Below are 144,179 nucleotides of genomic sequence, written 5' to 3'. Positions count from 1 at the left end.
TCAAAAATATGAATATCAAAACTCATAATCCGGTTGCAAAGATAACCGGTCCGAGCATAGAAATATATACATGTAAATAAAATAGGAAACTCCAAAGGAAACCCGAAGGGACATAAATACAAAACCTATTCTCCAAAATCCCCTCTAAGAGGAGTCATCACAGTTTGCATTATTCAGTGGAGATAAAAATATCTAAGCAGCACATATAAACCAAAAATAGAGTCCCAAGAACAAAGGATCTTCGCTAATCCAGAAGTCTCCAGCACGCTTCAGCGAGAAGTCTCACGTCCTGCATCTGAAAACCACAAAATTCGCATAGGTGAGAACCAGAGGTTCCCAGCATGGTAACAGTTCCCACATATATAACATGTAATATTAGAGGAAAGTCGAAGGCAATCCTAGAACTTCCTCCAGGTAAAATTAAAGCTTATAAACAAGCTAAACCATAAATGGCAACTGACTAAGTATTCTTCAGACTAACTAATACTTCCTTTTTCAAATCCTTCAGACCTCCCAACCACCAGCAGGAGTATAATATAGCACACACAGTTATATCAGACAAGAGATATACAAATAGAAACAAATAAGGCATTTAGACAATTATCAAGTAATATGCAGTCAAATAGGCAAATCTCAAACAATTCACATAGTATGCATATGATGAATGCCTGTCCCTAATGGCTGATGATATCATCTGTCGGTTATATAGCCAACCCGACAAGTCCTAGTAGCTAACCATTAGACTGTCCCTCTGTCGTGCATCCCCAACTTGAGTTATACTCAACATAATCGTGATCATAATTGTGATCCATATCCAACACCCTCACTGGTGTATATTCACGGGGGCGAGCTCATCCGGGGCTTTCACAGTACCCGGCCACCCTTACGACATAGGGTCAACAGAGTCTCGAGACTCCACCTGGAGCACGTGGTGGCTGGCCACTACTTTCTCCCAGGGAAACTCGTGTCTCCGATGGTGGAAGTGCAAACATTCATAATTCATTCAACAGCATATATGCATTTATACTTAGTCATAATCATGGCTCCGCCGTAACATGGCAATAATCCAGCCATCTGGCTCACGGTTAAATCCATAACCAGCCAATTCATTAACAATTACGACCCTTCGGCCCATGGCAAAACAAGCACTTCCACCGCCATCCTCCGCATCTCATATAATAATCTTTTGATCCTCATTGATCATCCATTTTTTCCCTTGCTTCACTCACAAGTTACCACATCCCCTAGCTCCTTTTCTCATTGCTAGGCATATCATAATGATTTAAGACATAAGTGGTGAGATCGGAGGCTTAGAAGTATGAAATTTGGCTTTTAAAACTCAAAAATTAACTTTGGGATGAAAACAGAGCCACGTGTACGCGTTCTCCACGCGCACGCGTGCATGGCCACAAAGTTCATTGACGCGTAAGCATCGTCCACGTGGACACGTGGATTGAAAAATAGCCAAACGACGCGTACGCGTGGATACGTTTGTGCCCCACGCACAAAGCTGGCCCAACTCTGGCACAACTCTCGGGAAAAATGGTTGGGCATTGGGTGTAGCACATCGATGCGCCTGCGCACACCGAGCGCACACATGGATGTTGCATTCTTGAAGAATGACGCGTATGCGTCAAGTACACCTACGCGTGGAGTGTCATTCTGCTAAAAGTTTTTCTAAGTTAAAAGTTGCAGAATTCCCAGATTCAACCCCCAATCTTTCGACGGACATAACTTTCTTAATTTAAATTATTTTTCACCCATTCTTCAAACGGCATGGACATCCCGGATCCAATTTCATTTATAAATAAATTTGGCACAAAATGGAGATCTGGAGTGCAAGTTGTGTCCAATCAAAGTATGCCCAAAAACTATGTTTTCACATAAAACCACAAGGTGCCATTTTCAAAACCAACCAATTTCATCTCTTTTCAAAATCAACCAAAACTTTCCAATTTCAACCCTTTTTGAAATCAATCAAAATATACCAAAATCAACATCAAGCCTCCTTAACTCACACATCAACACTTCACCACAATTCACAAAACATCATCCCACCATTTTAACAATTCTCAATCAAATGGCTAAGAGACAAACACATTAACATGTCATACATCCTTTCTCATCCCAATTTCCAATAATACCATTTCCAATCAATCATAATTACACATAATCAATATCATGCCATCAACATGGTTTCACCCATAATTCAACCTCAATTACTCATCAAGCATATATCGCAACATACATTTTTCTCATATATCACACCATCAAGGCATCAATATTCATAATCACATATATGACCACATTATATATCTCATCCATTCAACAACATCAACAATTCAATGCCTATCTTAGGGTCTCTAGCCTAAGTATTTCCCACCACATTACATATTAGATACGAGAAACCGAGACCATACCTTAGCCGATTTTCCAAGCTCAACTGGAGCACTTCCAAATCACTTGTCCACAAGCTCTCAAGGCCTTAACACCTCCAAGAACAGATTTTTACCACCAAAATCCCTTTTCAAGCTTTTCAAGGTCTTAATCAAGCTCCAATACTCACATATACACAACCTAAGCCACAATCATCATACCAACATACAATAGCTCAATACCCACAACCACAAATTCAACATTTTTACTAGGATTTGAGATAACTTACCTCACCCAAGGACAAAGGGAGCTAGAACAAACCTTCCCCTCAAGCTATTGTGATCCTATAACACAAGAGAGCGTAAAATCTCAATATTTTTGCTTATAAAACTCGAAATCAAAGCTGAAAATTTGAAGAGCAAACTGCTTACCTCGTGATTGATTGTATGGATTTTGTAGAGCTCTCCTTGGTGAACGTGTGGCCGCAAACGGTGCGGCAATCGGAGCTCTAGATCAAAAGTTATGGTGGTTTGAAGATCAAACAAGGGTTAGAACTTGGAGAGAGTGTTCTTCCCCCATTCTTGCCCCCATTTCAGCGTGTTTGAGTGATAAGTGAGGAGAGAGAGTGCTGAAATGAGTATTTTAGGGTTTAGTTATGTTGGGCCAAGGGCCCACTATGGGTCCGGTTGGCCCGATTTGACCCGTCGGTCCAATCTTGGTCCGATTTCTACAAAATTGGTACCGAAATTCTCGTCTCAACCTCCTCTATCATATTTCGCCATAAAAATCAAATTTTTAGATTTTTTAGAATAAATTCTTATTTTTAGGTTAATTAGCCATTAATTAACCAACTTTTACATTATAAAATTAGGGGCAGCCTCTATCCCCGTTTATTATATGTAGGTGATGTATTTTTCCGATTATGTTTGTAATAAAATAAACTCTATGATGCAATAACTTTTATGGAAAGGTAACACTAATGGGCATGGTCTCAGTCTTGTAAATTGGAAAACTGTTGTGACCCCTAAGAAGTTTGGTGGGTTAGGAGTTAGGGATGCCCGTTGTGTGAATGTTGTTCTCCTTGAGAAGTATATCTGTCATCTTTTGAATTGTCCTAACAAGCCATGGGTTTACATTATGATATCTAAATACCAGTCTACCAACTCGCTTTGGAATACTTCCTATGATACAAACTCCTTTGTTGTTTGGCGTAGTATTCAGAGAGCTAGAAGGTGGATTCGGGATGGCTCTATAACTGGTGTAGTGGCCAGATGGATCAGTCCTTATAGTTTGACAATTGGAGGCCGCAAGGACCTCTAGCAGTGGAGTTTTCTTTTTCCCACATTACAGATACAAACTTCAAGATAAAGGATGATTGGAAAGATGGGCATTAAAATTTTGATGTTTGCTATACCATAATTCTTGAGGCTATTAAAGTAGAATTGAATAGGTTTAATCCTGACATTCAGAATGGACCTGAACCTCGATGGATTTAAGGCAATTCAAATTTCTATACCTCTAAGACTGATTATAATTGGGTTGCTAGGAAGAAGTTTGATTGACAGAAGAATGAGAATTGATTATGGGTTTGACAACTCAGAATTCCTAAAAGAATCAAGTTTATGGTTTGGATATGCCTCAATGACGTGTTGCTTATTGCCCTCCTTTGGAGTCCATAGATCTCTTGCTATTTTTGATACTTGCATTCGTTGTAATGGTGGGGTTGAAATTGTCCTTTATTGCTTGAAAGATTCTCCTTTATACTTCTGCGCAGTGTTTTTAGGATGATGCACCTTCAGGCTTGATTAAAGATAAATCTTAAGAAATCTGAGACTTTATTTTCTTCTGCCCTTTGGTGGATATGGAGGAGTAGAAATAATGACTTATTTAATCCAGAGCAATATTCGCTTGAGGGTAACTCCAGTTTCTCATTATGAGCTCTTGTGAGGATTTTATTAAATCTAATCAGACCCAAGTGGTAGCAGGGACGTCCTCACTTCCTCAAAATTAGGGCACTTCCTTGTAATACCTATAAGATTAATTGTGAATTTGTGATGCGAGTTTCTTTGAAGATAGCCAGCTTGGTGGATTTGGTTGTATTATTTGAAACTTTGAAGGTATTTGCTTAAAGGGATGCTCTGGGGAATCGCCAATAGATTTTGCTCTCATCGGTGGGAATTTTGCTATTTTTAGAGGTTTGATATTTTCCTGGGATATGAGATTTCAAGACATTATATGCAAGACAGACTACTTGGAGGCTGTGCCCATCCTTCATTATGTGAATGTTATGAACCATGCCAATGATAAGGATCTTATTTGCAAGATTATTGAATTATTGGAGAGAAAGTAGAAGGTTATGGTTGTTCCTATGCTGCAAACAATAGATTTGGTTGTTAACAATCTTGCTAGAACTACTACAAAAAGAGGGGATGTTCATTTAGAGTGGTTTGATCCACCTGAAGAGACCTTGCACCTAATCCAAAAGGATTCGACTATTGCTTTAGCTTCTTAGCTTTGTTGTCGTCTTTTCTTTTGTTGCTTTTGTTTCTTTCTTTTCTTTCTTTATCCTTAGATACAAAAAATATCTCTCTTTATACATATGTTACCAAACATTCATTTAAAAATTCATCTCCCTACGATTACAAAATCAATTCTTTATAATATTCATAATTTAAAAAGTTCTTTCAACTGATGTAGATGCTACAATAAAATTAAAGCTAACTTAAAAAAAACAATTATGGATAAATAATATTTTTTCACGTCTCAACTAATTTCTAATAAAGAACACCAATTTTATTTAAGTTTGAGAATTGATCATGAAAACATATATCTAAAATAAAATTTTCAAGTTAATTATTAAATACTAAAGATTGAGAAAAAAAATTTAGTGGGTCAAATTAATTCATTTAATAGAAAAAAATAATTATTATCATTGTATACTATTCAAAAAATTTTAAAAACGGGCCTGATTATGTAAACTTGATTTGTGTGTAACTCTGTCTTACACATTACACTACACTAATAAAACAAAATTATATCACGGTTTGTATATGTAATTATCTATTAGTCTGCGACAAAATTTAAAAAAAAAAAGTATAGAAGAACAACGCTTTTTTTAAACAACGTAAACAATAGGTTAAAAAAGGAAAGTTAATTTTAATTTTAAAAATTAAATTTTGAATTAATTAGGTTTAATCATACTTTTGATTTTTTTATTTTTTCTGCAACTGCTCTCTCGCAATCTTGTGCCACGGATCGCGACCCTGGTACCTCCTGTAGCTGCTATCTCGTTACTTGTTTCTTATGAACTAAGTCAGATGTTTATTTTACTATGTTTGCGAATGGTTCTTTTCATTATAAAGTGGATGTTTATTTGGATAAATCATTGGTATTTTACTTGATTTGCTTGATTCTGCATCCGCAGGGTGGTGGCGCAGTGACGAGCTAGGTTGGGCTCGGCCGTTGAAGATGCGTGACAGGGAGAATGATCAGCACTGGTTCAAGGCTGTGACAGCGACCATGCTGGGCAGGGACGTTGCTAAGAATTCACGTGGAAGCGGCGGCGGTTTGGTCGGCATAGCATTGGCGAGTACACGTGTAGCTGGGTTGATGCGGCATTGGGGAGGATGCGTAGAACGGAGCTCGTGAGAGGCAATGATGGCGTGGTGGTAGGGGCTGAGGTGCGACGTTGGGGCAATGACAGAACAGAAAAGGAAAAGGTGGCTTTATTGCAGTGACGGCGGACAAATTGTAACACCCTACCACACAGAGTCTTATGCTTAAGTCATAAAACAGAGGTGGCGAGGTAGTACGACCTCTAAAAGCAAAATTTAGTACGTATAGTAGTGTGAAAAATGTTTATATCTAGGAGCCTTTGAAGAAAAAGGGGTAAGTAAAAATCGATAGATCGAAAAGCGCAACACTCCAATCGATAACGTAAATGAACAGTTAGAGAGTAAGTTAAAGTGAAAAGATATACAAAAGAATGCCAAAATACATATATCAAGATTCGGGACTTGGTTTGCGAAGATAACCGGTCCGAGCATACAGTATACATACATATATAGTAAGGAAATCCCAAAAGAACCCAACAGACAAAATACAAAACCTGTTTCTCCAAAATAACCTCTAAGAGGAGTAAATACAAAATATACATACACAATGGAGAATATAAATATCTAAACAAGTATATAATAATCAAAATAATATCCCCAAAGCTAAGGATCTTCGCCAAAAAGGAAGTCTCCAGCATGCCTCAGCGAGGAGCCTCTCGTCCTACATCTGAAAACCATAAAATCCACATGGGTGAGAACCGGAGGTTCTCAGCATGGTAACAGTGCCCAAATATCTAACATGTAATGTCCTGGGAAAGCCGAAGGCAATCCTAGAACTTTCAGATTATAATCAAAGCGTACAAACATACTAAACCATGAAATGAAAACAGGCGACTAACTTAAGGATCTTTGGTCTAACTATATATATATATATATATTCCCTTTCCAAATCCTGCAAACCTCCCAATCGCCAACCGTAATAGATGCAAACACAAGTATATCAAACAAAGAAATACACAAGTAGAAAGAAGATAAGACAAGTAGGCAAGTAGCAAGTAATAATGCAACCAATTAGGCAATTGATGAGCGGATAATTTATACGCTTTTTGGCATTGTTTTTAGATAGTTTTTAGTATGTTTTAGTTACTTTTTATTTTATTTTTATTAGTTTTTATGCAAAAATTACATTTCTGGACTTTACTATGAGTTTGTGTGTTTTTCTGTAATTTCAGGTATTTTCTGACTAAAATTGAGGGACCTGAGCAAAAGTCTGATTCGGAGGCTGAGAAAAGACTGCAGATGCTGTTGGATTTTGACCCTCCTGCCTCGAAGTGGATTTTCTAGAGTTACAGAAGCCCAATTGGCACGCTCTCAATTGAGTTGGAAAGTAGACACTTGGGCTTTCCAGCAATATATAATAGTCTATACTTTGCCCGAGATTTGATGGCCCAAACTGGCATCCAAGCTGGCGTTTAACTCCAAGAACGGCCTATGCACGTGAAAGCTTCAAGGTTCAGCCCAAACACACACCAAGTGGGCCTCGGAAGTGGATTTCTGTACTATCTACACTTTGTTATTTATTTTCTGTAATCCTTAGTAACTAGTTTAGTATAAATAGCACTTTTGACTATTGTATTTCATCTTTGGACCCTTTTTCAGACTTTATGCTTGGCTGGCCTCACGGCCATGCCTAGGCTATTTTCTCTTATGTATTTTCCAACGGTGGAGTTTCTACACCTCATAGATTAAGGTGCAGAGCTCTACTGTTCTTTATGAATTAATGCAAGTACTATTGTTTCTCTTTCAATTCACGCTTACTTCTTTTCCAAAATATACTCTCATACTTAATTCAGTTAAGTCAAAATGAAGGGGTGACACGTGACAATCACCCACTATCTTCGTTACTCGCTTAGCCAAGATCCGCGTGCCTGACAACCACAAGCGTTCTACATGATGTTCAACGTAGTCATTAGACAATAGCCGGAGTATAATCTCTTGGGTCTCTGATCCACGGACCGAGTCCGTGAGGTTAGAACCTTCATGGTATAGGATAGAACCAATTGGCAGCATTCCTGAGATCCAGAAAGTTTAAACCTTGTTTGTGGTATTCCGAGTAGGATCTGGGACGGGATGACTGTGACAAGCTTCAAACACATGAATATTGGGCGCAGTGACAGTGTGCAAAAGGATAGAGAGATCCTATTTCGACACAAGTGAGAATCGACAGATGATTAGCCGTACGGTAGCTGTGCCTGGTATTTTTCATCTGAGACGAGAATTCCGACAGTTGATTAGCCGTACAGAAACCGTACCTGGACCATTTTCACTGAGAGGATGGATGGTAGCCATTGACAATGGTGATCCACCAACATACAGTTTGCCATGGAAGGGAGCACATATGATTGGATGAAGACAATAGGAAAGCAGAGGTTCAAAAGCAACAAAGCATCTCCAAAAGCTTATCTGAAATTCTCACTAATGAATTACATAAGTATCTTTATTTTAATTTGCGTTTTATTTATCTTTCAATTATCAAAACTCAAAACCAATTGAATCTACCTGACTAAGATTTACAGGATGACTATAGCTTGCTTCAAGCCAGCAATCTCCGTGGGATCGACCTTTACTCATGTAAGGTTTTATTACTTGGACGACCGAGTGCACTTGCTGGTTAGTTGTACCGGAGTTGTGAAAAGTGTGATCACAATTCCGTGCACCAAGTTTTTGGCGCCGTTGCCGGGGATTGTTCGAGTTTGGACAACTGATGGTTCATCTTGTTCTTTAGATTGGGTAATTTTATTTTATGTTTAAGCTTTTTATTTTTATTTTCAAAAAATACCAAAAATTAATAAAATCATAAAAACCAAAAAAAATTGTGTGTTTCTTGTTTGAGTCTAGTGTCAAAATTTAAGTTTGGTGTCTTGCATGTCATTCTTTTCTTAAAAATTTTCAAAAATATGTTCTTGATGTTCCTCATGATCTTCAAAGTGTTCTTGGTGTTCATCTTGACATTTAAAGTGTTCGTGCATGCATTATTTGTTTTGATCTTAAAATTTTATGTTTTGTTTCATTTTGTTATTTTTCTCCCTCCTCATTCAAAATTCAAAAGTCAAAAAAAATATTTATATATCTTCTCAGTAAATAATACAGAGAAATGAAGGATCAGAACATAAAGCAGAGGAATCACAGAGAAAAAAAGAGTTCACTGGCGTTAAAACGCCAGTAAAGGTATCATTATGGGCGTTAAACGCCACAATGGGTAGCATTCTGGGCGTTTAACGCCAGAAATGGCAGCATTCTGGGCGTTCAGAAAAATGCCCAATAAAGAAGGATTCTTGGCGTTTAACGCCAGCTAGGGTATCTGGCTGGGCGTTAAACACCCAAAAAGGCAGTCAAGTGGGCGTTAAACGCCAGGATGACACAAGGGAGGTAATTTTGTTTCCAATTCGAATTTTTTTCAATTTTTCATGTTTTAATTCATAACTTTTTGCATCAAACATATTTTAAACATTCATCTTTCAATTTTTTTAATGTTTTCGAAAATTTTTAAAACTCATTTTTCATAATCTTTTTTTTTCTTAATTTAATTTCATAATTCTCAAAATCCTTGCTAACAATTAATGTTTTGATTCAAAAAATTTCAAGTTTGTTACTTTCTTGTTAAGAAAGGTTCAATCTTTGAATTTTAGAATCAGATCTTTTATTTTCTTGTTAGTGAAGTCATCAACTTTAATTTTAAAAATCAAATCTTTTTTAAATTCTTTTTTCAAAATAATTGTCAATCATATTTTTTAAAATTTTGATTTCAAAATCCTTTTCTAACTTCTTATCTTTTCAAAATTTATTTTCAAATCTTTTTCAACTAACTACTTGATTTGTTTGTTTTAATTCTAAAAAGTTTACTATTTCTTATCTTTTTCGAAATCACCTAACTACTTTTTCACTTCTAATTTTCGAAAATTCCTAACCACTTTTTCAAAATTCTTTTTAATTAACTAATTATTTTAAATTCTAATTTTATTTTATTTCTTTTATAATATTTTCGAAACTAACTTAATTAATTAATTAAATAAATATTTTTCTTTTCCCTCTTTTAAAATTCAAATACTCTCTCTCTCTTATCTCTTTCTATTTATTTGCTAACACTTCTCTTCTACTCATAATTCGAACCCCTCTCTCTTCTCTCTGTTCGAATTACTCATCTCCTCTCTCTTCTCACTCTTCTATCTTCTTTTCCTCTGACACCTCAAGGAATCTCTATACTGTGACATAGAGGATTCCACTACTCTATTTGTTCTCTTCTTTTTCATATGAGCAGAAACAAGGATAAAAACATTCTTGTTGAAACTGATCCTGAACCTGAAAGGACTCTGAAGAGGAAGCTAAGAGAAGCTAAAGCACTACACTCCGAAGAGGATCTTACAGAAAATCTCGAAAAAGAAGTAGACATGGCTGCCGAACCCAACAACAATGCTAGAGATGCAAGGAAGATGCTTGGTGACTACACTGCACCAACTTCCAATTTCTATGGAAGAAGCATCTCAATTCCTGCCATTGAAGCAAACAACTTTGACCTTAAGCCTCAATTAGTTTCTCTAATGCAGTAGAATTGCAAGTTTCATGGACTTCCATCGGAAGATCCTTATCAGTTCTTAGCTGAATTATTGTATATCTGTGATACTGTTAAGACTAATGGGGCTGATCCCGAGGTCTATAGACTTATGCTTTTCCCCTTCGCTGTAAGAGACAGAGCTAGGATATGGTTGGACTCACAACCTAGAGAAAGCATGAACTCTTGGGACAAGTTGGTCAGTGCTTTGTTGACCAAATTCTTTCCACCTCAAAAGATGAGCAAGCTTAGAGTGGAAGTCTAAACCTTCAGACAGAAGGAAGGTGAATCTATCTATGAAGCTTGGGAAAGATACATGCAATTAACCAAAGGTGTCTTTCTGATATGCTTCCAGAATGGAGCATCATCTGTATATTCTATGATGGTTTGTCTGAATTGTTCAAGATGTCATTGAACCATTCTGCTGGTGGATCTCTTCATCTAAAAACACCTGCAGAAGTCCAGGAACTCATTGAGATAGTTGCAAATAACCAGTTCATGTACACTTCTGAAAGAAATCCTGTGAATAATGGGATGACTCAGAAGAAAGAAGTTCTTGAAATTGATACCCTGAATGCCATATTGGCTCAGAACAAAATATTGACTCACCATGTCAATATGATTTCTCAGAATCTGACCGGATTGCAAGATGCATCCGGCAGTACTAAAGAAGCCTCCTCTGAAGGAGAAGCTTATGATCTTGAGAATTCTACAATGGAAGAGGTGAATTACATGGGAGAATCCTATGGAAACACCTATAATTCTTCATGGAAAAATCATCCAAATTTCTCATGGAAGGATCAATGGAAGCCTCAACAAGGCTTCAATAATAATAATGGTGGGAGAAATAGGTTTGGCAATAGCAAGCCTTTTCCATCATCTTCTCAGCAACAGACAGAGAATTCTGAGTAGAGCCGCTCTGGCTTGGCAAACATAGTCTCTGATCTATCTAAGGCCATTCTCAGTTTCATGGCTGAAACAAGGTCTTCCATCAGAAATTGGAGGCACAAGTGGGTCAGCTGAGTAAAGAAGTTACTGAAACTCCTCCTAGTACTCTCCCAAGCAATACAGAAGAGAATCCAAAGAGATAGTGCAAGGCCATCAATATAACCAAAATGGCCGAACCTATAGAGGAGGAAGAGGCAGTGATTTCCAGTGAGGAAGACCCCAATGGACGCCCACTAGACAATACGGAAGTCCCTAATGAGGAACCAAAGGAATCTGAGGCTCATATAGAGACCATAGAGATTCCACTGAACTTCCTATTACCATTCATGAGCTCTGATGAGTATTCTTCCTCTGAAGAAGATGAAGATATTGTTGAAGAGCAAGTTGCTCAATATCTAGGAGCAATCATGAAGCTGAATGTCAAGTTATTTGGTAATGAGACTTGGGAAGATGAACCTCCATTGCTCATCAATGAACTGAATGCCTTGGTTCAGCATAAATTACCTCAGAAGAAACCGGATCCCAGAATGTTCTCAATACCTTGTACCATAGGCACCATGACCTTTGAGAAGGCTCTGTGTGACTTGGGGTCAGGTATACCTCATGGCACTCTCTGTAATAGAGAAACTAAGAATCTTTGAGGTACAAGCTGCAAGAATCTCACTAGAGATGGCAGACAAATCAATGAAACAGGCTTATGGACTTATAGAGGATGTTTTAGTTGAGGTTGAAGGCCTTTGCATCCCTGCTGACTTCATAAACCTAGACACTGGAAAGGATGAGAATGAATCCATCATCCTTGGAAGACCCTTCCTAGCCACAACAAGAGCTGTGATTGATGTGAACAGAGAAGAGCTAGTCCTTCAATTGAATGAGGACTACCTTGTGTTTAAGGCTCAAGGTTTTTCTTCTGTAAACATAGAGAAGAAGCATGAAAAACTTCATCCAATTTTCTCCATACAGAGTCAAGCAGAGTCCCCACACTCAAACTCTAAGTTTGGTGTTGGGAGGCCACAATCATGCTCCGAGCATCTGTGAAGCTTTGTAAGAGCTTCCTGTCAAGCTATTGACATTAAAGAAGCATTTATTGGGAGGCAACCCAATCTTATTTATCTATATTAATTACTTTTTCATATGTTCCAGTGTTAGTCTATGTTTTCTTTAGGTTGATAATCATGTGGAGTCATAAAAATAGCTGCAGAATTAAAGCTGAATAAAAAACAACATAAAAAATAACACACCCTGGAGGACAGGCTTACTGGCGTTTAAATGCTAGCAAGGATAGCAAAATGGGTGTTTAACGCCCAGTCTGGTAGCATTCTGGACGTTAAATGCCAGAAATGGCACACAGACTAGCGTTTAACGCCAGAAAAAGGTTTCTGGTGTCTGGCTGGCGTTAAACGCTAGTAAGGGTAGCAGAATGGGCATTAACACCCAGTCTGGCAGCATTCTGGGTCTTAAACGCCAGAATTGGCAGCCAGACTGGCATTTAATGCTAGAAAGGGGCATCAGCCTAGCGTTTAACGCCAGAATTAGCACATAGATGGTGTTTAAATGCCAGAAAGGTGCAGGGATGAGAAATCGTTGACACCTCAAGATCTGTGGACCCCATAGGATCCCACCTACCCTAACTCACTCTCTCTCCTCATCACACCTTTCCATAACACTCTTCCCCAAAATAACCTCCACCAAATACCTCCATCTCCTCCATCTCTTCTTCCTCTAATCCTTTCTTTCTTTTTTTGTTCGAGGACGAGCAAACATTTTAAGTTTGGTGTGGAAAAAAGCTTTGCTTTTTGTTTTTCCATAACCATTAATGGCACCCAAGGCCGGAGAAACCTCTAGGAAGAGGAAAGGGAAGGTAGTTGCTTCCAACTCCAAGTCATGGGAGATAGAGAGATTCATCTCAAAAGCCCATCACTAGAAAGAAGATGGAGCAAACAAGAGAGCCCACTCATGGACCTCAACAAGAGCATGAGGAAGTCCCTCATCAAAAGATCCCTGAGATGCCTCAGGGGATGCAACTATTGAGAGCAACTCAACACCTCTTTAGGAGAATTGAGTTCCAACATGGAGCAACTGAGACTGGAGCACCCAGAGCACTCCATCATCCTCCATAAAATCAGAGAAGATCAAAGAGCCATGAGGGAGGAGCAACAAAGGCAAGGAAGAGATATTGAGGAGCTAAGGCACTCCATAGGATTTTCAAGAGGAAGAACTATCCACCGTCACTAAGGTGGACCCATTTTTTAATTTCGTTATTCTTATCTTTCTGTTTTTCATTTCAATTGCTTTATGTTTTGTCTATATTTGTGTCTTTATTACATGATCATTAGTGTTTAGAGTCTATTTCTTAAATCTATGAATGTTCCATGAATCTTTCACCTTTCTTAAATGAAAAATGTTTCTATTTGCAAAAGAACAAGAAGTGCATGAATTTCAAAATTTATCTTGAAAATAGTTTAATTATTTTGATGTGGTGGCAATATTTTTTGTTTTCTGAATGAATGCTTGAACAGTGCATATTTTTTATAGTGAAGTTTATGAATGTTAAAATTGTTGGCTCTTGAAAGAATAATGAAAAAAGAGAAATGTTATTGATAATCTAAAAAATCATAAAATTGATTCTTGAAGCAAGAAAAAGCAGTGAAAAACACAAAGCTTGCAAAAAAAAAGGAGAAAATAAAGAAAAAGAAAAAGCAAGCAGAAAAAGCCAATAGCTCTTTAAACCAAAAGACAAGAGCAAAAAAGCCAGTAACCCTTTAAACTAAAAGGAAAGGGTAAAAAGGATCCAAGGCTTTGAGCATCAGTGGATAAGAGGGCCCAAAGGAATAAAATCCTGGCCTAAGCAGCTAAATCAAACTGTCCTTAGCCATGTGCTTGTGTCATGAAGGTCCAAGTGAAAAGCTTGAGACTGAGTGGTTAAAGTCGTGATCCAAAGAAAAAAGAGTGTGCTTAAGAACTCTGGGCACCTCTAACTGGGGACTCTAGCAAAGCTGAGTCACAATCTGAAAAGGTTCACCATGTGTCTGTGGCATTTATGTATGCGGTGGTAATACTGGAAAACAAGATGCTTAGGGTCACGGCCAAGACTCATAAGTAGTTGTGTTTAAGAATCAACATACTAAACTAGGAGAATCAATAATACTATCTGAATTCTGAGTTCCTATGGATGCCAATCATTCTGAACTTTAAAGGATAAAGTGAGATGCCAAAACTGTTCAGAAGCAAAAAGCTACTAGTCCCGCTCATCTAATTAGAACTAAGCTTCATTGATATTTTGAAATTTATTGTATATTCTCTTTTTTTTTTATCATATTTTGTTTTTAGTTGCTTGGGGACAAGCAACAATTTAAGTTTGGTGTTGTGATGAGTGGATAATTTATACGCTTTTTGGCATTGTTTTTAGATAGTTTTTAGTATGTTTTAGTTACTTTTTATTATATTTTTATTAGTTTTTATGAAAAAATCACATTTCTGGACTTTACTATGAGTTTGTGTGTTTTTCTGTAATTTCAAGTATTTTCTGGCTGAAATTGAGGAACCTGAGCAAAAGTCTGATTCAGAGACTGAGAAAGGACTGCAGAAGTGAATTTTCTGGAGCTACAGAAGCCCAATTGGTGCACTCTCAATTGCGTTAGAAAGTAGACATCTTGGTCTTTCCAAAAATGCATAATAGTCTATACTTTGTTCGAGATTTGATGGCCCAAACTGGCGTTCAAACACCAGCCAGAGACCCTTTTTCTGGCGTAAAACGCCGGAACTGGCACCAGAGCTGGAGTTAAACACCCAAACTGGCATCCAAGCTAGCGTTTAACTCCAAGAATGGCCTATACATGTGAAAGCTTCAAATCTCAACCCAAACACACACCAAGTGGGCCCTGGAAGTGGATTTCTGCACTATCTGCACTTAGTTACTTATTTTTTGTAATCCTTAGTAACTAGTTTAGTATAAATAGCACTTTTGACTATTGTATTTCATCTTTGGACCCTTTTTCAGACTTTATGCTTGGCTGGCCTCACGACCATGCCTAGGCTATTTTCTCTTATGTATTTTTCAACGGTGGAGTTTCTACACCTCATAGATTAAGGTGCGGAGCTCTACTGTTCTTCATGAATTAATGCAAGTACTATTGTTTCTCTTTCAATTCACGCTTACTTCTTCTCCAAGATATACTCTCGTACTTAATTCAGTTAAGTCAAAATGAAGGGGTGGCACATGACAATCACCCACTATCTTCGTTACTCGCTTAGCCAAGATCCGCGTGCCTGACAACCACAAGCGGTCTACATGATGTTCAACGTAGTCATTGGACGACAGCCGGAGTATAATCTCTTGGGTCTCTGATCCACGAACTGAGTCTGTGAGGTTAGAACCTTCGTGGTATAGGCTAGAACCAATTGGCAGCATTCCTGAGATCTAGAAAGTCTAAACCTTGTCTGTGGTATTTCGAATAGGATCTGGGACGGGATGACTGTGACGAGCTTCAAACTCACGAATGTTGGGCATAGTGACAGTGTGCAAAAGGATAGAGAGATCTTATTCCGACACAAGTAAGAACCGATAGATGATTAGCCGTGCGGTAGCTGTGCCTGGTATTTTTCATCCGAGACGAGAATTCCGACAGTTGATTAGCCGTACAGAAATCGTACCTGGACCATTTTCACTGAGAGGATGGATGGTAGCCATTGACAACGGTGATCCACCAACATACAACTTGCCATGGAAGGGAGCACGCATGATTGGATGAAGACTATAGGAAAGCAGAGGTATAGAAGCAACAAAGCATCTCCAAACGCTTATCTGAAATTCCCACCAATGAATTACATAAGTATCTTTATTTTAATTTGCATTTTATTTATCTTTCAATTATCAAAACTCATAACCAATTGAATCCGCCTGACTAAGATTTACAGGATGACCATAGCCTACTTCAAGCCGGCAATCTCTATGGGATCGACCCTTACTCGCGTAAAATTTTATTATTTGGATGACCCAGTGCACTTGCTGGTTAGTTGTACCGGAGTTGTGAAAAGTGTGATTATAATTCCGTACACCAGCAATCCAAATAAATCACATATAATGCATATGATGCATGCTTGTCCTAGTGGCTGATAAGTCTCATTTGTCGGTTATAAAGCCAACCCGACAAGTCCTGGTAGCTAACCATTAGACTATCCCTCTGTCGTGCATCCCCAACTCGAGTTATCTCATAACATAACATAATATATATATATATATATATATATATCCAACACCCTCACTGGTGTATATTTACGGGGGCGAGCTCATCCGGAACTTTCACAGTGTCCGACCACACTTACAACATAGGGTTTGCAGAGTATCGAGTCTCCACCTGGAGCACGTGGTGGCTTGCACTGCTTTCACCCAGGGAAACTCGTATCTCAGATAGGTAGAGTACAACAATCACAATAATTCAACAATTCAGCATATATGCATTTAATCACAGCCATACATTATTATCCATCTCAGCCATCCGGCTTACAAATCAAAATTCATACTCAGCCATAATCATCATCACATATAGCCATTCGGCTTATATCACACTCAGCCATTTGGCTCTTATCATATACAGCACTCCACCATCCTCCTCTACAATTCATATCATCATCCTTCATCACAACTCATCATAACATTCCCTTTCTTCACCCACAAGTTATCCTCTCCCCTAGCTTACTCTCATTCGCTAGGTATTCTATATCAAATTAAGATTTAAGGGATGAAATTGGGAATTTTTAAGCGTGAAATAACATCTCGGAAGGTTACGAGATTGTTGGGAATGTGAAGAGCTTGAAAACAAAAGCTTTAAAAGAGAACTGGGTCGCGTGTGCATGCACAGGGGTGTGCGTGCGAACTCCCAGAAGTATTTTTAAAAGGGTACGTACGCACAGGTCTGTGCGTATGCACAGAAAGTAAAATCTCCATGGTTGAGTGCGCGCACAAGGTGTGCTAGCGCCACCAACAGCATGCCATTCCCAACGTGTGCGTACGCATAGCTCACAAGACTTCCTTGGCCATATGCGCACACAGAGCGTGCTAGCTCTCCCAGCAGCAACCCATCTCCACACGTGCGTATGCACGGGGCTGTGCTTGTGCACAGGCTCCAAAATTCCCTCAGTTGTGCGTGCGCACACAACCTAAAAATCACAAATTCTGCAGAAGTTGCAGAATTCATATTTGATGACAAGTCATCTTAGCCTAGTTTCACTAGTCTTTTTATTTTGTTTTCAATTGATTTTATGCACTTTCTTGAGCCATAAGTAAGCCAATTGGGTAGAATTTCATGTTTCCTTTGATTCAATCAACCATGGATGAATTAATGCAATTTCATGAGATTTTGTGCTATAATTGTCATAAATTATGAAAGAGAGACAATCTCATGATTTTGAGCATAGCTTTGATGTTTTTGGTTGATTGATGATAGGTGAAAAGAGCTTTGAAGAAGGTTGAAGAAAGAAGGAATGGCAAGGAGTAAGAGAGAACAAAAAGCTTGAGCCAAAGCTTGCCTCAAACTTTAGCTCAAACTTTAGGAGGAGTTGAATTCACCCTGGTAGGAGCAAAAGCTTGCGCCAACGTTTGCCCTCAAGCTTTTAGGCAAACATTGGCCAAGAAGCATTCAAGGGGGATCCACGTTTGGCTCAAAGTTTGACCTCAAACTTTGGCTCAAACGTGGATGACAGCACGGGAGGCTAGCTGATATGAAAGCTTGAGTCAAAGTTTGCCTCAAACTTTGACTCAAGCTTTAATGATTCATAGCCCGGTTCACAAGTGGATTTCTCTCCAACTCCAAGAGCAATCAACAGAGGCTTTTGTCAACCCAATTCCATCAAGAGCAAGGGCCCAATTCAAGGCTTGAAGATCATTTGAAGAGAGTGTATAAATAGCTTAGAATTTAAGTTTTTAGCAGAGCTTTCTTTTTAGAATTTTCAGAATAGTTACAGAGAGCTCGCTTTTACATTTTTGGTTATTGCCTTCAGAATTTTTGAGTCCCTGGGAAGGAGAATTGAATTCTCTTCCTCTTAGTTTTCTTGTTTTCAATTTCATATACACTTGTCTTGAGTCTTGGGTGTTGAAGAATTGAGGAAATTCTGTCTCAATCTCACCTTGAGATCTCTCTGTTTTCTTATTGCAACTTCTGGAAATTAAACTTGGATTTACATTTCTACATTGCTCTCTTCTTTAATTTTGCAATTGCTCTCTGAATTTGGATCTAGGAAGGCATTGAGATCTAGACTTGGTTATCTAGTCTCTTGGGTCCTGAGATCTATTGGTTTCCATTTTAATTTCCTTGTTTAATTACTACACCAAGCTTATTTTCCTTTTAGTTTGAGATCCGGTTCAACTAATTCCATCAACTACTCTTCGTTCTGTTGAGTTTTGCTTTTCCTTGTTTAATTCCTGCAGATCCAATTCCCATTCCCCTTTTATTTTTCAAGTCATTTATATTTCTTGCACTCTAAGATTCTGCAATTTACATTTCTTGCGTTCTAAGTTTCTGCCATTTAATTTCTTGCACTTTAAGATTCAGCACTTTTACTTTGCTTGCACCTTTAATTTTCAGTCAATTACCCCTCTCCCTTTAATTTCATGCAATTTAGCTTCTGTTAGATACAAATCACTCAAATCAAATCTTGTTCGCTTGACTAAATCAACCACTAAACTAAAATTGCTCAATCCTTCAATCCCTGTGGGATCGACCTCACTCATGTGAGTTACTATTACTTGATGTGACCCGATACACTTGCCGGTGAGTTTTGTGTTGGATCGTTTTCCACACATCAAGTTTTTGGCGCCGTTGCCGGGGATTGAAATAGATTGACAATGATTAAGTGAGGTGGTAGTTTAGATCAAGCACTTTTTCTTTAATTTTTCACTAACCTACTAACTGTTTGAAGATTTGCCTCTATTAACCCACTAACTGTTTGAGGTTTTGCCTCAACTAATTACACTCAATTTTCAATAGTACCACTATGAATTCCTTGTGTTGATTTGTATGTTACAGGAAAGAAGAGAAACCAGAAGGAAGGCTATCATTGAAGAAGGAGTCTCTGAGAAAGAAGAACATCACGACATGAAACTGTAACTCATCACATTAATCAAGAAAAATTGTTCCTATGGCGGAAACCCATTGGAAGATCCTGAACAGCATATATCCATTTTTCTGAGGACTTGTGGTGCTGTCAACCCTGATGGTGTAAATCATGACACCTATAAGCTCTTGTTATTCCCCTTCTCACTAAGGGATGAAGCTGCACAATGGCTTGAAACCTTTCCCCAAGGGAGTATCACTAGTTGGGACGATTTGGTTGCCAAGTTTCTAGCCAAATTCTCCTCATCCCAACAGACCATCAAGCTGAAAGAGGGGACACATCCATTCATACAAGGAGAGAAAGAACCACTCTTCAAAGCATGGGAAAGATACAAGAAAGCAAGTGACAAAGTGGGTTTCCAAGCTTTCTATGAAGGATTAACCCCAGAAACAAGAAAAGCGGTGGATTACTTCTCAGATGGCCTACTCAAAGCGACAATAACCACCCAAGGAACTGCAAATTTCAATGACAAAGGAGTCAACAATCAACATTCGTTTGAGAAACCATAGAATGTAATTTCAGAAAAGGAAGTGATGAATCTTGAAGGAGTGAAGGCAGTCATGAATCAAAACAAGCAGCTACACCATCAAACTCAGCAACAATTGGAGTCAATAGCTAGACAAATTGATTTTCTACATTCTACTACAGTGAATGCTCAATTTCCACCATGGAAGCCACATTCTTATCTAAGAATGGGGGAATATCAACATCAGGAACAAAGGGGTTCCAACATAGGCAAACCCATGATCACAAACAACCAAAGTCACCCATCCAATAATGCCAAACAAAACCAATGCTCACAAAACATGCACCCTCAATCTCATAACAACCCACAAAATCCACAGAATACCTTTGCAACACCTACATTTTACCCACACAATACATGTGAAAATCCTTCGCAAGGTTTTCCACAGCCACCAGTCCATCTCATACATTTGAACCATTCTCAGAAGATCACTAACTTGGAAATTTTAATAGAGAGAATGATGGAGCACCAAGAGGTGACAACAAAGAACCAGGAAGCTTCAATCAGAAGAATTGAGAGGCAGATGGAACAACTGGCCAAGTACCTTACAGAAATGGGTGAGAAGAGGGCAAATACTTTCCCCAGAGCCACTGAAGACAACCTGAAGGACAATGAAAAAGTTGCTAGGTGGGAGAAATGGAAAGAAATCATGGAAGGAAGTGAGAAGGCTATGGGAAAAGAAACAATGATCAAAGAGAAGCACCACAGAGAAGTTCCTCAAGAAGAAATAGAGGAAAGAAAATCCACAGTAAGAGGAAAAACTCAAAGGCAACAGAATTCTCAACTTCCATGATCAGAGGATGGAGAATGTCAAGCTAGTGACAATAAAGAAGCGCTTGTTGGGAGGCAACCCAACCTGAGGTAGTTTTCTTTTCACAGCTATTTTAATAAAAAGGTTAATTAACTTTATCGATATTGCAAGGAGCTAAGTTTGGTGTTACACACCAAAACAATCTAAGGGAGGATGAAGGATTCTAAGTTTGGTGTTCCACCAAAATTCCATCATACAATATATTCTCACCTTCTGCATAATGCTAGCTTCAAGCATTTAGACAAACTAATTAACTATTCTGCTGTTTTCAGTTTTATTGCTTTTGAAAAAAAAAGAGAAAAAGAGTTTCACACATGATTAATCTGATGCATGAGAACCATTGGCAAAGTACTAAGTTTGGTGTCCCCACACCAAAGTAAGTTCAAAGGCCCACAAAATAAACCATGCATGCTAACCACTTTGCAAGTGCTTGGGGAACAAGCAACTTTCAATATCACTGCAAAGTACCATACAAACTTTTGAGAAGATTTAGCATCATCAATCAAAGAGATGAAAGAGGAATGTGAAGACCAGCAATAATGATGAGGAAGAGAACAGCAAGTAAACTCCAAAAGGTTGTATTATTCATTATCAGATACTGCTGTGATTGAAAGTGATATGATACCCCTATCTGTCTTTCTGTCTAGTATAGTTTTTCTGTAATTCAATAATCAAGATGCTTGATCATTTACAATACTATACTCTCCAAAACTTGTTTGCACTCAATATTTCAAAAATGCATCACATGAAAGTTCTTTGAGAAGAAGGATTGAGGAATTAAACAATTTTGAGGCAAGCAAAAGATTAGGAGAAGTGGTGGTTCTAGTTGTGTGATTATGTATTGAGGTTGCATGCTTATGAAAACTTGCATGGGAGCTCATAGGCGGGACATAAAGTTCAAAGAAGTATTGTGGAGATTCTCAAACATTTATTGATCCAAGAAGCAACAAACAAAACAAAAGAAAATAAAGAAAATACAAAAACAAAAAGAACATGGCCCAAGGCTCTGAGCATCAATTACTAGGCAGAAAAGAAGAAAGAAACAAGAACTCAAAGAGTTATTATCCTAGTAAATGCTTATGGTCAAATTGTGTCAAAGAGAGAGGCTTGAGTAAGTAAATCCTTAGGGGTGCTTTAACATCTAATACCTTAAAACCAACTGGTTTAGGAGTATTGATTGAAAGCTTATCTAAAGAGCCGCTTTGAGACATGACACTTAGAGTCAAGGCCAAAGCACAGAAACTATAAGCTGCTTCAAGGTGATTACCTATAGAGAGATCTCCATAATATCATTTGGATGGAAGTCCTAAGACCTAAGACTTCCAAGATGTAGGGACTAGTAAGCACTGAAGCCCTTGCATGAGCATATAATTTAGAGTTCACCCCACTGTCACTTAATCACTTCACTCACAGGGCATTACAAGTTATTCTTCAATCCATCCTAATTGAAAGAACCTTTGAACATAATTCTTTTCTTGCTTGGGGACAAGCAAGTTTTAAGTTTGGTGTTATGATGACAAGTTATCTTAGCCTAGTTTCACTAGTCTTTTTCTTTTGCTTTCAATTGATTTTATGCACTTTCTTGAGCCATAAGTAAGCCAATTGGGTAGAATTTCATGTTTCTTTTGATTCAATCAACCATGGATGAATTAATGCAATTTCATGAGATTTTGTGCTATAATTGTCATAAATTATGAAAGAGAGACAATCTCATGATTTTGAGCATAGCTTTGATGTTTTTGGTTGATTGATGATAGGTGAAAAGAGCTTTGTAGAAGGTTGAAGAAAGAAGGAATGGCAAGGAGTAAGAGAGAACAAAAAGCTTGAGCCAAAGCTTGCCTCAAACTTTAGCTCAAACTTTAGGAGGAGTTGAATTCACCCTGATAGGAGCAAAAGCTTGCGCCAACGTTTGCCCTCAAGCTTTTAGGCAAACATTGGCGCCACAACAAACACCCAGGTGAGCAAAAGCTTGCGCCAACGTTTGCCTTCAAGCTTTTAGGCAAACGTTGGCCAAGAAGCATTCAAGGGGGATCCACGTTTGGCTCAAAGTTTGACCTCAAACTTTGGCTCAAACGTGGATGACAGCACGGGAGGCTAGCTGATATGAAAAGCTTGAGTCAAAGTTTGCCTCAAACTTTGACTCAAGCTTTAATGATTCATAGCCCGGTTCACAAGTGGATTTCTCTCCAACTCCAAGAGCAATCAACAGAGGCTTTTGTCAACCCAATTCCATCAAGAACAAGGGCCCAATTCAAGGCTTGAAGATCATTTGAAGAGAGTGTATAAATAGCTTAGAATTTAAGTTTTTAGCAGAGCTTTCTTTTTAGAATTTTCAGAATAGTTACAGAGAGCTCGCTTTTACATTTTTGGTTATTGCCTTCAGAATTTTGGAGTCCCTGGGAAGGAGAATTGAATTCTCTTCCTTTTAGTTTTCTTGTTTTCAATTTCATATACACTTGTCTTGAGTCTTGGGTGTTGAAGAATTGAGGAAATTCTGTCTCAATCTCACCTTGAGATCTCTCTGTTTTCTTACTGCAACTTCTGGAAATTGAACTTGGATTTACATTTCTACATTGCTCTCTTCTTTAATTTTGCAATTGCTCTCTGAATTTGGATCTAGGAAGGCATTGAGATCTAGACTTGGTTATCTAGTCTCTTGGGTCCTGAGATCTATTGGTTTCCATTTTAATTTCCTTGTTTAATTACTACACCAAGCTTATTTTCCTTTTAGTTTGAGATCCGGTTCAACTAATTCCATCAACTACTCTTCGTTCTGTTGAGTTTCGCTTTTCCTTGTTAAATTCCTGCAGATCCAATTCCCATTCCCCTTTTATTTTTCAAGTCATTTATATTTCTTGCACTCTAAGATTCTGCAATTTACATTTCTTGCGTTCTAAGTTTCTGCCATTTAATTTCTTGCACTTTAAGATTTAGCACTTTTACTTTCCTTGCACCTTTAATTTTCAGTCAATTACCCCTCTCCCTTTAATTTCATGCAATTTAGCTTCTGTTAGATACAAATCACTCAAATCAAATCTTGTTCGCTTGACTAAATCAACCACTAAACTAAAATTGCTCAATCCTTCAATCCTTGTGGGATCGACCTCACTCATGTGAGTTATTATTACTTGATGCGACCCGTACACTTGCCGGTGAGTTTTGTGTTGGATCATTTTCCACACATCAATATTTTTGTCCCAAACTTCCAACGATCATAACTCCTTCCACAAAATTCAGATTTCAACCAAATTTAAACCATTTTAAAGCTTATGAAATTATCTTTCAATTGATATAAAAATCATCAAATTCCAAAAACAATTGATCAAGATATGATCCGTTGAAGTTCATCAAAATTCTGTTTTTACCAAAACTCATAAACTCCCCATTTTCAAAACATACTCTTACCATTCAATACCAAATCAACCCAAAACTCAACCATTCCAATAGTCAATCATTTTCAAACCTCTTTCAATCATCAATCCCCAATACCATCATATTTAGCCAATTCTCAATTTAGTAAGTTTCATATCATAATCAACCTTTCACATCTCAATCCCTAACAAATATTCAATTCATCAATCTCCTTATACATATGCACACATACCAATATTACACTTCTATCATGCTCATCAACAAGAGCCTTAACCCATATCATCAACCAAGCATATAATTCCTGTCACAAACAACATTACATGCTTTACCAACCATTACAACCACTCACAATCATTTCCACCATCATTCATACATTTTTAACTCAATCCAAATTATCCAACAACCACATCAACAATTCCAAAGCCCTATCCTAGGGTCACTAGCCTACATTTTCACAATCACATTACATTTTAGATACAGAAAACTAAAATCATACCTTGGCCGATTCCCGTTCCACCCGGAACACTCTCAAATTTAACTTCCAAGATTTCCAAACTCCACCAACAGATTTTCCAAGCTTGGGGCTGCACACCAAAACTTCTAAAACCACCAATCAAGCTCCACTATACATATATACAATGCCTAAGCCATAATATCACACCCAAACACAATAACCTAATCACTAAATCACAAAATTCCAAGTCTTTAGCTTAGAGTTGAGAATCTCACCTTACCCAAGGACCAAGGGAGCTAGAATAAGCCTTCCCTTCAAGTTAATTTGAGCCTACAATACAAAGGAGCTCAAAATCTCAACATCTTTGCCCAAGAAACTCGAAAATCAAGGCGGGGAATTTGAAGAGCAAACTATGGCTTATCTCAAGATTGCTTGTGTGGGTTTTGTAGAGCTCGACGCCACGGTCGCATGGCTGTAAATTGCGCGTCAATCGGAGCTCCGGATCAAAAGATATGATCAATAGAAGATTGATGTGAATAGAAGCAAGGGTTTCCTTGTTTCCCTCTCCATAACCAGCGTGTGTGTGTTTTGAAGAGATAGAGAGCTGAGCTCTCTTTAATGAATGAGGCTTAGCTGGGCCTTTGGGCCCAACTTTGGTCCAGTTAGCCTGGTTTGTCCCGTTCAGCCCAATCTTGCGCCGATTTTTTTAAAATTGGTGTCAAAATTCTCGTTATAAATCTCTCTACCATATTAAACCATAAAAATCTCATTTCTCATTTTCTAGAATATATCTTAATTTATGGGTTGATTAGCCATTAATTAATTGGGTTTTACATTCTACCCACCTAATTAGAAATTTTACCCTCAAAATTCGATTTCAGTTACCTGATAATAGGTGAGGGTAGTCTGCTCACATTTTTTACTCAAGTTCCCAAGTGTGTTCCTCAGTACCGGCTCGACTGCATGCTACTTTCACTAATGAAACCTCTTTTCCACGCAACTTCTTAATACTCGTGTCATCACTCCTGACCGGAGTCACCGGTAGAGTCAAATCTCCTCTTAACTGAACCTATTCAGGTTCTAACACATGGCTAGTATTAGGAGTATACTTTTGAAGTTGCAACATGTGAAACACGTTGTGTAGGTTCGAAAGGTGAGGCGGTAGAGCTATCCGATACGCCACCGATCCAACTCTCTCGAGAATCTGGAACAGACCAATGTATCAGGGATTCAGCTTCTTCATCTTAATCGCTCTACCTACTCTTGTTGTCGGAGTAACCTTAAGGAAAGCATGGTCTCTTTCCTCAAAATCTAAGGGTTTCTACCTCTGATCGGCATAACTCTTCTAACGGCTCTGAGCAGTGAGCGTCCTATCTCTGATTTTCTTAACTTGCTCGATAGTCTCAGCTATTAATTCCGAACCTAACAAGCTCTTTTCCCCGGCTTCATACCAGCATAGCGGAGATTGGCATTTTCTCCCATACAGAGCCTCATACGGAGCCATTCTGGTGCTTGCATGGTAGCTATTTTTGTTTGCAAACTCCACTAGCGGCATATACTGATCCCAGCTCGCCGGTTGATCCAAAATACAAGCCCTCAACATATCTTCTAGGGTTTGGATCGTCCTCTCAGATTGACCATCTGTTTGAGGATGATAAGCTATACTCAAGCTCAAACAGGTTCCAAAAGCTTTCTGGAATGCATCCCAGAACCTTGAAGTGAAATGGGGATCTCTATCAGAAATTATATTCGTGGGCACACCATGAAGTCTCACAATCTCCCTTATGTACAGGCGTGCTAACTCCTCAAGAATATAGTTCATCCGAATGGGTAGAAATTGAGCCGACTTTGTCAGTCGGTCCAAAATCACCCAGACAGCATCAAAACTGATTTTAGTCTTTGGCAATCCTGACACAAAATCCATCGCAATGCTTTCCCACTTCCTTTGCGAAATCTCCAAGGGTTGCAACGTCCCGGAAGGTCTCTGGTGTTTAATCTTTACCTTTTGACAGGTTAAGCATTTTGAGACATATTCTACCACATCATTCTTCGTACCAGGCCACCAGAACATAGCCTTCAGATCGTGGTACATCTTAGTACTCCCAAGGTGAATGGAAAATTCGCTCTTGTGCGCCTCCTTCAAGATATCTTGTCGCAAAGTCCCAATATCGGGCACAATAATTCTACCATTGAACCTCCAAAGCCCATCTTGATCCTTTGACACTCCCACTGCTCCTCTTGTTCAATAGCTGGCAACACCTTCGGTAACACGTCATCATTCTGATGAGCTATTAAAAGTTCGGATTTAAACTCACTTGAGATTTGTAATTGGCTCAAACATAGAGTTCCAGACACTTTCTGAACACCGATCTTCAAACTCTCAAATGCCTTGAATAACTCTTCTTCTCGAAGCATCATCCATGAAGCATACAACGATTTCTGACTTAGCGCATCTTCCACAACGTTCGCTTTTCCCAAATGGTAGTTCAACTCAAAGTCGTAGTCCTTTAGTAACTCCATTCGCCTCCTCTGCCGCATATTAAGCTCTTTCTGATCAAAGAGGTATTTCAAGCTCTTGTGATCAGAGAAAACTCAGAACTTAACTCCATAGAGATAATGCCTCCACACCTTTAGCGCAAACACAACCGCAGTGAGTTCCAGGTCGTGCGTTGGGTAATTTACTTCGTGAGGTTGAAGAATTGAAGATTGATGGTTTAGAAGTTATAATAAATTTTCGTTGCAAGTATAGTTTCTAAACCAAGTGATCAACCTTTCTTACAAACGTTTGGTTGTCACAAGTAACAAACGCAATATAATTTATGAACCGAAGTATTCAAACCTCGGGTCGTCTTCTCAAAGGATTGTAGGGAAGTATGATTTATTTGGTTATGCAAAGGTATATTTTGGGTTTTGAAAAGGTTTTGAACAAAAGAAATAATTTGCAGGAATAAATAAATTAATAACTAATAAAACTCTTGGCAAGGTATGAAAACTGGAAGTCCTATCCTAGTTATCCTTATCAATAGTGATGAGAATTTATATTTTTGCTACCACTAAGTCAACCTCTAACTATGAGGGTCAGTTAAGTGGATAAATTAATTTAACACCTAAAGTCCTAGTCAACTCCTTAAGGAAAGACTAGAGTTATAGGAATCTAAATTAATCAGCAAGAATAACAATTATCAATCATGATGAGTTTGATAACTCAAGAGTTACCAATTAATCAACCAAAACCAATAGTAAATAATCTAAATTATAAATAGGAAAAAAAACAATCATGAGTCTGAAATATCTCAAATTATATTAATTAAGAAAATCATAACATGAATGGTCATTAAATAAAAGAGAAAAATAACTAAAAGGAACATTGAACCTGAGATGAAGAAGATAAAAATATTCCTAAGTCCTTTAAGAAGAGTCCTAATCCTAATCCTAAGAGAGAGGAGAGAGCCTCTCTCTCTAAAAACTACATCTAAATTATGAAAAGTGAATTATGAGTTTGAAATGAAGTCATCTTTTGAGTCTCTGCATGTTCCCTGACTTTAATCTGTGTTTTTGGGCCAAAAACTGGGTTGAAATGCGACCCAAAATCTGTGCCAGCTGCTTCTGTAATTCTGCATATCGCGCACGTCACGCGGCCGCGTCGTCCATGTGTTCATATCACTCAGCGTTTCTCGTACCACACGTGCGCGTCGTCCATACATTCGCGTCGTTCGTGCAGCTTCCAATCCATGCGGTCGCGTCAGGCACGCGAGCGCGTCATTGTGATTTCTTCCATTTCGCGCGGTTGCGTGAGCCATGTGACCGCGTGACTTCTCGCTGGTCATCTTCTCAATTCCTTGTGTTCCTTCCACTTTTGCATGCTTCCTCTTCATTCCTTATACCATTCTTGCCCTTTGGAGCCTGAAACACTTAACACACAGATCACGGCATCGAATGGTATAAAGGAGAATAAAAATATACAATTAAAAGATCTTTAGGAAGCAAGTTTTCAATCATAGAACAATTTGGGAAGGAATTGTAAATACATGCTAATCATATGAATAAGTGGGTGAAAAGCTTGATAAAACCACTCAATCAAACACAATATAAACCATAAAATAATGATTTATCAACCTCCCCACACTTAAACATTAGCATGTCCTCATGCTAAGCTCAAGGAGACAAAATAAACGAGTAGGGAAAAAACAGGACTCATGCAATGCAACCTATGAATGTGAATGCAACTACATGCTAAAATGATTCTACCTACTCGGTGAAAAAGTAAATAAATCTTTCAAGAACAAATATGAACTGGATTTCACTAATTCAAATCACAAAATACAATACAAATAACTTGCAAGAAGAAGATAGCTCATGAAAGAAGGGAACATAGAATTTAAGCACCGAACCCTTACTGGTAGTGTATATCATTCTGACTCTCAAGTGTCTAGGGTCAATTCTCTTAATTCTCTACTAATCTTGCTTTCTATAGCTTGCTCTTCATCTAACAATCAACAAAAATATAATGCACCAATACACAAATCAAGAGGTCTTTTAAGGGTTGTAATGGGGTTAGGGTCAAGGTAGGATTATATTTGGCCAAGTGGACTAAAATATGAATCTTTAATTAACATAAACTTTTCCCACCTAACTTAAGACAATCCATATAATCACAATACAAGATCTAACTGTCCATTAACTATGTTTACCACATATTCATGCATCCTAAATTTAAGTACAACTCATATGCATTGATTTCACCATTCACTTTGGGGCATTTTGTCCCCTTTTATTTTTCTGTTCCTTTTTCTTTTCTTTTTCACTTTTTTTCTTAATATTTTTTTTCAATGAATATGATTAAGGTATTGAATGCATAAACATGTTCTTAACATTTTTCACATTTTCACACAAAGTCTAACATACTCAATTCTCAAACCAAACGTTTCCAAACCCACTTTCTCCACACTTAATTTATGAGCGCTTTCATTAGTCTAAGCTAATCAAGGATTCAAATTAAGGACATTATTGTTTTTTGCTTAGAGTTAATGGTGTGCTAAAGTAAAGAACAAATGAGTAAAATGGCTCAACATTGGTTTGCAAAGAATAATGAAAAGTAAGGCCATATGGGTATGTAAGCTCAGTGAAACAAGGCCTCAATCATATAAGTTCATGCATACATCAAATAATGGAAATATAGAATTAAGCAAGACAAGAATCACAATTTTAGAGAGAAAAACACACACCAAAAATAAAATATTGGTTGGTAATATGCAACCAATCAAGTAGGCTCAAAATCTCACTGGTTTTGTGTGTTCGAGCTCTAAATCATGTTCCAAATAATATTTCATCAAAAAAGTTTTTCAAAAAGTTTTTAATTTAAATTAGTGAAATACTATAAAAAGTTTCTTGAAAAAGAAAATATTACTTCAACCAAGTAATGGTAATATATGCACAAAATCAAATAAACATGCAATCAGACATGCAAATACAACAATGAAAAACAACAATTGGTGTTAAGGAGAAGGTGACTAACCACGGAGATCGGTATCGACCTCCCCACACTTAAAGATTGCACCGTCCTCGGTGCATGCAAAGCTGTGCAGGTGGGCGGGTGTTGTGGTTCCTCAGCTGGTGATCCTGTCGTTCCACTCTTCGCCGGTGGCTTGTTAGAGGCTTTCTCTTTATTCTTTTTGGTGGCCATCTTGAAAAAGGGAGAAAGGAAAGGGACATGAAGTCAAAGGGATAGAGCAAGGGAGAGGGCAGTACGAGTAAGAATCATGCCAAAATAAAGAAGAATGTCGTTAACACATGGTCGCGATTCCATGAAATTAGGACATCAATGGAAGCATAGCATGATAAATTGAGGTAATTAAATGCAAGATGTTTATTGGCATGCTGGCAAAGGCATGAGTAGCGTAAATCAAGCATTAAAAGCCTTAATGTATTATTAGTCGTGAGAAACTAACAATAACGTTTGTATTGACAATTATATTTAATTAATAAAATATTGGAAAAATAGGCATTAGAGCAGAAGGTTAGAATAATGAAGAATGCATAATGCCATACGGGTTTTTTCACAAACACTTAGTATGCATGTTTAATATGATAGGGGAAGAATGAATTTGGAACATGCAAGCATTCTAAAAAACAAATAATATAAATTGTCAAACAACTCCATAATAATCCACAAGTAATAGTGAAAGACCTAAATAAAGTTCCAACACCAACATAAAAATGCATGAAGAAGAAAGAAAAAAAGACCATGAATAATTATGCTAAAAAGAAAATTAAGAAAAGTGCAAAAGGTAGAAGAAGAATGAAGAAGAGAGGAGGGAGGAAAAGAAGAAAGAGATAGGATTAGAAAAAAGAAGAAAAAGGAAACAGATTAGGCGGCGTGCTGCATGCAATGTGCACAGCGCTAACGGCGTGAACGCATCGCACACGCGGACGCATGGGTGAGCGTATAGGGGAGGGACGCGAGGGTGTCCATCACGCGCACGCGTGATTAGGGATCGTGCAAAATGCACGAGGCCATCCGCACTCCCGCACAACTTTCTGTGCGAAACTCCAATAACGCCGATTCACACACCCACGCGGACGCGTCGCTGATGCTTACGCATGGGTTGGACTTTTTGCAGGGGGCGCGTACGCGTGTGGTACGTGTACGCATGTAGCACGCATACGCGTGGTGTGGCTTGTGCACCACGCACTACTCCCGCGCATCTCTCGCGCAACTCTCTATTCATTTTTGCTATACAAACGACGCATGCGCGTTGTAGACGCTGGCGCGTCGATCACGTCTCTCTTTTTTTTCTTTTATGCAGTATGCAGAATGCAAAATGCAATGAATGTCATGCAAAAATTTCAGGTTCAATCAAAATTCAAAAACAGACTAAAATTGGAAGAGGAACGATCATACCATGGTGGGTTGTCTCCCACCTAGCACTTTTAGTTAAAGTTCTTAAGTTGGACATTCTGGTGAGCTTCTTGTTATGGCGGCTTGTGCTTGTATTCATCCAAGAATCACCACCAGTGTTTGGAATTTCCACAGCCTCCGGGGTCCCAAACTAGGCGTAGAAAGCCTTCAAGCAAGCTAAAGCAAGTGACAAGGCCCCAAGAGTATTGATTTCTAGATTGAATTCTGGGGTCCCAAACCTTGCTTTTACTCCCGTCTTCTTGTTGATCATTAGTGTTCCAACCAGGTAGCGGACAATCTGAATTCTCACTAAAGCAGCCAAACAACTTCTTAGACCCATTCAGTTGAGCTTTACACCAAACTTTGCATGTCAACTTGGAGCATACAACCATGTTGAACCTTGCTTGACAACTCCAACCACTAACCATCTTCTTCTTGCTCTTAATGCCACAAAGAGCTCTAAGTTGACCATCTGTCTCTAGAAGCCCATATTCAAGTGGGAAAGTAAAGGTCAAAGATAAGAATTTTACCCACTTGAACATTGTGTTGGACGGTAATGGCTTCGGGGGAGGTGTTTCTAATGATCTTGCAAGCTCCACTCCCTTGTGCTCTTCTTTGGCAGCGTCCACCTCTTTGCAATCTTCTTCAATATCAACCTCTTCCTCTTGGTAGATCTCTTCTAATTCAATCTCTTCTTCATTGTTCACCAAGGGCATGGGAGGCTGTGCTTCTTCTTCTTTCATCTCCATGTCAAGTCCAATGGGAGAGGATTCAAATGTAGATAAGAATTCATCAATGATCGAATCCATCTCTTGATCATCCCATTCAAAGTCTTCAATCATGAGATGCCTTGGAGGTTGTATACCTTCCTCAACATCAGTTTCAAACATTTTTGAAGGAGGCTTTATAACTTGACCTTCCCATGGAGGTTCAGCATCTCCTAAGTCTTGAACCACTTCTTCTTCTTCAATAATTCCGGCTTTCTCCACTTGTTCCCGTACAAAGTCACGCTCCTTATTGTCCACTGGAGTTTTTAGTGTCTCCTTCATGCTACGTTCTTCATTAGATTCTACATATGAAGCCATGGGGGTTCCTTGAATGTCCGAACGTCGGAAAGGTAATCAATTTATCGCTTGATCCAGGTGTTTAAGTATGAAATCGTATTCCTCCTTGATGGCTTCTTTTCTATGATAACTCCCTTCAACTACTCCTTCATCTGTAAAGGTCTCTACTACCTTCACCTTTGGTGCCTCCTCTAGCTCCTTATGAAGTATGGATTCACGAAGATGATTCTCTCTCTCTTGTCCCATGTCAATAGTATCATTGGGATTATGTTGCTCTTGGGTTGATGGATGTGGGTGCTCTTCCATGGATGGTGGTGATGGGATGGGTGGATCATTATGTGGTTGAGATGGAAGTACATTGGAGCTTGAGGGTTGAATATTAGGGGTAGAGGATTGGTCCATGCGGGATATAAGTTCTTGAAGAGTAGAGGTGAGACTAGTGATAGAGGCAAGTGTGCTCTCCATGGAGGTTTGGGGTGGATAGGAGGGTTTATTATTTTGGGAAACAGATTCATAATACGGAGGTGGTTCTTTTTTATAAGGATATGGAGATGGTGAATATTGAGGTGGTCGTTCTGTGTATGGTTCATATGGTGGTTGGTGTGGTGGATAAGGATTAGGGTCATTTGGGGGTGAATGGCGGAAAGGGGCTTGTGAGTATGGTGGTCCAAAGTTATGTTGAGGAGGGGGTTCATAGGCATATGGTGGTGGTTGTTGATAATCAAAAGAGTGCTCACCATAGCCATTATCTTGGTATGCATCACAAAATGGTTGTTGATAGTGCCTTGGAGGTGGTTGTTGCCATGAGGGTTGATCAAATTCTTGTGGCTGCTCCCATCTTTGATTCTTCCAACCTTGATGCTTGTTCTCATTATAGTTCCCATTCCTAACAACAACATTGGAATCAAACTTTAAGCCAGAGGGGTGAGAGTTCATAGTAGTAGGAAAAAATAAAAACAAAAACTAACAAAAAGAAAATATTTTGAAAAAAAGAAAAGATATGATTTTTGAAAAAAAAGATAAAATAAGATTTTGAGAAAGATATGATTTTTAAAAAAAAAAGATAAGATAAGATTTTGAAATAAGATAAGAAAATATTTTGAAAAAGATATGATTTTTTTTTTTAAAAGATTTGAATTTTGAAATTTAAAACTAAGATAAGATAAGATAAAAATTTTAAAATCTGAATTTTTTTTTTGAAAAATATTTACAATAACTAACAATAAGGCACACGTTTGCAATTCCCCGGCAACGACGCCATTTTGAAGAACTGAAGATTGATGATTTAGAAGTTATAATAAATTCTCGTTGCAAGTATAGTTTCTAAACCAAGCAATCAACCTTTCTTACAAACGTTTGGTTGTCACAAGTAACAAACCCAATATAATTTATAAACCGAAGTATTCAAACCTCGGGTCGTCTTCTCAAGGAATTGCAGGGAAGTATGATTTATTATTGGTTATGCAAAGGTATATTTTGGGTTTTGAAAAGGTTTTGAACAAAAGAAATAATTTGTAGGAATAAATAAATTAATAACTAATAAAACTCTTGGCAAGGTATGAAAACTGGAAGTCCTATCCTAGTTATCCTTATCAATAGTGATGAGAATTTATATTTTTGCTACCACTAAGTCAACCTCTAACTATGAGGGTCAGTTAAGTGGATAAATTAATTTAACACCTAAAGTCCTAGTCAACTCCTTAAGGAAAGACTAGAGTTATAGGAATCTAAATTAATTAGCAAGAATAACAATTATCAATCACGATGAGTTTGATAACTCAAGAGTTACCAATTAATCAACCAAAACCAATAGTAAATAATCTAAATTATAAATAGGAAAAAAAGCAATCATGAGTCTGAAATATCTCAAATTATATTAATTAAGAAAATCATAACATGAATGGTCATTAAATAAAGGAGGAAAATAACTAAAAAGAACATTGAACCTGAGATGAAGAAGATAAAAATATTCCTAAGTCCTTTAAGAGGAGTCTTAATCCTAATCCTAAGAGAGAGGAGAGAGCCCCTCTCTCTAAAAACTACATCTAAATTATGAAAAGTGAATTATGAGTCTGAAATGAAGTCATCTTTTGAGTCTCTGCATGTTCCCTGACTTTAATCTGTGTTTCTGGGCTGAAAATTGGGTTGAAATGCGACCCAAAATCTGTGCCAGCGACTTCTGTAATTCTGCAGATCACGCATGTCACGCAGCCGCGTTGTCCACACGTTCGCGTCACTCAGCGTTTCTCGTACCACGCGTGCGCGTCGTCCACGCATTCGCGTCGTTCGTGCAGCTTCCAATCCGCGCGGTTGTGTCAGGCACGCGAGCGCGTCACTATAATTTCTTCCATTTCGCGCGGTCGTGTGAGCCATGCGACCGCGTGACTTCTCGCTGGTCATCTCCTCAATTCCTTGTGTTCCTTCCACTTTTGCATGCTTCCTCTTTATTCCTTATGCCATTCTTGCCTATGGAGCCTGAAACACTTAACACATAGATCACGGCATCGAATGGTATAAAGGAGAATAAAAATATACAATTAAAAGATCTTTAGGAAGCAAGTTTTCAGTCATAGAACAATTTGGGAAGGAATTGTAAATACATGCTAATCATATGAATAAGTGGGTGAAAAGCTTGATAAAACCACTCAATCAAACATAATATAAACCATAAAATAATGGTTTATCAGAGGTCTTAACTGCCGTAAGGCATATGCCATTACATTCTGGTACTGCATCAGTACGCACCCCAGACCCTTTAGTGAGGCATTACAATACACCTCAAATGGTTCATTCGGTTCGGGTAATACCAACACAGGCGCGGTAGTCAACTTTTGCTTCAATGCTTGGAAGCTCTCTTCAAACTCAGGAGTCCAAACAAATGGCGCGTCCTTGCGGGTTAACTTGGTCAACGGCAAAGCTATCTGCGAGAAGCCCTTGATGAACCTCCTATAGTAGCCAACTAAGCCCAGAAAACTCCTTATCTCAGTAACTGACGTCGGTCGATTCCACTCCATTGCTCCTTCCACCTTGGCAGGATCTACTGCTATCCCTTGTTTACTCACTACGTGACCTAAAAACTTCACCTCACATTTCCAGAAATCGTATTTAGATAACTTGGCGTACAATTTCCTCTCCTTCAGGATTTGTACACAGTTTGCAAGTGCTCGGTATGCTCTTCTTTGATCTTAGAATAAATTAGTATGTCATAAATGAAGACTACAACAAACTTATCCAAGAATGGGCGGAAGATTCTGTTCATATAATCCATAAACACTGCAGGAGCGTTTGTCAACCCAAAAGACATTACAGTGTACTTGTAATAACCATAACGAGTCCTGAAAGCGGTCTTAGGAATGTCCTCCTCTCTCACCCTTATCTGGTGATAACCTGATCACAAATTAATCATGGAGAAAACTCCAGCTCTTTGTAACTGATCCATGAGATTGTCAATCCTCGGCAGGGGTACTTATTCTTTATTGTGACCTTGTTCAGTTGTCTGTAGTCCACACAAAGCCGCATACTCCCGTCTTTCTTCTTTACCAATAACATCAGTGCTCCCCACGGAGAAACACTAGGGTGGATAAAGCGCTTGCTCATTAAGTCTTCCAACTGAGTCTTGAGCTCAGCCATTTCCAAAGGCGACATTCTATAAGGGCCAATCAACATTGGCCTAGTTCCCGGCACCAACTCAATCGCAAATTCAACCTCTCGCCTAGGAGGGAATTCCTCAATGTCCTCAGGAAATACTTCAGAAAACTCACACACAACCAGAATTTGCTCCAAGGTTTGATCATCACCCGAGACACACGTGGTCAACAACAAAATACCTTGACATTCAGCCCCAGAACAATTCACTACCACATCATTCAAGTAATAGCTATTTACCACCACCAGCCCTTCTGTATCTTCCGACATAAAGTACACTAATTTTGCAGAACAGTCGAGTAGAACATGGTTCTTAGATAACCAGTCCAACCCCAAGATAAGATCAAGACCGATCAACGGCAAACAAATCAAGTCATGTACAAAATCACGCTGCTTGACCCTAAACAAAACTTGCGGACATCCTAACCTAGTTACCATGGCTTCATGGGTGGCATTATACACCTTCAGGTCATAACCTAAAACCACAATCTTCAATCCTAACTCACTAGCCTTCTCAAATGCAATGAATGAATGTGATGCTCCAGAATCAAACAAGGCATTTAAAATTTGACCAGCCATTTCCCATTTACCTCGGATGAGTGTCTCTGACCCCTCGGCACCTATAGCTGAAGTAGTAAACACCCGACCAGGCTGTTGTGCCTGATGAGTGGATATTTTATACGCATTTTGGGGGTAATTTCATGTAGTTTTTAGTATATTTTAGTTAGTTTTTAGTATATTTTTATTAGTTTTTAGGTAAAATTCATATTTCTGGACTTTACTTTGAGTTTGTGTGTTATTCTATGATTTCAGGTATTTTCTGGCTGAAATTGAGGGAGCTGAGCAAAAATCTGATTCAGGCTGAAAAAGGACTGCTGATGCTGTTAGATTCTGACCTCCCTGCACTCGAAATTGATTTTTCGGAGCTACAGGAGTCCAATTGGCACGCTCTCAATTGGGTTGAAACGTAGACATCCAGGGCTTTCCAGAAATATATAATAGTTCATACTTTTCTCGAAGATAAATGACGTAAACTGGCGTTTAACGCCAGTTCCATGTTCCATTCTGGCGTTAAACGCCAGAAATAGGTTGCAAATTGGAGTTAAACGCCCAAAACAGGTTACAACCTAACGTTTAACTCCAGAAACAGCCCAGGCACGTGAAAAGCTCAAGTCTCAACCCCAGCACACACCAAGTGGGCTCCAGAAGTGGATTTCTGCACTATCTACCTTAGTTTACTCATTTTTTGTAAACCTAGGTTACTAGTTTAGTATTTAAACAACTTTTAGAGATTTATTCTATATCTCATGACATTTTAGATCTGAACTTTGTACTTTTTGATGGCATGAGTCTCTAAACTCTATTGTTGGGGGTGAGGAGCTCTGCAGCGTCTCGATGAATTAATGCAATTATTTCTGTTTTCTATTCAAACACGTTTGTTTTTATCTAAGACGTTCATTCACACTTCAATATGATGAATGTGATGATCCGTGACACTCATCACCATTCTCAACCTATGAATGCGTGCCTGACAACCACCTCCATTCTACATTAGATTGAATGAGTATCTCTTGGATTCCTTAATCAGAATCTTCGTGGTATAAGCTAGAATCCATTGGCAGCATTCTTGAGAATCCGGAAAGTCTAAACCTTATCTGTGGTATTTCGAGTAGGATTCAGGGATTGAATGACTGTGACAAGCTTTAAACTCGCGAGTGTTGGGCGTAGTGACAGACGCAAAAGGATCAATGGATCCTATTCCGACATGATCGAGAACTGACAGATGATTAGTCGTGCGGTGACAGCGCACCTGGACCATTTTCACTGAGAGGACGGATGGTAGCCATTGACAATGGTGATCCACCATCACACAGCTTGCCATAGGAGGAACTTTGCGTGCGTGAAGAAGAAGACTGGGGAAAAGCAGAGATTCAGAAGACAAAGCATCTCCAAAACTCCAACATATTCTCCATTACTACATAACAAGTATAATTTAATCCATGCTTTTTATTTACTACCAATCAAAACTGTGAATTACTATTATCCTGACTAAGAATTACAAGATAACCATAGCTTGCTTCAAGCCAACAATCTCTGTGGGATCGACCCTTATTCACGGAAGGTATTACTTGGACGACCCAGTGCACTTGCTGGTTAGTGGTACGAATTGTGAAAAGTGTGATTTACAATTTCGTGAACCAAGTTTATTTTGTTGCTTAGATTAGGAAAATTTTGTCTTTTGGGTCAGAGTCTTTTATTTTCTTTTCAAAAATTTTTCAAAAATATTATTTTTCTTCATTAATTTTGAGTTTTTCTGAGTTTAGTGTCATGTTTTAAGTTTGGTGTCAATTGTATGCTTTTCTTTATCTTTCAATTTTTGAATTGCATGTTTTTGTTTTCCTTTAAAAATACCTTTTTAAAACACATTAAATTTATAGCTCAGTTGGTTAAAGCGTGTGCTTGTGTTCTTGGTATTTAGGTATCTTCCTTTTAAAAACTTTTTCAAAAATAATTTTTCTTTGATTAAATCCTGTGCCAAACTTTAAGTTTGGTGTTCTCTTGTTAATTTTTCTTTAATTTTCGAAAATTTTATTTTGGTTTTCTAAAAATTTTAAGTTTGGTGTTCTATCTTCATGTTCTTGTTGTTCTTATGAGTCTTCAAAGTGTTCTTGAGTCTTCCTTATGTTTTGATCTTAAAATTCATAAGTTTGGTGTTCCTTGGTGTTTTCCCTCCAAAATTTTTGAAAACAAGGAGCATTAGATCTAAAAATTTTAAGTCTTGTGTCTTTTGTGTGTTTTTCTCTTTCATCATAAAATTCAAAAATAAAAAATATATTTTCTAACTATTTTTAAGCAAATATTTCGAAATTTTCCATAAAAATTCAGATTTCAATTTCAAAATTTTATCTTATCATATCTTAGTTGTCAAGTTTTCAAAAAAAAAATAATCATATCCTTTTTAAATTTTTTTAAAAAATCATATCTTTTTCAAAACTTCCTAACCACTTTTTCTCTCTCTTCATTTTTCGAAAATCCTCATAAAATATTTTCAAATTTTTTTTATTTTTATTTTAGTTTTTATTTTATTTTATTATTTCAAAATTTTTTTATTAAATATAATAAAATAAATAAAATAAATCCACGTCATCTCCCTTTCTCCATCATGGACCTAAGTGGAAATGAACAGTCCAGAAGGACTCTAGGGTCATATGCTAACCCCACTACTACTTCATATGGGAGTAGTATCTGTATACCCTCCATCGGAGTCAGTAGTTTTGAGTTGAATCCTCAGCATCATGGTGCAGCAAAGTTGCTAGTATTCCGGTCTTCCACAGGAAGAACCTACAGAGTTTCTGGCACAGTTTTACAAATTGCTGACACAGTACATGATAAGGAAGTAGATCAGGATATCTACAGATTATTACTGTTTCCATTTGCTGTAAAAAACCAAGCTAAGAGGTGGTTAAATAACCAACCTAAGGCTAGCATAAGAACATGGAAACAGCTGTCAGAAAAATTCCTGAATCAATATTTTCCTCCAAAACGGATGACATAGCTAAGGCTGAATATCCAAGGCTTTAAACAAGGAGATAATGAATCTCTTTATGATGCCTGGGAGAGATACAGAGAGATGCTAAGAAAATGCCCCTCTGAAATGTTTTCAGAGTGGGTGCAGTTAGACATCTTCTATTATGGCTTACAGAAAAAGCTCAGATGTCTTTGGACCACTCAGCTGGTGGATCTATACACATGAGAAAGACAATTGAAGAAGGTCAAGAGCTCATTGATACAGTTTCCATAAATCAGCATCTGTACCTAAGTAGTGAGCCTTCCATGAAAGAAGAGGCTAAAACAGTAACTGCTAAACTAAGTCCTGCAAAACAAGTTACTGAATTCATTCAGCAATTAGATTTTCTAACAAAACAGCTATCCGAATTCAAGGAGATACTACAAGACACAAGAATGGCTAATATGAATATGGAAGTGCAATTGAAGCAAATAGAACAGCAGTTATCAAAACAAATAACAGAAGAGTGCCAAGCAGTTCAATTAAGAAGTGACAAAACATTAAATACCTCACTTCAAGGCAGCAGGAAGCCAAGTAATGAATAAACTGCTACCTAAAATCCCTTTGAGGACAGTAAAAGCCCAGAGAGGAATAATTATGACCCTCAAATGCCAAAATAGAGTGGAGAGTTGGCGTTAAACGCCCAACCCATGCTCAGTTCTGGCTTTCAAATGCCAGAAACAAGTAAGGAATTGGCGTTGAATGCCCAAAGAAAGCTCAATTCTGGCGTCCAGACGCTAGAAACAAGTAAGGAGTTGGTGTCTAACGCCACTCCAGGTTCCACCCCTGGTATTCAAATGCCAGTGAGGGATTAGACACATACAAGTGCTGATAGCAACCCCTCTAAAAAGGCTTCTCTAACCACATCTGTAGGAAATAAACCTGCAGCAACTAAGGTTGAGGAATACAAAGCCAAAATGCCTTATCCTCAGAAACTCTGCCAAGCGGAACAGGATAAGTAATTTACCCGCTTTGCAGACTATCTCAGGACTCTTGAAATAAAGATTCCATTTGCAGAGGCACTTGAGCAAATACCCTATTATGCTAAGTTCATGAAAGAGATCTTAAGTCATAAGAAGGATTGGAGAGAAACTGAAAAAGTATACCTCACTGAAGAATGCAGTGCAGTCATTCTGAAAAGCTTACCAGAGAAGCTTAAAGATCCCAGAAGCTTCATGATACCATGCACATTAGAGGGTACTTGTACCAAGAAAGCTCTATGTGATCTTGGAGCAAGTATCAACCTAATACATGCATCCACTATCAAAAAGCTTGGTTTGACTGAAGAAGTCAAACCAACCCGGATATGTCTCCAACTTGCTGATGGCTCCATTAAATACCCATCATGCGTGATTGAAGACATGATTGTCAAGGTTGGGCCATTTGCCTTTCCCACTGACTTTGTGGTGCTGAAAATGGAGGAGCACAAGAGTGCAACTCTCATTCTAGGAAGACATTTCCTAGCAACTGGATGAACCCTCATTAACATCCAAAAAGGGGAATTAACTCTGAGAGTCAATGAGGACGAGTTTAAGTTGAATGTTGTCAAAGCTATGCAGCATCCAGACACCTCAAACGACTGCATGAGCATTGATATTATTGACTCTCTGGGGGAAGAAGTCAATATGACTGAGAGTATCGAATCAGAGCTAGAGGATATCTTTAAAGATGTTCAGCCTGATCTGGAGGAACCAGAGAGAATAATATAACTTCTGAAAATCCCTCAGGAAGAGGAGAAACCTTCTAAACCCGAGCTCAAACCATTACCACCATCCCTGAAACATGAATTTCTGGGAGGTGACACTTTTCCTGTAATCATAAGCTCTACCTTAAAACCACAGGAAGAGGAAGTACTAATTCAAGAGCTGAGGACACACAAGACAGCTCTTGGGTGGTCCATCAGTGATCTTAAGGGCATTAGCCCAGCCAGATGCATGCACAAGATCCTATTGGAGGATGACGCCAAGCCAGTGGTTCAACCACAGAGGCGGCTGAATCCAGCCATGAAGGAGGTGGTGCAGAAGGAGGTCACTAAATTACTAGAGGCTGGGATTATTTATCCTATTTCTGATAGCCCCTGGGTAAGCCATATCCAAGTCGTCCCTAAGAAGAGTGGCATGACAGTGGTTCATAATGAAAAAAATGAACTGGTTCCTACAAGAACAGTTACAGGGTGGCGTATGTGTATTGATTACAGAAGGCTCAATACAGCTACCAGAAAGGATCATTTTCCTTTACCATTCATAGACCAGATGCTAGAAAGACTAGCAGGTCATGATTACTACTGCTTCCTGGATGGATATTCAGGTTATAACCAAATTACAGTAGATCCCTAGGATCAAGAGAAAATAGCATTCACATGTCCATCTGGAGTATTGTATACAGAAGGATGCCATTTGGTCTGTGCAATGCACCTGCAACCTTTCAAAGGTGCATGCTCTCTATTTTCTCTTATATGGTGGAAAAATTTCTAGAAGTCTTCATGGATGACTTTTCAGTATTTGAAGACTCATTCAACTCCTGTCTTGACCATCTAGCACTTGTTCTAAAGAGGTGCCAAGAGACTAACCTGGTTTTAAACTGGGAGAAATGTCACTTTATGGTGACTGAAGGAATTGTCCTTGGGCACAAAATTTTAAACAAGGGAATAGAGGTGGATCAAGCTAAGGTAGAGGTAATTGAAAAATTACCACCACCTGCCAATGTTAAGGCAATCAGAAGCTTTCTGGGCATGCAGAATTCTATAAGAGATTTATTAAGGATTTTTCGCAAATTGCAAAACCTCTGAGCAATCTGCTGGCTGCTGATACACTATTTGTCTTTGACAAAGAGTGTTTGCAGGCCTTTGAGACTCTGAAAGCTAAGTTAGTCACAACACCAATCATTTTTGTACCAAACTGGGTATTACCATTCGAACTAATGTGTGATGCCAGTGACCATGCCATTGGTGCAGTATTGGGACAAAGGCACGATAAGCTTCTGCACGTCATTTATTATGGCAGCTGTATTCTAAATGATACGCAGAAGAACTACACAACCACTGAAAAGGAATTGCTTGCAGTGGTTTATGCCATTGACAAATTTAGATCTTATTTAGTAGGATCAAAAGTGATTGTGTACACTGACCATGCTGCTCTTAAATATCTACTCACAAAGCAGGATTCAAAACCCAGGCTCATAAGATGGGTGTTGCTTCTGCAAGAGTTTGATATAGAAATAAGAGACAAAAAAAGGGACAGAAAATCAAGTAGCTGATCACCTGTCCCGGATAGAACCAGTAGCAGGAGCGTCCCTCCCTCCTACTGAGATCTTTGAAACCTTTCCGAATGAGCAATTGTTTGCTATACAGGAAGCTCCGTGGTTTGTAGACATTGCACACTAGATTAAAAGCTCAGTAATAGTCCAGCTAAAGACAGTAAAGAAGCGCTTGCTGGGAGGTAACCCAGTCATGAGTTTATTTTATTTGTAATTTTAATTCTAAATTAGATAATACATTTCAGTGAATGATACAGAGAAATAAAGGTTCAGGACATAAAGCAGAGGAATCACAGAGAAAAGGACATCACTAGCGCAAAAACGCTAGAAAGAAGCAGCAAGTGGGCGTTAAACGCCCAAAACAAGCAAGGACTGGGCGTTAAACGCCCAAAGGAAGCATCTCCTGGGCATTTAACACCAGGATTGTAGGGAGGAGAATTTTTGAAATTGCCTCTCCTTCTATTCCTCTCCTTTCCTTTCTTTTGATTGAGGACAAGCAAACTTCTAAATTTGGCGTGTTTTTCCGTGATCATTGAGCTAAAACTCATCAAGATCATGGCACCTAAGGGAAAACAAACCACTTCAAGAGGCAAGAAAGAGAATATTCTAAAACCACTTTGGAATCAAGAGAAGTTCTTAACCAAAGAACATGCAGACCATTACCACAAAATAATGGGTCTGAGATCAGTGATCCCAGAAGTTAAATTCGATCTGAAAGAAGACGAATATCCAGAGATACAGGAGCTGAAGCACCAGAAGCTGTCTCTTGAAGGACCAGACACCCCACAGGTTGAAGGAGCACCCATCATCTCCCAAACTAAAGGTTGTTGAGTCCTAATCTTAACCTTAAATCTGTGATAACTTTTATTTTTAGGAACCTATCTGATTAGTAGTAATTAGTATCTTTATTTTGATTTTATCTCCAATTAAACTATCATCATCAAACATGAATAATATAGCAGATTTTTAGAATAAGGAGGCAATATTTTTTCGAGTTTTTAATAAGGAAAATTATAATTATTTATATGTGGTGGCAATACTTTTTGTCTTCTGAATGAATGCTTGAACAATGCATAATTTTAATAGTGGAGTTTATGAATGTTAAATCTGTTGGCTCTTGAAGGAATGATGAATAGGAGAAATGTTATTGATGATCTGAAAAATCATGAAATTGATTCTTGATGCAAGAAAAAGCAGTGAAAAAAAAGAAAAAAAAAAGAAAAAAAAGCAGAAAAAGCCAATAGCCCTTTAAACCAAAAGGCAAGGGTAAAAAGGATCCAAGGCTTTGAGCATCAATGGATAGGAGGGTCCAAGGAAATAAATCCAGGCCTAAGCGGCTAAATCAAGCTGTCTCTAACCATGTGCTTGTAGCATGCAGGTCCAAGTGACAAGCTTGAGACTAAGTGGTTAAAGTCGTGATCCAAAGCAAAATAGTGTGCTTAAGAACTCTGGACACCTCTAATTGGGGACTTTAGCAAAGCTAAGTCACAATCTGAAAAGGTTCACCCAGTTATGTGTCTGTGGCATTTATATATCCGGTGGTAATACTGGAAAACAAAGTGCTTAGGGCCACGGTCAAGACTCATAAAGTAGCTGTGTTCGAGAATAAACATACTAAAATAGGGAAATCAATAATACTATCTGAATTCTGAGTTCCTATGGATGCCAATCATTCTGAATTTCAAAGGATAAAGTGAGATGCCAAAACTGTTCGGAAGCAAAAAGCTACTAGTCCCGCTCATCTAATTAGAATATGAGCTTCACTTAAAACTCTGAGATATTATTGCTTCTTGATTCCTTTTTATCCTATCTTATTTATCTAGTTGCTTGGGGACAAGCAACAGTTTAAGTTTGGTGTTGTGATGAGCGGATATTTTATACACTTTTTGGGGGTAATTTCATGTAGTTTTTAGTATGTTTTAGTTAGTTTTTAGTATATTTTTATTAGTTTTTAGGTAAAATTCATATTTCTGGACTTTACTATGACTTTGTGTGTTTTTCTATGATTTCAGGTATTTTTTGGCTGAAATTGAGGGAGCTGAGCAAAAATCTGATTCAGGCTGAAAAAGGACTGTTGATGTTGTTGGATTCTGACCTCCCTGCACTCGGAATGGATATTTTGGAGCTACAAGAGTCTAATTGGCGCGCTCTCAATTGGGTTGTAAATTAGACATCTAGGGCTTTCCAGCAATATATAATAGTTCATACTTTGCTCGAAGATAGACGATGTAAACTGGTGTTTATCGCAAGTTCCATGTTCCATTCTGGCGTTAAACGCCAAAAACAAGTTGCAAATTGGAGTTAAACGCCCAAAACAGGTTACAACCTGACGTTTAACTCCAGAAACAGCCCAGGCACGTGAAAAGCTCAAGTCTCTGCCCCAGCACACACCAAGTGGGCCCCAAAAGTGGATTTCTGCACTATCTACCTTAGTTTACTCATTTTCTGTAAACCTAGGTTACTAGTTTAGTATTTAAACAACTTTTAGAGATTTATTCTATATCTCATGACATTTTAGATCTAAACTTTGTACTTTTTGACGGCATAAGTCTCTAAACTCCATTGTTGGGGGTGACGAACTCTTTAGCGTCTCGATGAATTAATGCAATTATTTATGTTTTCTATTCAAACACGCTTGTTTTTATCTAAGATGTTCATTCGCACTTCAATATGATGAATGTGATGATCCGTGACACTCATCACCATTCTCAACCTATGAACGCGTGCCTGACAACCACATCCGTTCTACATTAGATTGAATGAGTATCTCTTGGATTCCTTAATCAGAATCTTCGTGGTATAAGCTAGAATCCATTGGCAGCATTCTTGAGAATCCGGAAAGTCTAAACCTTGTCTGTGGTATTCCGAGTAGGATTCAGGGATTGAATGACTGTGATGAGCTTTAAAATCGCGAGTGTTGGGCGTAGTGACAGATGCAAAAGGATCAATGGATCCTATTCTGACATGATCGAGAATCGACAGATGATTAGCCGTGTGGTGACAGCGCACCTGGACCATTTTCACTGAGAGGACGGATGGTAGCCATTGACAACGGTGATCCACCAACACACAGCTTTCCATAGGAGGAACTTTGCGTGCGTGAAGAAGAAGACAGGGGGAAAGCAGAGATTCAGAAGACAAAGCATCTCCAAAACTCCAACATATTTTCCATTACTGCATAACAAGTATTATTTAATCCATGCGTTTTATTTACTACCAATCAAAACTGTGAATTACTATTATCCTGACTAAGAATTACAAGATAACCATAGCTTGCTTCAAGCCAACAATCTCTGTGGGATCGACCCTTACTCACGTAGGGTGTTACTTGGACGACCCAGTGCACTTCCTGGTTAGTGGTACGAATTGTGAAAAGTGTGATTTACAATTTCGTGCACCAGTGCCCTCCCAGCACCTTATCTCTGCTTCTCTGGATAGTTAGAGGCTTTATGCCCCGGCTTCCCACATGAGTAGCATAAACCCTAGCCGGCCTTGCACGGAACACCAAGATGGTAACTCCCACATCTAGCACACATCTGCTCATTCTGAGGCTGCTTCCTAAATCTCCTCCCTGGAACATTGTTGTTATTAGGCCTCCTAAAGTTATTTTGACCCTGAGTTCTTTGTGGTGTAAAACCTTCCCACTTGAAGGGCAGACCTCTAGGAGCAAAACTCTTCCCTCGGTTCAGTGGGAATGATTCCCTATGACTTCCTCTTTCTGCAGCTGCCTTCTTCAGACACTCTTCGGTAACTCTGCCCTTACTATGAAAGTCCTGATCTCCATAGGCCCTACTAAACTGTAGATATTGCTTCGGAGCCCTCCTTCGTACTTGATACACTTTCACTACTCAAAGTCTCCCGGAGCTCCTTGACACATACGGGAGAATCTAAACAACTCCTCAAACTTGTCTATATATTCAGATACAGAAATAGCACCCGGCTTTAGCTGCAGTAGCTCCAATTCCTTGGCCGTTCTAGCGGAGTTCAAAAAGTACTTCTTGTAAAATTCCTCCTGAAAAGCATCCCAGGTGATAGGATCATCACCATGTTGTAGGAGATGTCGGGTTCCCTGCCACCAGTGTGACACTTCCCCAGTAAGCAGATAAGTAGCAAACTCGACGCACTGCTTTTTAGGTACCAACTGCGCTTGCAGTGTGTGCTCCATAGCTTGAAACCAAGTGTCGGCTTCGGTCGGATTGGTGGTTCCCTTGAATTTTGACGGATTAACCTTTAAGAAGGTCGCCAATGTCATCAGACCTTAGGTCCCGTTTTCACCATTACCCTCATGATTATGGTTGTTCATCTACTGTCCGAGTGCCTCAGCAGTGGCCTGCATATCAGCAACCATGTTCTGCAACGCAGCCATGAAGTTCACCGGATCGTTCGGATTGGTTTCTGGCACACGAGTACCGATACGTCCTCTCCCACGGCCTCAACCGCATACACGAGGCGCCATCTGGTTCCTATACACACCAAATAATCGATATCAAGTTGATCAGTCTCAATATCGGAAGTCTAGTGCTCAAAGTCCCAAATGCATGTTCATGAACATTTATGCCAGTTGTATCATTCAGATATCCTAATAGTACATAAATACATACATATAGAATGCACAGAAGCATAGTCAGTCCATCCCTCAGGCTCTACAGGAACAAACTGCTCTGATACCATAATGTAACACCCTACCACACAGAGTCTTATGCTTACATCATAAAACAGTGGTGGTGAGGTATTACGACCTCTAAAAGAAAAATTTAGTACGTATAGTAGTGTGAAAAATATTTATATCTAGGAGCCTTTGAAGAAAAAGGGGTAAGTCAAAACCGATAGATCAAAAAGCGCAACACTCCGATCGATAACGTAAACGAACAGTTAGAGAGTAAGCTAAAGCGAAGAGATATATATATAAGAATGCCAAAATACATATATCAAGACTCGGGACTCGGTTTGTGAAGATAACCGGTCCGAGCATATAGTATACATACATATATAGTAAGGAAATCCCAAAAGAACCCAACAGACAAAATACAAAACCTGTTTCTCCAAAATAACCTCTAAGAGGAGTAAATACAAAATATACATATACAATGGAGAATATAAGTATCTAAACATGTATATAATAATCAAAATAATATCCCCAAAGCTAAGGATATTCGCCAAAAAAGAAGTCTCCAGCATGCCTCAGCGAGGAGCCTCTCGTCCTGCATCTGAAAACCAGAAAATCCGCATGGGTGAGAACTGGAGGTTCTCAGCATGGTAACAGTGCCCAAATATCTAACATGTAATGTCCTGGGAATGCCGAAGGCAATCCTAGAACTTCCAGATTATAATCAAAGCGTACAAGCATACTAAACCATGAAATGAAAACAGGCGACTAACTTCATGATCTTCGGTATATATATATATATATATATATATATTCCCTTTCTATATCCTGCAAACCTCCCAATTGCCAACCGTAATAGATGCAAACACAAGTATATCAAACAAAGAAATACACAAGTAGGAAGCAGATAAGACAAGTAGGAAATTAGCAAGTAATAATGCAACCAATTAGCCAATCCAAATAAATCACATATAATGCATATGATGCATGCCTGTCCTAGTGGTTGATGAGTCTCATCTGTCTGTTATAAAGCCAACACGACAAGTCCTGGTAACTGATGAGCGGATAATTTGTACACTTTTTGGCATTGTTTTTAGTATGTTTTTAGTATCTTTTAGTTAGTTTTTATTATATTTTTATTAGTTTTTAGTTAAAATTCACTTTTCTGGACTTTACTATGAGTTTGTGTGTTTTTCTGTGATTTCAGGTATTTTCTGGCTGAAATTGAGGGATCTGAGCAAAAATCTGATCCAGAGACTCAAAAGGACTGCAGATGCTGTTGGATTCTGACCTCCCTGCACTCGAAGTGGATTTTCTGGAGCTACAGAAGCCCAATTGGCGCGCTCTCAACGGCGTTGGAAAGTAGACATCCTGGGCTTTCCAGCAATATATGATAGTCCATACTTTGCCCAAGATTTGATGGCCCAAACCGGCGTTCAAAGTCACCTACAGAAATTCCAGCGTTAAACGCCGGAACTGGCACCTAAATGGGAGTTAAACGCCCAAACTGGCATAAAAGCTGGCGTTTAACTCCAAGGAGAGTCTCTACACGAAAATGCTTCATTGCTCAGCCCAAGCACACACCAAGTGGGCCCGGAAGTGGATTTCTATGTCATTTACTCATCTTTGTACACCCTAGGCTACTAGTTTTCTATATATAGGACCTTTTACTATTGTATTATCATCTTTTGATCACTTTAGATCTCTAGATCATCTTTTGATCATGTTTTTATGATTGAACCCTCTTTGGGAGGCTGGCCATTCGGCCATGCCTAGACCTTGTTCTTATGTATTTTCAACGGTGGAGTTTCTACACACCATAGATTAAGGTGTGGAGCTCTGCTGTACCTCGAGTATTAATGCAATTACTATTGTTCTTCTATTCAATTCCGCTTGTTCTTTGTCCAAGATATCACTTGTTCTTCAACTTGATGAATGTGATGATCCGTGACACTCATCATCATTCTCACTCATGAACAAAGTGACTGACAACCACTCTTGTTCTACAAGCATACGAGGCTCTAGTGAATATCTCTTGGATTCTTTAACCGGAATCTTCGTGGTATAGGCGAGAACTGATGGCGGCATTCAAGAAAATTCGGAAGGTCTAAACCTTGTCTGTGGTATTCTGAGTAGGATTCAATGATTGAATGACTGTGACGTGCTTCAAACTCCTAGCAGGCGGGGCGTTAGTGACAGACACAAAAGAATCGATGGATTTTATTCCGGCCTGACCGAGAACCGACAGCTGATTAGCCATGCTGTGACAGAGCATAGGAACATTTTCACTGAGAGGATGGGAGGTAGCCATTGACAACGGTGAAACCCTACATGAGCTTGCCATGGAAAGGAGTAAGAAGGATTGGATGAAGACTGTAGGAAAGCAGAAAGACGGAAGGGAAGGCATCTTCATACGCTTATCTGAAGCTCTCACCAATGATATACATAAGTATCTCTATCTTTATCTTTATGCTTTATTCATCATCTATACCCATTTGAGTCTGCCTGACTGAGATTTACAAGGTGACCATAGCTTGCTTCATACCAACAATCTCCGTGGGATCGACCCTTGCTCACGCAAGGTATTACTTGGACGACCCAGTGCACTTGCTGGTTAGTTGTGCAAAGTTGTGTAGTGAATCACAATTTCGCGCACCAAGTTTTTGGCGCCGTTGCCGGGGATTGTTCGAGTATGGACAACTGACGGTTCATCTTGTTGCTTAGATTAGGTATTTTTTTTCAGAGTTCTTAAGAATGAATTCTAGTGTTTCAAGGTGATGTTCTTATCATCACCAAAGCTGATTGATCATCATCAATTTAGCTCTTGAATGCAATGTCCTGCTGAAGCTTAGCTAGCTATGTCTAATTCCTTTAGACTAAAGCTTTAGACTAACATTGCATGATTCCTGGAATTCTCATTAAGAATTTTGATACCTTCATTTTCCTTTTCACTTAATTTTCGAAAAATCCAAAAAAAATTACAAAATCATAAAAACAAAAAAATATTTCTTGTTTAAGTCTAGTGTCTCATTTTAAGTTTGGTGTCAATTGCATGTTTCTGTTTTTCTTGCATTTTTCGAATTTATGCATGTGTCTTCATTAATCTTCAAGTTGTTCTTGATGATTTTCTTGTTTTGATCTTTAAATTCTATTGACTTGAGTATTTTTGTTGTTTCTCATATGCATTCTCATCTTGTTAGTGTCAGTAGTATACAAACTGCTAAGTTTGGTGTCTTGCATGCATTGATATTTGATTTTAGTTGCATTTTGATTATTCCTCATTATTAAAAATCCAAAAATATTTTTAATTTGTGTCTTTTCAAGTCAATAATACAGAGAATTGAAGATTCAGAACATACTGCAGAGGAATTATACAGAAAAAGCTGGGCATTCAAAAATGCCCAGTGAAGAAGACAGACTGGCGTTTAAACGCCAGCCAGGGTACCTGGTTGGGCGTTTAACGCCCAAAAGGGTATAGTTTTGGGCGTTAAACGCCAGAATGTGCACCATTCTGGGCGTTTAACGCCAGGATGGCACAAGAGGGAAGATTCTGTTTTCAAATCAATTTTTTTCAAGTTTTCAAAGTTTTTCAAAATCAAATCTTTTTCAAATCAAATCTTTTCAATCAAATGTTTTCAAAATCAATTTCTTTCCTTTTTCAAAGATACTTACTAACAATTAATGATTTGATTGAACATCTCAAATTTGTTGCCTTTTCTGTTGAGAAAGGTTTAATGTTTGAATCATATCTTTTCTTGTTAGGCAAGTCATTAATTTTTAAAATCAAATCTTTTTAAAATTGTTTTCAAAATCATATCTTTTCAATCATATCTCTTTAATCACATCTTTTTCAAAATAGTTTTCAAATCATATCTTGTTGATTTCTAATTTCAAAATCTTTTTCAAAAATCACTTTACTTCTTTCCCACTTTTGTTTTCGAAAATCAATTAGTGTTTTTCAAAATGTTTTCAAAATCTTTTACTTAATTTTCGAAAATTACTTCCCTTCTTCTCACATCCTTCTATTTATGGACTAACACTATTCCTTAATGCAAAATTCGAACTCCATCTTCTTTGATAAGTTCGAATTTTCTACCTCTGTCTTCCATTTTTCTTTTCCTCTGACACCTCAAGGAATCTCTATACTGTGACATAGAGGATTCCATATTCTCTTGTTCTCTTCTCTTTCATATGAGCAGGAGCAGAGACAAAGGCATTCTTGTTGAAGCTGACCCTGAACCTGAAAGGACCTTGAAGCGAAAGCTAAGAGAAGCTAAGGCACAACTCTCTGTAGAGGACCTGACCGAATTCTTCAAAGAAGAAGAACACATGGCAGCCGAAAACAACAACAATGCAAACAATGCAAGGAAGGTGCTCGGTGACTTTACTGCACCTACTCCCGACTTCTATGGGAGAAGCATCTCTATCCCTGCCATTGGAGCAAACAACTTTGAGCTTAAGCCTCAATTAGTTTCTCTAATGCAACAGAATTGCAAGTTCCATGGACTTCCATTGGAAGATCCTCATCAGTTTTTAGCTGAATTCTTGCAAATCTGTGACACAGTCAAGACTAATGGGGTTGACCCTGAGGTCTACAGACTGATGCTATTCTCTTTTGCTGTAAGAGACAGAGCTAGAGTATGGTTGGACTCTCAACCTAAAGAAAGCCTAGACTCTTGGGAAAAGCTAGTCAATGCCTTCTTGGCAAAGTTCTTTCCACCTCAAAAATTGAGTAAGCTTAGAGTGGAAGTCTAAACCTTCAGACAGAAGGATGGTGAATCCCTCTATGAAGCTTGGGAAAGATACAAACAATTGATCAGAAAATGTCCATCTGACATGCTTTCTGAATGGAGCATCATAGGTATTTTCTATGATGGTCTCTCTGAACTATCCAAGATGTCTTTGGATAGCTCTGCTGGAGGATCTCTTCATCTGAAGAAGACGCCTACAGAGGCTCAAGAGCTCATTAAAATGGTTGCAAATAACCAATTCATGTACACTTCTGAAAGAAATCCTGTAAACAATGGGACAAGTCAGAAGAAAGGAGTTCTTGAGATTGATACTCTGAATGCCATTTTGGCTCAGAATAAAATATTGACTCAACAAGTCAATTTGATTTCTCAAAGTCTGTCTGGAATGCAAAATGCACCAAGCAGTACTAAGGATGCTTCATCTGAAGAAGAAGCTTATGATCCTGAGAACCCTTCAATGGAAGAGGTGAATTACCTAGGAGAACCCTATGGAAACACCTATAATTCTTCATGGAGAAATCACCCAAATTTCTCATGGATGAATCAAGAGAGACCTCAACAAGGTTTCAACAACAATAATGGTGGAAGAAACAGGTTTAGCAATGGCAAGCCTTTTCCATCATCTTCTCAGCAACAGACAGAGAATTCTAAGCAGAACCCCTCTGACTTAGCAACCATGGTCTCTGATCTAATCAAAACCACTCAAAGTTTCATGACTGAAACAAGATCCTCCATTAGGAATTTGGAGGCACAAGTGGGACAGCTGAGCAAGAAAGTTACTGAACTCCCTCCAAGTACTCTTCCAAGCAATACAGAAGAAAATCCAAAAGGAGAGTGCAAGGCCATCAACATGGCCGAATTTGGAGAGGAAGGAGAGGCAGTAAACGCCACTGAGGAAGACCTCACTGGGCGTGCACTGACCTCCAATGAGTTCCCTAATGAGGAACCATGGGAATCTGAGGCTCAAAATGAGACCATAGAGATTCCATTGGACTTACTTCTGCCTTTCATGAGCTCTGATGAGTATTCCTCCTCTGAAGAGGATGAGTATGTCACTGAAGAGCAAGTTGCTAAATACCTTGGAGCAATCATGAAGCTAAATGACAAGTTATTTGGAAATGAGACTTGGGAGGATGAACCTCCTTTGCTCACCAAAGAACTGGATGACTTGTCTAGGCAGAAATTACCTCAAAAGAGACAAGATCCTGGGAAGTTTTCCATACCTTGTACCATAGGCACCATGACCTTCAAGAAAGCTCTGTGTGACTTAGGGTCAAGTGTAAACCTCATGCCTCTCTCTGTAATGGAGAAGCTAGGGATCTTTGAGGTACAAGCTGCAAGAATCTCACTAGAGATGGCAGACAACTCAAGAAAACAAGCTTATGGACTTGTAGAGGATGTTTTGGTAAAGATTGAAGACCATTACATCCCTACTGATTTCATAGTCCTAGAGACTGGGAAGTGCATGGATGAAACCATCATCCTTGGCAGACCCTTCCTAGCCACAGCCAAGGCTGTGATTGATGTTGATAGAGGTGAACTGATCATTCAAGTGAATGAAGAATCCTTTGTGTTCAAGGCTCAAGGATATCCCTCTGTCACCATGGAGAGGAAGCATGAAGAGCTTCTCTCAACTCAGAGTCAAGCAGAGCCCCCACAGTCAAACTCTAAGTTTGGTGTTGGGAGGCCACAACCAAACTCTAAGTTTGGTGTTGAACCCCCACATTCAAACTCTAAGTTTGGTGTTGGGAGGTTCCAACATTGCTCTGAGTATCTGTGAGGCTCCATGAGAGCCCTCTGTCAAGCTACTGACATTAAAGAAGCGCTTGTTGGGAGGCAACCCAATGATTATATTTTATCTATTTTCCCTTGTTAATTTATGTTTTTTGTAGGTTGATGATCATAAGAAGTCACAAAATCCATTGAAAAAGCAAAAACAGAATGAAAAACAGGAAGAAAAATAGCTCACCCTGGAGGAAGAACCCACTGGCGTTTAAACGCCAGTGAGGCTAGCAGTTGGGCGTTTAACACCCAGTCTGGCACCATTCTGGGCGTTTAACGCCAGAAAGGGGCACCAGACTGGCGTTAAACGCCGGAAAAGGGCAAGAACCTGGCGTTAAACGCCAGAAATGGGCACCAGCCCGGCGTTTAACGCCAGATTTGGCACAAAACGTGATTTTGATTGCCATTTGGTGCAGGGATGACTTTTCCTTGACACCTCAGGATCTGTGGACCCCACAGGATCCCCACCAACCCACCACACTCTCTTCTTCACCCATTCATCCTTCATAAAACCCCCCCTCTTTGGCCGAACACAAAGCCATTCCCTTCTTCCTCATTTCTTCTTCTTCTACTCTCTTCTTTCTTCTTTTGCTCGAGGACGAGCAAACCTTTTAAGTTTGGTGTGGTAAAAGCATTGTTTTTTGTTTTTCCATAACCATTTATGGCATCCAAGGCCGGAGAAACCTCTAGAAAGAGGAAAGGGAAGGCAAAAGCTTCTACCTCCGAGTCATGAGAGATGGAGAGATTCACCTCAAGGGATGCACTTTCCTCCACAAAACTATTGGGAGCAACTGAACACCTCCCTAGGAGAATTGAGTTCCAACATGGGACAACTAAGGGTGGAGCACCAAGAATATTCCATCCTCCTCCATGAAATTAGAGAAGATCAAAGAATCATGAGAGAGGAGCAACAAAGACAAGGAAGAGACATTGAGGAGCTCAAGCACTCCATAAGACCTTCAAGAGGAAGAACAAGCCGCCATCACTAAGGTGGACCCGTTCTTTAATCTCCTTGTTCTTTGCTTTTCTATTTTTCGAAAATTATGCTTTATGTTTATCCATGTTTGTGTCTTATGATCATTAGTGTCTTAGTGTCTATGCCTTAAAGCTATGAATATGAATCCATCACCTTTCTTAAATGAAAACTGTTTCTATTACAAAAGAACAAGAAGTACAGGATTTCAAATTCATCTTTAAAACTAGCTTAATTAGTTTGATGTGGTGGCAATACTTTTGTTTCTGAATGTATGCTTGAACAGTGCATATGTCTTTTGAATTTGTTGTTCATGAATGTTAAAAATTGTTGGCTCTTGAAAGAATGATGAAAAAGGAGACATGTTACTGAGGATCTGAAAAATCATAAAAATGATTCTTGAAGCAAGAAAAAGCAGTGAATACAAAAAAAAAAGGAAGAAGAGAAAGAGAAAAACGAAAAAAAAAAGGGGGAAAAAGAAAAAGAAAGAAAAAGAAAGAAATAAAGTTGTGATCCAAGGCAAAAAGAGTGTGCTTAAGAACCCTGGACACCTCTAATTGGGGACTCTAGCAAAGCTGAGTCACAATCTGAAAAGGTTCACCCAATTATGTGTCTGTGGCATGTATGTATCCGGTGGTAATACTGGAAGACAGAGTGCTTTGGGCCACGGCCAAGACTCAATAAGTAGCTGTGTTCAAGAATCATCATACTTAACTAGGAGAATCAATAACACTATCTGGATTCTGAGTTCCTAAAGAAGCCAATCATTCTGAATTTCAAGGAATAAAGTGAGATGCCAAAACTGTTCGGAGGCAAAAAGCTACTAGTCCCGCTCATCTAATTTGGAGCTAAGTTTCATTGATAGTTTGGAGTCTATAGTATATTCTCTTCTTTTTATCTTATTTGATTTTCAGTTGCTTGGGGACAAGCAACAATTTAAGTTTGGTGTTGTGATGAGCGGATAATTTGTACGCTTTTTGGCATTGTTTTTAGTATGTTTTTAGTATCTTTTAGTTAGTTTTTATTATATTTTTATTAGTTTTTAGTTAAAATTCACTTTTCTGGACTTTACTATGAGTTTGTGTGTTTTTCTGTGATTTCAGGTATTTTCTGGCTGAAATTGAGGGATCTGAGCAAAAATCTGATCCAGAGACTCAAAAGGACTGCAGATGCTGTTGGATTCTGACCTCCCTGCACTCGAAGTGGATTTTCTGGAGCTACAAAAGCCCAATTGGCGCGCTCTCAACGGCGTTGGAAAGTACACATCCTGGGCTTTCCAGCAATATATGATAGTCCATACTTTGCCCAAGATTTGATGGCCCAAACCGGCGTTCAAAGTCACCTACAGAAATTCCAGCGTTAAACGCCGGAACTGGCACCTAAATGGGAGTTAAACGCCCAAACTGGCATAAAAGCTGGCGTTTAACTCCAAGGAGAGTCTCTACACGAAAATGCTTCATTGCTCAGCCCAAGCACACACCAAGTGGGCCCGGAAGTGGATTTCTATGTCATTTACTCATCTCTGTACACCCTAGGCTACTAGTTTTCTATATATAGGACCTTTTACTATTGTATTATCATCTTTTGATCATGTTTTTATGATTGAACCCTCTTTGGGAGGCTGGCCATTCGGCCATGCCTAGACCTTGTTCTTATGTATTTTCAACGGTGGAGTTTCTACACACCATAGATTAAGGTGTGGAGCTCTGCTGTACCTCGAGTATTAATGCAATTACTATTGTTCTTCTATTCAATTCCGCTTGTTCTTTGTCCAAGATATCACTTGTTCTTCAACTTGATGAATGTGATGATCCGTGACACTCATCATCATTCTCACTCATGAACAAAGTGACTGACAACCACTCTTGTTCTACAAGCATACGAGGCTCTAGTGAATATCTCTTGGATTCTTTAACCGGAATCTTCGTGGTATAGGCGAGAACTGATGGCGGCATTCAAGAGAATCCGGAAGGTCTAAACCTTGTCTGTGGTATTCTGAGTAGGATTCAATGATTGAATGACTGTGACGTGCTTCAAACTCCTAGCAGGCGGGGCGTTAGTGACAGACGCAAAAGAATCGATGGATTTTATTCCGGCCTGACCGAGAACCGCAGCTGATTAGCCATGCTGTGACAGAGCATAGGAACATTTTCACTGAGAGGATGGGAGGTAGCCATTGACAACGGTGAAACCCTACATGAGCTTGCCATGGAAAGGAGTAAGAAGGATTGGATGAAGACTGTAGGAAAACAGAGAGACGGAAGGGAAGGCATCTTCATACGCTTATCTGAAGCTCTCACCAATGATATACATAAGTATCTCTATCTTTATCTTTATGCTTTATTCATCATCTATACCCATTTGAGTCTGCCTGACTGAGATTTACAAGGTGACCATAGCTTGCTTCATACCAACAATCTCCGTGGGATCGACCCTTGCTCACGCAAGGTATTACTTGGACGACCCAGTGCACTTGCTGGTTAGTTGTGCAAAGTTGTGTAGTGAATCACAATTTCGCGCACCAGTAACTAACCATTAGACTGTCCCTCTGTCGTGCATTCCCAACTCGAGTTATCTCATAACATAACATAACATAATATATATATATATATCCAACACCCTCACTGGTGTATATTTATGGGAGCGAGCTCATCTGGAACTTTCACAGTGTCCGACCACACTAACGACATAGGGTCAGCAGAGTGATGAGGGAAAAACGATTCCACACAAACTCACCGGCAAGTGTACCGGGTCGCATCAAGTAGTAATAACTCACAAGAGTGAGGTCGATCCCACAGGGATTGATGGATTGAGCAATTTTAGTTAGGTGATGAATTTAGTTAAGCTAATATTTGATGATTTGGGTGAAACTTGATTAACAAGAGTAAAATTGTAAGAAACTAAAATGCAGAATGAAAATTTGTTGAATTTTAAAGTGCAGAAGAAATAAATTGCAGAGACTTTAAGTGCAAGAAAGTAAATAAGTTGAAACTTAAAGTGCAAGAAAGGTAAATAACTGAAACTTAAAGTGCAATAAATTTAAATTGCTAAATCTAAATTGCTGGAAAATGTAAATTGCTTGAAGAATAAAGGGAATTGGGTACTGGGATTCAGAATTGAACTAGAAAATGTAAATTAAAGTAAATCAGAGAAGTATAAGATGAAGAGATTCAGATCAGGATCTTAATAGCAAAACAGAAATGTAAAACTACAGAGAAATCAAAACAGCAAGAAAGCTTAGCTTAATTATGAAATTTTAAAAGAGAAATTGACAATTGCAGAAGAGTAACAAGAGCAGAAAGCAAATATAGATCTCAATTACTCTTTTTACCAAACAGTAAGAAGAAATTGCAGAAGAAATAAAATAAAAGCAGAAAAGGAAGTTCCGATCCAATTTCCAATTCTTAGAACTATAAAAAAAAGTAAAAGATGATTCTCAAATGAAGAATTTTAGTGAAGTTCTTCAATTTGAGTTCAAAACCCAAAACAGAAAATAGAAGTTGCAGAAGAAAGAAAATGAACACATAAAGCAAACTTAGATCTGATCCCAATTCTCCAAATTGAAAAATTAAAAGAGAGAACTAAAAGGTAAGTAAAATGTAAGCTAAGTCAAGGTCCGGTCCTCTTCAACTCAAATTTGATCCTATTTATATACTTTCTATTTTCAATCTTCAAAATTTGGAGTGGGCTTTTTTTATTTGGATTTGGCCTTGAATAAATGGGTCAGGGGTGGCTTGGTGATGCTCCCAGTGGAGCGTTCCGTGAACAAAATGAACGCTACGTTCATTCTCCCTTGGTGTGCTTCCTTTGGTGCGTCCTTCCTCTCTTGGCTCTCGCTTTCCGAATGCTACGCTCAATATTTGAGCGCTATCCTTTCGTTGAGCGCTTCTTTGGTGCACGAATGGGTGCTCTCTTGGCGCTCCCTTTGTGAACGCTCCGTTGATTCCTTGAGCTCTGCCTAGCACTCCCTTGGTTGATCGCTTCTCCTAGCGCTTCCTTGGTTGAGCGCTACGTTCATTATTTGAACGCTGCCTGGTACGGATGGCACGAGGCCTTGGCTCTCAGGCTTGAAAGTCACGAAAAAGGTGACAAAGTGAGCGCCACGCTCACTTCAGAAGTGAACGCTACCCATCTTTGAGCTTAGCGTTCTCTATTTGCACGCAACGCTTCCCTAATTCTTCCTCTCTTCATTTCTTCACCTACAAGCAACCAAACAAGCAATCAAAGTCTCACCAAATTCACAAGGTCTTTGCATTGTTCATGAAATCAATTAATTCTAGCATGAACCCTATGATTTTGTGTAAAATTAATGATGGTTGATTAATTCAAAATAACCTTGAAAATTCACTCCAATCACTTACTTATTGTGCAAGAAAGTGCATAAAACCTAATGAAACTAATGAAAAATGCTTGTGAAACTAGCATAAGATGACTTGTCATCACAACACCAAACTTAAACCTTGCTTGTCCCCAAGCAAGCACTAAACATGAGAAGAAATGAAATAAAACAGAGAAGCATTTATATCCTTATTTAGCAGGTAATTGAATTTGATTCATGGGGTTTTATGCAGATAAAATGCAGCTCAGTTATCATAAGCTATCAGATATTAAATGTCTCTTTGAGGATTCACTAGAGTTGCTGCTATAATCCCTTACTCTTTGATTGATCCCTGTTAGATTTTTTCTTTTTTCTCTTGCTTAGAAAGCTTATTTCTCAATGATGGTTCAGTGTCAAGTGTTGCAGCAGCCTTTTGGCTCAATTTTTCTGAACACCTCTTCACTACAGACAATTGGCTCACAATTTTTCCTTTAAAAGACTCCTCATAACCTAGTTGTCCAAGCAGATCCTAGTACAAGAAGCACCACATGCATATGTCCTAAGGTCCAAGCTATTGGTGTCTAGCTTTATTGTTTGTTTCTTTCATTCTCGTTGCCAATCCTTGGCTTTTCTTTTCTTTTTCTTTATTACTTTTCTTCATTTTCCAGGGATGTTCATTAATTGAAGGTTTTATCAAAGCAACTAAGTTCACACTACAAAGGACATTCTATTCTGTAGCTTTTATTATTGAGCATGTCATCCAATCAAGCAATTACCACCACTGAACTTCATTTTAACTCCTACCACATTGGACGATCACTTTCTATTTCAAACATTTTCTCTTATTGATGCAGAGGGAAACAAGACATGAATTTAAGCAGATGAAGATGAAAACAAGCATTTAAACTAGTGCAATTAACAGACATCAAAATTTGCACTATCTGAACTAAACATCAAGGTAAATGGTGCACAAAATTGTGATCACTACTTTTCACAACTCAAATAATCTCCAGTAATGAATCCAAAAACTTGGTGCTCAATACCATGGTATAAACATAATTTCACAACTTCGCACAACTAACCAGCAAGTGCACTGGGTCGTCCAAGTAATAAACCTTACGCGAGTAAGGGTCGATCCTACGGAGATTGTTGGTATGAAGCAAGCTATGGTCACCTTGTAAATCTCAGTCAGGCAGATTCAAATGGTTATGGATGATATATGAATAAAGCATAAAGATAGAGATACTTATGTAATTCATTGGTGAGAACTTCAGATAAGCGAATGGAGATGCTTTGTCCCTTCCGTCTCTCTGCTTTTCTACTGTCTTCATCCAATCCTTCTTACTCCTTTCCATGGCAAGCTGTATGTTGGGCATCACCGTTGTCAGTGGCTACAATCCCGTTCTCTCAGTGAAAATGTTCAACGCACCCTGTCACGGCATGGCTATTCATCTGTCGGTCCTCAATCAGGTTGGAGTAGAATCCATTGATTCTTTTGTGTCTGTCACTAACGCCCAGCCTTCAGGAGTTTGAAGCTCGTCACAGTTATTCAATCATTGAATCCTACTCAAAATACCACAGACAAGGTTTAGACCTTCCGGATTCTCTTGAATGCCGCCATCAATTCTAACTTATACCACGAAGATTCCGGTTAAAGAATCCAAGAGATAAACATTCAAGCCTTGTTTGCTTGTAGAACGGGAGTGGTTGTCAGGCACGTGTTCATAAGTGAGAATGATGATGAGCGTCACATAATCATCACATTCATCAAGTTCTTGAGAGCGAATGAATATCTTGGAATAAGAACAAGCTGAATTGAATAGAAGAACAATAGTAATTGCATTAATACTCGAGGTACAGCAGAGCTCCATGGTGCACGAAATTGCAATCACACTTTGCAACCCCGCACAACTAACCAGCAAGTGCACTGGGTCGTCCAAGTAATACCTTACGTGAGTAAGGGTCGATCCCACGGAGATTGTCGGCTTGAAGCAAGCTATGGTTATCTTGTAAATCTTAGTCAGGATATCAATAATTATCAGGGTTGATTGTGAAAAGTAAAAGAACATGAAATAAGTACTTGTTTTGCAGTAATGGGGAACAGGTTGAGGTTTTGGAGATGCTCCATCTTCTGAATCTCTGCTTTCCTACTGTCTTCTTCTTCAAGCACGCAAGACTCCTTCCATGGCAAGCTATATGCAAGGGTTTCACCGTTGTCAGTGGCTACCTCCCATCCTCTCAGTGGAAATGTTCAACGCACCCTGTCACGGCACGGCTATCCATCTGTCGGTTCTCAATCAGGCCGGAATAGAATCCAATGATTCTTTTGCGTCTGTCACTAACGCCCCGCCCTCAGGAGTTTGAAGCTCGTCACAGTCATTCAATCATTGAATCCTACTCAGAATACCACAGACAAGGTTTAGACCTTCCGGATTCTCTTGAATGCCGCCATCAGTTCTAGCTTATACCACGAAGATTCTGATTAAGGAATCCAAGAGATATCTACTCAATCTAAAGTAGAACGGAGGTGGTTGTCAGGCACGCGTTCATAGTTGAGAATATGATGAGTGTCACGGGTCATCACATTCATCCGGGTTAAGAACAAGTGATATCTTAGAACGGAATTAAGCATGATTGAATAAGAAACAGTAGTAATTGCATTAATTCATCAAGACACAGCAGAGCTCCTCACCCCCAACCATGGGGTTTAGAGATTCATGCCGTGGAAGGTACACAAAGAAGCGTGTAAAGTGTCATCCGGTTCAGATACAATGTCAAAAGATCCTATTAATAGTGAACTAGTAACCTAAGGTTTACAGAAATGAGTAAATGACAGAAAAATCCACTTCCGGGCCCACTTGGTGTGTGCTTGGGCTGAGCATTGAAGCATTTTCGTGTAAAGGCTCTTTCTGGAGTTAAACGCCAGCTTTTATGCCAGTTTGGGCGTTTAACTCCAATTTCTATGCCAGTTCCAGCGTTAAACGCTGGGAATTCTGAAGCTGATTTGCAACGCCGGTTTGGGCCATCAAATCTCGGGCAAAGTATGGACTATTAAACATTGCTGGAAAGCCCAGGATGTCTACTTTCCAACGCGGTTGAGAGCGCGCCAATTGGGCTTTTCTAGCTCCAGAAAATCCACTTCGAATGCAGGGAGGTCAGAATCCAACAGCATCTGCAGTCCTTTTCAGCCTCTGAATCAGATTTTTGCTCAGGACCCTCAATTTCAGTCAGAAAATACCTGAAATCACAGAAAAACACACAAACTCATAGTAAAGTCCAGAAAAGTGAATTTTAACTAAAAACTAATAAAAATATAATAAAAACTAATTAAAATATACTAAAAACATACTAAAAACAATGCCAAAAAGCGTATAAATTATCCGCTCATCACAACACCAAACTTAAATTGTTGCTTGTCCCCAAGCAACTGAAAACCAAAGTAGGATAAAGAGAAGAGAATATACTATAGACTCCAAAATATCAAGGAAACTCAGCTCTAATTAGATGAGCGGGACTAGTAGCTTTTTGCTTCCGAACAGTTTTGGCATCTCACTTTATCCTTTGAAGTTCAGAATGATTGGCATCTATAGGAACTCAGAACTCAGATAGTGTTATTGATTCTCCTAGTTAAGTATAATGATTCTTGAACATAGCTAGTGTATGAGTCTTGGCTGTGGCCCAAAGCACTCTGTCTTCCAGTATTACCACCGGATACATACATGCCACAGACACTTACTTGGGTGAACCTTTTCAGATTATGACCCAGCTTTGCTAGAGTCCCCAATTAGAGGTGTCCAGGGTTCTTAAGCACACTCTTTTTGCCTTGGATCACAACTTTATTTCTTTCTTTCTTTTTCTTTCTATTTCTTCTCTTTTTTTCGTTTTTTTTTTTTTGAATCACTGCTTTTTCTTGCTTCAAGAATCAATTTGATGATTTTTCAGATCCTCAATAACAGTTCTCTTTTTCCTTATTCTTTCAAGAGCCAACAATTTTAACATTCTCAAAACAACAAATTCAAAAGACATATGCACTGTTCAAGCATTCATTCGGAAAACAAAAAGTATTGTCACCACATCAAACTAATTCAACTAGTTTCAAAGATAAATTCGAAATCCTGTATTTCTTGTTCTTTTGTGATTAAAGCATTTTTCATTTAAGAGAGGTGATGGATTCATAGGACATTCATAGCTTTAAGACATGAATTTTAAATTTTATTAATTATGAATTAAGAACAAGACTCAAAAATAGATATAAGATGAGACTAGAAAAAAAATAGAAAACAAAAATTTAAATAGGCTCCTAATGATAGAGGTTTTCACAGAGTTAGGACTCAACAACCTTGATTTTGAGAAGTGGATGCTCCCTCAAATTGGGGGAGAATTTTTGGCGTTTCAGTTCTTGAAGTTCACGCCCTTGCTTCTCTTGCTCCTTCAGCAATTTGCAGAGCATGCAGTTCTGATTCTGCTGTTCTTCCTTAAGTTGCTCCATAGTTTCTTGCAACTTGGTGATAGATGCTTCTAGGCTGGCCCAGTAGCCAATTTCAGGAAATTCAGGGAGGAACTCCTGCGCCCTCCTTTTGATAGAGTTGTCTTGCATTTGTCCTTCCATTGACTTCTTGGTGATTGGATGTTCAATGGGTATGAATTCATCTACTCCCATCTTTACCCCAGCCTCTTTACAGAGCAAGGAGATCAAGCTTGGGTAAGCCAGTTTGGCTTCAGTGGAATTCTTATTTGCAATTGTGTAGATCTCACAAGCAATCAGATGATGAACCTCCACTTCTTTTCCAAGCATAATGCAATGAATCATCACTGCTCTCTTGATAGTGACCTCAGAACGGTTGCTAGTGGGCAATATGGAACGCCCAATAAAGTCTAGCCAACCTCTTGCAATTGGTTTGAGGTCTCCCCTCTTGAGTTGGTTTGGGACACCCTTTGAATTGGTTATCCACTTAGTTCCAGGGAGGCATATATCCTCTAGAACTTGATCCAACCCTTTATCTACTCTCACCATTCTCCTATTAAAGGATTCAGGATCATCTTGCAGTTGAGGCAATTTGAAGATTTCTCTTATTTTGTCCAGATGGAAGTAGATAACTTTCCCTCTGACCATGATTTTATAAGTATGGAAAGCAGTTCCAGTCATTCTCTGCTTATCTGTCAGCCACAGATTTGAGTAGAATTTCTGAACCATATTTCTTCCAACCTTTATCTCAGGATTGGTTAGAACTTCCCATCCTTTGTTTCGAATTTGCTCTTGGATCCCCGGATATTCATCTTCTTTTAGATCAAATTTAACTTCCGGGATCACTGACCTCAGACCCATTATTTTGTGATAATGGTCTTCATGTTCTTTGGTTAAGAACTTCTCTTGATTCCAAAGATTCTTTGGATTATTCTCTTTCTTTCCTCTTACATTGGTTTGTTTTCCCTTAGGAGCCATGATCTTGATGAATCTTGGCTTAGTGATCACGGAAAAGCACACCAAACTTAGAGGTTTGCTTGTCCTCAAGCAAAAGAAAGGAAAGAAGAGAGAGAGAAGAGAAGAGCAAATTCGAATGGTGTGGGGGAATAAGGAGGCCGAACGTGTTTTTATAAGGGGGGAGAAGATTTCGAAAAAAAAAATTGGAAGGAGATTTGAGAAGATATGGAGAGAATTTGAGAGAAGGGTGAGTTTTTTTGAACAAGATTTGGGATTGATTTGAGAGAGATTTGAAGAATGATTTTGATTTTTGATGATTTGAAGGTGAATGATGAAAGGTTGAAGTGTGTTTATGTAGAAAAGTATGGGTTAAAAAAGGAAAGTTTGAAAAAAATTTGTTCGGAAAGCAAAATCTTGGTCCCCCACCTTTCTGGCGTTAAACGCCCAGAATGGCATCCATTCTGGCGTTTAACGCCCATTTGCTAGCCATTGTGGGCGTTTAACGCCCAGCCAGGTGCCCTGGCTGGCGTTAAACGCCAGAATCCCCTTCGTCACTGGGCGTTTTTGCTAAACGCCCAGGATGCTGCACACCTGGCGTTAAACGCCCAGAATGGTGCCTATTCTGGCGTTTAACGCCCAAAATGGCACCTTTACTGGCGTTAAACGCCCAGAATGGTGCCCATTCTAGCGTTTAACGCCTAAAGTACCCCTTACTGGCGTTTTTTCGCCAGTAAGCTCTTTTTCTCTGCTTTTTGCACCGAATCCTTCTGTAACTCTGTGAATCCCTTCATTTTTGATATTTGCCCTTGTAGCAACAAAACATATAACTTGCTAATGACTGGGTTGCCTCCCAGCAAGCGCTTTTTTACTGTCTTTAGCTGGACCTTCATTGAGAATCACTCAAGTCTCAGTTTTGAGCATTCTTGCTCAAAATTGTTTTCAAGATAATGCTTGATCCTCTGTCCATTAACAATGAACTTTTTGTCAGACTCAGCATCCTGGAGCTCAACATATCCATATGGTGATACTCCTGTAATCACATACGGACCCCTCCAACGAGATTTAAGCTTTCCTGGGAACAATCTGAGCCTAGAGTTGAATAGCAGAACTTTTTGTCCTGGCTCAAAGACTTTGGATGACAACTTCTTGTCATGCCACTTTTTTTGCCTTTTCCTTATAAATCTTTGCATTTTCAAAGGCATTGAGTCTGAACTCCTCTAGCTCATTTAGTTGGAGCAATCTTTTTTCACCAGCTAATTGAGCATCCATGTTTAGGAACCTGGTTGCCCAGTAGGCTTTATGTTCCAGTTCCACGGGCAGATGACAGGCCTTCCCATACACCAGTTGGTATGGAGAGGTTCCTATAGGAGTCTTGAATGCTGTTCTGTATGCCCACAGAGCATCATCCAAACTCTTTGCCCAATCCTTCCTTCGGGCTATCACAGTCCGTTCTAGGATTCTTTTTAACTCTCTGTTAGAGACTTCAGCTTGCCCATTTGTCTGTGGATGATACGGAGTTGCCACTTTGTGGCTAATTCCATATCTGACCATAGCAGAGTATAGCTGTTTATTGCAGAAATGAGTGCCCCCGTCACTGATTAGTACTCTGGGAACACCAAACCTGCTGAAGATGTGTTTCTGGAGGAATTTCAGCACGGTCTTGGTATCATTAGTGGGTGTAGCAATTGCTTCTACCCACTTAGACACATAGTCCACTGCCACCAGAATGTAAGTGTTTGAGTATGATGGTGGGAATGGACCCATGAAGTCAATCCCCCATACGTCAAACAATTCAATCTCTAATATCCCTTGTTGAGGCATGGCATATCCGTGAGGCAAGTTACCAGCTCTTTGGCAACTGTCACAGTTACGCACAAACTCTCAGGCATCTCTATAGAGAGTAGGCCAGTAGAAGCCACATTGGAGGACTTTAGTGGCTGTTCGCTCACTTCCAAAATGTCCTCCATACTGTGATCCATGGCAGTGCCATAGGATCCTTTGTGCTTCTTCTCTGGGTACACATCTGCGGATCATTCCGTCTGCACATCTCTTAAAGAGATACGGCTCATCCCATAGGTAGTACTTGGCATCTGAAATTAATTTCTTTCTTTGCACTCTGCTGTACTCCTGGGGTATGAACCTCACAGCTTTATAATTTGCAATATCTGCAAACCATGGAGCTTCCTGAATGGCAAAGAGTTGCTCATCTGGGAAAGTCTCAGAGATCTCAGTAGAAGGGAGGGACGCCCCAGCTACTGGTTCTATTCGGGACAGATGATCAGCTACTTGGTTCTCTGTCCCTTTTCTGTCTCTTATTTCTATATCAAACTCTTGCAGAAGCAACACCCATCTTATAAGCCTGGGTTTTGAATCCTGCTTTGTGAGTAAGTATTTAAGAGCAGCATGGTCAGTATACACAATCACTTTGGATCCCACTAGATAGGATCTAAACTTGTCAATGGCATAGACCACTGCAAGTAACTCTTTTTCTGTGGTTGTGTAATTCTTCTGTGTATCATTTAGAACACGGCTGGCATAATAAATGACGTGCAGAAGCTTGTTATGCCTCTGTCCCAATACTGCACCAATGGCATGGTCACTGGCATCACACATTAGTTCAAATGGCAATGTCCAGTCTGGTGCAGAGATGACTGGTGCTGTGACCAGCTTGGCTTTCAGGGTCTCAAATGCCTGCAGACACTGTGTGTCAAACACAAATGGTGTGTCAGCAGCTAGCAGGTTGCTCAAAGGTTTTGCAATTTTCGAAAAATCCTTTATAAACCTTCTATAGAATCCTGCATGCCCCAGAAAGCTTCTGATTGCCTTAACATTGGCAGGTGGTGGTAATTTTTCAATTACCTCTACCTTTGCCTTATCCACCTCTATTCCCCTGCTTGAAATTTTGTGCCCAAGGACAATTCCCTCAGTCACCATAAAGTGACATTTCTCTCAGTTTAAAACCAGGTTAGTCTCTTGGCACCTTTTCAGGACAAGTGCTAGGTTGTCAAGACAGGAGCTGAATGAGTCTCCATATACTGAGAAGTCATCCATGAAGACTTCCAGGAATTTCTCCACCATATCAGAGAAGATGGATAACATGCATCTCTGAAAGGTTGCAGGAGCATTACACAGACCAAAAGGCATCCTCCTGTAGGCAAACACGCCAGAAGGGCAAGTAAATGTTGTTTTCTCTTGGTCCTGAGGATCTACTGCAATTTGGTTGTAACCTGAATAGCCATCCAAAAAGCAGTAATAATCATGACCAGCTAGTCTTTCTAGCATTTGGTCTATGAATGGTAAAGGAAAATGATCCTTTCTGGTGGCTGTATTGAGCCTTCTGTAGTCAATACACATACGCCACCCTGTGACTGTTCTTATAGGAACCAGTTCATTTTTTTCATTATGAACCACTGTCATGCCTCCCTTTTTGGGGACAACTTAGACAGGGCTCACCCAGGGGCTATCAGAAATAGGATAAATAATCCCAGCCTCTAGTAATTTAGTGACCTCTTTCTGCACCACCTCCTTCATGGCTGGATTTAGCCTCCTCTGTGGTTGGACCACTGGTTTGGCATTATCCTCCAACAGGATCTTATGCATGCATCTAGCTGGACTAATGCCCTTAAGATCACTTATGGACCACCCAAGAGCTGTTTTGTGTGTCCTTAGCACTTGAATCAGTGCTTCCTCTTCCTGTGGATTTAAGGCAGAGCTTATAATCACTGGAAAAGTGTCACCCTTTCCTAGAAATGCATACTTCAGGGATGGTGGTAGTGGTTTGAGTTCAGGTTTGGGAGGCTTATCCTCCTCCTGAAGAATTTTCGAAAATTTCTTTGTTTCCTCTGGTTCTTCTTGATCAGGTTGAGCATCCTTAAAGATGTCCTCAAGCTCTGATTCTAGGCTTTCAGTCATATTGATCTCTTCCACCAAAGAGTCAATAATGTCAGCGCCCATGCAGTCATTTGGTGTGTCTGGATGCTGCATAGCTTTTACAGCATTCAACTTGAACTCATCCTCATTGACTCTCAGGGTTACTTCCCCTTTTCGTACATCAATGAGAGTTCGTCCAGTTGCTAGGAAAGGTCTTCCTAGAATGAGAGTTGCATTCTTGTGCTCCTCCATTTCCAGCACCACAAAGTCAGTTGGAAAGGCAAATGGCCCAAGCTTGACAATCATGTCCTCAATTATGCCTGATGGATATTTAATGGAGCCATCAGCAAGTTGGAGGCATATCCGGGTTGGTTTGACTTCTTCAGTCAACCCAAGCTTTCTGATAGTGGATGCAGGTATTAGATTGATGCTTGCTCCAAGGTCACACAGGGCTGTCTTGGTGCAAGCACCTTCTAATGTGCATGGTATCATAAAGCTCCCTGGATCTTGAAGCTTTTCTGGTAAGCTTTTCAGAATGACTGCACTGCATTCTTCAGTGAGAAATACTTTTTCAGTTTCTCTCCAATCCTTCTTATGACTTAAGATCTCTTTCATGAACTTAGCATAAGAAGGTATTTGCTCAAGTGCCTCTGCAAACGGAATCTTTATTTCAAGAGTCCTTAGATAGTCTGCAAAGCGGGTAAATTGCTTATCCTGTTCCGCTTGGCGGAGTTTCTGAGGATAAGGCATCTTGGCTTTATATTCTTCAACCTTAGTTGCTGCAGGTTTATTCCTTACAGAAGTGGTTGAAGAAGCCTTTTTAGAGGGATTACTGTCAGCACTCTCAGGTGTCTGATCCTCCCTTGACGTCTGAACGCCAGGAATGGGTGAAGATTGAGCGTTTAACGCCAACTTCTCTCCCTTTTCTGGCGTTTGAACGCCAGAACTGGGTAGGGAATGGGCGTTTAACGCCAGCTTTCCTCCCCTTTCTGGCGTTTGAACGCCAACAGTACTCCTCTCTGGGCTCTTACTGTCCTCAGAGGGATTTTGGACAGTGGTTTGGTTATCCTCTGTCAATTGTTCCTTATTTGGCTTTTTGCTACTTTGAGCAGTGTTATTCAATGTCTTTCCACTCCTCAGTTGAACTGCTTGACATTCTTCTGTTATCTGTTTAGATATCTGTTGTTTTGCTTGATTCAACTGCAGTTCTATGTTCTTGTTAGCAATTTTAGTTTCATGGAGCATCCCTTTAAATTCTGCTAACTGTTTTGTCATCATGTGTAATTGTTGATTAAGCTCAATCATCTGTGCTTGAGGATTAGGATCAGTGGCTACTGATGAGCGGATAATTTGTACGCTTTTTGGCATTGTTTTTAGTATGTTTTTAGTATCTTTTAGTTAGTTTTTAGTATATTTTTATTAGCTTTTAGTTAAAATTCACTTTTCTGGACTTTACTATGAGTTTGTGTGTTTTTCTGTGATTTCAGGTATTTTCTGACTGAAATTGAAGGTTCTGAGCAAAAATCTGATTCAGAGACTGAAAAGGACTGCAGATGCTGTTGGATTCTGACCTCCCTGCACTCGAAGTGGATTTTCTGGAGCTACAGAAGCCCAATTGGCGTGCTCTCAACGGCGTTGGAAAGTAGACATTCTGGGATTTCCAGCAATATATGATAGTCCATACTTTGCCCAAGATTTGATGGCCCAAACTGGCGTGGCAAATCACCCTCAGAAATTCCAGCGTTTAACGCTGGAACTGGCATGAAACTTGGAGTTAAACGCCCAAACTGGCATGAAAGCTGGCGTTTAACTCCAGAAAAGGTCTCTACACGAAAATGCTTCATTGCTCAGCCCAAGCACACACCAAGTGGGCCCGGAAGTGGATTTTTCTGTCATTTACTCATTTCTGTAAACCTTAGGATACTAGTTTACTATTAATAGGACCTTTTGACATTGTATCTGTACCTCATGACACTTTACACGTTTCTTTGTGTACCTTTCACGGCATGAGTCTCTAAACCCCATGGTTGGGGGTGAGGAGCTCTGCTGTGTCTTGATGGATTAATGCAATTACTACTGTTTCTTATTCAATCATGCTTGCTTCTATTCTAAGATATCACTTGCTCTTAACCCGGATGAATGTGATGATCCGTGACACTCATCATCATTCTCAACTATGAACACGTGCCTGACAACCACCTCTGTTCTACTTTAGATTGAGTAGATATCTCTTGGATTCCTTAACCAGAATCTTCGTGGTATAAGCTAGAATTGATGGCGGCATTCAAGAGAATCCGGAAGGTCTAAACCTTGTCTGTGGTATTCTGAGTAGGATTCAATGACTGAATGACTGTGACGTGCTTCAAACTCCTAGCAGGCGGGGCGTTAGTGACAGACGCAAAAGAATCACTGGATTCTATTCCGGCCTGACCGAGAACCGACAGATGATTAGCCATGCTGTGACAGAGCATAGGAACATTTTCACTGAGAGGATGGGAGGTAGCCACTGACAACGGTGAAACCCTACATACAGCTTGCCATGGAAGGAGCCTTGCGTGTTTGATGAAGAAGACAGTAGGAAAGCAGAGATTCAGAAGATGGAGCATCTCCAAAGCCTCAACCTATTCTCCATTACTGCAAAACAAGTACCTATTTCATGTTCTTTTGCTTTTCACAATCAATCCTGATACTTTCTGATATCCTGACTAAGATTTACAAGATAACCATAGCTTGCTTCAAGCCGACAATCTCCGTGGGATCGACCCTTGCTCACGCAAGGTATTACTTGGACGACCCAGTGCACTTGCTGGTTAGTTGTGCGGGATTGCAAAAGTGTTATTGCAATTTCGTGCACCAAGTTTTTGGCGCCGTTGCCGGGGATTGTTCGAGTTTGGACAACTGACGGCTTATCTTGTTGCTTAGATTAGGACTGTTTTATTTTTGTTGGTTTAGAGTCTTTTAGTTGAGTCTAGTTTCATATTTTAAGTTTGGTGTCAATTGCATGCTTTTATTTTTCTCTTAATTTTTGTTTTTGCATGTTCCTAGTCTCTTTTTTATTCATAAAAATTCTAAGTTTGGTGTCCTCTTTGTGTTTTTCCTTTAAAATTTTCGAAAATTAGTGTTTGATTTTCTAAAAATTTTAAGTTTGGTGTCTTTTTGTTGTTTTTCTCTTTCCTCTTTTCAAAAATCAAATCTTTTTCATAAAAATTTTTCAATCATATCTTTTTAATTGCTATTTTCAAAATCTTTTTAATTAACTAATTGATTCAGTTCTCAATTTGCTTTGATCTTATTTTCTTATTGATTTTCGAATTTTTTATTTTAATTGCCTTTTGTTTTATTTTATTTTTTTTCGTTTAATTCAAAAAAAAAAAACAAAATTTATCCATTTGCAATCATTATCGTCATATGTCCCCAACGATGACCACCATCGAATGCCAACACCCATCTCTCAACACCGATCTCATCGCACCATTGAGTATATGCCTCACCCCGCTCTTTAAGCCTTTGGTAGTTTTTGTTGTACTCCTGCTCCGTCCTAGAATAGCCTGTTGAACAAACCATTTAGTCATAAGCAGATGCCACAAATTTACTATGAACAGAATCATAACAACGAGTTAAAATACCTGTGTTCACCACGAGTTTATGCAAATATGGAGCCTTGAACCTCCTTAAGAAGTTGGAACCGATGTGCCTGATGCAGTACATGTGCCACGCCCTTGGTGGTGACCATGCACCGTTACTGCGAGCTATTGCAGCGTCGATGGAAGTATGGCGGTCAGAAATAATACCCACACCATCAATGGTAACAATATATCTCCGCAAATTCGTCAGGAAAAACTCCCATGCGTCTGCCGTCTCGCCCTCGACTATGGCAAATGCAATAGGCACAATGTTTTGATTCCGATCTTGTACAACCGCTACCAGAAGTGCACCTTTATATTTTCCGTAAAGGTGTGTGCCATCAACTTGCACCGGTGGCTTGCAATGTCTAAATGCTACAATACACGGATAGAAGCTCCAAAAAATACGGTGCAGAACTCTTACACCTTGAACCTCCTCAGTCTCACGGTAAACGGGGAGCGTTTTGATTTGAACACGAGACCTTGACATTTTAACCGTCATTGCTTTCAACCATACTGGCAGAGTCTGGTAAGAAACTTCCCAATCACCAAAAACCTTAGCAACAACTTTCTGCTTTGCCAACCAAGCCTTGCGGTAACTGACAGTGTAGTTGAACCAAGATTGAACTTCTGCAATTACAGACTTCACCTTTATCGAGGGGTCTAATTCGACCAACGGCCTAATGGCATCTGCAATTGTGTCCGAGTCCAACTTGGCATGATCTTGTGATATCGTTCCCATGGTGCACGTGTGCTTGCCATTGTATCTCCTGATCTCCCAACAAGCTTTCTTTCGAATCAAGCTAGCCCGGATAAGCCAATCGCACCCTACACCATACCCCTTGCATTTCGCATAGAATGTCTGCGGCTCAGACTCATACACAGTGTAATCAACTCCTCTAGAGATAGTGTAGCTTTTGATTGCAGATATCACTGACTCTCTCGAACCAAATTCCATTCCAACACTAAACTCGCCATCTTCTGCCGCAGCGTTGTCTTCACCTACGGCATGCGCACCGCCATCAGTCAAACAAGGCAAATAAAATAAACACTGTATGAAACTTTAGTTAATAATCATAACATACTCGTATTCGCATACTCAGAAAATTCTGGGTCATGCATAGCTTCGAGATCTAGAGTCCGCATAAAAGAGGGAACACTAAATGGGTGCTGGCTTACAATCACATTTGCTTCATTTTGCACCTCTGGATTGCCTGCCAAGTCTCCTTCATCGACTTCATAGTTAGCTTCGAACTTCTCTTCACTGTCATTATTATCTTCTTCCCAATCTATATCCCCGAGCTCATCAACATTGACCTCCTCGCCGACCGCGCCGGACCCTGACTGCTGTTCAAACTCCACGTACAACTCTATCATCGGCACGTAAAATCAGGTTTGTTGATAAATACAAAACATCTGCTGCATACTGGCATCGTCAGTGATGGGCATTAATTGAAACTGTATTAGCCCACCAAATACTTACACAGGACTTCTGTATAAAAGGTTGCTCACTCTTTTCAAAATGTGGCTTTGAATGTTATTACAAATCCCATTTTGCAACTCGACAAAGCTCATGGTACATGGAATAGCAAATGACGACGGACATTCACAAACAAAAGTCACTCCTTCATGTGTGTTTGGTATAACTTCACCGTTATAATATACTCGCAAATTTGCAATATTTTCCATAACTTCAACCTCACTAACTCCGATTTTTTTGACACACCTAACTGCCAAAAAAATTAAGAACTACAACATATGTATTCGAAAGAAGAGTATGATGAGTAGAATGGGAGTGAGGCCATTTGGGCGAGGAATGCTTCGTATTTATAGGCAGGCCTCTTCATTAAAATATTTTTTCCTCAACAAACGCAACCTGTGTTTTTTATTTTTCAAAAGAATAATCTGACAACGCAAAAAACGCAGTCTGCGTTTTGCGTTTTCTAAAAAAGAAAGCTGACACTCAGCACAAAACGCCATCTGCGTTTTGTTATTACGGAAAAAAAATTTAACCCATCACAAAACGCAGGCTGCGTTTGGATTAAAACAAATAAAAAAATTTAAAAAGTCTGCAGAAAGCAAAACGCAGCTCACATTTGTTCCTTTTTTGAACAAAAAAAAACAAAAATAGGCCCAAAGTTACTTCTACACCTGACATCGTAGTAGAAAAAAATTTGTCCATGCGTTCATTACATTGAACAATACCAAATTTTGTTACATATCAAAAAAATGAGCCCAAAATTTAACCTTATAATTCATCATCCAAAAATCAAAAAACTTTTTTCACATGAACACAATTATAAAATTTTTATTAAAGTATCACCATTAATTTTCAATTTTCAGCTGCAAGTATCAGCGCCCCAATAAAAAAGTATGCGATCTTTCTGAATATCCTTGTGATCATTGCAGAAAAGAAAATTCACGAGGAACTAAAACTCTGCAGATTGTGAAAGCAACAATGATTGGACTTCACTCCATCCATTTCAGCCAAAATGTTATCGTATCATAAAAAATTAATAAAAATATCTCGCATACAAATCTCACACACACACTACTCCAATCATATAAAATATCAAATCTCACAGAGCCAGCATTTCTGAACCGTTGGCTGTCTCATTCATCTCAAATTGCACTTGAAACACTTTTAAATTAAAAAATATCTCTCCGTTTCCCCACATTTGCTCTCAGAATCAAACAAACTCCATTTTCATTCTACTTTTTTAATTTTATTTATTGTCATGTTCTCTTGAGAAGGCTTGCCGTGGTTGAAGAAAAGGTGAATTGAATTAGGCCCCTCTCTTTTTATCTGGTAAATTTCATCAACCCATTTCATTTTCAGAGTAAATATTAGATTTTTGATAAACTCATTTCATGTTATTCGGAGTTTCTTTGTCCGTGATACTTCAATTTTATTGAATTTTGGCCGAAGGGTGTTTGGTGTTTAATATAGTATCCGAGATCCATTATTTGTTTGCTTAGACAAACTGGAAGAATGTGTATGAAGAGTTTAGATGTGAAGTCAGAAATTGAAGCACTTTATTTTAAAAAAAAAAGGAATTTGAATTTTGCTTATACTTTGAGGGTTCCATGCATTTTATATTTCTCTGACCTTTCATCTACAGTTCTATACAGATAATCACACTTTTTTTGGCCAGATTTTGGATATTTTCTGTTAAATACATTTGAGAAGATATGGTGAATACTGGATTGCTTTCTGGAAGCAAATCAGTGAAGATTACCTTCCAGTTACCATATTTCACCCATTGGGGTCAGAGTTTGCTGGTGTGTGGTTCTGTGTCGGTGCTCGGTTCGTGGAATGTGAAGAAGGGTGTGCTGCTCACCCCCATTCATCAAGGGGCTGAGCTCATCTGGAGTGGCAGCATCACAGTGCCAAAAGGGTTCCAATGCCAATACCAATATTATGTGGTTGATGATAATAGAAATGTTCTGCGGTCTGAGATGGGGAAGAGGCGCGAATTGGTGCTCCCTGAAGGCATACAGAGTGGGCAGGAGATCGAGTTCCGTGATCTTTGGCAGGTGCTACCCGTATCTTTCCATTCTAAGGAATTCGTTGTAAAGTTGCTTTTTGTTGGTTTTGTGAGTACAAATCTAGAGGGTTACTATTCTAATAAAATTCCCTAATAAAAAAAGAAGAATGTAGAGCCATCTAGTAGACCTTTTCGGTATTATACTTTATTTGACAATTGAAATACTGAAAGAATATACCCATACTAAAAATATGGTGCTTAAGCCTTATTCAGCATATTGTGCAGATTCTGTGATTGAAGTTGATATTTCTCAGTCACTTGGGATGAGCGAATTGTAGGTGCTAGTACCTAATCCGCAATCTTGTGCTAGTGACACTTTGTGTTGAGGTGGTTGTATCAAAAGATATTTAGCACATATTACTTTTTAAGCTGTCCATTTGCAGAAAATTATATGGTTTTTCTGTCACAAGGATAAATTAGTTACACTTTTTTTTGTGTTCTTTGTACTGTGTATATAATATAACACATTCTAATGCTTTTATACAACAAATATATGGTCTGTGATGTTGCTTCGCAGATTCATGGTCTTTTTTGTCTCTCTCATTTTGCTCAGTTTCACAGCAATACTTTAAATGGTGTAGACTTCAGCTTTTTTTTTTTTGGTTTTTTGTTCTCCATGCGGAAGCTACTCCTTGAAACTGTTTATTAAAAAAATTACTTCTAGAAGTTGAACTTAAATCTCTTCCCTGGTATAATTTAATAGATTTAGTTAAGATAAAAGCCTTCTTTTATATATATGTCTAGTTAAGGTCTTTTTCTTGTATTTTTATTAATTACAGACAGGCTCAGATGGTATCCCTTTCCGAAGTGCTTTTAGAGATGTTATTTTCCGGCAAAGCTGGGATCCGAGCAAAGAGGCAGCTGCCATAGAAGCCAACAATAGTAAATTTGAGCTGGAAGGTAGCTTTTTTCTCAGTCCATCCTTTTTGAGCTTAGGTTTTTTGTGTGTGTAAAGTGTGCGCTATTATTCTGCTGATAACTCATAAATTTTGACATTTGATGACCAGCGGAATCCATAGTCATTCTGTTCAGGATAAACTGCCCAAGCATTGAGAAAGACACATCAGTGAGATCTTTTTATTCCTAAATGGCTAATGTTCTTATCTGCATGGACTCTTAATTCATAATCTTTTGGTTCTGCTCATAATCGGCACTTCTGATGAATTAGTGACCTCTCTTGAAATTTTGCAGATATGTGTGATTGGAAGCCATGAAAAGTTAGGGAAGTGGAAGCCTGAAAATGGATTAAAACTCAGATATTGTGGCAAATCCATGTGGCAAGCTGAATGTCTGATGAAAAGGAGTGATTTTCCAATAAGATATCCATTTTGAACATTTCATTATTTATTATACAATTAAAATCTTGCATTATTATTTCCACAAATTGCTACTATTATTCTCATCCTACCTTACATTCTTCCTTAGCTAAATTCCACGTATAGATATTGCAAATATGGTGGGGCTGGCAATGTTTCTATAGAGAATGGCCCGAATCGTGAAGTCTCCATTAGCTCCTCAAGGAGTGAGGCAAAATATATATGTCTTTCAGATAGCATGATGCGAGTAAGTTGGTAATAGTTTAATTTGTTGTTCTCTTATGTTTCTTTATATTCATTTTATATATATTTTTTTCCTGTCACCAGGAAACACCTTGGCGTGGTGCTGGTGTGGCGATCCCTATGTTTTCTGTTAGGTCGGAATGTGATCTCGGAGTTGGAGAGTTTCTTGATCTTAAATTACTAGTAGACTGGGCTGTAGCATCCGGATTTCATTTAGTTCAACTTTTACCTATCAATGACACATCAGTTCACAGGATGTGGTGGGATTCTTATCCATACAGGTATGACATACCATTATGTTCGAATCATAGTAGAGGTTGAACATGGATGGATACCTTGTATATAACCATGTATCTGTATTATAAAAGCATGGATTGTTTACTTTGCTTTATGCTGGAAATTTGGCAAAAAGAAAAATGGAAGCTTAATGTAGGGAATGAAAAATTTCAAACTGCCATCTTTGATCTCCATACAACTTTGAAGTGGCATCTGCTTGACTTCTCAATTTATATGTTCTGTTTGATTTTAAATTTATATAATGTACAAACCACAAGCATCATATTGAAATGTCTTTGAAATTAATTTTATCACATCTAAGATGGATGAAATATTTGTTTTTGTGATTAAATGTTGTGATCTCACAATGTGCTTGTTTTTCAGTTCACTATCAGTATTTGCATTGCATCCATTGTACCTGCGAGTTCAGGCACTTTCTAAGAACATACCTAAGGAGATCAAGGTTATTTTTTGGAATTTCGTTCTCTATTGAATAGTAGTGAACTAGTGATAACTGATAACAACTTAAAAATGCTGATAATATAAATGCTTTGTTTTTCCGTTAAACAGGAAGAGATTGAGAAGGCAAAACAACAATTGGATTTGAAGGTAATGCTATATAATATCTTTAATTATTTAAATTTATCTTGCTCCTGACACAGCCATTGGAATAGTTTACCATCACAGGAAAAACAATTCATCTCCCCACCTTGTGTCCTCCTTCTTTTAAATTGGTGTTGTTTTATATACAACTTCATGTTCTGGGTGCATCCAAAATTCCAAATTGGCTTGTAGTTGCTGTTTTTCTGTTTTTTTTTTTTTAAATATTCTTTTTGGGTTTTATAAGTGATGATGTTGCCAAAGTCGTAAAAGCTAAACTATTCTCAGTATTCAATCTAACTTCGATCTCTTTTCCTTTCTTTTAAGACAGAAACAATGTTTCACCTATGGATGTATGTTTCAATTTTTGAAAATTCAATTTTCACAATTAATTGACCAAAAAATACTTATTAGATTCAATCCCTGGCTTGAATTAAGAGAAACTAACGGAGGAACCTTTTAGAGTAGAAAAGTAGAAACAGTTATGGATTTTCATCTTTTACTGTTACCTTAAACGTAATATGAACACTTTGTAATTGACACATGCATTATTATTGATATGTTTTCTTTAATTATGTTAGTGCTTTCATTTACAATTTTTTATTTTTGCAACCATATTGTTGGATGACAGTTTTATTGCAGTTGATTAAGCCTTATGTGTCTGTGCAGGATGTTGATTATGAGGCGACAATGGCTGCTAAACTCTCAATTGCCAAGAAAATTTTCGACCTAGAGAAAGATGCGATACTTAACTCGAGTTCCTTTAAGGAGTTTTTTGCAGAGAACGAGGTCTTACTGCTGCATAATGCTACTGCTTTATATGTTTGCAAAAAGAGCTTTGATCTGTCTTATCTTTTTGTTTCTTCTACCAATTATTTTTCCTCCTTCACAGTGAAATTCCCATGGTCAATATTTATTTATTTATTTTATGTTCTGTTGTTCATGGTAATAGGGTTGGTTGAAACCCTATGCTGCCTTCTGTTTCCTGCGGGACTTTTTCGAGACATCAGATCGCACTCAATGGGGTTGTTTTGCTCATTATTCAGAAGATAAGGTACATTATCTTCTTTTCTTTTTTTTTTATGATTTAAATTCCCACCTTAAGACTAACATAATCATAATCTTGATGAGAATTTATTCTGGTATCATATTTTTGTAGCTTGAGAAACTTGTATCAAAGGAAAGCTTGCATTATGAGATAATTTGCTTCCAATACTATATTCAATACCATCTACACTTACAAGTATGTTCAATCGAGCCCTATCATTCAAGTTTTTCTTCATAGCTGTCAAAGCACTTGGCAAAAAGAATCTAACTCATTCCAACAGTTATCCGAAGCTGCAGAATATGCGAGAAAGAAGAGAGTGGTTCTAAAGGGAGATCTTCCTATTGGAGTTGATAGGAACAGTGTTGATACTTGGGTTTATCCAAATCTGTTCCGAATGAATACTTCCACGGGAGCACCTCCAGATTATTTTGATAAGAACGGCCAGAATTGGGGCTTTCCAACTTATAATTGGGAAGAAATGTCAAAAGACAACTATGGCTGGTGGCGAGCTCGCTTGACACAGGTTTTTACATTTGAGTTCTTGTTCCTATGGTTAACATGAGAATAATCTCTGCAACTTAAGTGTTGAGGTTGAAGATTAATGTTGCTTATATCTTTGACAGATGGCAAAATATTTTACAGCTTATAGGATTGACCACATATTGGGATTCTTTCGAATCTGGGAGCTTCCGGATCATGCTGCCACTGGTTTAGTTGGAAAATTCCGACCATCTATTCCTCTAAGTCAGGTATACTGTGGTCAACACTTGCTGAAGTGCTCTAACTTTGAACGATTTTCGTTCAGTGTAGTCAAACTTATCATCTTTATTATATATATTTTAGGAGGAACTCGAAAGGGAGGGCATATGGGACTTTAATCGCCTGAGTCGTCCTTACATTAGGCAGGGACTCTTGCAGGTTAGTAGGCTACATTGTACGCTAATTTTCGTTATGTGCAAATAATTCACCTTCCGGGTGCTGTTTGTTTTTCGTTATAGGTCTAGTAAATTTGCTTCTTGTGGCAAGTTGTGCTATAATATTTTCATTTTCTTACTCAGCAAAAATTTGGAGCTGCTTGGGCATTTGTTGCAACAACTTTTCTGAATGAATATGAGAAGAACTGCTATGAGGTGATCATAATTTTCTGTATAGATTCCTTTGTGTATGACCATCTCTCCTTAAAGATTAATTTGTTAGAAAGTAATTATATTGAAATTGCACGTGCCTATGAGAATAGGGCCAACAAGAGTTTAGATCACATAAAGATACTCAGATTTGATATTGTTAATCCTACGTTAATGATATGATTAAAATAAGTTTCACATAATATTGCTTAAAAATATGGCCAGTTGGCCTTTATAAATACTTGGTCATACGAAAGCAAGTGCAGCTGTGGGCATTGAATTGGTTATTTGTCAATGGGGCAAGAGGGAATTGAGTCAATTTAACTCGAAGGATTTGATGGCATCAATTTGAGAGATTTAGATATTTTATCATGTGTTGTTTAGAAATATGAAAAGCGTCCTTTTGAGGATTAAATTCTTTGTCAATTCTGTTGTGACCAATTTTTTATGTCAGAATGTTGAAGTGTCTTGCCCAAAAAGTGTTTACTATTTGTAAATGATTTTAGTTCAAGGAGGATTGCAACACAGAGAAAAAAGTTGTTTCCAAGCTAAAAAGTTGTGCTGAAAGTTCCCTCTTGTTAGAGAGTGAAGACAAACTGCGGCGCACCCTCTTTGATCTTTTACAGGTAGCAACGGCATAACAGATTTGCTTCCTTTTTGTAATTCGTCTCTCTCTTTCACTTTTTGATATTTACATTTAAATGTTGCACTAATCAATATTAATATAATTTTGATTAAACTTGACCATGAAAAGGCACTTTAACAATTGGGGAACATATATGGTTTAGTTATTTTAAGAACCTCTTCAAATTCCACTGCAAGTGAAAACCTTACGATTTACTAGAATGACGTGGCACTCCGTTTTACCTATTTTGAAAAGTTTTACATTCCAGACAGTCACATATCAGAGTCTAAGTATTCAACTTTTAACATGGATTTTTTTGTTAATACATTTTGAATCTTTTCTGTTTTATGATCTGTTTCATCTTGGTCACTCTTTAAAGTCCTTTCTGACCTGGCTTTTGGCTTGCAGAATATAGTTCTTATCCAAGATCCAGAGGATCCAAGAAAATTTTATCCTCGTTTCAACCTTGAGGATACTTCAAGCTTCAAGGATTTGGATGATAAAAGGTACCTCAGTTATTTGACACTGAAATAGAGTTATAGAACTGTTATTCAGTATCTAGTACAAAAATTCCGTTTGCAATTCGACTTCGTCTTGATATCATCTCACAAAGGCTCCTACTGCTTGATATGTAATACAGCAAGAATGTTCTCAAAAGATTATACTACGACTACTATTTCCATCGTCAAGAGAATCTTTGGAGGGAAAATGCGTTGAAGACCCTACCCGTCCTTCTGAACTCATCAGACATGCTGGCATGTGGAGAAGATTTGGGTCTTATTCCTTCTTGTGTCCATCCTGTATGTCTATTATGCTTTTTCATACTCTCTCTCTTGTATATATATGTTCTAACTTAAGCTAAAGATATTAAAGAGATTGTATCAAAATTTGTTGTTGTAGGTTATGCAAGAACTGGGATTGGTTGGGTTGCGGATTCAACGCATGCCCAATGAACCTGGTCTGGAGTTTGGTATTCCTTCCCAGTACAGCTACATGACAGTAATCTTTCTGCAATACTGATCATTCTTGATTTTTGTTGGCCTTGCCGGTTGAATTTTCATATTGGAAAGATTTTGATGTTGCTGTTTTCACATCTTCATGGTTGTGTATTTGTTTAGAAACCCTAAACCCTAAACTCATGTTATCTGTTTTGTGTTTTATTTAAACCTTATATTCAAACATCCTGAGCTTTAAATATCAGAGCATTAAATGTGTTGGCCTTCGGGAGGTTTATTAGTTTTGTGATTCAGAACGCCGGTCATACGGATTCGTTGTTGTATTATGCTTATGAGTCGAGTGTTTTGAAGAACTGGTATAGTTTTTGAAACCGGAGCAAAAAGTTCATTTGATTCTGAGTTATGGAAATGTGCAGGTATGCGCCCCGTCTTGTCACGACTGCTCCACCTTGCGTGCCTGGTGGGAAGAAGATGAAGATAGAAGACTGCGCTATTTCAAGAATGTGGTGGAGTCTGACGAGTTACCACCCGATCGATGCACTCCAGAAGTTGCACATTTTGTTATAAGGCAACATGTTGAAGCCCCATCAATGTTGGCAATTTTCCCTCTCCAGGACTTGCTAGCATTAAAAGAAGAATATACTACACGCCCCGCGACAGAGGAGACAATCAATGACCCCACAAATCCGAAGCATTATTGGAGATACCGTATGTCTTGAGCTTTCTCTTAATTCTAATATGTTATTATCAAACTCATTTTCTGGAATATTATGATCTTATTCTGCTTGGAAACTGTTGTCAGGTGTACATGCCACGCTGGAATCTTTGAACAAGGATACTGAGCTCAAAACCATCATCAAAGATCTTGTTCGTTGGGGCGGAAGATCTTTCCCCCCGGATGAAACTGAAGTATCGTCATCATCAGCATCAGGATCCAACTCCGACAAGGAGCGGCTTGCCAGTTCCATGGAAAAGATCAGTCTTCCTTCCAAATAGAATAGAGTTCCACCAAAGCGTGCTCATGTTTATCTATTCCACGTCTCAATTTAAATTCATAATGTTACATAAACTGCATCAATAAAGAAAGCATAAGGATCCATCCACATGTTGGTGTGGTTCCGTTGTTTCCAGTTTTCTAATGGTATGTTTTCTTTGTAAAGAAAATAGAAAAAGAATGTCTAAACTCTAAACATATATGTGCTCATTAATTGTATCTATCATAAAAATCTTTTCAAGAATTTTTCATTTTCTGCAAATAATTTTTGCCCAAATAATCTTCCAAAAATAATCTAACCTAATTGGGATTGAAACATTTCTGCATCTTCTAGCGAAAATACACACAATTTTTCCAAAAATTTAATTCATCCTTCAAATGTAAGAAAATAAGTGCGATGAAATAAAAGAAAAAAAAAATCCAAACAACCAAGCACCCTTCTCGAGTTATGCGTATGTTTTTAGGTTTATCGATAAAATGAGGATTATACTAGTGCATTCACCCGTGCATCGCACGGGAATGGCACAAAAATAATAAAAAAATATTAGATATATATATGTTAATTAAAACTGAAAGGCAAAAAATTAGTATTTAATTAATTTAAATAATAAAATATTATTAACTAATACATATATATATATAATTAATTTTTATAATACATAAATTATTTTTTATAATGATTTGATTTACATAATTTTATAATAATAAATAGATTATTAAAAATTAAAAAAAAATACTAAGATCTTATATTCTCTTTAAATGTATTTTAAATGTATTTTATATTATTCTCAGCCAATTTATTCTTGCTGTTAAACTCCAAGTATTTAGTTTCAAAATTTGTATAACCTGAATTCTATTATTAAATATAAAAAAAATTATAGTGATGTAAATTATTTTTTTATTTTTTAAATTTTTAACAATAGAATGATCAATTTATATAAAAAATATACTTTTAAAAAATAAGTCTTTCAACTATTATTTAGAATTTAGTATTCAAATCAATTAAAAAAAGAAAAATTCAACGTCATCACTCTACTTTTAGAATTAGTTCAGCCCTGTGATAATCTCCTAGTGTTCATGCTCTTTATGCACGCCTCACCATGTTGTCTCTAAAATCGATAACATTAAGCGATGCATAAATATACTAAGTTTAATAAAAATCAGTTAATATTAAGCTATTGTTAGAATAACTAATTAAATATAAATTTTTTATTTTAAATTAAATCATAAGAATAAAATGATCTAATTTTCCTTTTAAGAAAATTGTAAAAACATATAAATTAAGATTAAGATTATCGTTTAATTACAATAAATACATGATAGAAAAATTGTAAACTAAAGTGAATAAGTATCCAAAAATAATTTCTACAAAGAAGTAACAAACTTATAGAAGAATATAAATATCTAAAATTACATATTAAATAAATTTAAAATTATACATAATCAACTAAATTTGTCTACGAACAACATTTATATCTTTTGCCTTGAATGATTATTCTAAACTAATACCCTTAATCTTGATTTTGATTTTTACTCTTGAAAGAGCAACATAAAGTTGTCTTGTGTGTAAAAACATGCTTCGACAAATATAGACTCATATGTTTGACCCCTAAAGCTTGTTAATAGTCATCGTCTCATAGATAATAACACACATCAGAGAGGAAGAGCCATTTCCTACTATTAAGATCACCAAACATTGCAATGGCACTGTCACCAACTTCATATACCACATAATACCACAAAAGTCATATAAATTATAAATATACATTAATAGAGCAGCAGTCAAAATAATAATGATAATAAAAAAATACAATTATAGACATTCAAAAGAGCACAGAATATTATATATCACATAAGCAAGTTTTTTGAAAACTTCATAACTAAGTCATTTAAGAAATATGAATAGCTATTTTTTTAGAGAACAGGATGCACATTACACGCAATGCAAAATGGCTGATCTCTAAACTCTCATTATGTAGAATAATAGATTCACATAAATAGAAGAGTCTAAGAAAGAATTATCTTAATTCTATAGGAACAGAGGCTTTCAAAAGAAAAATTGAAAAAATGGTTTAAATGCATATATTTGCCAAACATTAACTTTTCAAGATAAGAGACAATTCACTATCTCAACAAAAATTAGCTGGAAAAGATATAGCTTGTGTAGTTAGAGCATGAATATACAATAATGAAAGCTAAAGCAGCAAAAGATAAAAAGCTTCATGTTTTTTTTTTTTTAAAAAAAATAAATATGCACTCCAAACCATAAATATTCAAACTTTGCACCAGTCAGATCCACCTCATCCAACTAAAACATAACAACTGAAAGAAGAATAGCAAACACTAATGTTGCGAAGCAATTGATACATACCATTAATATAAAAGGAAACCAATTGGAGAATAAAGTGTACAAAATCCACTATCAGGTGTCAGAAATTCACAATTATGATTTCAACCATAGAATAAATTGATAAATGACTAAGTGGATAAAAAACTATATGGGAGAGAGAGCTTAATTTTTCTGAATCTAAAATCATTAGGAATTGTGGTGCAGAATTCTCTGTAATAAACAAAGAACTCAATTAAACAATGGCAACCCAATATTTTAAAGCAAAATTATATCCCTCAAAAAGAAAAAAACTTAAGTCATAATATATAGACAAATAAGTATCCAACTCTTTGAAAAGCAACTAAACAGGAGAAGGCACATCAACGAAAATGAAAAAGAAAAAAAGCATTGAACACTAAGTACAAAGGAAAAAAAGAGCATAGAACATTAAGTATAACGAAGTACTGAATCTTCTTACTCACGTAATTGCTCAAGGAATTTCCTATCAAATTTATCAGTCACATAAGCAAGTTTTTTGAGAACTTCATAGCCCTAAATCATTTAAGAAATATAAATAGTTATTTTTCTAGAAAACAGGATGCACAATGCACGCAATGCAAAATAGTTGATCTCTAAACTCTCATTATGTAGAATAATAGATTCTCATAAATGAAAGAGTCTAAGAAAGAACTATCTTAATTCTATAGGAACAGAGGATTTCGAAAGAAAAATTGTAAAATGGTTTAAATGCATATATTTGCCAAACATATAAATTTTTCAAGATAAAGAGACAAATCACCATCTCAACAAATCATAAATGTTCACTCCAAACCATAAATATTCAAACTTTGTGCCAGTCAAATCCACCTCATCGAACTAAAACATAACCACTGAAAGAAGAATATCAAATACTAATGTTGCGAAGCAATTGATACATATCATTAATCTAAAAAGGAAACAAACCAGAACGAAGTCACCCACACATAAAATAGTGTCCCATTTGTAATTCTTCAAATCTTATTAATAAACTGAATGGTAATGGAGGATCTGTTAATTTTATTAATAAGTTCAACTATGTCCTGTTTCAAGCATCTGCTCTCAAGTGAGGAAAAAGAAACTAAAGACGGTCAAATTCTGTGTTTTATTTGTTCTTCGTTCTGTTTTCTTTTCCTCCTTAAAAAATAGAATCTTGCTTATGTATGAATGAGATATCAAAAGATTTCTTGCATGCACACTAAAGAAAGCAATTTTTCTTCTTTTTTTTCCCCTTGATAATCTAGAATGATATACGGTTCCTTCATGAGGATATTTAAAGTCTTGGAACCATGCTTACTAACCAAATCAGATATAAAATATTTAGACAGGCATAATTAAAATGAATAATTAATGACAACATAATAGAACATACACAAAGTGACACCACTAAGGAATCTTATGGAAACTTACTCAGTTACTTGTTTATTCAAATTAATGTAGATATAGGTTTAATGTTCATTCTCATCAATCCATGTGAATGCAGAAAGGAACTTATCAACATCATCAAATTTACTATCAAACGATGTGCTCGAAATACTTCACATCAAAATAGAACCCAATCTCATACTAAAGCCTAAGAAAAAGATAACAAAAGAAAAATGGAGTTTCAAAAGGAGGGGTATTAAGAATCTTAGTCTATAATGTATTGGTAAAATAAGATTAAAGAGAAGTTATATGAAATGAAAATCAAGATTTTAAAATATGCTTAAAAAATATATTGAAAAATATAATAGCAATGTCTCTCTCAAATTAAAACAATATAAAACCACTATTAAAAAATAAAAAATAAAAAATAAACGCAATAACCCATCAATCAAATGCCAACTCCAAAAAGAAAGGAAGAAGACCGAAACAAAAGGAATTGCAACAAAGAAAGCAATAGAGTAAGGGATGCACAAAAGTGTATATATTCACCTGTTATTAATAAAGAAAGCAGTAGAATCAGGGATTGTAAGAAGTTAGAGTACCACAGATCTAAATGGGAGCTTGGAGATCCCATAAAGTTGGCTGTTGCAAGAAAATATGCCAGATCCTGGACTCCAAGAGTTCCACCTTCTTTTTTACCTGGAAAAAAAATTAAAGAAAGAAGCTAAATGTCTTAGCATGAAAAGCATGAAGATACATATTTATCATCTTGACCACCTTCTTTTAGAGAGGAACCAATAATGAGTGTTATTTATATAAGAATATCAATGAAATAAGATTATTTATTATTTATTATAATTTTTTATAATTAGTCGTCACTTAATAGTTAATAGTAAATTCTCAATATTTATGTATATGATAGCATAGCAAAACAGAATAACAGAACAACCATAAGCAATATTAGAAACAATAAACAATATAAAATCAATAGCAAAGTAGTTAAAGAACATATCTTTAAAAATAAATAGATAAATGTCTGAATTATATGTATATTATAACAGCAGTCATCCACAAAACGAAAAGATGAAGGTTTCATTGCTCTTTAGCAATTTGAAGGAAGAAACTGGTGGTTTATTCTTGGTAACTTAAGGTAAATCTTCTTGTTCATAGCTTGAATCCTGCTGAAATAACTAAATGACAAAAGAACAAACCAAAAAATACCGAACAAACCAACAAAATCTCATAAGTAAATGACAACTATCAGTAAATTAATTGGGAAAACAAATTACCACTTATTTGTGATTCCTTCTAGTAGTTTTCTTAGTGGAATTCTTCACACCCATGGATCTTGTCTTCATATTGCACTATGGAGAAGCCTTTGAAGCTTTGCTGTCTGGTAACGTTTCCATTTCTATTGTTAGTAAGTTCTGGTTGTTAGAAATCAGATCTCAAATAACTTTAGTAAAATCAACATGTCGAAAAGGAACTATAAATGAAACACTAAGCAAAAATATCTATCAAAATTCATAGAGAACCATGACCTCCACTATATGTGTGCTTGTACATCATGGGGTGAACCTGAAAAAAGAAAATAATGCACAATAAGAACATTTAAAAGAGAGAAACTGCAGAATCCAAACCCACCAATAATTGCTATTGCTAACACCATGACTCACACGACACTAAATGAGAAACCTCTTGTCTAGTAGATCCAATCATTTCAAAGGATTCTAAATCTCAAAATTTTAGTGTATTGTCTGCTGACCCTGCAATACAATTTGTGATATTCAAAAGCTTAAGAATAAACATTGAGACTTTCAATCTTTTAGCCATCAAGTCACAATTAAGTTAACCAAAATTAGAGGAAAAAAATATGTATAAATGCCAAGTCCACACAAATACATTTATGCTTAGTATGAAAAAGTTAATTTGCGAGTGGTCCATACATTTGCACTTTTTACGTTGGTGATATATGTTTGGGGCTGCATTGAAATAAAAAAATAAATTAGCTTCTTATTTAATTAGATCCTTATATAGAGAAGAGAATTTGCTATATCTAATAAGATATTTAGATAGTACATGTACTAAGATTGACATTAGTAAAAATCACAACGGCTAAGATCACAAAATTTATTTCAATTGCAAGGAGTATAACAATGTAACGAAGAGATCAAAACGAAGAGATCTTTCTTACATATTGCCATTGCTCACTCCCAAATACCGAACCGATCTCCGTATTTCTGCTGCATGCTCTACTGCTTCAATACCGGTTTTTATATAAGGCTCGGAAACTATCTCAAGCAAAGGTGCCCTGCTCTATTTAGATCCACCATTCAACCTATCATGAAAACACCAGAAACTTCAACACTATCTTATCATAGATATAGGTAGTTGAGCATATTATGTGTTTGATCTAACAATGAAATAACTAAAGGTAGTTGATGGATTGTCCAAATATAGATGTGTTTAAAAAATATGTAACTCAGTGCAATAGATGCACAACAAATAAAAATAATATATTAATTATTAAGCACTAAAGTTAGAAATAACTAAAGTTCCAAAAAGGAAGAAAAAAGGATTGCCTATAAGTAATTTTAACAGTGAGTAAAATCAAGACATTTATCAAATTCCATGATCAAAACTCAAAAGGGAGATACCAAACCATGTTTCACAAACAGTAGCCGATTTGATTTTGCGGTGGAATACTACAGCTCCCAGTATTAGAGAGCGAGAGCAAGAATGATGAGAAGAAAAAATTGGAAAATATAATTTGTGCGGATAATGAAAATAAACATATACAAATGATTTTTTTTCAAATTAATTTTCAATTCAAAATTTAAATTTTCAAACAATAAAATTTGTAGATTAAGCAAATAATAATCATTTACATAATTTATCTAATTAATTAATTAAAACAAAAAAATAACAACCATGCAAATCTGTTCTGAACGCCGATTAGATCTCACGGTTCTGTTCTGGTCGTCGCTGCTGTGCTCTCACTACATGTGCTCCCTATGGCCGCGACTCACTACTTTCCAGCTATATGCTTTCTTCCGCCGCTTCCTCCTCCGTATCCATCACCACACATCGATGATTACCACGAACTCCACCTCACCGACGGCGACCACCACGCCATACCATCGTCCACCACCATAGCAATTGGCTCCTCATCCACTGCCGTAACCCTACCACCACCGCTGGCGTTGCTCCACCGCGACGACTCCCCTGAAAGTTAGAGCCATCAGGTACAATGACATCCTCTGCCTTGGTGAGTACATAAACTTTCTCCATCTCCAATTTAGATTAGGAATAGGAAGAAAAAACGAACGGAAAAAGGGAAAAAAAAGGAGGAACGGATGATGAAGGAGAAGAATCGATGAAGAAGAGGAGGAAGAGAGAAGAAAGGAAACAGAGGACGGAGAACGCAGATGATGGAAAATTGGGAATGAATTTCCTTTTTAATTGATTTTGAATTCGAAATTTGAAATTTTAGGGTGTGTACACGTAAAGAAAGCTGTAAAGGATGATGAGAAAAGTAGGCACGATGTTCAGAAGAGTAGTAAAATGAGGATGATTTGATCATGGGTGTTATTGTAATAATGATCATACATAAAAAATTTAAAAAAATCTAGAGGATGCCACGTAGCATATTCCACTACTGAATAAACATTCTTTTAAAGGATTGTTATAGGATTAGGTAATTAATAATTTTTTTAAATAATATAAATAATCATCAATTAAATAAAAATATATTAAACTTTTAAATATTTAAATTTTAATATTAGAATAATTATCTATATATCTAATAAAATAAACATCTAATATATTTATTGTTTATATTATTTTATATTTTCATCTTCTACCTATACTTTTTTATAAAATAATTGTGTACATTGTATTTTGTCGGAAATTAATTATAATAGGGGATGGGATACCACCTGTGATTAGCACGTATATGGACTATATAGGGGATTGAGAACGGTATAGTGTCAGCTTGGATATAATTGGACCGTTCGCTTTGAAGGAAAAGAAATCCGACAGTCCAAATTGGGTGCATAAATTACACCCACGGATTTGAAGTTAAGTCTCACTTTGATTTTTATTATTGTCAGTTACACTAATTTAGTACATAATTTTTCAATTAATATAATTTGATCTTTTAAATTTTAAAAAAATCATTAATATAATTTTTTGTATATTTTTTTGTCATTAGAGTACAACAACGTAAATAATATAGTTTAAATTTGTCATGTTAGATATATTAAAATAACATCATATACATTTTGGTACTAAATAAGACATTAAACGATGAAGTGATCAAATAGTAGGGGTATAACATTTTAGTATTGTTCAAACTATCAAACGACGTCGTTTAATATATTCTTTAGCGTTAAAACGCATACGACGTCATTTTAACGTGCCTAGCGTGGTAAGGCTCGAGCCACGTCACTAACGATGTTGAGCTCTAGTGACAGAAAATACATGAAGGACTACATTAATGTAGTTTTTTAAATCTAAGGATCAGATTGTAACAATTGAGAAGTCAATGACTAAATAAGTGTAACTCACCAATCTCAAAGACCAAAGTGGAGTTTAACTCCTTTGATTTGTTGGTACAGACCGCGTATCGCACGTGCAGCAATGGTGAAGCAGAGAACATTGCTTAACATTGCTTAAACGGTGCAAGGCTTGAGCCACGTCACTAACGGCATTAAGCTCGAATGATAGAAAATACATGAAGAATTACATTAGTGTAATTTTTTAAATATGAGGATCAGATTGTAACAATTGAGAAGTCAATGACTAAATCAATGTAACTCACCAATCTCAAAGACCAAAATGGAATTTAACTCCTTTGATTTGTTGACACAGACCGCGTATCGCACGTGCAACAATGGTGAAGCGGAGAACGTTGCTTAACATTGCTTAAATCATTGGCTCCTCTCTTTTGTATCTTGTATTGCTTTTGTGTGTTGTGTGTTGTTGTAGTCCAATTAGAAGAAGAGACTAGTTGAGAGTTGAGAATTGAGAGTATAAGTGATTTTTTTTTTGAAGAAAAGGAGATGTCTATAATAAAGAAAGATGTTGATAATTTATTTCAATCATCCTAATTATTTAAATTTTATTTTATATTTTTATTATTTAGTTACAATAATTTTAGTACTAATGTCTTTTTTTTTTGAACAAGTAGTACTAATGTCATTTCTTACCAATGTTTATACTATTTAAACGAAAGTGTTATAGTGTGTAATGTGTTATAATGTTTTTGTTATTTTGTTTGGGTAGTTTTATTAATTATCATGGTTTTGAAAATTGGATTGGACTGGTCAGTCCGATTGGTTCAACTGTTAATCGGACATCTTTACAGTTTGGTTCAACTTATAAAATTGCTAACTATAAAACTATCTGAAAATTGTTGAACCGAACAATCGAACTGAATCGAGACCCGGCTGATTTTTCTAAAACAGTGTCGTTTTGCGTTTTGTATAAAAACAAAAAGGGGAAAGCCTTCAGCATTCAGTCTCCTTCTCCTCCCAAACTTTCTCTCAAACAAAAACCAAAATCCTAGCAGTAGCCTCTACTGCCGTGTCAAGGAGGGAGACACTGCAGCCGTTCGTCGCACCATCGTCGTTCTTGAGCTCTCCAACCTCTGTTCACTCCAACTCCTCTCAACTCCCACTCTCTCAAATGAAGCTATCTTCCCCCAAAAAGAAACCCTAGCTTATAGTAACTTTCACCGCCGTTCGTCGTGCTCAGGAGCTTTCGTCCTCGTCTGGTCATCGTCGTTGTGTTCCAAGTCTCCAACTCCTCTCCTCATTCACCAATCGCAGCTTCTTCCTCGTTTTTCACGTTCGTCGTCTGGTTTACCTTTGCTCAGCCGGGCTTCTACCGCCATCCATCGTCGTGCTTGTCGCCTAGTCACCGTCGTCTGTCGCGCTCAACCACTTTCCCTCATACTCTGCCCAGCTCAATCGAAGAAGGCAATGGCTTCTCTGCTCACTGCTAGTGCTTATTCTTCTTTTTGTTTTTATTTTTTTTATAAATTATATTGATTATTGAACGATTGATTGACTATTGAATGTTTAATTGATTATTGATTAGCTATACTCACTACTGTTGTGATGTATTATACTGTTTTGTGTCTTCTTCACTGTTGTGCTGTGTATTTTGTGTTCTGTTATGCCGTGTTTCATTGTTCAATTAAATTTTTTTCTGAGAACCTAGCTTTGCCATGCTTGATAAATTTTGCCAATTATGCATTTCTTGAAATTGGTATGCTTCTGTAAATTCTAACTAGTGTCCTTCATGTATCTGATTTCAACAATTTGAGTTGTTTATGAAGCATAGTTCACTGTTATTGCAAATGATTTAGGAACACTTTTAAGGAGTGTATAAAGCAGATTACTTACTGTGTTTGGAGCTGTGTATTGACTAAATTGATTAATTTGTTATTTTGGTAAAGGATACAAAAGATAGTGAAATCACTTAGTGAAATTAAGTTCTATTATGATTATTTATAGGAAATATATATCTGGTATATCAGTTGAGATTAATTTTGTTAAAAAAGAGTCTTAGGATGAGTCTTGAATATATATGTGTAGAGTCTTGATATGTGTGTGTGCGCACGCAAATTCAATAGCATTGTTAATATGTTCATTTTCTAAATAGCAATTACACAGTATTCTAGCATTCCAAGTTTTCCTTTCTTTTTGGTTCTTCGTTTTGTTTCTTTTAGCAGAGCTTGTTCATAATCATCCACCAAGATCACTTTAGGCCATGTTAAAATTGTGAAACTATTACTTATTAATTATAATCAGTCTTATGTTTATTCTTATTAATCTTTATTAATTTTTGTGCTAACAATTTTGTTAAAATTGTGCATAAATTATGACTGTCTTAATAATATAATGAGTATTATATTGTTATTAATTGATAAAATGAAAGGTTATTTAACCTTTGAATTTATACTTTGACAAGATTTAAGATTTTGGTTGATGTAGTATTTTAAATTGGAATGATAATTTAAAGTTTATATTAGACTTTAATTTGTTTTAGTGTATTTATTTATATTTCATTTATTATCTTATTATAAAACGGTTATTATAGTTGAACCAATTGTATCAATAAACTAGTGACTAGAGTGGTTTGATAACCGGTCTGGTTTTTAGAACCTTGTTAATTATATTACTTAGTATATTATTAGAAATTAAAATTATTTTTAGGTAATTTTAATAATAATAAAATTAGTTAGTGTGTTAATGAAAATTTATTTTTTTGGGACAATTTTAATAAATATTATTATGTTAATGGAAATTAGAATTATTTTTTTTGGATAATTCTAATAATAATTGTTCTGAAGGTTATCTGAAATTGGGTTGCTTTGAGCCTGAACGCGAGGTACAAACCCCTTTTGGGGAGACATCCACTAGTGTCGAGGTATTGCCGTCCAAGTTCCTTGTGAGGAGGTGGGAGATGATATTTGCAAGGGACTCCGATGTTTAAGTTAGTAAGAGTTTTAGGCAGATTTTTGGTAGATTTGATTTGAATTATACTTATGAGTGTCAGAGTATTTATAACTGTAGAAATAATAACCACCTTTTGAAGTTGTTCCACCTTGGATGGTGGGTTTGTTACTCCCTTTTGTTAGAGAGTTTGTTGAGATATCCTTTTTGGATGAGGAGGAGAGATTATAAGAGTTAGTTACTGATTCGGGTAAGTAGGACAAATGACAGCATCATCGAGTCCGACCTTTACGTTGTCAAGTGGGAGCCGTTGAGGCCTTTTTATGCTAATTGGGCTTTACTTGTCTTGGGCCTAGCTATATTTTAGGTCAGGATATGAATAGTGCCCCTGCATAAGGCACCGAGCTTTTATCAGAGATCGAGCTAACCATTTTATGACATCAGTTTTATCACATCGGGAAAACCGCCTATTGAGGAGTTTAGGTCGGGTACTCGACATGATTTCTTGAATCTGAAATGTTGCATTTATTCATGATTATTGGCACGTTTCTTTATGGTTACTTTGGTAACCGTGTATGTCATAAATGAGAGAATCATTTTACCATTTTGTCCCTTGGGTTTTATAAATAATCAACCCCCTTTTCTCGTTCTTTTTTTTTACTTCTTCTGAAACATTTTCACTTCACTCTTCCTCAAAGCTTTTTGCTTTCTTCGTTGCAGCCCTTTTAAGATTTCTTCATCTTGAAATTCTGCTTCAAATCTTCACTCGCACTTTCTTAAGAAGTTTTGGAACGTTGGTGTGTTTGCTGTTACGTGCGCTTCTTGTTCTCGCATTCATCCAGGGGTTGGCTTTCCCTTTTTCGCTTTGTTTTCTGCATCCTTGTGTTTTGTTGTGCTTTTTGTACCATTGTTTTTGTTGTTTGTGAAGAGGTGACAATGATTTTTTGTTGATATTATTTCGTGATTGTTTGGTGCTTCTGCATTTTTTTTTGTCTTTTTTTGAAGAAGTTTATTCCTTTGCTATAAATTTGTATGTTGAATGGTGTCTGCTTTGTGGTGCCCCCCAAATGGTGCCATTCTATCCAAATGGTGCCAAATGGTGTCTGCATTGTTGAAGACGAACAACCTCTTGTGACTTTATTTGAATGTTTCTGTTGTGTTGCTTGGATTGTCGACTTGTGGTGATAGTTTTTTCTTTTGTTGTATTGTAAGTATAGTTTTATGTCTCGATTCGTAGTTCTCAGCATGTCGTCTAAGGTTTCGTTTGACTTAGATTTGGTAGATATTACTTTTCTTTCTGCTGTCTCCCTAGTTGATAATGAATATGCTGAAACCTTTCGTAGACAACATAGGATGTGTAGAAATCAGGAAGATGAAAATAAGTATGAGATAGTAGTTGCTGATCCTGAGGAGAAAATCTTCTTTTCCCGACTTGACAAGTCGGAATGCCATTTCATTTATATGTATAAGTTCTTTTTCACTAGGTTAGGAGTGAGCCTCCCTTTCACCAATTTTGAATATGAAATTTTAGACTTTGTAAAGTTATCCTTTCTCATCATTTACCAAATTTTCCAACTCGACGATATATCGGGCGATATGCTCAGTAGTGTAGACTCTCTGACTTGACTTGCAAATTTTGTTATTATTTTAGGGTTCTTCACACCCCTTGGCACTTCTGCCATCTGCACAACAGCAGGGAATGTAGAGACAAAATATATTTGATTCATAAAACACATATTAATATCGACCTATTAAGAACATTTTTGACAATCCTAATTACTTGATAATGTTCTTCTCACTAATTAACACGAATCCTATCCAATACATCATCTGCATTTTGATCGCGTCAAACCAATGAGGAACATTCTCATCTAAGTTCACATTATCAATTCATATCTCTAGGGTTATTCTCTAAATCCTCAAGATTCACACCTAAATTCTGACGTCCACCCTGATCATAATCATAACTCGAGCAATTCGTTCAATTTGTCTAGTCAAACGCTCAAACTTTGTTTCATGATCAGCCATCATTAGATTCAAGATAGTAGTCATCTATTGAGTCAACAAATTGACCAAGTAATGATGACTCTCATCGACATGTTGTCAAAATACAGCCATTGAACTAGGATTATTTGACGTCGATCTCACCTGATAATCTCAAGAAAACTTAGGATAATATAGAGGTGGTTAATTATTAACGCTTCTGGTGCACTACCAAATCTAATTGGAGACACGTAACCACTCATATAGGTGTGGTATAACCTAGAGAAAGGCCAAAAGAAGGCCACCTGCAGTTTTTGGCAATTGCGATTATGTTGGAGAAATTTTTGGACACGGGTAACGCCCATTATTCCCGACGAGAGGATTACTAACCGCCGCGTTATTTCTAAAGTCATTGCCTGGATTTTGGATACTCCCTTCTGTATGTGACGTTAATTCTACAAAAGTTTGTGTAATTACTATGGGGACATTATCAGTTGCAGATGACCCAACATTGCTCTTCAAAATTTCATCAGCCATATTTATAATTCTGTCACTTTGAAGTTGCATAAACTTGATCATTAAATCTTTTGACACACTTACTAAACTGTCCCTCGGGCGTGCCAATTTGTTATGCAGATTTTTAGCAAATCTTGGTTGGTTTGTATCTAATAATCTAGGAGCAAAACATAATCCTCTTTGCGAGTATCAATTTTCAAATATGCAATTTTTTGAACAAATACAGAAGGGAAAAAAACCTGAAATGTAAAGAAAGATTAAATGGCTTGAATTGAAAATACAAAAAGCAGAGTAAATGACTTTAAATTTAAAGAAAGCAATAAAATGCCTTCGACATAATAAAAACATGGAAGGAATCCTATAGAAAAGAGACTCGAGAAAAACTCATAAAGTTGATGGAATATGAGTGTGCGTGAGTATTTTTTGAAAACGAATTCCAACCATTGTTTCTTCTAGAACTTGTATATTTATAAGCTTCTCCAACCAATCAAATTTTACCACATATTTCATATGCAAAACTTAAAAAGTAACCGTTCCGTCAGATACATGTATTATAACTGTCTTCAATTGTCTTGACCATTGATCCTAACACTATTTTAGATGTGCTGCTTTGCTTCGACAACCTCGTCGACTAGATACCTTTCTCTTATCAACAACCTTATTTCGACAAACAAAACTTATCGGATATAATCTTTGACGTCAATTGTACCACCTTTAATTTATAATTTATTTTATTTTATTCGACTAACAATACTATTATAAAAAAATTAATTATATATCTATTGCAGATTTTATTATTCTACTATAATATATTTGATTATTCTAGTAAATGGTAACTGATTATTTAGTTAAAAAAATGAATTGATATGTATAAATATACATAAATATATATAATAATTAATTTAATAATTGATTTTTATTGTATATATAATATTTTTTAAAAACTAAATTATCTAATGACATTCTTGTTTAAATAGTCATTTTAGTATATAAAAATAATTACTTTTTAAAAAATAAGTCACTAAATTAATTATTATATATTTATGTATAAATATATATTTTAATTTATATTTAATATATATTTTATATGTTAATATTAATTTTTATTAACAAAAATTTGATGACTAATTTTTATTATACACTTAGCATGATTGATAGTGTGATACACATTTTATCTTGTAAATATTCAACGTGTATGTGAAACTAAAAACATTAAACCAAATCCATGGCGGTTTCGACGCAACAAATCAAGAGCAAAACTCCAGGAGAAACAAATAAAAAACAGTGTGTGGCATTAGAAAACTTTTTAAGGAGCAAAGACTAATAAAAGATTGATATTATAGTTAGGTGATTTTGAAGAATGCTAATTTTGATACAGTTAACCACATCCTATTCTTTTGGTCATGGCAGGTGTCACATTGCGATATCGCCACGAACCAAATTATATAGTAGACGGTTACAGTTTAACGAAGGTTAGTCAATACTAAAATAAAAGATTTTGATATTATAGTTTGGTGATTTTGAAGAATGCTAATTTTGTATGCAGAAACATGCATGCCAAGTGTTGGAGTGGTGCCAAAAATAGTAACGTGGAAAAGGGAAAGAAAGATAGATGGAGAAAGAGGTCACAAGAAAAGGGAAAAGGGTGGTTACGGGGGGTGGGTGTGTGAAGGATTTGTGTGTTTAAAGGGGGTGAGGGAAGATTTAAATTAGTTTTGGGAGTGGGAGTGGAAGTGAGAAGTAGTGGAGTTTTATTTCGATATTACTCCGGTGTGACGCTTTGATTTCTCTCGCGCTCCCGTTGCTTCTCATTTCCCTGAATACCTTTACAAGTGTTCAGGGTATGATAATACATATCATCATTTCAACATCTTCGCTATATATATGTTTTTCTTTTTGTGTTTTTGTTTTGTTTGATTCCTGGTAGAACAAGTTCCCATCCATCATGTGAAAAATTAAAGATTATTGGTGATCTTTATTTTTCTTGGGTGGTTTAATTTGGTGGTTTCTCGTCGTTGTTTATGATCTCAATATGAAAAGTTCTATCAATTCGTAGTTTGTTGATACAAAAATATTGAAACATTGAATTCGAAATATGTAAAAAGTGAATTTTATCTTTACTTTGTTTTTCTTCTTCTTTTTGCGGGGATGTGCATGTTTGTGCGTAACGTTGTTGCTTTATTGCTATCCATGCGTGCATATGTCATTGATTCATCTCTGAAGATCATAGTCGATAATGGAGGCCTCCTATATTTCGAGATAGTTGTAAATAGTGATTGTCTTACAATTTTTGTTCATAGCATGATGACATGGTGTATTGTGTTTATGATTGCTCATTTCAAACAATGTTGTGTGCACAATATATTCTGAAATTGCATTGTGTATTGTGTGAATATTATATGATCTATGGTTCAAAAAATTGTAGCAAATCATGTGCAGAGAAGCGAGAGATGCATGTACTTGGATTTTCTCTGTACGTACGTATTTTCATTCCATATTAAAATATATGATGATTATTAATGAATGTGGGACATGTATATACATATATATACTTGTTCATTTTTATCTAAACATTGTTGTTTACATTGTGGTTGGAAAATTTGTAGGTTATAAGGGATTCGAGAAAAAAATGCGCAGAAATTAGCCTGCTTTTCTGATATTATTTGCTATCCAAAGTTTAAGCGATGAGTGCCATTTGGTTTTCACCCCCTTTAAGGTAAATATTTAAGTAAAAATTCACCTGCAGTTGTTTTTATCTGAAATTGATAATTGAGAATCGTTAGATGATAATTAACTCAAATTTATTAAATTATCTAACAATTTTTATATGTCAACTTCACATAAAGACAAATGCGTATGAATTTTCACCAAATATTTATTATTTATTAAAAAATTTGATTGTGTATTTATTCCGTCTCTTGCTTGTACGATAAAAACAGATAAGATATATCATACAATAATATTACCAAAATTAAAAAAAAAAGTCAAAATTTATCTTATTTAATATTTATTAATTATTTTAAATAAAATAAATTTCGATAATTTTATAATTTTTTTATCAAATATTTCTATATATCATAATAGATTTTAAGGATATACAATTGTTCTCTCAGGTTTATCATAAATCTTGTTTGTTTCGCCTCTTATGTTTTTTGGAGGGGGAGTTGCCCTTTCTATGATATTAAAGTAAATTTGCAAATGAAGAAAGAGTATAATACAAGACAAATTTTTTAGTGCCTTTAATTTTGTTGTCGAAATATCTAAATTTTGTTTCTTTTTATGATTTTGGAAATATTGACAATGTAAACTTACTACTTTATATTTGAAAATATTATAGTTAGGTCTTTTTTGGGGGCAAATTCGGCAGCTCATTTTTGGCATCATCAACACTAACAAAATATAAATACTAGACTAATATCTGAGATTGAGGCTATATATGTAAAATATAAAAAAAATGCATAAATACAAAGGTTGTTTGAGATATAAAAAGTCTAAACATATATGATGAATTTAAATTTAGTGTCTGTCAATATTATTTTTAATATGTAGTTAAGAATTTTAATTTTAATGTATTATAGTATAAAATTATTTATATAATTATTAAATTATATATATATTTAGATAATTTTTTAAATAGAGTTTAAAAATTAATTATAAACAAATTCTTATTTATATATGAAAAATATTAGAAGATCATCAGAATGTATTGTTTTTTGTCATCACTTAACTATCAATTCAATTTTTTGGTCTAGTTCCTTTAATATAGTAATACAATAATATACTTTATTCTATAATTTTAAACATCGATAGCTAACTGATAGCCAAAAACAATAAATTCTATGCCCTATCATTTTTTTTATATATATTTATGCATGCATGTATGCTTTATGTCAAAATTAATGCAAAATGAATACAAATTATATCAATTTTATACGTGTATATGTGAATACATTCTATGACTAGTTGAATGAGTTTAAATAAAGATAGAAATTCATATTATTTTTGTATTAAGTTAATAATTAAAAATATTAAATGATAATTTAATCAAAATTTTTTAAAGTTTTTTAATGATTTCAACTATCAATTTTATATATGAAAACCAGTGCAGTCGAGTTTCCAATGAAAAACATACAAAGGGGTATTTGTTTGATTATGAGAGAAGAGGAAATGCACCAATTAAAGAGTTGTGTTGCTTTTTGTATTGTTGCAGATGCGATGATTGCCTTGGGAAAAATGAACATTTAGGGGATCTTGATGTATGTTAGTTGCTTGGTGAGAAGAAAATTGGCCCCTGGAATGCACCACCATTATCATTCTTGCGCTGCAAGCAATAATAATAATAACAACAACAATAATAATTTCTCATCTGGAAGAGATTGTTCAAAATGGCTGTAGCCATTAACCAACACCACGGATTTAAGCCATTCAGCAGGTCCCAGAGATGCAAGCTCCAATCCTTCAGTCACCTTGATCAGACCATTTTGGAACTCAATCGAGCTACTCTTTCCCACCACTCCTTTAAACAAAAACAAAAACTACAACAACAACAACAACATACTCACCTTCTTGAATCTGAAGAAGCTGACATCATCCATCGCAGCTTCTCCACTCCATGCCTCCCCTTAACCACTTTATCATCCGGGGAAGACCTCCCTTCCTCCTCGCATCCAAGAATCGAGATTGTTCGCGGCACCGGGGCTCCGGTCCACGCTCTGGTAGTCGAGGTCGCAATTGCCATGGCCTCCGGTCTTCACCCGAAACCACTCCCAAACGGTCTTGGCGGTGCCTACCTCTTCTGCAATCCAATCAGCGGCAAAAACATCGCCGTAGCAAAGCCCGTCGACGAAGAGCCCTTAGCCTTAAACAACCCAAAGGACCTGGGCTCTCAATTGCCGGGCCAGCCGGGCCTCAAGACTTCAATTCGCATCGGCGAGGCTGCTACCCGTGAGCTTGCTGCATATCTCCTCGATCACGGCTCCTTCGCTGCTGTACCTCCAACAGCCCTCGTCAAATTCTCTCACGCTTCTTTCTTCGCCAACGACGCGCCTAAACTCGCGTCGCTTCAACGCTTCATCGGTCACGCTTTCGATGCCGGCGAGTTGGGACCTTCTCTCTACTCTGTTTCCTCTGTTCACCAGATCGGAATCTTGGACATTCGCCTTCTCAACCTTGATAGACACGCCGGCAACATGCTTGTTATGAATCATGGCTTCGTTCCTGGTGTTGCTGCTCATCTTGTTCCCATTGACCATGGCTTCTGCCTCCCTGAGTGGCTTGACGATCCTTACTTTGAGTGGCTCCATTGGCCACAGGCTTCTACACCTTTCTCCAACTCAGAACTTGATTACATCTCGAAACTCGATCCGTTTAAGGACGCTCAGATTCTAAGATCAGAGCTTCCTCTGTTGAGGGAGTCCTCAATTAGGGTTCTTGTTGTTTGCACCATTTTCTTGAAGCATGCTGCAGCTGCAGGGCTTTGCCTCACCGACATAGGGTTACTGATGACGAGGGAGTTTTGTGGCGGCAAAGAAACACCGAGCGAGTTAGAGACAATTTGCTCACAGGTTAAGGCCAGTGTTCCTCTTGATGTTCCCAACAATAATAACGAAGAAGAAGAAGGGAGTAGTTGCGAGATTAGTGGCATTTCCTTTGGAGACATGAGGAAAGGTGAATGGGAATCTTTTCTGGAGATTTTCGATAAGGTTTTGTGTGGTGTGTTTGGAAACAAGCAAGTTTAAAATTATTTGGAACATCATAATGTGGAGATCATTGATGAGAGTTAGTAGATATATATGAAAAAAAAAATTAAAGCAAGAGAACAATCACTGTCGCTTTGTAATTGTACACTAATGTTGAGAAGAATATTCATAGATTAGGGTTGTAGATATAAAAGAGATGGACTTCTAATATGGCAAAAAGGGATGGAATAGGGATTGGTGAGGTGCTAATTAGTTTTATGCCATCCATTCCGTTCTGCAAACTTTTTTTTTTCTTTATTTCTTTTCATCCAGTTCTCCAATTTCTCCTTCTTTAATTTGTCAAAATATCAGTTGTACATTATCTAAGTGATTTTTTTTTCTTAACATGTGATTATATATATGTAAACTTTATTTTATTTTGGGGATTCAAATTGTAAATGGGATGTATTTATTTTGGTTACTCTTTCTAAAGAGTCTATTTGATGTTGATTATCTACTACATTCTTGTTGCACAATGTACATTGTCTTAAACTTTTATTTTTATAATTTCTTGTATATTAAATAAGACTTGACATCTGGTCTATTGTAAGCAACGTAAATAGGGTTTACTATCCAAAATTAAAATGCTAATTAGATTAAGATGCATGCATTATGCGAACTTATGAAATATAAGAATAATTTTTAAACATATGAAATTAAATAACAGTCTTTAATTTGTTTATTATAATGTTAAAGTTAGACGATAAGATAGCTTAAAAGGGTTTATAATAATGAGAGTAAAATTTTTAATATCAACAATATAAACTCACTTTAGTAATCTAGTCCCTTTGCTGTTATTGCAATGTATTTTCTTTTGGCTTTTGAGATCGATCGAGAGCCTACAAACAACGGATCGGATATAGAATAAGGAAGATTCTATTAACTTTAAAATATCATTTAAATTAAATATACTACATTAACTACAATATTATAATTTCATCTAAATATAAATTCAAGAATCAAATAATAATAAGAAAATAAAAAATATTTTATGTATTATAATAAAAAGAATAAATGAATGCTAATATATTTTTTTACAGTTGACAATTTAGAATCCAGGATAAACAAACATTCATTTAAAATTAGATAAAAATGCTTATGAAGAACTTTTATATGATATCATTAGTTTTTTTATAATTCTGCTTTTTTATAATTCTCCATCTACAGATTATTATATATTGATGGTTATCTGTGGTTAAGAAAAGGGAAGGAGTTGAATCTTAGCTTCATTTTCTTGTGATGAATATTATTTTTTGCTTTTTCAAAAAAACTTAGAAGATATTTTTGCTTTTGTCTCGTGATGAGTTGAGAGACATTTTATTTTTGTCTCCTAAGTAACAGAACCAAAAGTGAAGTAGAGAGAAGAAGTGACACACAGATGTATCCTAGTTCAACTATCTAGTGCAATGTAGCCTATATCCAGTCTCCATCACAATTATGATGGTCTCCATCACAATTATGATGGAATTTTACTAACTTTTCCAACACATTACATACACCAATATTTTCCTAGGATCTACCTGATGGGTAGAAAGATGCTGGTTAAGAATCTCTGATAAAAGTAGCGTTGCAAGTACAGTCTTAACCGACGAAGATTCCACTATCAATTTAGAATATGTCACAATTAAAAATAAATAATCGTGAGTAGAATTTCGGGTCGTTTTCCAAAGAGTTGGCACAATGATGTAAATTATTGGTCAGAAATTTTCTGGATATTTTTGAGGTTGAGAACAGAAAAATGAATAACTAGAAATTAAAGCAACGAATGAATAATAAGAGGTGTTATGTAATTGAAATAAAAGGCATTGATTAGGAGAGAAAATTGGAGTTTCTATCCTTATTGTTTTTTCCAAGTACAATTATAAAGGTTCATTGCTCCCACTTAGTTATCCTCTAACAACTGAAGGAAAGTCAAGTGGCTTCACTAACTCTAGCTCACAAGTCCTAATCACTCCATGGGGAATGACTAGAGTTGGTGAGAAGTGAGCTAGCCAGCAATGTCCAATTAAGATTAATACTTGAGGATCACAACTTAAGGACCCCAATTAATCAATCTCTAAGCCAAGTTGGAATGTCTACTCTATTAACATGAATAATATTTTCATAAAAACATAATAGGAGTAAATAAAAGACATGATAATTGTGAAAAATTAGTTAAATAAAAAATGGCACGAACAATAATTAAGCATAATCAAACAAGTACTAAAATTAAATGTAAAAATTATTCAATGCATTAATAGATTTAAAAATAACAAGATCCAAACATGAATTCAGAGCAATCAAATGGAAAAACAAAAGTAATAGAAGTAATGGAGAAGAAAACTGTAAAAATGATGACTCCAATTGAAGGTATTAGCAGCTCTCTGTAGATCCAATTCAAAAAACTAAGAACATCAAAAACCCTAGGAGAAGTAGTGTTTCTCTCTCTAGAATTCAAAACTAAAACTAAACTAAAGTGAAAATTGAAGTGTGTCCAGTCCCAGCTCCACCCTTGCCTCTCGTCTGTGTTTTCGGGTTTGAAACTGGATCTAAATCAGCCCAAAAATTACCTCAGCGAGTTCTGTTAAGTTCAGCACGTGAAGTTCTGTCACGCGTACGCGTCGGCCATGCGTACGCATCGCTGAACTTATGCGCTGGTCATGCGTATGCATCAGTCATGCGTATGCGTCGCTGTAAGATGCTCCAAATCACGTGCATCCGTCAGTCATGCGTGCGCGTCGCTCCTCGGTTCTCAGGTCTTTAGTTTCTTGTGTTTCTTCCACTTTGACATGCCTCATCTTCATCCTTTAAGCTATTTATGCCCTGTAAACCTGAAAACACTTCACAAACACATTACGACATCGAATGGTAACAAAGGAGAATTAAGATTCAACACTTTTAAACTATAGGAAGCATGTTTTCAATCATAACATAAGATTAGGAAGGAAATAAAAAACATGCAATTTACATGAATAAGTGTGAAAATAGTTGACAAAATCCACTCAATTCAGTCTAAAATATATCATAAAATAGTAGTTTATCACTACCCAATCCTATCTGGGACAAATCCAGATTCTAACCCAATCTAAATTTGATTAGACCTCAATCTAGCTTTCAACAGCAAAGTGCTAACCCATCTTGCAAGCAAATTCTCACAAGATCATGACTCAAAATAGAAAGATGTACAAAGAAAATCTGAAATATCTGATGACTTTTTCTCAAAGTTTAACTCATTGTCTTTTACCTCTCATTGGCTTTTTCTTACAAACTTCACCATGTTTGCCTTTTTCAATGAGACTCAAATAGATTCAACTGAGAAAACGAAATATTAAATGAACAACATGAAGGAGAAGAACTCAACAAGCTTAGGAAGATATGAGAACCAAACTCTCTGCTTTGTTCTTACTCTCTTACCTTCAACCCTTGGCCGTTCACGCTTATTATAGAATAGTGAAGTTTCCAAGGTTGAAGTTAGTTCAAGGTTCACAATGTCTTCTTCACCTTCACAGAGCTTGCAGCAGCTTCGTTGGTTAGAAAAGAGAAATCCAAATCTGTTGTATGCAACTTGCCCAATCTCTCTCATCCTTTTTCTTCAAGCTTCTTCAATCTTGACCATAGAGCTTTGCTTTGACTCCAAGTTTTATTTTGAGCGTTGATAAGTTTCTGAACGTAGTTGACTTCGTTTTCTTCATTGATGCTTGTACCGTTCTTGGTGCTTGACTGATTTCTCATTGGTTCCTTGGGGAAGCACAAAAGGAGAAAAAAACTTTTTGATGTGTTCTGACCGAGGAGTGACTAGCTTCTTGGTTGTAGCCCTTTCTTCTTGCTTGGATTTAGAAACACTCCTTTTATCCTTCATCCCACCATAGCTTCTGCACTTTCCTTTTCTTTCTTTCTGTCTTTCTTTCTTACTGAGTGACGTGACCGAAGTGAAAAGAGAGAGGAGAGAGAAGAGAGGACTTTTGGCTTTTGGTAGAAGTTAAGTAGGATTAAAGTGATTTAAACATTGGATTCAAGTATGGGAGTAGGTAACCGTATAAGGCTTGAAGAATTTTGGGCTTATTTCCTTATTTCCTCATATTTGGTTCATAGACTTGTGATAGGGCTTGGCTTTAATTCTGATGGACCACAATGTATGGGCTTGATTATTTGTTCCTTGGGCCATGTTTATAAAATTATTTTCCTGCACACAAGCACAACATAATCATATAAACAATTAATAATTCTCTAATAATATTTGTTCATCATTTCAATCAAATATTAGTTTTTCAAACTCAACATATATAGACACATTCAGTTAGCACAACATAAAACAGGTACCACTGAATTAAAATTAAGACTAATGTAAGTAGACACAATTGTGCTTCGCGACTAGGATGATTCATTTGTTCCCTGGTTATCTATACTTCATGACAAAGATCAAACACTTCAACGGTTGACACCTTTGTGCTTCCATCAAAGCCACCAAGTGCATGCCTACAAAGTGAATGGATAAGTTCATAATAGTGCAAAATTAGTCACATAGGTTGTTACTACGAAAGGAACTAGTGCAAGTTTTAATCTAGGAATTAAGAAATGCATAACTGGCAAAATTCACATGTTGAATTAACTAAACAATCTAAGCACAATTATTCCTAAATCATAGTTTTAATTGACTTAATTGAACACAAAAAACCACAACAGTGAGCAGCAAAGCACCAAAAAACACACCACAACAACAAAGAAGACAACAACCACCCAACAATCTCAAAAATCACAATAACAATTTTACAAATTACCAAAAACACAACCCAACAATCTCAAAGACAAACAATAGGTACACAACAATATAATAGCAAATCCAGCCAACAATCTCAATCTTAAAAATCCCAAACAATAGCAAATATAGCAAATAGAAAATCCAACATCCTAATAACAAGAAATAAGAACAATCTCAATCTCAAAAATCACAACTACAACAATTTAGATAATTAGCAATTAACAATTTAGCAAAAACATAGCAACTCAATAATCTCAAGAACAACAATAGGTACACAACAATAAAAATATATTGAATTTAGCAAATAAGCAAGAATAAGACCTAAATAGAAAATTCAACAATCCAATAAAAAAACAAGAACAATCCAAATTACAATCCAGCAAATTCAAACACAGCAACCCAAAAATTTAGGAAAATAACAACGTAACAAGATCAATAACAGAAAATTATAGTAAAAAAAATAAACACAACAGAACAACGCGAAGGGAAGAGGTGACGCAGCAAAACTAGAATAGAGTTCAGTTCATAGTTCATAGAAAAATCAACAATTCACAGAACTTTATAGTAATGAAAAATTATTCAATATAGTTAAAAAAATTACCTAGAAGCTAAATTCCTTGAACAAAGCACGCAAGAGGGAGACACTGAGATAAATGAGCACCTTCAAACGGGCTTCAAACAAGACAGTGGCTGCAGTGGAATAGAGCTAGCACTGACGGAAGCTTCCACATTCGCACGGTGGCTACTCGATGGAGGGGAAGGATGGTTGCGATAGAGGGGAAGTGAGGGAGCAGGCGGTGGCTGGACGGATGTGAGGGAGGACCTGAAGCTCAATGAGAAGAGCTCTGAACTGAGTGTAAGAGAGGCTAGTGCACGAATCCCCACACTTCATACAACTGAACCAACAAGTGCACTGGGTCGTCCAAGAAATACCTGAATGAGTCAGGGTCGATCCCACGAGGATTGGGGCTTGAAGCAAGCTATGGTTATCTTGCAGATCTTAGTCAGGTAAATAAGAGATGTAGGTATCTTTGTGATTGCATAAAAGGAAATAAAAAGAAAAGGGTAATCATAACTCAGAAGTCATGTAAACTATGAAAAGAGGATGGTTAAGGCTTGGAGATGCTTTGTCCTTCTAGATTAACTCTGGTTTTACTATCTTCTTCAATTGTGAATAATTTCTTCTATGGCAAGTTGTATGTGATTGACACTGGTTTGAGCAGCCGCCAATACTCCTCCAGATCTGAACCCCAGGGTTAGTGCGGATCCATTCTGATTGAGGGTGAAGCTCCTGCAGTTCATTCTCTTTCGTGATCCTACTCAAAATGCCACAGACAAGGTCGAATCTTCCGCGTCAGAGGATGCTGCGCCTTGGTTCTAGCATCTACCACAAAGACCCTAATCTCCCCATACCTCGGCTGAACTGGTGTCTCGAGAAGTCCCAATGAAGTTATGGATTAGCCGACTAAGAGATGTATAATCAAGCTGGCGGTTCGATGCTTTCCACTTAAGTATTCACACGAACCCAAGAAGAACACGGGTGGTTGTCAGGCACGCAATCTTAGTATGAAGAACGAAGATGATTGTCACGGGTCATCCCATTCATCAAGTTGAAGAACGAAGATACTTCTTAGAATTAAATTAAACACGGATTGATGAGAAACAATAATACTTTTATTAATCCATAAAACTCAGTAGGGCTCCTCCCCTCAACCTAGGAGGTTTAGAAACTCCTAATGATAGAAAACATAGTGGTAAAAAAAATATGGCATAAAAGTCTCATATGATTTGTAGATCAAGTGTAAAAAGTCTTTAAATACTAAGCTAATGACGAAGGATTACATTAGAAAGGGTAAAACAGTCTTTTAGTGCTAAAATCTACTTCTGGAGCCCACTTGGTGAGTGTTTGGACTGAACTTTGATGAGATCCACGTGCTATGAGGCCTCTAGGGCGTTGAACACTGCCTAGGGGGTCTTCTTTGGGCGCTGGACGCTTGGAAGGGGGTAGGAGGTTGGCGTTGGACGCCAGTTTTAGGCCTTCTATTATAAAGCAAAGTATAGACTATTATATATTTCTGGAAAGCTTTGGAAGTCAGATTTTCATAGCCATTAAGAATGCTCCATTTGGAGTTCTGTAGCTCCAGAAAATCTCTTCCGAGTGCGAGGAGGTTAGATCCAGACAGCATCTGCAGTGCTTTCTGTCTCTAAATCAGACTTTTGCTCCAACTCCTCAATTTTAGCCAGAAAATACCTGAAATTGTACAAAAACACAGAATCTCAAAGTAGAAACCAAAAATGTAAATTTTACACTAAAACCTATGAAAACTTAATAAAAATTAAACAAAACATGCTAAAAACTATATGAAAATGATGCCAAAAAGCGTATAAAATATCCACTCATCACAACACCAAACTTAAATTGTTACTTGTCCCCAAGCAACTTAAAACACAGTAGGATAAAAAGAAGAGTAGGATACAGTAAATCTCAGAGTTTCCAATGAAGCTCAGTTTTGAGCAGGACTTAGTACCTTTTTGCTTCTAAATAATTTTGGCATTTCACTATCTATTGAAACTCAAAAGTGTTGGTTTCTTGAAGAACTTAGAATCCAGATGATATTATTGACTCTCCTAGTTTAGTTCTTTTTTATTCTTGAACACAGCCTTTAGAGTTTTGGCCGTGGCCCTAAGAACTTTGTTTTCCAGTATTACCACCGGATACATAAATGCCACAGACACTTTAACTGGGTGAACCCTTTCGGATTGTGATTCAGCTTTGCTAGAATCCCCAGATAGAGGTGTCCATAGTTCTTAAGCACACTCTTTTTGCTTTGGACCATGACTTTAACTGCTCGGTCTCAAGCTTTTCACTTGACACCTTCACACCACAAGCATATGGTTAGGGACAGCTTGGTTGAGCCGCTTAGGCAAGGATTTTATTTCTTGTAGGCCCTCCTCACAATTGATGCTCAAATCCTTGGATCCTTTTACCCTTGCCTTTTGGTTTAAAGGGTTATTGGCTTTTTGCTCTTGCCTTTTGGTTTAAAGAGCTATTGGCTTTTTCTGCTTTTTATTTATTTATTTGTTTATATATTTTTCGCATGCTTATATTTATTATTTTTTTCTTTTGCAACATGCTTTTTCTTTTTCTTTTTGCTACTTTTCTTGCTTCAAGAATCAATTTTTGGATTTTTCAGATTACCAATAATACTTTTCCTTTTTCATCATTCTTTCAAGAGCCAACATTCTTAATTTCAACTTCAAATATGCACTGTTCATTCATACATTCAGAAAACAAAAGTAGTGCCACCACATCAAAATAATTGAACTATTCTTATTATATAACTTGAAATTCATGTATCTCTCAATTCTTTTCAAATAAAATTTTCTTTTAAGCAAGGTGAGAGATATATATGGAACATTTTACAACTTTAAGACATAGATAGAAATGATCATGCAATAAGAACAAGAGAATAGACAATACCACATAACAGAAAACAGAAAAATAACAAAAGAAAAGGAAATAAAGAGAACGAATCCACCTTTAATGATGGCGGCTAGTACTCCTCCTTGAGGATCCAATGTAGTGCTTGATCTTCAATGTCACTCCTTTGTCTTTGTTGTTCTTCCCTCATAGCCTTTTGGTCTTCTCTCATGGCCCTTTGGTCTTCCCTTATTTCATTGAGGATGGCGGAGTATTCTTGATGCTCTAACCTCAATTTCTCCAGATTAGTGTTTAATTCTCCAAGAGAATTATGTAATTGGTTCCAATAGCCTTGAGGAGGAAAATGCATCCCTTGAGGTATCTCAGGGATCTCATGTTGAGGCTGGTGCACAGGCTCTTGTGCAAGCTCTCTAGTTTGCTCCATCCTCTTCTTAGTGATGGGCTTGTTCTCCTCAATGGAGATATCTCCCTCTATGACAATTCCAGCTGAATTGCATAGATGACAGATGAGGTGTAGAAATGCCAACCTTGCTTTGGTGGAAGGCTTCTGGTACACAAAATCATGATCTCACACACTTTCTTCACAACTCCACGTAGCTGACCAGCAAGTGCACTGGGTCATCCAAGTAATACCTTACGTGAGTAAGGGTCGATCCCACGGAGATTGTCGGCTTGAAGCAAGCTGTGGTTATCTTGTAAATACCAGTCAGGCAGATTCAAATGGTTATGGGGTTTTGATAATTAAAAGATAAATAAAACATAAAATAAGATAGAGATACTTATGTAATTCATTGGTAGGAATTCCAGATAAGCATATGGAGATGCTTTGTTCCTTTTGAATCCCTGCTTTCCTACTGCCTTCATCCAGTCATGCGTACTCCTTTCCATGGCAAACTGTATGTTGGGGGATCACCGTTGTCAATGGCTACCATCCGTCCTCTCAGTGAAAATAGTCCAGCTACGGGTTACGTAGGGCTAACCATCTGTCGATTCTCACTTGTGTTGGAATAAGATCCAATGATCCTTTTGTGCACTGTCACTGCGCCCAGCACTCGCGAGTTTGAAGCTCGTCACAGTCATCCCATCCCAGATTCTACTCAGAATATCACAGACAAGGTTTAGACTTTTCGGATCTCAAGAATGCTGCCAATTGATTCTAGCTTATACCACGAAGACTCTGATCTCACGAAATGGAAGGCTCTATTGTCAGGAGAGGTAACCATGCATCGTGGACCAGGAGGCCAAGAGATATGCATTCAAGCTTGTTTTCAGGTAGAACGGAAGTGGTTGTCAGGCACGCGTTCATAAGTGAGAATGGTGATGAGTGTCACTTAATCATCACATTCATCATGTTGAAGTGCGAATGAATATCTTAGAACAAGAATAAGCTTGAATTGAATAAAAAACGGTAGTAATTGTATTAATTCATGAGGAACAGCAGAGTTCCACACCTTAATCTATGAGGTGTAGAAACTCCACCGTTGAAAATACATAAGTGATAAGGTCCAGGCATGGCCGAATGGCCAGCCCCCTAAACGTGATCAAGAGATCAATAGTGATACAAAGACAGTCTTAAAAATGATCTAAAGATCTCCCCATATCAAAATAAAATAGTAAAAGATCCTATTTATAATGAACTAGTAACCTAGGGTTTACAGAAATAAGTAAATGATGCAGAAATCCACTTCTGGGGCCCACTTGGTGTGTGCTTGGGCTGAGCATTGAAGCTTGCACGTGCATAGGCTTTTCTTGGAGTTAAACACCAGCTCTGGTGCCAGTTTGGGCGTTTAACTCCAGCTTTTATGCCAGTTCTGGCGTTTAACGCAAGAAAATGGTAGAAAGTTGGCGTTAAAATGCCAGTTTGCGTTATCAAATCTCGGGCAAAGTATGGACTATTATATATTGCTGGAAAGCCCAAGATGTCTACCTTCCAACGCAATTGAGAGCGTGCCATTTGGGCTTCTTTAGCTCCAGAAAATCCATTTCGAGTGAAGGGAGGTCAGAATCCAACAACATCTGCAGTCCTTTTTCAGCCTCTGAATCAGATTTTTGCTCAGGTCCCTCAATTTCAGCCAGAAAATACCTAAAATCACAGAAAAATACACAAACTCATAGTAAAGTCCAGAAATGTAATTTTTACATAAAAACTAATAATTATATACTAAAAACTAACTAAATCATACTAAAACTACCTAAAAACAATGCCAAAAAGTGTATAAATTATCCGCTCATCATAACACCAAACTTAAATTATTGCTTGTCCCCAAGCAACTGAAAATAAAATAGAATAAAAAGAATAGAATATACAATGAATTCCAAAATATAAATGAAGCTTAGCTCCAATTAGATGAGCAGGACGACTAGCTTTTTGCTTTTGAACAGTTTTGGCATCTCACTTTATCCTTTGAAGTTCAGACTGATTGGCATCTCTAGGAATTCAAAATTAAGATAGTGTTATTGATTCTCCTAGTTCAGTATGTTGATTTTTGAACACAGCTACTTTATGAGTCTTGGCCGTGACCCTAAGCATTTTGTTTTCTAGTATTACCACCGGATACATAAATGCCACAGACATATAACTGGGTGAACCTTTTTAGATTATGACTCAGATTTGCTAGAGTCCCTAGTTAGAGGTGTCCAGAGTTCTTAAGTACACTCTTTTGCTTTGGATCATGACTTTAACCACTCAGTCTCAAGCTTTTCACTTGGACCTTCATGACAAAAGCACATGGTTAGGGACAGCTTGATTTAGCCGCTTAGGCTAGGATTTTATTCCTTTGGGCCCTTGGTGCACAAAATTGTTATCACTAGGAATGGCTCCAAAAACTTGGTACACAATACCATGATTCACACGTCTCTTCACAACTTCGCACAGTTGACCAGCAAGTGCACTGGGTTGTCCAAGTAATACCTTACGTGAGTAAGGGTCGATCCCACGGAGATTGTCGGCTTGAAGCAAGCTATGGTCATCTTGTAAATCTCAGTCAGGCGGATTCAAATGGTTATGAAGCTTTGATAATTAAAAGATAAATAAACATAAAATAAAGATAGAGATACTTATGTAATTCATTGGTGGGAATTTCAGATAAGCATATGGAGATGCGTTATTCCTTCTGAATCTCTGCTTTCCTGCTGTCTTCATTCAATCATTCATACTTCTTTCCATGGAAAGCTGTATGTTCAGGCTTCACCGTTGTCAATGGCTACCTCCCATCCTCTCAGTGAAAATGGTCCAACTACGGGTTACGTAGGGCTAATCATCTGTCGGTTCTCACTTGTGTTGGAATAGGATCCAGTAATCCTTTTGTGTCTGTCACTACGCTCAACAGTCATGAGTTTGAAGCTCGTCACAGTCATCCCATCCCAGATCCTACTCGAAATACCACAGACAAGGTTTAGACTTTCCGGATCTCAAGAATGCTGCCAATTGATTCTAGCTTATACCACGAATACTCTGATCTCACGGAATGGAAGGCTCTGTTGTCAGGAGAGGCAACCATGCATCGTGAACTAAGAATCCAAGAGATATACATTTAAGCTTATATTCAGGTAGAACAGAAGTGGTTGTCAGACACGCGTTCATAGGTGAGAATGGTGATGAGTGTCACTTGATCATCACATTCATCATGTTCTTGTGTGTGAATGAATATCTTGGAATAAGAATAGGCTTGCATTGAATAGAAGAACAATAGTACTTTGCATTAATACTCAAGGAACAGCAGAGCTCCACACCTCAATCTATGAGGTGTAGAAACTCTACCGTTGAAAATACATAAGTGATGAAGGTCCAGGCATAGACGAATGACCAGCCCCCCTAAAAGTCTAAGATAGCATAAAACTGATCAAAGGATCAAAAGATATCGCCAGTTTTGGGCGTTTAACTCCAGCTTGTATCCTGTTTCTAGCGTTTAACGCCAGAATAGGGCAGGAGTTGGCGTTTGAACGCCAGTTTGCATCGTCAAAACTCGGGCAAAGTATAGACTATTATATATTGCTGGAAAGCCCTGGATGTCTCCTCCTCCTAACGTAATAAGAGTGCGCCATTTGGGTTTCTGAAGCTCCAGAAAATCAATTTCGAGTGCAGGAAAGTCATAATCCAACAGCATCAGTAGTCCTTTTTCAGCCTCTGAATCAGATTTTTGCTCAGGTCCCTCAACAGCTTGTATCCTGTTTCTAGCGTTTAACGCCAGAATAGGGCAGGAAGTTGGCGTTTGAACGCCAGTTTGCATCGTCAAAACTCGGGCAAAGTATAGACTATTATATATTGCTGGAAAGCCCTGGATGTCTCCTTCCTAACGTAATTAAGAGTGCGCCATTTGGGTTTCTGAAGCTCCAGAAAATCAATTTCGAGTGCAGGAAAGTCATAATCCAACAGCATCAGTAGTCCTTTTTCAGCCTCTGAATAGCTAGATCCTACTAAACTAAATAAAGACAGTGCCATAAAGCGTATAAATTATCCGCTCATCATAACACCAAACTTAAATTGTTGCTTGTCCCCAGGAAACTAAAAACAAAATAGGATAAAAAGAAGAGAATATACAATGAATCTCACAATATCAATGAAACTTAGTCCTAATTAGATGAGCGGGGCTAGTAGCTTTTTGCTTCTGAACAATTTTGGCATCTCACTTTATCCTTTGAAATTCAAAATGATTGGCATCTATAGAAACTAAGAAGTTTTGATAGTGTTATTGATTCTCCTAGTTCAGTATGTTGATTCTTGAACACAGCTACTTTATGAGTCTTTGCCGTGGCCGTAAGCACTTTGTTTTCCAGTATTATCACCGGATACATAAATGCCATAGACACAAAACTGGACGAACCTTTTCAGATTGTGACTCAGCTTTGCTAAAGTCCCCAGTTAGAGGTGTCCAGAGTTCTTAAGCACACTCTTTTGCTTTGGATCACGACTTTAACCACTCAGTCTCAAGCTTTTCACTTGGACCTTCATGACACAAGCACATGGTTAGGGACAGCTTGATTTAGCCGCTTAGGCCAGGATTTTATTCCTTTAGGCCCTCCTATCCATTAATGCTCAAAGCCTTGGATCCCTTTTACCCTTGTCTTTTGGTTTAAAGGGCTATTAGCTTTTTCTGCTTGCTTTTTCTTTTTCTTTCATTTTCTTTTTTTTTTTGCCAATTTTTTTCACTACTTCTTTTTTTGTTCTTTTTCACTGCTTTTTCTTGCTTCAAGAATCAATTTCATGATTTTTCAGATCATCAATAACATTTCTCTTTGTTCATCATTCTTTCAAGAGCCAACAATTTTAACATTCATAAACTTTACTATAAAAAATATGCACTTTTCAAGCATTCATTCAGAAAACAAAAAGTATTGCCACCACAACAAAATAATTAAACTAATTTCAAGATAAAATTTGAAATTCACGTACTTCTTGTTCTTTTGTAATTTGGCACATTTTTCATTTAAGAGAGGTGAAGGATTCATGGAATTATTCATAGCTTTAAGGCATAGATACTAGACTCTAATGATCATGTAGTGAAGGCACAAACATAGATAACACATAAAGCATAAAAATCGAAAAACAGAAAAATAAGAACAAGGAGATTAAAGAACGGGTCCATCTTAGTGATGGCGGCTAGTTCTTCTTCTTTGAAGATCCTATTGGAGTGCTTGAGCTCCTCAATGTCTCTTCCTTGCCTTTGTTGCTCCATCCCTAGTGCTTTTGGTGCTCCTATCCTTAGTTGCTCCCAATAGTTATGTGGAGAAAAATATATCCCTTGAGGCACCTCAGGGATTTCTTGTTGAGGGAATTCCTCATGCTCTTGTTGAAGTCCATGAGTGGGCTCTCTTGTTTGCTCCATCCTCTTTCTAGTGATGGGCTGTTGAGAGAGAAAGAGAATGAGTTGAGGTTGGTTGGGATCCTGTGGGGTCCACAGATCCTGGATGAGTTCAAGCATAAGCCACCATAACAGGAAGCTCATCAAATGTCCAACTTAAGGACTTTAACTAAAAGTGCTAGGTGGGAGACAACCCACCATGGTATGATCGTTCTTTTTCCATTTTTATTTAGTTTTATTTATTTTTGAATTTTATTTTATTTTGTTATATTGAACCTGGAGTTTTGCGTCACATTCATATTAACACTGCATTCTGCATTTTTCAGATTATAAAAAAAAAAGCGAGCACGCGCGCGACTGCATCAGCGACGCGTCCGCGTCGCAAGGAGATGGGAGACAATATTAATATGAACAGAGAGTTACACAGGAGCAGGGCTGGAGGCGCGCTATTAGCACAAATTGACTCCACGCGAACGCGTCGATGATGCGTCCGCGTCATTTGGAAAAATAGCCTCCCACGCGACCGCGTCACCCACGCGGCCGCGTGACCTGAAATCGGCGTAAAAAGGTTTTATGGCCAAAAGTTGAGTTGGAATTGGGCTGGACCCGTGCTAGCAGCACAAGCCCTGCCACGCGAACGCGTCACCCACGCGTCCGCGTCATATTGGAAATAAGGCCACCCGCGCGATCACGTCGACCACGCGACCGCGTCACCCTGGATTTTGGCAATACTGACGTTTTGAACAGAGAGTTGTGCGGTTGCGAGGCTGCACTCGCGCCACTAGCACAAATCGAGTCACGCGATCGCGTGCCCCACGTGTCCGTGTCACCCAACCTTATCGCGCACCACGCGACCGCGTCACCCACGCGACCGCGTCACCAACGTCGCACAACCTATCCAGATTAGTGCCAATTTTCTTATCTTTTCTTTTCTAATCCTAATTTCTTCCTTCTCTCTCCTTTCTCACTTTCTTTTTTCTTCTCATTCTTTTTCACTTTCATTTTATTTTATTTAATTTATTTGCATACTTTCATTCATTGTATTATTTTCATTGGTGTTGGAATTTTATTTGGGTCATTGTGGATTGCTGCAGAATTGTTTGACAATTATATTAATTTTTAAAGTGTTGCTTGCATGTTCAATTTAATACTTTCAAATAGCTTATTTACCATGCATGCTATGTGTTTGTGAAAATGCCCGTATGGCATTGTGCACTATTTTTAAAGATTTCTTTTAATCTTCTACTATAAATGCTTGCTTTTCACAAAACCCTTTTTATATTTTATTCATTAAATATAATTGTCATTACAAACGTTATTGTTAGTTTCTTACGACTAACAATACATTAACGCTTTTGATGCTTGATCTATGCTACTCATGCCCTTGCCGGCATGCTAATAAACATCTTGCATCCAATACCCCCATGCCTTGCTATATTTCCATTGATGAACTAATCACATGGAATCGCGACCATGTCTTCCATTCACTATTTTCCTTACTTGGCATGCTATTCACTCGTACCACCCTCCTCTTTGCTCTTCACCTTTGACTTCATATCCCTTTCTCTTCTCCCCTTTTCAGGCTGGCCACCAGAACGGGTAAGGAGAAAGCTTCTACAACGAGCAACAGCTGAGGAACCACAACACCCGCCCACCTGTACTTCTCAGCATGCACCGAGGACGGTGCAATCTTTAAGTGTGAGGGGGTCAATACCGATCTTCACGGGTTAGTTAGCCCCTTCTCAACACCAATTTTTATTTTTCATTGTTGCATTTGCATGCTTGTTTCTTTTTTGTGCATATTTTACCACTTGGTTAAAGTAATATTTTCTTTTTTTCAAGAAATTTTTATAGTATTTCACTAATTTGAATAAAACTTTTTGAAAAACTTGTATGAAAGAAATATTATTTTGGAACATGGTTTAAAGCTCGAACACACAAAACCAGAGAGATCTTGAGCCTATTTGATTGGTCGCATTTTATCAACCAATATTTTATTTTTGGTGTGTGTTTTTCTCTCTAAAATTGTGATCTTTGTCTTGCTTAATTCTATATTTCCATTGTTTAATGTATGCATACACTTATATGATTGAGGCATTGTTTCACTGAGCTTACATACCCATATGGCCTTAACCTTTTCATTATCTATTGCAAACCAATTTTGAGCCTATTTTACCCCTTTGTTCTTTATTTTAGCACATCATTAACTCTAAGCGAAAAACAATAATGTCCTTAATTTGAATCCTTGGTTAGCTTAGACTAGTGAGAATGCTTATGAATTAAGTGTGGGGAAGAGTGGGTTTGGAAACATCTGGTTTGAGAATTGAGTATGTTAGAATTTTCTGAAAATATGAAAGAAATGTTTAGGACATGTTCATGCATTCAATAAATTAATCATATGCATTGAGAATATATATATATATATATATATATATATATATATATATATATATATATATATATATATATAAAGAGCAAAATAAGTGAAAGGGGACAAAATGCCCCAAAGTAAGTGGTGAAAGCAATGTATATGAGTTGTACTTTAAATTAGAATGCATGAATATGTGAAAAAACATGGTTAATGGATGGTTAGATGTTGTATTATGATTACATGGATTGTTTAAGTGGGAAAGTTTCAGTTAATTAAGGATTCAGATTTTAGTCCACTTGACCAAATACAATCCTACCTTGACCCTAACCCCATTACAACCCTTAAAAGACCTCTTGATATGTGTATCTGTGCATTAAATTTATGTTGATTGTTAGATGAATAGCAAGCCTTAGAAAGCAAGGTTAGTAGAGAATTGAGAGATCGAACCTTAAACACCTGAGTGATTAGAGTATATACACTACCAGTAAGGGTTCGATGCTCAATTCCTTGTTCCTTGCTTTCATAAGCTATTTTTTTTCTTACAAGTCTATTTGTACTTCATTTTTTATGATTTGAATTAGTGAAATCCAGTTCATATTTATTCTTGGATATTTATTTACTTTTAACTAAGTAGGTAGAAACATTTCGCATGTAGTTGCATTCATAGGTTGCATTTCATGCATTCTACCATTCCTCTTCATTCCTTTATAGTTTCTCTTGAGCTTAGCATGAGGACATGCTTTTGTTTAAGTGTAGGGAGGTTGATAAACCCATATTTCATGATTTATCTTGTGCTCAATTGAGTGGTTTTTATCTACTCTTTACCCACTTATTCATACTATTTGGATGGTTTTATATTTGCCTTCCTAATTATGTGCTTTGATTGAAAACATGATTCTTTGGCCTTAAGTTCCCTATGTTTAATCCTCTCTTATTATCATTAGATGCCTTGATATGTGTGTTAAGTGTTTTCAGATATTATAAGGCAGGAATAGCTCAGAGGATGGAAAGGAAGTATGCAAAAGTGGAAGGAATACAAGAAGTTGAAGAAACTGCTAAGCTGTCTAGCCTGACCTCTTCGCACTCAAACGGCTATAACTTTAGCTACAGAGGTCCAAACGACGCGGTTCTAGTTGCGTTGGAAAGTTAACGTCCGGGGCTTCGATTTGATATATAATATGCCATAGTGGCCCTGACGCTAGGCGATGCGACCGCGTGCCCCATGCGGCCGCGTCGCAAGTGACGGAAATCAGCGTGTTTGAATTCTTCTCCAGCGAATTCTGGGCTGTTTCTGACCCAGTTCTCGGCCCAGAAAACACAGATTAGAGGCTATAAAGTAGAGGGATTGCATCCATTCAGATCATGCACTCATAATTCACTTCTCATGATTTAGATTAGTTTTGAGAGAGGTTCTCTCCTCTCTCTTAGGATTAGGATTAGGATTAGAAATTAGGATTTTTAGAAACTAGAATTTAGGACTTCTCTTAGCTTTCTAGAGTGACTCTCGACCCAGGTTCAATATTCCTTTTTCTATTTAAATCTCTCTTTTATATTTTGATTACTCTGAAACTTTTATTATGTTTGATTGATGTTGCCCAATTGGCTGTTGATGACATTTTATTTAATGATATTTGAGGTATTTAAGTTTACTATTGCTCTCTTTGATTTACATGATTATTGCTTCCCATCTGAAGGCATTTTTATTTGAGCAGTTTCAATTTTCTTTCCTTTTGGCTTTGGTTAAATAATTGGTGACTCTAGAGTTATCAAACTCATTGTTGATTGAAAATTGGAATTCATCCACTTAACTTATCTTCATAGTTAGAGGTTAACAAAGTGGGAGAAAAATCCAATTCTCATCACAATTAATAAGGATAACTAGGAAAGGACCTCCAGTTCTTATACCTTGCCAAGAGTTTATTTTATAGTTATTTATTTATTTTTCTTATTATTTTTTGTGTAACATACTGCCCCCTTACTTCCAAATCCCCAATTTTACCTTTTTCATAGCCAATAATAAGAACATACCTCCCTGCAATTCCTTGAGAAGACGACCCGAGGTTTAAATACTCGGTTATCAATTTTTAAAGGGGTTTGTTACTTGTGACAACCAAAACGTTTGTACGAAGGGATTTTTGTCGGTTTAGAGACTATATCTACAACGCGACTGTTTTTATGACATTCTTTACTGGCAAAAATCCTAACGTCAGTCGTCTCCCCATGTCAGCGTGGGAGTCTTCCCATGGATATCGTTGAGCTTGGGGTATTGTTTTCCCCATGTCAGTGATGAGTGAGAATTTGTACCGGTTTGGATTTTTCCACTCAAGATAACTTTCGTTGCAAGTATAGACCAAACCGGCAACCAACTCCCACCATCAAAGTTTAAAATTTCTAATTCAAATAACCGAGAGTAGTTAAACCTCGGGTTGTCTTTCCTAGGAACTAATGCCTATGAGCGCACAATTTTGGTTATGGAAAGCAAAGGAGTTTTCAATAATGAAGCAAGCAAAATAAAGGAATTAAAGAACGATCAAAATTGCAATTAATAAACTAATAAAGGAATAAAATAACTATGTATGTAATATAGACAAGTAAAACTCAAAATTGATGGGAAAGTGATTCAAAACATAAATGGAAGCCTTGACTTGGGATGAGTTATGCAATCCCTTCCTTGCCATAACCACAACTATGATAATTATGATGGATTAATCTCACTAAGTCAACCCTTAACATCAAAGAGTAGGTCAAGTGAGAATAATTGTTATTAATCCACAAATCCTAGCTAACTTACTAATTACCTTAGTAAGAAGTTAGCGTTAGTGGAAACAATAACAACTAACAACCCAAGAATTATCACTAAATGTCAGACATTATGACTCTAGTATTCCATAATTTTATTTTCCCAAGCCAAAGGGTGAAAATCTATCCCATAATCAAAATTGGCATTTCATCAAACACATAGTGGGCATAATCATAAAACATGGCAAAATTGGAAAAATGTTGAAAACTATGAACCACAAATGATCAAAATCAACAAAGACAACTCAATAAGCATATAAAAATCACTAAACATAAAATTCATTAACCAAAACTCAAAATTGCAAGAAGCATATATGTATTGATAAAGGAAATTAAAATACAAGAAAGTATAGAACAAGTAGTATAATAAAAGAGGAAATTAAGTAATACTTACAATGGAAATAAGCAAGGATCCAAAATCAAAACTTGAACTATAAAATTCTACAAAACCCTAATTGAAATTGAGAGAAAACCTAATCCTAAAACTATCCTAAACTACCCTAAGTGTGTTGTATCATGTATGGTAGTGTATGGTATATTATATGGTTGCTTGCCCCTTCATATATGCTCCAAAGTCATCAGAAATTGGCCAAAGATCCCTCAAAATCGCGAGCCACGTGACTTGATTAAATTAAGCACAAAATAGCATGTTTTCACAATTGGGAACAATTTAGAGAGAAAACACAAAAGCATGCTATTTAGATGAATAAATATGGGTTTATATGATGAAATCTACTCAAATCAATCCAAAATTTATCGTCAAATATGGATTCATCAATTCCCCCACACTTAAACAATAGCATGTCCTCATGCTAATCACAATCAAAGGAGAAGGGTAAAAGGACAAGCAACTTATTCAATGCATCTACTTATATGCATGCAACCATACTAAATACTATCTATCTATATCTATACTATGGTTTTCTATTGAGTTTGGTAAAAACAAACAAGAGAATTCCAATCAATCCAAAATAGATCATTAGGGCCAATGCTAGGAATTAATGCAAGATGATCCACATCCAAAGATTTGATTTGAAGTTTTCAAAATTAATTTCAACAACTTGCAAGAAGACACAAGGCAAGAGAAGGAATCATAGAATTGAGCAATTGAACCCCTCACCGGATGTGTATACACTCTAGTCACTCAGTGTTTAGGGCTTAATCACTCAATTCTCCTTTAATAATGTTTTTATAGGATTTACTAATCATCTAACAATAAAAAAATATTTGATGCATGAATGCAAATATCATGAGGTCTTTGGAGGGTTGTAATGGGGCTAGGGTTAAGATAGGATTAATATGGTTAAGTTTCCCACCTAATCCTATATCACCCAACTCACAAAATATGCAACCTAACTTTCCATTCCCTTTTTTTTCTCACATTCACTTGTGCATCTTCTTTCTAATTCACCCACATATGCATTCTTTATTTACATTCTTATTATCATTTCTTTTTTTTTTCTTTTCTTTTTCTCTTTCTTTCTTCTTCTTTCTTTTTTAAACAAAGTATGTACACCAAAATTTCTCTTTTTTTTTATCATCGAAAAGAGATGCATATATTTCTAAGTAATAAATGCGTAAGTGTTTACCAATTTTTCCCAAAATTTCATAATGAATTCCCAAAGCAAATTTTCTACCAATGTTTTCCCAAAAGTTCCCTCGATACTTGATTAACACACACTCCTCCACCCAAGCTAATTAAAAATACAATCCATGGACATTAATGGTTTTTTCGCTTTGAAAAAAAGATGTGCTTAAAATTAGAACAAACTGGGAATTAAAGGCTCAAAATTGGATTACAACAGTAAATGTAAGGGTTTGCCGTATGGGTTAGTAAGTTTAATTTCAAAAATGGCCTCAATCATACTAAATGCATTTAAAACATCAAATATAGGACATAAAGATTCAAGCAAATCTAATATCACAATCATAAAGGAGTATAACACACAAGAACAAAATTTGTGGTTGAAATTGTGCAACCACACAATTAAATCTCAAATCTCACTAGGTGTTTTCTTCAAGCTCTCTTCTATGTTCCATAAGAAAAATACTTCAAGCAAGTTGAAAACAAGTTTTCAAATTTAATCAATGGAATGCTGATGAGCGGATATTTTGTACGCTTTTTGGGGGTAATTTCTTGTAGATTTTAGTATGTTTCAGTTAGTTTTTAGTTAAATATTATTAGTTTTTAAGCAAAAATCATATTTCTGGACTTTACTATGAGTGTGTGTATTTTTCTGTGATTTCAGGTATTTTCTGGCTGAAATTGAGGGAGCTGAGCAAAAATCTGACTTAGGCTGAAAAAGGACTGCTGATGTTGTTGGATCCTGACCTCCCTGCACTCGAAATGGATTTTCTGGAGCTACAGGAGTCCAATTGGCGCGCTCTCAACGGCGTTGGAAAGTAGACATCCAGGGCTTTCCAGCAATATATAATAGTCCATACTTTGCGCAAGGATAGACGACGTAACTTGGCGTTGAACGCCAAGTACATGCTGCTGTCTGGAGTTAAACGCCAGAAAAACGTCATGATCCGGAGTTGAACGCCCAAAACACGTCATAATCTGAAGTTTGACGCCAAGAAAGGCCTTTACACGTGGAAAGCTTTAGTCTCAGCCCCAGCACACACCAAGTGGGCCCCAGAAGTGGATTTCTGCACCAATTATCTTAGTTTATTCATTTTCTGTAAACCTAGGTTACTAGTTTACTATTTAAACAACTTTTACAGACATTCCTTGTATCTCATGACATTTCAGATCTGAATTACATACCTTGTGACGGCATGAGTCTCTAAACTCCATTGTTGGGGGTGAGGAGCTCTGCAGCGTCTCGATGATTTAATACAATTCCTTTGTTTTCCATTCAAACACGCTTGTTCTTATCTAAGATGTTTATTCGCGCTTAATTGTGAAGAAGGTGATGATCCGTGACACTCATCACCTTCCTCAATCCATGAACGTGTGCCTGACAATCACCTCCGTTCTACATCAGACTGAATGAATATCTCTTAGATTCCCCAACAGAATCTTCGTGGTATAGGCCGGATTGATGGCGGCATTCATGAGAATCCGAAAAGTCTAAACCTTGTCTGTGGTATTCCGAGTAGGATTCTGGGATTGAATGACTGTGACGTGCTTCAAACTCCTGAGGGCTGGGCGTTAGTGACAGACGCAAAAGAATCAATGGATTCTATTCCAACCTGATTGAGAACCGACAGATGATTAGCCGTGCTGTGACAGAGCATAGGAACGTTTTCACTGAGAGGATGGGAAGTAGCCACTGACAACGGTGACACCCTACATAGAGCTTGCCATGGAAGGAATCTGCGTGTGAGAAGAGGATCTCAAGGAAAAGTTGAAGTCAAAGGACAAAGCATCTCCAAAACTCCAACATATTCTCCATTACTGCACAACAAGTAAAGCTATTATTCCCCAGTACTGCATCCTTTATAAACAAATAACTCTATTGTTCAAGTAATCCAAACAATTTTCTTTGACATCCTGACTAAGACAAATAAAATAAATATTGATTGCTTCAAGCCAATAATCTCCGTGGGATCGACCCTTACTCACGTAAGGTATTACTTGGACGACCCAGTGCACTTGCTGGTTAGTTGTGCGAATCACAAATTTGTACACCAAGTTTTTGGCGCCGTTGCCGGGGATTATTGAGTTTGGACAATTGAAGGCTTATTTTATTTCTTAGATTAGGAATATTTTATTTTATTTTTATTGTTATAGAGTCATTAAATCTTGATAGGATAGTTTCTTTTCAAAAATTTCTTTTCAAAATATATTATTTTTCTTTATTAGTTGCTAATTTTCGTGAGTTTAGTGTCTTGTTCTAAGTTTGGTGTCAATTGCATATCCTATATTTTTCTTTAAAATTTTCGACTTGTGTTCTTTGTTCTTCATTGATCTTCAAGTTGTTCTTGTTTATTTTTCTTGTTTGATCTTTAATTTTTCTTGTTCTGTGTCTTTTCTTGTTTTTCTTGTGCTTTTTCAAAACATTAGTTTTCAAAAATTTATTTTATCCATAAAAATAATACATCTTTAAAATACATTACATTTTTAATTCAGTTGGTTATAGTGTTGGCTTATGTTCTTGGCAATTGGGCACTTTCTTTTTAAAATCCTTTTTTTCAAAAATAATTTTTCTTGATTTAATCTTGTGCCAAACTTTAAGTTTGGTGTTTTCTTGTTAATCTTTTCACAATTTTCGAAAATTTATCTTGGTTTTCTAAAAATTTTAAGTTTGGTGTTCTTTCTTGTGTTCTTGGTGTTCTTGTGAATCTTCAAGGTGTTCTTGAGTTTTTCTTGTGTCTTGATCTTAAAATTTTTAAGTTTGGTGTTCCTTGGTGTTTTCCCTCCAAAAATTTTCGAAATTTAAGGAGCATTAGATCTAAAAATTTTAAGTCTTGTGTCTTTTGTGAGTTTTTCTCTTTCATCATAAAATTCAAAATTCAAAAAAAAAAATTTTTTTTTCTAACCAATTTTAAAACTACTTTTTCGAAATTTTTAATATAAACTTCAATTTTCAATTTCAAATTTTTCGAAAAAAATTTTCACAAAATATTTTCAAAATATTTTTTTTATATATTCCATTTTTTTTATTCCACTATTATAAAATAAATAATTCTCAACATATAAATTCTCAACTTGTATTCAATATGGAAGCAAGTGGGAATGAACAGTCCAAGAGGACTTTGGGGTCATATGCTAACCCCACTACTGCTTCATATGGGAGTAGTATCTGTATACCCTCCATTGGAGTTAGTAGCTTTGAGCTGAATCCTCAGCTCATTATCATGGTGCAGCAAAACTGCCAGTATTCTGGTCTTCCACATGAAGAACCTACAGAGTTTCTGGTACAATTTCTGCAAATTGCTGATACAGTACATGATAAGGAAGTAGATCAGGATGTCTACAGACTATTACTGTTTCCATTTGCTATAAAAGATCAAGCTAAGAGGTGGTTAAATAACCAGCCTAAGAACAGCATAAAAACATGGAAACAGCTGTCAGAAAAATTCCTGAATCACTATTTCCCTCCCAAACGGATGACACAGCTAAGGCTAAACATCCAAGGCTTCAAACAAGGAGATCATGAATCCCTTTATGATGCTTGGGAGAGATACAGAGAGATGCTAAGAAAATGCCCCTCTGAAATGTTTTCAGAATGGGTGCAATTAGACATCTTCTACTATGGGCTTACAGAAAAAGCTCAGATTTCTCTAGACCACTCAGCTGGTGGATCTATACATATGAGAAAAACAATTGAAGAAGCTCAAGAGCTTATTGATACAGTTGCCAGAAATCAGCATCTGTACCTAAGCAGTGAATCCTCTATGAAAGAAGAAGCTAAAACAGTAACTGCAGAACTCAGTCCAGTGGATCAGGCTAATGAATTCAATCAGCAATTAGATTTTCTAACTCAGCAACTAGCCGAATTTAAGGAAATATTACAGGAAACAAGAATGGCTAACAGGAACATGGAAGTGCAATTAAAGCAGACAGAAAAGCAACTGTCAAAACAAATAACAGAAGAATGCCAAGCAGTTCAATTAAGAAGTGGGAAAACATTAAATACCTCACTTCAAAGCAGCAGGAAACCAAGAAATGAACAAGAGGATACTCAAAATCCCCCTGAGGACAAGCAGAGCCCAGAGAGGAACAGAGCTGGCGCTGAACGCCCAGACCATGCTCATTCCTGGCGTTCAACGCCAGAAACAAGCATGGATCCGGCGTTGAACGCCCAAAGGGAGCATGGTTCTGGCGTTCAAACGCCAGTAACAAACAAGGAAGTGGCGTCTAACGCCACTCCAGCTCCCACCACTGGCATTCAAATGCCAGTGGGGAATCAGTCACATACAAGTACTGACCTTTCTAAAAAGGCTTCCCAACCCACTTCTGTAGGTAATAAACCTGCAGCAACTAAGGTTGAGGAATACAAAGCCAAAATGCCTTATCCTCAAAAACTCCGCCAAGCGGAACAGGATAAGCAATTTGCCCGCTTTGCAGACTATCTCAGGACTCTTGAAATAAAGATTCCGTTTGCAGAAGCACTTGAGCAAATACCTTCTTATGCTAAGTTCATGAAAGAAATCCTAAGTCATAAGAAGGATTGGAGGGAAACTGAAAAAGTCTACCTCACTGAAGAATGCAGTGCAGTCATTCTGAAAAGCTTACCTGAGAAGCTTAAAGATCCTGGGAGCTTTATGATACCATGCACATTAGAGGGTAATTGTACCAAGCAAGCTCTATGTGATCTTGGGGCAAGTATCAACTTAATACCTGCATCTACTATCAGAAAGCTTGGTTTAACTGAAGAAATTAAACCAACCAGGATATGTCTTCAACTTGCTGATGGCTCCATTAAGTACCCATCAGGCGTGATTGAGGACATGATTGTCAAGGTTGGGCCATTCGCCTTTCCTACTGACTTTGTGGTGCTGGAAATGGAGGAGCACAAGAGTGCAACTCTCATTCTAGGAAGACCTTTCCTAGCAACTGGCCGAACCCTCATTGATGTCCAAAAAGGGGAAGTGACCTTGAGAGTCAATGAGGAGGAGTTCAAGTTGAATGTTGTCAAAGCAATGAAACATCCAGACACCCAAAATGACTGCATGAGTGTTGATATTATTGATTCTCTGGTAAGAGAGGTCAATATGGCTGAGAGTTTGGAATCAGAGCTAGAGGACATCTTTAAAGATGTCCAGCCTGATTTGGAGGAGTCAGAGAAGATAACAGAACCTCTGAAAATCCCTCAAGAAGAGGAGAAACCTCCAAAACCCGAACTCAAACCATTACCACCATCCCTGAAATATGCATTTCTGGGGGAAGGTGATACCTTTCCTGTAATTATAAGCGCTACCTTAGAGCCACAGGAAGAGGAAGCACTAATTCAAGTGCTAAGGACACACAAGACAGCTCTTGGGTGGTCCATCAGTGATCTTAAGGGCATTAGCCCAGCCAGATGCATGCATAAAATCCTATTGGAAGGTGACGCCAAGCCTGTGGTCCAACCACAGAGGCGGCTGAACCCAGCCATGAAGGAAGTGGTGCAGAAGGAGGTCACTAAATTACTAGAGGCTGGGATTATTTATCCTATTTCTGACAGCCCCTGAGTGAGCCCTGTCCAAGTTGTCCCTAAGAAAGGTGGCATGACAGTGGTTCACAATGAAAAAAATGAACTGGTTCCTACAAGGACAGTTACAGGGTGGCGTATGTGCATTGATTATAGAAGGCTCAATACAGCCACCAGAAAGGATCATTTTCCTTTACCATTCATAGACCAGATGCTAGAAAGACTAGCAGGTCATGAATACTACTGCTTCCTGGATGGATATTCAGGTTATAATCAAATTGCAGTAGATCCCCAGGATCAGGAGAAAACGGCGTTCACATGCCCATCTGGAGTATTTGCATACAGAAGGATGCCATTTGGCCTGTGCAATGCACCTGCAACCTTTCAGAGGTGCATGCTCTCCATTTTCTCTGATATGGTGGAAAAATTTCTGGAAGTCTTCATGGATGACTTTTCAGTATTTGGAGACTCATTCAGCTCCTGCCTTAACCATTTAGCACTTGTTCTGAAAAGATGCCAAGAGACTAACCTGGTTTTAAACTGGGAAAAATGTCACTTCATGGTGACTGAAGGAATTGTCCTTGGGCACAAAATTTCGAACAAGGGGATAGAGGTGGATCGAGCTAAGGTAGAAGTAATTGAAAAATTACCACCACCTGCTAATGTTAAGGCAATCAGAAGCTTTCTGGGGCATGCAGGATTCTATAGGAGGTTTATAAAGGATTTTTCTAAAATCGCCAAACCTCTGAGCAACCTGCTAGCTGCTAACACGCCATTTATCTTTGATAAAGAGTGTCTGCAGGCATTTGAGACTCTGAAAGCTAGATTGGTTACAGCACCAATCATTTCTGCACCAGACTGGACATTACCATTTGAACTGATGTGTGATGCCAGTGACCATGCCATTGGTGCAGTGTTGGGACAAAGGCATGATAAGCTTCTGCACGTCATTTACTATGCCAGCCGTGTTCTAAATGATGCCCAGAAGAATTACACAACCACAGAAAAAGAGCTACTGGCAGTGGTTTACGCCATTGACAAATTCAGATCCTATTTAGTAGGATCAAAAGTGATTGTGTACACTGATCATGCTGCTCTTAAATATCTACTCACAAAGCAGGATTCAAAACCCAGACTTATAAGATGGGTGTTGCTTCTGCAAGAGTTTGATATAGAAATAAGAGACAGAAAAGGGACAGAGAATCAGGTAGCAGACCACCTGTCCCGAATAGAACCAGTAGAAGGGGCGTCCCTCCCTCTCACTGAGATCTCTGAAACCTTTCCGGATGAGCAACTGTTTGCCATCCAGAAAGTGCCATGGTTTGCAGACATTGCAAACTACAAGGCAGTGAGATTCATACCCAAAGAGTACAGTAGGGTGCAATCAAAGAAATTAATCACAGATGCAAAGTACTATCTTTGGGATGAACCATATCTCTTCAAGAGATGTGCAGACGGAGTAATCCGTAGATGTGTGCCTAAGGAAGAAGCACAGAAGATCCTTTGGCATTGCCATGGATCACAGTATGGAGGACATTTTGGAAGTGAGCGAACAGCCACAAGAGTCCTCCAAAGTGGCTTCTACTGGCCTACTCTCTATAAAGACTCCCGAGCATTTGTGCTTAACTGTGACAGTTGCCAAAGATCAGGTAACCTGCCTCACAGTTATGCCATGCCTCAACAAGGAATCTTGGAGATTGAGTTGTTTGATATATGGGGTATTGACTTCATGGGACCTTTCCCACCATCATACTCAAACACTTATATTCTGGTGGCAGTGGATTATGTATCCAAATGGGTGGAGGCTATTGCAACACCCACCAATGACACTAAAACAGTGTTAAAATTCCTCCAGAAACACATCTTTAGCAGATTTGGTGTCCCTAGAGTGTTAATCAGTGATGGGGGCACTCATTTCTGTAATAAACAACTTTACTCTGCTCTGGTACGTTATGGAGTCAACCACAGGGTGGCTACTCCATATCATCCACAAACTAATGGGCAAGCTGAAGTCTCAAATAGAGAACTCAAAAGAATCCTGGAACGGACTGTAATTAACCGTAGAAAGGATTGGGCAAGAAGCTTGGATGATGCTCTGTGGGCATACCGAACAGCATTCAAGACCCCTATAGGGACCTCTCCATACCAGCTTGTGTATAGAAAGGCGTGTCACTTGCCAGTGGAACTGGAACACAAGGCCTACTGGGCAACCAGATTCCTGAACCTTGATGCCAAGTTAGCTGGAGAAAGACGATTACTCCAGTTAAATGAGCTAGAGGAATTTAGACTCAATGCTTTCGAAAATGCAAAGATTTACAAAGAGAAAGCGAAAAGATGGCATGATAAGAAATTGTCATCCAGAGTCTTTGAGCCAGGACAGAAAGTTCTGTTATTTAATTCAAGGCTCAAATTATTCCCTGGGAAATTAAAATCCTGGTGGAGAGGTCCATATGTAATTACAAGTGTATCACCATATGGATACATAGAGCTTCAGGATAATGACTCTAACAAAAAGTTCATTGTAAATGGACAAAGAGTCAAACATTATCTTGAAGGAAATTTTGAGCAAGAATGCTCAAAACTGAGACTTGATTAAAACTCAGTAATAGTCCAGCTAATGACACTAAAGAAGCGCTTGCTGGGAGGCAACCCAGCCATTTACAAAGTTTATTTACTAATTAAATAAATTTTCTTTTTTACAGGTTTAAGTCCAAGTATCTTCAAAGGTGAATTAGCAATTGGTTGAAGTCACAAAGTTACAGGGAAATTTGGAAGCTTACTGGCGTGAAAAAGCCAGTAAGAAACACTTTGGGCGTTAAACGCCCAAAAGAAGCACCCACTGGGCGTTTAACGCCAGTAAGGGTAGCTATCTGGGCGTTAAACGCCAGAAAGGAGCATCTTCTGGGCGTTAAACGCCAGAAAGATGCACCTTCTGGGCGTTTAACGCCAATCTGCTAGCACTCTGGGCGTTTAGAAAAACGCCCAGTAAAGAAGGACTTCCTGGCGTTCAACGCCAGAAAGAAGCACCAAATGGGCGTTGAACGCCCAGGAGAAGCAACTATTGGGCGTTAAACGCCCAACACATGCATCATGTGGGCGTTTAACGCCAGGATGGTGGGAGGAGGTACAATTTCGTCTTTCTTCATATTTTTTTTCAAAATTTTTATGTTTCAATTCATGATTTCTTGCATAAACATATTCCAATATTATTATTTTCAATCCCAAAAGTTTTTGATCCTAATTTCTAAAATCCAATTTTACAAATGTTTTAGATATATCTTAACCCAAAAAAAAACAAATGGCTTTCAAATTCAATCCATCATCTTTTCAAATTTGTTTTCAAAACTTAATTTTTTTTTTTAAAATCTTTTTCAAAAGTAAATTTAAAATTTTATCTTTTAAATTATTATTCATATCTTTGTTTTTAACTTATATCTTTTGCTGATCATATCTTTTAAAATCATATCTTCCATCTTATCTCTTTCTTATTTTTCGAAAATTTCCCACCCCCCCTCCCTATATCTTGTATTCGGCGCCTTCCTCATCATCACCATCCTACAATTGCTCTCCTCCTATCCCTCTTCTTTCTTCTCTTTTTGCTTGAGGACAAGCAAAGCTCTAAGTTTGGTGTGGTTATCCGTGATCATCAAATTCATGGCCCCAAGAGGAAAGCAACCCACCCAAAAGGGCAAGAAAGAAAGCACTCCAAAGCCACTTTGGAATCAAGGGAAGTTCTCAACTAAAGAACATGCAGACCATTACTACAAGATAATGAGTCACAGATCAGTGATCCCGGAAGTCAGATTTGATCTGAAAGAGGATGAATATCCGGAGATCCAAGAGCAAATCCGAAACATGCATTGGGAAATTCTGGCCAATCCTGAAACAAAAGTGGGAAGAAACATGGTTCAAGAGTTCTATGCCAATCTATGGCAGACAGACAGGCAAAGACTAATTGGAGCTGCTCTCTTTGACCATCAGACCTTAGTCAGAGGAAAGATCATTCATACTAATTCTGACAAGATCAGGGAGATATTCAAGATTCCTCAACTGAAAGACGACCCCGACTCCTTTAATAGGAGAATGATGAGGGTCAATAAAGGGTTGGACAAGATTCTGGAGGATATATGCATCCCTGGAGCCAAGTGGACTACCAGCACGACTGGCGTCCCAGTTCAACTAAAAAGGGAAGATCTAAAACCAGTAGCCAGAGGCTGGCTGGATTTCGTAGGGCGTTCCATATTGCCCACCAGCAACCGTTCTGAAGTAACCATCAAAAGAGCTGTCATGATTCACTGCATCATGTTGGGAAAAGAGGTAGAAGTCCATCAGCTGATCTCATGTGAGCTATTCAAGGTAGCAAACAGGAACTCTAAGGACGCCAGATTGGCCTATCCAAGCTTAATCTCTATGCTCTGCAAAGATGCTGGAGTAAAGATGGGAATAACTGAATATATTCTAATTGAAAAGCCCATTACTGGAATATCAATGGTCAGACAACAGCAACAAGATGATTCAACCAAGAGGAGAGCACAAGAGGCCCTCCCAGAACTACCCCAATTCGAATATTGGAAACATCTTGAGGCTTCTATTTCCAGATTGCAAGAAGCTATGGATCAAATAAAGGAAGAACAGAATAATCAAAGTAGCATGATTTGCAAACTGCTCAAGGAACAGGAAGAGCAAGGGCGTGATCTAAGGGAGCTGAAGCGCCAAAAATTAATCCCTGAAAAGTGCTCCATAGATTAAAAGAACATCTACTGCTCAAAACAACAGGTTGCTGAGTTCCAATTTTCCTGCTTTAATTTAGTGATAGCGTTTTTTTTATTGAAGTTCACCTTAGGAGATATTTAGTAGTAATTAGTATGTCTATTTTGATTTTATTTCCAATTAAGCTATAGTTTATTTTTCTCATCATCATCAGGCATGAATAAAGTAGTAGAATTTTTTTAGAATAAAGAAGTAATCTATATTTATGAGTTCTTAGTAATAAAGACTATAATTAATTATATGTGGTGGCAATACTTTTTGTTCTCTGAATGAATGCTTGAACAGTGCATAAATTGTACCTTGAATTTGATGAATATTGGCTCCTGAAAGGATGAGGAACACGAAAAATATTATTGATGATCTGAAAAATCATGAAATTGATTCTTGAAGCAAGAAAAAGCAGTTCAAAAAAAAAATTACAATCAAAAGGAATAAAAGCCAAGCAGCCCTTAAAACCAAAAAGCAAGGGTAAAAAGGATCCAAGGCTTTGAGCATCTATGGATAGGAGGGCCCAAGGAAATAAAAATCCAGGCCTAAGCGGCTAAATCAAGCTGTCCCTAACTATGTGCTTGTGTCATGAAGGTCCAAGTGAAAAGCTTGAGACTGAGTGGTTAAAGTCGTGATCCAAAGCAAAAGAGTGTGCTTAAGAGCTCTGGACACCACTAACTGGGGACTCTAGCAAAGCTGAGTCACAATCTGAAAAGGTTCACCCAGTTATGTGTCTGTGGCATTTTTGTATCCGGTGGTAATACTGGAAAACAAAGTGCTTAGGGCCACAGCCAAGACTCATAAAATAACTGTGTTCAAGAATCAACATACTACACTAGGAGAGTCAATGATACTATCTGAATTCTGAGTTCCTAAGGATGCCAATTATTCTGAAAAATTTAAAGATACAGGGGGATGCCAAAACTATTCAGAAACAAAAAGCTACAAGCCCCGCTCATCTAATAAGAATATGAGCTTCATTTAAAACTCTATAAATACTATTACTTCTTTATTTCTATTAGAACCTATTTTATTCATCTAGTTGCTTGAGGACAAGCAACAGTTTAAGTTTGGTGTTGTGATGAGCGGATATTTTGTACGCTTTTTGGGGGTAATTTCTTGTAGATTTTAGTATGTTTCAGTTAGTTTTTAGTTAAATATTATTAGTTTTTAAGCAAAAATCATATTTCTGGACTTTACTATGAGTGTGTGTATTTTTCTGTGATTTCAGGTATTTTCTGGCTAAAATTGAGGGAGCTGAGCAAAAATCTGACTTAGGCTGAAAAAGGACTGCTGATGCTGTTGGATCCTGACCTCCCTGCACTCGAAATGAATTTTCTGGAGCTACAGGAGTCCAATTGGCGCGCTCTCAACGGCGTTGGAAAGTAGACATCCAGGGCTTTCCAGCAATATATAATAGTCCATACTTTGCGCAAGGATAGACGACGTAACTTGGCGTTGAACGCCAAGTACATGCTGCTGTCTGGAGTTAAACGCCAGAAAAACGTCATGATCCGGAGTTGAACGCCCAAAACACGTCATAATCTGAAGTTTGACGCCAAGAAAGGCCTTTACACGTGGAAAGCTTTAGTCTCAGCCCCAGCACACACCAAGTGGGCCCCAGAAGTGGATTTCTGCACCAATTATCTTAGTTTATTCATTTTTCTGTAAACCTAGGTTACTAGTTTACTATTTAAACAACTTTTACAGACATTCCTTGTATCTCATGACATTTTCAGATCTGAATTACATACCTTGTGACGGCATGAGTCTCTAAACTCCATTGTTGGGGGTGAGGAGCTCTGCAGCGTCTCGATGATTTAATACAATTCCTTTGTTTTCCATTCAAACACGCTTGTTCTTATCTAAGATGTTTATTCGCGCTTAATTGTGAAGAAGGTGATGATCCGTGACACTCATCACCTTCCTCAATCCATGAACGTGTGCCTGATAATCACCTCCGTTCTACATCAGACTGAATGAATATCTCTTAGATTCCCCAACAGAATCTTCGTGGTATAGGCCGGATTGATGGCGGCATTCATGAGAATCCGAAAAGTCTAAACCTTGTCTGTGGTATTCCGAGTAGGATTCTGGGATTGAATGACTGTGACGTGCTTCAAACTCCTGAGGGCTGGGCGTTAGTGACAGACGCAAAAGAATCAATGGATTCTATTCCAACCTGATTGAGAACCGACAGATGATTAGCCGTGCTGTGACAGAGCATAGGAACGTTTTCACTGAGAGGATGGGAAGTAGCCACTGACAACGGTGACACCCTACATAGAGCTTGCCATGGAAGGAATCTGCGTGTGAGAAGAGGATCTCAAGGAAAAGTTGAAGTCAAAGGACAAAGCATCTCCAAAACTCCAATATATTCTCCATTACTGCACAACAAGTAAAGCTATTATTCCCCAGTACTGCATCCTTTATAAACAAATAACTCTATTGTTCAAGTAATCCAAACAATTTTCTTTGACATCCTGACTAAGACAAATAAATAAATATTGATTGCTTCAAGCCAATAATCTCCGTGGGATCGACCCTTACTCACGTAAGGTATTACTTGGACGACCCAGTGCACTTGCTGGTTAGTTGTGCGAATCACAAATTCGTACACCAAATGCCCTAAAAGAGATTTCTTGAAAATTCTTTGTTGTTTTCACCAAACTTATTTCCTATACTAAGCAACCTGCAAATATTTACTACTATAAAACTATAACCAAGATAGGATATATACAAACAAACTAAGCAAAGTGCAATGTAATGAAATACTAACAAATATTCACAAAAGCATAACTACTAAAAACTAGAACATAGTGCAAAGTGTTGAGAAAGAGAAATTTACGCCCCAAAATTGCGGATCCTCCCCCACACTTAAACGTTGCACGGTCCTCCGTGCATGCACATAATCTGGGGGTGAAGAACTATAAGGCTCCACCTTCAGCTGGTGGGCACCGGGGTTTGGGTCGCTGTATAAAACAAACAAACAAGAATTGAGGCAAAAGTCATAGCAGTGTGGTATGATAAAAGACAATGTGCATATTCTAAGTGTGCACGATTTAGAACACAACACATTGGCCGGGTGAAAATGGCAACCACATAATCAAAAGAAATAACATGTGTTCTTCAAAAGTAGCCTAGGTTGCAAATAAAGATAAACAAGAGTGAATGCACAAACAAACCTAGGTAACCACAACTAAAGTGAAGTGAGTTTTGAGATATTGGATATTAAAATTGTGCAAGTGACAGTGCAAGATGAATAGAAAATGGCACAATCGACAATAACCAATTCAATGATGAAAAGAAAACTACTTATTCATCTTGAAACATAATGAAATAGTCACATGGTAAAGGTACTTGTTGCAAAAAGTGACAAGTTTGATAACAATCAAATCAAGTCACTCAAACAAATGCAAATCATTAACAAGAAATAAGTACCGGTCATGTGATGAATTTGATATGAAAATCATGATGAACAAGAAATTCGATTCAATTCACGAAAGTAAAAGTGCACAATTCATGATTAAGTTTCCAAAAAAGGATATAGTCTGATGCATATGGTAGCTACAACATATGAATCAAACTCAAAATTCATTTAGGCGATCAAACAAAGACTTAATGCTCAGTGCACATATTCATCAAAAATTAAACCAAAATTCAAGCAAGAAGCAACCCAATCAATCATCAAGCAAACACTTGCAATTTATTAAATTAACAAACAACTAAAGCAAAATGAATATAATTACTAAAATAAAAATAAAATGCAAACAAAACTAACTAGGACAAGCAGAAAAACAAAGCAAAAGTAAGAGAAGAAAGGGGTGGAGTGGGCGGAAGTGCCTTAGGGCTTAATTTAAAGTGCAATAAAAATTTTGCCCAAAACAGCACATGTGCGCATGCACAGGTACGTGTGCACACGCACACATGGTGGAAAATGGAAGGTAAGTGGACGTGCAAGGGTGTGCAAACGCTTTGAACAGAGAGGGGAGTAAGAGGTGTGCGCATGCACAATCTTGTGCGTACGCACAAAATACTTTTTTTTACTTGGGGAAGGATCATTTGTGCTTGCGCAGACAGGTCCACGCGCACGCACAAGAACAAAAATGGATAGGGGTTCATACACACAGGGTGTGCCAGCGCTACCAGCCGAAGGAGTGTAAGCTGGTGTGTGCAGGTGGGTGCGCACGCACAGTGTGCGTGAAAAGGGCTTTGTGTGTGCACCCAAAAAGCGCAAGAAAAATAGGGGAGCTCCCACGCACAAGGCGTGCGAGCACTCTGAACAGAGGACACACAGGCTTGTGTGCGCGTGCACAGGAGGGTGCGCACACACGGAGTGCGAAATATAGACATTGTGTGCGTACGCACAAGGGTGTGCGCACGCATAGTGCCCTATTTTTCCAAAAAATTTTCTTCAAATTCTAGGGCACTCTACCTTAGCTCAACAAAATTTCAACCCCACAACATTCAAAAATCCATAAATGCATGATCCATATGAAAATTAACATACGTATGCTCAAAATTAAACTAATCATAGGCTAACCAAGATAAACAAAAATGCAATACAGTCAAACTATAAACAAAGAGAAAGGGTAAGAAAGATGTTACCATAGTGGGGTGTGATGCACCACTATTTCGTGGTACATCTTGTGCTTAATTGATGTGGATTTTATCCACTATTCTCACACTTATTCATAGAATTCGCATGTTTTACATTTTCCTTCCTGGTTTTATGCTATTATTGAAAACATGTTTCTTTGGTCTTAATTTAGCTAATTTTAATCCTCTCTTTTTACAATTTGATGCCATGATATGTGTGTTAAGTATTTTTAGAGATTACAGGGTAGGAATGGCATAGAGGATGGAAAAGAAGCATGTAAAAGTGGAAGGAATACAAGAAGTTGAAGGAACTGCAAAGCTGTCAGCCCTGACCTCTTTGCACTCAATCAATCATAACTTGAGCTATAGAGGTCCAAAGAGACGGTTTTACTTGTGTTAGAAAGCTAACATCTGGGGCTTCACAACGATATATAATTTGCCATAATTGCCTGGCTGTTAGGTGACGCATATGCGTTAATGATGCGTACGCGTGGCTGGGGCGTCAGACAATCGACGCGTACCCATGGGCGACGCGTACGCGTGACAGAGCCGTGACCTGTTGATAAACCACTATTTTATGATATATCTTGTACTTAAATTGAATGATTTTATCAACTCTTCACCTACTTATTCATATGAATTTGCTTGGTTTTACAATTCCTTCCTTCGGATATGACATATGAGAAAATATGTTTCCTATGCTTTAAAATAATCAAATTTAATTATCCTTTATTACCATTCGATGCCGTGATTTGTGTGTTGAGTACTTTCAGGTTTTATAGGGCAGGAATGACTTAAAGGATGAAAAGAAAACGTACAAAAATGGAAGGAAAGCACAAATTGGAGTTTTTGGAGAAACTGCCAGCGACGCGTCCGCATGGACGACGCGAACGCGTGACTCGCGAAACACAACTAACGCGGACGCATGACTGACGCGACCCCGTGGAAGAGCAACACTCCAGATGACGCGACCGCGTGACATGCGCGATATGCAGAATTTGCTAAAGTCGGCCCCAGCGACTTCTGGGCCCTTTTTTGGTCCAGATCCAAACCCAGAGAACACAGATTAAAGGGTTATAAATGGAGGAATCCATCCATTCATGAGGAGACACTGGATACATCATACAACATACATTCTTACATAGTTTTAGGATTAGATATAGTTTTTAATGAGAGAGGTTCTCTCCTCTCTCTTAGGATTAGGATTTACAATAGGATTTAGGATTTCTTCTAGTCATTGGGATTGTTTCTTCATACCAGGTTCAATAATCTATGTTTCTCTTCTATTTTTATTTACTCTGATGATTTTTATGTGTATTTGATTGATGTTGCTCAATTGGCTTATGAACTATTCATGTTAGGATTTTCTTAGTTAATATAATTTGAGGTATTTCAAACTTATGATTGTTTTGCGTTATTTATGATTTATTTTCTCTTTTGGTTTTGGTTAATTAATTGGTGATACTTGAGTTATCAAACTCAGCAGTGGTTGAATTTGGCAATTTCTAATTAATTTGGATCACTCTAAAAGTTGACTGAAACTCGAGGATCAATTTAATTAGTCTACTTGACTTTTCTTTATTTAACAAGGAATAACTAAGTGGGATTAAGACCCAATTCTCACCACATCTGATAAGGATAACTAGGATCGGAATTTCGATTTTCATACCTTGCCAAGAGATTTATAGCAATTGATTTATTAATTCCTGCAATCTATTTCTCTTGTTCAAACCCTTTTCAAAACCCCAAAATATACCTTTGCATAACCAATAATAATTCATACCTCCCTGCAATTCCTTGAGAAGACGACCCGAGGTTTAAATACTTTGGTTATCAATTTCAAAGGGGTTTGTTACTTGTGACAACCAAAACGTTTCTAAGAAAGGAATTCTTGTCGGTCTAGAAGCTATACTTACAACAGGAATTTAATTGTGAAATTCTAGACCGCGTGAGAGTTTCGTTCTTCAAAATGGCACCGTTGCCGGGGAATTATAAACATGTGCCTTATTAATTCTACTGTAACTACTTTTTATCATCCCTGGATGCAGTACAGCTCAGAGGCAAGCAAGTTCTGGTTATTAAGGAAGCAATTGAAGACATCCTCCAGCTCCCACCTAAATCAGATCAGCCAGACGGTTACCAGAAAGCTGAGGAGGATATGAGATTCATGAGGTTTGATCGGGATGCAATGAAACAGGATATCACTCTTGATCCTACTGTTCCATGGGTCATAGGAAAGAGCATAGTGGTACCCAAGGGAATCAGGCTAATATATCTAAATGATGAGGCTCGGCTATGGCAACAGATTCTGAGTAACTACGTGATGCCGAGCACTCATGAGACGGAGGTGACTGCTGCTATGATTACCCTCATCTGGTGTGTGATGATGGGTAAGGACTTATATCTGTCTCGCTTCATCTGGCATTACATGACCAGAGTCTATGTCAGAGGCACCCTCCCTTTTCCATTCCTGATTACTCAGATGGGTCACCGAGCTGAGGTACCTTGGGAGGTTGCTGATGAAAAGCCATCCACCGCAGACTGCAAGAAGATCATCCTCATAGTCGGAAGTTTCAGGCTTTAGGCTACCGACCTCCGTTTCTCACTGACTCTGCTGAGGCAGCTACGTCTTCAGCTGCCCCTTCAGCATCCACTGCCCCAGCTCCATTCTCTGCACCCCCACCTGCTCCTGAGCCCATCTATCTTCTGGTGCACCGACTCTTTGACCGCTTAGACCAGATGGAGTGCCACCACCAGCAGCACTTTGAGGAGGTCTGAACGTTGCAACAAGCAACATTATGAGAGGTCTGAGCGTCACCATAAGCGGCGCTATAAGCACCTCAAGCTGATGATCCGATCTGGTGGCGACATCCCCTTCGAGCCCGACACACCATCAAACACATCTGAGGAGGAGGCGCCTACCCAGGCTGAGCAGGGAGGTCCCGAGCACACTGTCCCACATCATGAGGAGCACCACCAGCTACAGGCCACTGATCCAGAGATTCCTCTACAGACAGAGCCTCCACTTCAGCAGACAGCTGCTCCTACACTCACAGAGACTGCAAACCTTCCGCCTACCACTGAGACACCGGCAGCCCACCCTTCCGAAGATGACACTTCTTCCCACCCAGCTTGAGTGAGCATCGAGGACGATGCTATTATTTAAGTGTGGGGAGGTTGCCATCTCTGGCATATTTTTTTTTGGGGAACCACTACAGACTCTTATCTTATTTTATTTATTTACTGTATTTTATTTGCACATTTTTCTCTTTTTTGTTTTTGTTGTACTTTTGCATTCTGCACTTTGAGCTGTATATATCTTGGATATTTTAGCTTAATTTGCACCTTAGTTTACTAGTTATATATTAAGTGGATTAATTAGTATAGTTTACCCTTTTTAGCATATGATAGTTTGGTTTAATTGAAAAATAAAAAGAGTAAGCTAGGAACTGTAGTATATTAAAACAATCCATACACCTTGTATATATAGCATTACATGTTAGTTAGTTAACAACATTTCATCAAGGAGAAACACTAAGATTTTAAGGGGCACCTTAAAGATTTACATTGAGTTGAATGGAAACTTTTAATTTCTACTTGCATGACATACATAACTGATATGTGATTTATGAGCTTAAGAACTCACAGCTCGTGAGTTTTGAGCTTAATTATATGGTTACATCAAACCATAAATTTCATTCCTGTGTGTTTCGCACTTCTTTTTTATGCTTGCAATCTTTATTTTGTTTTAATCTATATGTCCAATTATAGAATATAGATGCATGCCAAGAGATGATTGAGGCCATTATTTGTATTTGTGCCCACTTGTCCCAAATAAACCTACCTTTTATGCCATCCTTGTTAGCCCCCTTGAGCTTTTTAATCCTCCTTCATTTTATAACCACATTACTAGCCTTAAGCAGAAAAACAAAATAAAAACACTAAGTTGAATCCTTCGTTAGCTTAAGATAGATATTGTGTATAATTAAAATGTAGGAAATTTTATGGGAATATGGGATGATAGAAAAAGTAGGGATTTACACTAAACAAGATGTTTCAAAAATTTGGGAAGCATGCTTATGTGAAATCAAAACAATTAAATCACCATGTACATACATACATACATATATATATATATATATATATATATATATATATATATATATATATATATATATAATTTTAGTATTTAAATAAGGGGATACACAAAAAAAAATTATCCCAAGTGCAATTACAAAGAATCAATGCATATGGGACAAAGTCAAAAATAAAATGCATGAGCATGTAACACAAAAGTGGAAAGGTTTGGGTAGCTAGGTGAAGGATTATGAAATTATATAAAATATGTATATGTTAGGTGAGATCTTAGACTAGTCAAGGATTCACTTTGTTAGCTCACTTAGCCTTACCCTCACCTCAGCCCCATTACAACCTAAGAAAAGACCTCATGATCTTTGTATGTCTATATTCAATAATTGTTGATTGATTAGAGGAAAAACAAAGTTTTAGAAGGCATGACTGGAAAAGAAGAGAGTGATTAAACCCAAACACTGAGTGACTAGAGAGTAAACACACAATCCAGTGAGGGTTCAATAGCTCATTCTCATGTGTCCATGCTTAATTATTAATTGTCTTGCAAGTTGTAAACTATCTTAACTCAACTCAATTGTAATTGTGTTTTAATATGATTTGGCCCTAGTTGTACATACATGATTCCTTGAGGATATGAATTAATTTAACTACATGTATGCTTTATATATAGGTGAATAATAACTAGAATTGCATGACTCATTTAGGTAGTTGCATTTAGAATAGATTGCATTGCACATGATTCCACCATTATACCTTTACTCTTTTCTCTTGGATATAGCATGAGGACATGCTATTGTTTAAGTGTGGGGAGGTTGATAAACCACTATTTTATGATATATCTTGTGCTTAAATTGAATGATTTTATCAACTCTTCACCTACTTATTCATATGAACTTGCATGGTTTTACAATTCCTTCCTTAGGATATGACATATGAGAAAAAATGTTTCCTATGCTTTAAAATAATCAAATTTAATTATCCATTATTACCATTCGATGCCGTGATTTGTGTGTTGAGTACTTTCAGGTTTTATAGGGCAGGAATGACTTAAAGGATGAAAAGGAAACGTACAAAAATGGAAGGAAAGCACAACTTGGAGTTTTTGGAGAAACTGGCAGTGATGCGTTCGCATGGACGACGCGAACGCATGACCCACGCAGACGCGTGACGTGCGCGATCTACAGAATTTGCAGAAGTCGGCCCCAGCGACTTCTGGGCCCTTTTTGGTCCAGTTCCAAGCCCAGAGAACACAGATTAAAGGGTTATAAATGGAGGAATCCATCCATTCATGAGGAGACACTGGATACATCATACAACATACATTCTTACATAGTTTTAGGATTAGATGTAGTTTTTAGAGAGAGAGAGAGGTTCTCTCCTCTCTCTTAGGATTAGGATTTACCTTAGGATTTAGGATTTCTTCTAGTCATTGGATTGTTTCTTCATACCAGGTTCAATAATCTATGTTTCTCTTCTATTTTTATTTACTCTGATGATTTTTATGTGTATTTGATTGATGTTGCCCAATTGGCTTATGAACCATTCATGTTAGGATTTTCTTAGTTAATATAATTTGAGGTATTTCAAACTCATGATTGTTCTGCGTTATTTATGATTTATTTTCTCTTTTGGCTTTGGTTATTAATTGGTGATACTTGAGTTATCAAACTCACCAGTGGTTGAATTTGGCAATTGCTAATTAATTTGGATCGCTCTAAAAGTTGACTAAAACTTGAGGATCAATTTAATTAGTCTACTTGACTTTTCTTTATTTAACAAGGAATAACTAAGTGGGAT

General features: G+C 37.5%; 4 protein-coding genes and 1 non-coding gene across 6 annotated transcripts; 2 read left to right on the top strand and 3 right to left on the bottom strand.

Annotated features, from left to right (window-relative positions):
- Positions 1–46,674: 46,674 nt before the first annotated feature.
- On the bottom strand, positions 46,675–47,558 carry LOC130934358 (uncharacterized). Its single transcript, XM_057863936.1, has 3 exons — positions 47,511–47,558; positions 47,098–47,420; positions 46,675–47,014 (listed from the first exon to the last, which is right to left on the bottom strand). The coding sequence occupies exons 1-3, from the start codon at positions 47,556–47,558 to the stop codon at positions 46,675–46,677; spliced, it is 711 nt and encodes a 236-aa protein (XP_057719919.1).
- Positions 47,559–52,532: 4,974 nt separating this feature from the next.
- On the bottom strand, positions 52,533–52,636 carry LOC130937063 (small nucleolar RNA R71). Its single transcript, XR_009068299.1, has one exon. It is a non-coding gene; the product is annotated as a small nucleolar RNA R71 (small nucleolar RNA).
- A 19,659-nt stretch (positions 52,637–72,295) lies between these two features.
- Positions 72,296–73,914, bottom strand: LOC130934357 (uncharacterized). The gene is made up of 3 exons (XM_057863935.1): positions 73,623–73,914; positions 72,541–73,539; positions 72,296–72,462 (listed from the first exon to the last, which is right to left on the bottom strand). Exons 1-3 carry the CDS (start codon positions 73,912–73,914, stop codon positions 72,296–72,298), a joined length of 1,458 nt encoding a protein of 485 aa, XP_057719918.1.
- Positions 73,915–75,093: 1,179 nt separating this feature from the next.
- Positions 75,094–83,511, top strand: LOC130935055 (4-alpha-glucanotransferase DPE2). 2 transcript variants are annotated; one of them, XM_057864612.1, is made up of 22 exons: positions 75,094–75,346; positions 75,660–76,074; positions 76,865–76,985; positions 77,093–77,151; positions 77,277–77,404; positions 77,522–77,648; positions 77,729–77,925; positions 78,305–78,383; positions 78,491–78,529; positions 79,190–79,309; positions 79,473–79,574; positions 79,680–79,763; positions 79,849–80,091; positions 80,192–80,317; positions 80,412–80,486; positions 80,627–80,698; positions 81,199–81,318; positions 81,726–81,823; positions 81,958–82,117; positions 82,218–82,316; positions 82,690–82,981; positions 83,076–83,511. In XM_057864612.1, exons 2-22 carry the CDS (start codon positions 75,730–75,732, stop codon positions 83,267–83,269), a joined length of 2,880 nt encoding a protein of 959 aa, XP_057720595.1. In that variant the 5' UTR covers positions 75,094–75,346; positions 75,660–75,729; the 3' UTR covers positions 83,270–83,511. The 2 variants fall into 2 exon arrangements, with proteins under 2 accessions (XP_057720595.1, XP_057720594.1); XM_057864611.1 differs by having other exon boundaries at positions 75,095–75,346; positions 75,693–76,074.
- A 17,630-nt stretch (positions 83,512–101,141) lies between these two features.
- LOC130933396 (phosphatidylinositol 4-kinase gamma 1-like) lies at positions 101,142–102,962 on the top strand. The gene has a single exon (XM_057862994.1). It carries the CDS (start codon positions 101,345–101,347, stop codon positions 102,695–102,697), a length of 1,353 nt encoding a protein of 450 aa, XP_057718977.1. The 5' UTR covers positions 101,142–101,344; the 3' UTR covers positions 102,698–102,962.
- The last annotated feature ends 41,217 nt before the right edge of the window (positions 102,963–144,179 follow it).

Source organism: Arachis stenosperma, chromosome 6 (genome assembly GCF_014773155.1).
Source record: "Arachis stenosperma cultivar V10309 chromosome 6, arast.V10309.gnm1.PFL2, whole genome shotgun sequence".
In the NCBI taxonomy this organism is placed as follows: domain Eukaryota; kingdom Viridiplantae; phylum Streptophyta; class Magnoliopsida; order Fabales; family Fabaceae; genus Arachis; species Arachis stenosperma.
The sequence above is the reverse complement of the archived record's forward strand: the minus strand, read 5'-3'. Positions and strand labels throughout refer to the sequence as shown.

What these genes read in the sequence shown, in the direction of transcription:
- LOC130934357 (XM_057863935.1), bottom strand. Translation starts at nt 73,914, where the DNA reads ATGATAGAGTTGTACGTGGAGTTTGAACAGCAGTCAGGGTCCGGCGCG. An exon ending in TTCTGAGTATGCGAATACGA is followed by an intron (nt 73,540 to 73,622) that starts GTATGTTATGAT and finishes CGCATGCCGTAG; the next exon opens with GTGAAGACAACGCTGCGGCA. An exon ending in TAAACTCGTGGTGAACACAG is followed by an intron (nt 72,463 to 72,540) that starts GTATTTTAACTC and finishes TTTGTTCAACAG; the next exon opens with GCTATTCTAGGACGGAGCAG.
- LOC130935055 (XM_057864612.1), top strand. Translation starts at nt 75,730, where the DNA reads ATGGTGAATACTGGATTGCTTTCTGGAAGCAAATCAGTGAAGATTACC. An exon ending in ACATACCTAAGGAGATCAAG is followed by an intron (nt 78,384 to 78,490) that starts GTTATTTTTTGG and finishes TCCGTTAAACAG; the next exon opens with GAAGAGATTGAGAAGGCAAA. An exon ending in GAAGCATTATTGGAGATACC is followed by an intron (nt 82,982 to 83,075) that starts GTATGTCTTGAG and finishes AACTGTTGTCAG; the next exon opens with GTGTACATGCCACGCTGGAA.
- LOC130933396 (XM_057862994.1), top strand. Translation starts at nt 101,345, where the DNA reads ATGGCTGTAGCCATTAACCAACACCACGGATTTAAGCCATTCAGCAGG.
- LOC130934358 (XM_057863936.1), bottom strand. Translation starts at nt 47,558, where the DNA reads ATGGCTGCGTTGCAGAACATGGTTGCTGATATGCAGGCCACTGCTGAG. An exon ending in ATATGCAGGCCACTGCTGAG is followed by an intron (nt 47,421 to 47,510) that starts GCACTCGGACAG and finishes ACCTTCTTAAAG; the next exon opens with GTTAATCCGTCAAAATTCAA. An exon ending in GTATCTGAATATATAGACAA is followed by an intron (nt 47,015 to 47,097) that starts GTTTGAGGAGTT and finishes TCAAGTACGAAG; the next exon opens with GAGGGCTCCGAAGCAATATC.